At 44.8% G+C, this 144179-nt stretch overlaps 3 protein-coding genes across 6 annotated transcripts in view; 2 read left to right on the top strand and 1 right to left on the bottom strand.

Moving 5' to 3' along the window:
- Nucleotides 1-9321, top strand: part of TAF2 (TATA-box binding protein associated factor 2) — a 63454-nt gene extending 54133 nt beyond the window's left edge. Inside the window, exon 26 of the mRNA XM_082235494.1 lies at nt 7893-9321. Within this exon, the coding sequence (XP_082091620.1) occupies nt 7893-8146 (254 nt within the window). The 3' untranslated portion in view covers nt 8147-9321. The remainder of the gene's footprint in view (nt 1-7892) is intronic.
- Nucleotides 9322-26563: 17242 nt separating this feature from the next.
- ENPP2 (ectonucleotide pyrophosphatase/phosphodiesterase 2) lies at nt 26564-108104 on the top strand. 4 transcript variants are annotated; one of them, XM_082235562.1, is made up of 26 exons: nt 26564-26832; nt 51649-51751; nt 58886-59041; nt 61272-61397; nt 63098-63158; nt 64712-64809; nt 65539-65618; nt 67291-67410; nt 69882-69937; nt 72849-72914; nt 73987-74059; nt 80868-81020; nt 83164-83272; nt 84661-84786; nt 84989-85020; nt 86860-86987; nt 88348-88435; nt 89045-89132; nt 90114-90286; nt 91971-92019; nt 93460-93599; nt 96161-96296; nt 98665-98742; nt 101227-101359; nt 102186-102342; nt 107422-108104. In XM_082235562.1, exons 1-26 carry the CDS (start codon nt 26812-26814, stop codon nt 107593-107595), a joined length of 2724 nt encoding a protein of 907 aa, XP_082091688.1. In that variant the 5' UTR covers nt 26564-26811; the 3' UTR covers nt 107596-108104. The 4 variants fall into 4 exon arrangements, with proteins under 4 accessions (XP_082091688.1, XP_082091687.1, XP_082091690.1 ...); XM_082235561.1 differs by lacking the exon at nt 26564-26832 and adding an exon at nt 51180-51337; XM_082235564.1 differs by lacking the exons at nt 26564-26832; nt 58886-59041 and adding an exon at nt 51180-51337.
- An 11689-nt stretch (nt 108105-119793) lies between these two features.
- CCN3 (cellular communication network factor 3) lies at nt 119794-135055 on the bottom strand. Its single transcript, XM_082236143.1, has 5 exons — nt 134913-135055; nt 134553-134778; nt 128665-128916; nt 123242-123528; nt 119794-122598 (listed from the first exon to the last, which is right to left on the bottom strand). Exons 1-5 carry the CDS (start codon nt 135027-135029, stop codon nt 122161-122163), a joined length of 1320 nt encoding a protein of 439 aa, XP_082092269.1. The 5' UTR covers nt 135030-135055; the 3' UTR covers nt 119794-122160.
- Between the last annotated feature and the right edge of the window lie 9124 nt (nt 135056-144179).

Genomic DNA, 144179 nt, shown 5'->3' with positions numbered 1-144179 from the left:
ATCTGGGATCTGACTTCTAATATGAAAAGCAGATTTTATTTGCTATTAAATCTTCAAAAACAGTAGGGAGTGTTCCACCCTCTGCCTTGCAGGGATCAAAAGAACCCAAAGGCCAGGCTGTATTCTCATCTTAATTGAGAGCTCCAGCTTTTAGGTCATGTTGCAAATTGTAGGATTGCGTGCATTTCATAGCTCATGTCTGAGCACCGTTAACTTGGAAGACTTAGCATTATTTAAGAATTTATCCTTTTCATACTTAGGAATTTATCTTTATCCTGGCCTTTGTCCAAGGACACAGGACAGCATACATGGTTTGTGGCTCCCCACACCTTCCCATTTATCCCCACAATTGCCTTGTGAGGCCGGCTAGCCTGAGAATAACTAAAGCACCATCATCTGTTCATAGCTGAGTTAGGGGTTTGAAGACAAGTGTCTCCGATTAAACCCCAAACCCTGTTGATTGCACCGACCTAGATAATACTCTATTGTGCCACCAGTGCACATGGTGCTGTATGAGTTGTGTTGGCACGTTGAGAGTCCCTGAGGGCGAGGATGTTGCCATCTGAACTGGACAGCAGAGAAACAACTGTGAGAGAGATGGACAGACAAGAGGTAGAGAGGAAAGAATGCGGGCAAATGCCAATCCACTTACAGGAAGGAGCTGTTTTGTTGTTGTTGTTGTTGTTTAGTCGTTTAGTCGTGTCCAACTCTTTGTGACTCCATGGACCAGAGCACGCCAGGCACTTCTGTCTTCCACTGCCTCCCACAGTTTAGTCAAACTCATGCTGGTAGCTTCGAGAACACTATCCAACCATCTCGTCCTCTGTCGTCCCCTTCTCCTTGTGCCCTCCATCTTTCCCAGCATCAGGGTCTTTTCCAGGGAGTCTTCTCTTCTCATGAGGTGGCCAAAGTATTGGAGCCTCAGCTTCAGGATCTGTCCTTCCAGTGAGCACTCAGGGCTGATTTCCTTAAGAATGGATACGTTTGATCTTCTTGCAGTCCACGGGACTCTCAAGAGTCTCCTCCAGCACTATAATTCAAAAGCATCAATTCTTCGGTGATCAGCCTTCTTTATGGTCCAGCTCTCACTTCCATACATCACTACTGGGAAAACCATAGCTGGCACATCCAATATGTGCATAACTGCACACTGAACCCGGAAGTGAGCCAAAAATGTCGCAAAAAGGGAAGAATGGGGGGGTTTTTTGCAGGCATTTTCAGTGGTGCGTCAGATATATGTGATTTCACTTAAACATGCAGTGCCTTGGAATGTAACCCCCGTGTAAATTGGAAGTTGCCTGTACTGAAAACTTCCAGTTGGGAATGGGAGTAAACCATATGGCAGGTGAAGTTCAGACTATTTGCACTTGGCTTCAAACAGCGTGCATTGCAAGGAAACTTAAGAGCCTTGACGTACAAGCAAGCACACACCTCAATCTACTTCCTGGTGCATTATGATGTCTGAATCTACACTATCTTCAGGATTGATTTATTACTTAGGTTGCCATGGAAAAGCATTCCAGTTGTTGCAGTAATGCTAAAATGTGTTTGCTTGGTTTGCAGGGTCAGTGTAAGCACCACCAGCAAGAGTCCTCAGCCAGCCCCAGAATTAAGGGAAATGGTGGTAAATCCTACAGGGTCCCCCTTCTCTGCTTTTATTTTTATTTTTGTGTGTGTAGTGGCTTACAATGTCAGGTCTATGGGAAGCACTTGGCCTTATCCCCGGGGAGAGCCGTCCCTCTCTGATTCTAAACATCTGTTTCACAGTGAAACTAATAATTACGTTGGCCTCTGAACATCCAAAACCAGAGGAAGGTGCCAAGTGAATAGGCTAGCATAATGCATGTTCTCTTCCAAGAAATATTAGTAATCACTTCAAAAGCAAACTCAGAAGGACCTCACCCCTCTGCGGTTGGTTCAGCCAGTTACTGAGAGAGCCTGATTCAGTCCCTCGAGCCGTAAGGAGAGCAGAGTACCCCTGCGGACAGCAGGGCATGCACTGCCAGTGCTTTCTCTCCAGAACAATACGAAGGCACAAGTTGTGATTAATCACGGAGAATGGTGGGTGATAAAGTGGAACAGTTTATGCATGTTGAGAAGCAGGATGCCAAGGCCCAGGGTTTATAAGCAACCTTGGAAATACATTTGAGGCAGAAAATGGACTTCCGGCGAGGGAGTAGAAGCATAAGGAAATGGGTGCCATCTCTGTCTCACGGGCATGTTCGTTTTTCTGACTATAGTGCATCCTCGGTGGGTTAACGGAACTTCAAAATAAAAGGGATCAAACTTTATGGGTGGTGAATGCTCACATCCTAGGTAAAGGTAAAGGACCATTGGGTCCAGTCATGGTCGACTCTGGGGTTGCGGCGCTCATCTCGCTTTAATGGCATGACTAAGCTGCTTCTGGCGAACCAGAGCAGCGCACGGAAACGCCGTTTACCTTCCCGCCGGAGCGGTACCTATTTATCTACTTGCACTTTGACGTGCTTTTGAACTGCTAGGTTGGCAGGAGCAGGGACCGAGCAACGGGAGCTCACCCCGTCGCGGGGATTCGACCTTCTGATCGGCAAGTCCTAGGCTCTGTTGTTTAACCCACAGCGCCACCCGCGTCCCTTGCTCACATCCTAGTGAGACTTTAATACTGATGATTTATGTATCTTGAGCAGTTCTGGGTTGAAGTGGGCATCAGCTGCGAACCTTTCATCTCACACATGTCTGTTGTGGAAGGGCTGTAACTCAATGGCAGAGCATCTATCTCCTCTGCAGGAAGAAGGTCCCAGGTTCAGTCCATAGCATCTCTTGGTAGGACCGGGATTGTCCTGGTCCCATCTGAAACTCTGGAGATCTCCTGGCAGCCAGTGTAGACAGACCTAGATGTGCTAATGGTCTGGCTCAGAGTAAGGCAGTTCCTATATCTATTTTGCATTCTGCTCCATGTATTTTCCTAAATTTATTTTTTTAGATGTGGTGTTAATAAAGAGGTGAGGGGGAGCAGAAAGGATAAGCCTATCACTGTTTCAGTTGCTTTCCATCTTGTGGAAATCAGCTCTGTGCAGTGGGGAACCTTTTGTGCCCACGGAGGCCCTGTTGTAGTACAAAACATCTGAGCTGGCTGTTTTCCAATCCCTGGAATTAACAAAGAGGGATAATGTTTTAAACAAGTTTATTTTTATTTGCAGCGTATGTATTTTGTTCCTCTATGAAATGCACACGTACTTTGGCATCATTTGAAATCTGATGCATTCATTAGTGGAAGATTTAAAACCATGGTAGTAACCGAGAATTTCAGCCCCTGTTTTCAACTCTGAAGCTTACGGTATTGTGTTTCCTCGAGGCAAAAACTGCAAAGCTGCGGACCTGGGGTTCACCTTCCTTTGTAATACAGTGGTGCCTCGCAAGACGAAATTAATTCGTTCCATGAGTTCTTTCGTCTAGCGAATTTTTTGTCTTGCGAAGCACGGTGTCGGAAAAGTTTTGGAAAAGCTTCAAAAATCACCAAAAACCTCAAAAAAGGCTACCACACCGCGTTCTATGAGTTGCTCCTCGAAGTCAAGTCGCAACTGTATTAACGGTGTTAAGAAAAAGGAAACAAACTTGCAAAAAACGCAAGACGTTTTCTTCTTGCGAAGCAAGCCCATAGGGAAATTCGTCTTGCAAAGCAGCTCAAAAACCGCAAAACCCTTTCGTCTAGCGAGTTTTTCGTCTTGCGAGGCATTCATCTTGCGGGGCACCACTGTATGTTAGGCTGCAGTCCTAAACTGGCTTTCCTGGAAATAAGACCCACTGAACACATTATAAGCTACTTCTGTGAAAAGTTACATGATTGTTTAGGAACTTAAAAAACCAAGAGTTTCTATATGATTGTGGCAACTTGGAGGTCTTAGCTTAAACTTCAGTATATCCCTGGGTTTGCCCGCTCTCTCATAGTCCCCATTGTGTTATTTCCTTTTGATAGGCTGCAAAGTTCATTTTGTACTTCTGCATTTGGTTTTTAAAACTTGTGTTTTGAAATGACTCTGAAATCTGGTATGGTTTAGAGTGTGTTAGATGTGTGTACCCAAATCATCAGGGGTGCACTTTTTATGTTCACGCAGTGAATTGTGGATGACAGTTTCATAGTTACAACGTAAGCCTGTAATGCAGAAGCTGTAATTATGTGGTCAGAGGCTTGTCTGGGAATAGAACAAGTCAAGAAATCCAGCACATTAAAGAGATGGTAATGCTGAAGACACAATATAGTTGAGATTCCTAGGGAGACCTTTGCTATGTTTTGGGGGTTCTTTGTAAAGAATTTTTTTGAAACTTTTCTTTATATAATACAATAAAAAACAATCAAATCTAAGTAAAAAGAAAAAGAAAAAAACCAAAGAAGGAGAAAAGAAAATACACAAAGCTCTTTCTCAAAGGTAGATATTAACCCTCGTCTCACACAAAAGTGGATGAACCGTACCAGCTCTCACCTGGGAGCTTCCCTTTCTTCTCCCAGCCTCCCTTCCCTGCCTCTCTCACACAGGTTATTTCATCCATCACCTTCCTGTGCATACTTTCATTGACCCAGAATAGAGAACATCAAAAAACAAAACAAAACAAGAGCAAAATTAATAAAGGAAGAAATTAAAAGAGAAAAGACAGGGGAAAAACGATAATAAAACAGGAAGGTAAAAGGTAAAGAGGACTTCAGATTCTCTATCTGTCAATTATGTATACAGTTGTACCTTGGAATTCGAACAGCTTAGTTGCTGAACATTTTGGCTCCTGAACGATCGGAAACTGGAAGTGATTGATCCGGTTTTGGAACATTCTTTTGGAAACCGAATGTTCAGCAGGGCTTCCGCAGCTTCCCATTGGCTGCAGGAGCTTCCTGCAGCCAATCAGAAGTAGCGCCTTGGAAGTTGAATGTTTTGGAAGTTGAACGGACTTCTGGAATGGATTCTGTTCAACTTCCAAGGTACGTCTATATATAGAGATTATTCAGAGTGTCACTCCAGGATGATATCCAGCTGTTCCTTGATCTGCTTGGCAATGTTTTCCCAATCTTTGACCCCAGACTTCTCAAGTCCCTTCATTTTTCACACAAAAAGTCTAATGGGACTCTCCAGTTACTATTACTGCTAAATGTCAAGAATAGTTTTCCTCCAATCCGGTATAACAACTTTATCTCCCCAAAATCCCAACATCCATTATTTTTTGTTTTGTTTGAAGCAGCAATACCCCATCCTTTAGCTAAGAAGACTCCCAGAGCAGCTTATAAAAATCGGGGGTAAGACAGCTCCTGCCCTAAAACAGGTTCCTCACGTGGGGTGCCACCACAGAGACAGCCATCATTTCTGCTATCCATGGAAGGAAAATAGTTAGGAACCTCTGAAGTCCCCAGAATCTGTAGCAGATGAGTCTGTGGTCAGGAGCTGAATGAGGTCCACATGTTGTCCTTCCCTGGGATGCACAGGGAAGGTAAAGGGGCATTTGGAGCAGTTGCTTTTCATAACTTTGCAGAATTGTGACCTAAAGTTCAAGGCAGGGGTGGCGAGCCTGCAGGCCAGATCCAACCCGCAGATTGGGCTCCTCTCACCTTGGAAAAGTAGTGTCTCGTTTCCCTTTGTTTCTTGAGCCTCTCTGAGCACTTCCACCTGTTTTCTGAGTTTTTCTTACAATGGTGGGATGCCTTTGCTGATTGTCAGAAGAGGAAGTGGACTCTGTGTGCCTGTCCACCTGAATGTGTGGAAACTATGGTTTGAGAGCCAATGTGGTGTAGTGGTTAAGAGCAGTAGATTCGTAATCTGGGGAACCGGGTTCGCGTCTCCGCTCCTCCACATGCAGCTGCTGGCAACCTTTGGCTAGTCACACTTCTCTGAAGTCTCTCAGCCCCACTCACCTCACAGAGTGTTTGTTGTGGGGGAGGAAGGGAAAGGAGAATGTTAGCCGCTTTGAGACTCCTTTGGGTAGTGATAAAGCGGGATATCAAATCCAAACTCTTTTTCTTCCTCTTCTTCGTCTTTGCTTGTGTGCAATGCATTTGTGGTATGTATGTGTGTGATCTGAACACGTTGAGTGTGTGTACATGCGTGAGTGACTTGAGTATATTTTGGCTACACCGGTGTCTGGCAAGTGGCCTCCAAATGGTTGGCCAACTCTCAGTGTGGCCCTCAGACCAAGAAAGCTTGGCCACCTCTGGTTTAGGGAGGTCCTCTTTGGGTTAAGCAAACACTTTCTTAACTGGGATTAGACACTCAGAAAGTTTGTACATAATCACCAGCATGCGCTGTTGCTGTAAAAGAAAAGAGCTGGTGTGATTCATTAGTCCAGGGTCAAGAGGACAAATGATATTTGTGTTGGAAGCATAAATGAAGATACTGAACTCATGTGAGGAAGAAGGATCAATTACTAAGCTGTGCAGGCTGGGGGCAAATTTTAGAACAGTAGATCCCTGCAATCTTTTGTATGAGTCCTGTTTATCTCAGTGAGAGATAAGTTATCTTCTGGTGTGTGGGATTTAGGCCACAATCGATTTGTTCTAGAGTAGTCCCAACGATATTTGTATTGAGGCAGACTGGGCATAAATGGGCCAAAGACCGTGACCTTCATGGATGTAGTTTCAGCGCCTTCCTGTGTCCCATGTTTCTGCCCCTTCCCCTCTGTTGTCCTGTTCAGATATTTATTCTTCCAAAATAATTATTGGCCCCATTTCGAGAGGGAACTATTGCCACCCATTTTCCTGTTTAACGTGTTGCAGTTCTCAACAGTGGAAATAAATTTTATTCCACCCCTCAACGTCCCTCGTACCAAATCTTGAATGATGCTTAAGTTTCCTTTTCCATTCAGACTGTCATTCAAAAGCCACTGCTCCAGGCTCTCTCTGCATATTCAGACGCTGTGTGGGTGCTTTGGCTATAGTTCCTTGGATCATCTTTGGCTCAGAGGGTTGGTGTGAGACAGTAAACAGGATGTTGCACTCTGGAAGATTCGGGCTCTTGCCGACCTCAGGTTCCCATCTGTAAAAAAGGGGTATATTTTTCAAAAGAAACCAGTTTACCTACCTTTTCTTTAGCGACTGATTTCTCTAGCCCAGTAAACGTGTACCTTTTGGTTGATAGCAATTATTCAGGTTATGAGTCAGAGGTGCTTATCAGCCTTGCTGTCTAGAGTCCTTTACTCAAGATGCTATCGTTTAGGCCTGATATCATCCACATACAACTGGATGCACTGTTGACAAGCAATAGGCCCACCCCCATGCTACTTATTTATCTTGAATTGTCTAAGGTTGGCAAAGGCTTCTTAAGAATCAGTTGTACATTTAGAAAGCTACATGGACAGTCATATGATGTGATTTCAAAGCAACCCTTATAATAATAATAATAATTAATTATTTGTACCCCGCCCATCTAGCTGTGTTTCCCCAGCCACTCTGGGCGGCTTCCAACAAAGATAAATACATTAAAATGTCACACATTAAAAACTTCCCTGAACAGGGCTGCCTTCAGGTGTCTTCTAAACGTCAGATAGTTGTTTATCTCTTTGACATCTGATGGGAGGGAGTTCCACGGGGCAGGTGCCACTACTGAGAAGGCCCTCTGCTTTGCTTACGATCTCAGGGATAGAATCATAGAATCCTAGAGTTGGAAGAGACCACAAGGGCCATCAAGTCCAACCCCCTGCCAAGCAGGAAACACCATCAGAGCACTCCTGACATATGGTTGTCAAGCCTCTGCTATAACATCTCTTGCAAAAACGTTCTCAAACACTTTGCCATCTCGAAAGCACCACATAAAGAAGCCTGCAGTGGGAAAACCTGCAAAGCTTGGATATAAGAATGCACGTGGTCCCCCAGGGCCTCAGAACGGCAAATTCTGTGTGTTGTGTTGTTCTACAATGGAACATCTGCCTTTCTGTTTCAGGCAAAGAACAGTCATCGCAGGAGCTAAGCATGCTGCCGATTCCGGTGCCCACGCTGCCTGGTTTTACAAAAGAGTCCAGCTCTTCCAAGCACAGCGAGCACCACCACCACCACAAGAAGAAGAAGAAGAAGCACAAGCACAAACACAAACACAAACACAAGCACGACACCAAAGAGAAGGAGAAAGAGCCGTTCACCTTCTCCAACAGCCCTGCCAGCGGACGTTCCATTCGCTCGCCATCCCTGTCAGACTGAAGCAAGCCACTCCAGAGCTGATACAGCATATGGAAGCAGTGTGCATGCTACCATTGCTTTGTGGTTAAGCGCATGTCACTGCAGTGGCTCAGAAGGCGTATTCAGATCGAAATCCCGTGGTATCTGCTGTCCAGCCGCAACCATGCATGAACCCCGTGATCGTTCACCATACACCTGCCTTACAGTACCTTTGCAAAGAGAGAAGCAGCTCATTTCAGATGCAAATGTCGCCTATCCACAGCCCGGCAGTGGCTATCCGTTTATCTTGCCAGAACGAACTATATTTTAAATGTTTGGTAGCTGTCGTGAAGTGAAGTGTGTGTTAAACATAAGCTGACTGCCAAACTTGGGAAAGCTGGGGTTCACTGTACAGTGTTCTATAACATAATGTAAGACTTCCTGAGGCTTTTGTACAATCTCTTTTCCACATATTTAACCATTGCAGTTGTCGCTCTCTGTGTTTTTTTTAAAGCATACTCAGTTAAAAGCTTCATTTTTTTATTTTAAGATGTCTGGCATTTTTAAAACACGTTTGAGCGGAACACTCAGCAATCCTTTTCCTTAACTGTTCTTCGCAAGGGAAAAATGCCACTGTGTACACATGTCACTGTGCCCTCTAATCAGAATCAGAATTGTGTATAATGAAGTTCGTGCAAAAGCAAATCCTTAAAAGTGGGAAAGGTTACTTTCCCCCATAGAATCTCAATTAGAAACACTCCTTGGGATGAAATAGTTGTTGCAAAACTTCTTGAACTCTTCTGATTTCTAGTAAATTTGTTTAGAAACTCTGATTTTTTTTTAAAAAAAGTATTTTTAAATGTACAGTGAGTGAACTCAAACATGAAACTGTGACAGGTTGCTTTATTACATAAAACAATAATATCCAAGTTTTGCATTGCTGAGCTTAATTATGTGAAATGGGACTGCTTTTTAAAAACATTTTTATTTAATTTCTATGTTTTGTTGGTGCTTCCCTTCTTCCCTATCAGTCTTTAGGTTAAGATTCCTTTAAAAAGACAACAACAAATTGTGTGCATAGATACTTTTAGTTACATAGCTTATTGATAGTGGAAAGAGACAATTCTGATCCGCGAGAAGATACTTAATGAGAGGGACCCAATAAGGATTTTTTAAAAAGAGAAGGTAATTAGTTAATAAAAAATGCTTTTATACAATCTGCTGTTGTGTATTGTATTGTATATCCTTCCTGTGTATATCAGCATAAAATAGGCAATCTGTCCTATGCCCCTGTCAAAATGGGGGGCAGAGGGGCTCACAACTGCCTCAGTGAGGACTGAGCATGCTCAGTGAGCGTAAGATGTTGTTGGGGACCAAATGGGAGAGGGGAAGACCTGGCTCCTTGAACAGAAGCACTGCAAACTGCGGGATTTTGTTACAGGGCCCCACTAAATGGAACATAAAAAGGGAAGATCATCTTCCATCCTAGCCTGCTCTGGAGGGTAGGGCTCGAACCATGGGCTTCAAGTCACAAGAAAGGAGATTCTGACTAAACATTCGGAAAACTTTCTGACAGTAAGAGCAGAGGAACAGACTCCTACAAGAAGTGGTGAAATCTCCTTCATTGGAAGTTTTTGAGCAGAGGTTGGATGGCCATCTGTCCAGGATGCTTTAGTTGAAATTCCTGCAATCTGTGATCTGCAGGGCACAATGTAGGCTACCTGTTTGGGGAAGCTTTTAATGTTTGATGCATTACTGTATTTTAATATTTTGCTGGAAGCCGCCCAGAGTGGCTGGGGAAGCCCAACCAGATGGACGGGGTATAAATATTATTATTATTATTATTATTATTATTATTACTACTACTACTACTACTACTACTACTACTACCACGATTTAATGCTTGGGCAGGCTCATATGACGGAATGAGGGCAGCCCTGGTCTAAAGCTGTTTAGCACTTTTTAAAGCTCTGAAACGATCTCGGAAACAAACTGGAAACTGCAAATGTAGTGCAGACAGACCTTTGTCCTGGAGACATTTATTGCAGTTTATGCGCTTATGATTTATACTCCCTATATCTTAGTAGTTCCTTTTTTCCGAATGGACTGTAATCTCTTGCCTCTCTCTTGAGAGAGCATGTTTATTTGCTTCTCTGGGAGTCCCTGAGGCAAACTGTGTTAGAATGACAGCCAAACCCTCCCTTCACCCCTCTTTATTTATTGTTTCGCGTTATTCAGTGTGTGTGGCTCGGATTAAGCAGAACTAAAGACTCCCAAATGCTGAAGCCTTCCGTCAAGCAACTCCCCATGAGGAAAGGTTACAACATTCAGGGCTTTAGTAAAAGAGAATGTTGCAGAGGTGAAATTTTTTTTGCACAGTGTAGAGAAAGAGAAGTTCTTTTTGTTCTATCATATTACAAACCCGCAATGACTCCATCCAGTGAAGGTGAATAATGGGAAATGCAGGACGGACAAATTCTTTACATGGCATGTACTACCATGATACAGTGGTACCTCTGGATACGCACACCTCCGGTTTTGTATCCATTAGGATGTGAATGCGGCAAACCTGGAAGTATTTTCCCGGGTTTCGCCGCATGCGCAGAAGCGCTCTATCGTGCCGCACGCATGCACAGAAGCGGTCCCTCTGGTTGCAGAAACCTCGGGATCCGACTGGAGCTCCAGAACAGATCACGTCTGTAACTGGAGGTGGTTTGTGTGTGTGTGCATTACACATGCCATACACAGTCATGATAATCCGAATATTACCAAGAATATAATATATAATATAATACAATGCAACACATACTATTATATAAAGCTTTACATTTTCCTGTACTATCTTAATGCAAAACCTTTAACATTAGTTGTATTTCATATCTTCAAATATGTACCTTGGTTGTCACCTGCATTTTCAGCTGAATTTGGGGGAATCACTTGAAGCATCAGTTGCATTGAGCTATTTCAATTGCTTTTGTTTGATTTGTTCACTGCAAACAGCTGAAAGTCTAAATTTTGGTAATGAAACCTTATTTCAGGTTAAGAACGGACCTCCGGAATGAATGAAGTACTTAACCTAAGGTACCACTGTATTTAAATGTCTGCTCATAAACGCCACCACAGTATTTGCTGCCATGGGATTAGATATATTCATGGAAGATAAGGTTATAAAATGGACATGAGCAGGACATTTGACAAGAGGTGATTCAGACAGATGGAATAAAGCTGTTGGCATGGAGAGCCTGCGATTTCATAAGACCAAGAGGACAACTACCCATCGCGTGATGGCTGGACGATCCAAAACTTACAGCCGAGCTTATGTGAATGCAAGAAGTAAACATCATAGAAATACGGAGAAAACTTGAAGAGGCGTCTAATATATGGTATATCCAAACAGGGATGTGGGACACTGCAGGAGGAGAGGAAAAGGAGGAGGAGGATTAATAAGAAGGCCATAAATGTCTACTAGTTATGATGCTTATGTACTCCTTCCAGTATCCTAGGCACTGTGTTCATCTGAGCGTCAGATGTGCTTTTTTGTTTTAGAAAAAAAACAGCGGTACCAGTACTCCCCCATGAAGCTTTTACAGTAAGTGCCACACATTTAACATTCGGAAGAAAAAGAAAAAGTGCCGGTCCTCTGTACCCTTGAGTGCCCCCAGGAAAAAGAACAACTTGTATGCCTCTAAATGAGCAACTGGGAAACTTTCACAATACATTTCAGTCCTATTTCTCCTTTCTATCTCTAAACATTAGATGAAGCATTTAGTCAATATGCAGCAGGAAGCATTTGGCAAAATAATTTATAAGATGGAAAAGCAGTGGGATTTTTTTAAAAATGGCACTTCCTTTTCCCCAAGAGTTTCTGACTTTTTTATGAATAAAAAAAGAGGCAGAAAATGTTTGTTGATGTGTGAAGTTTTCCCGTTCGTCCTAATGCTGACCTTTGACCTGTTCTTCCTGTTCCGGGTCCATTTCCTGATAAACAATGTGGGAAACAAATTGCTGCGTATTTTGGGCCCTAGCTGACAGAGCAGTAATGTCACTGGTAGAAAAGCAGCCAAGAAGTGAAACTCCTTTGGTTCACTCGAGGCAACACTTTCTGTGGACTTTGCAGTTCAACAGCAACCGCCACGATAAGAACATCACAAGGCTTCAGATTTTTTTATTTTTTATTTTGGTGTTCATCTCTCAACACCAGCTCTGACCCTGCTAACCCCTAACCCTAAAAGTCACCCTTTGCAGCATCCACACATCACAAACACTATAACAAACACAGGGTGCAAATTCATTCCCTCTGTTTCTAATGTTCAGGCTGCAAGTGCAGAATGGGGCCATGATTCGGTGGCAGAACATCTGTTTTGCATGCAGAAGGCACGAAGTTCAATCTACAACATCTCCAAGATGCCTGAAACCCTGGATAGCCACTGCACGTCAGTGCAGACGATATGGGGCTACATGGACCAAGAGTCTGAATCGGTACAGTGGACGCTTGGGTTGTGAACGTGATCTGTGGGGGATGCACGTTCGCAACCCGCAGCGGCGCGTCTGGGCACGCGTGGGTTGCTTTTGGTGCTTTTGAGAGCCAGTGTGGTGTAGTGGTTAAGAGTGGTGGACTCGCAATCTGGGGAACCAGGTTCGCGTCTCCGCTCCTCCACAAGCAGCTGCTGGGTGACCTTGGGCCAGTCACACTTCTTTGAAGTCTCTCAGCCCCACTCACCTCACAGAGTGTTTGTTGTGGGGAAGGAAGGGAAAGGAGATTGTTAGCCACTTTGAGACTCCTTCGGGTGGTGATAAAGCAGGATATCAAATCCAAACTCTTCTTCTTTTGCGCATGCGCGACCGCCGAAACTCAGAAGTAACCTGTTCCGGTACTTCCAGGTTGTGGTGGTCCGCAACCCAAAAAAATGCTACCTGAAGCATCTGTATGGTATGACTGTATAAGGAAGCTTCCCAAGTGGAGAAGGTCATGTAGCCAAAACAGAACCATTCATGCACAAGGAGGAGATATCAACAGGCTTGGCTGGAAAACTAATTTTTATGTTTTGCAGAAACACACACAAAATATTTAGAAAAGGAATTCTAAGGGAGGGGAAATCCAAAAACAGCTCCATGAGGAAGCCTGCAAGCTTTGACAGGAGGACCATAGCACTCTCCTCACTGGTATTCAGAGGCAAACTACCTCTAACAATGGATGCAGTAAAAAGCCACCACAGCTGTCATTGATGGCCCTATCCTCTCAGCAGCGGTTGACTTGGGCATTATGGTGCCTTGCACAAGGCTAAAATTTTGCCCCCCCCAAGCCCTCATGCTGCTTTCCCATAGGCAGAAGGAGGTGCCCAGCTTTGGGAAGAAAGCATAAGGGTTATGGTTGGGTCCTAGAGCCAAAGCTCTGCCCCTGCTCTCAGCCACATGCCATTTTTGTGTGAACCTTGTGCCCAGCTGGGTAACCGCATTTAAACGTGCATGGAAATTGCTGATATGGTCTTTAGCCCATGCTGTGTCCGTTTTGGCCCTGAGAGATTCCATGTCGCTAGGCCACCTGGAAAATTTGTTCTCCAGTCCACCGTCCTTGAAGTTAGCTGCTGTGAACTTTGCCTGAGGTGAAATCTAGTGGTTAACTTTACAGTTGAGGGCAATCTCTGCCCTGCCTTGCCCTGAGGACTGTTAATAATCTTTATTTTTAAAACACGGCTGGCTTCCCTCAGAATTTTTACCTCAGGACAACTCCTGTGAATTTGGCTTGAAGGGGAATTTTGGTCTCCACTCTAGTTTCGATGGTTACCCATCCCAAACAGCGCTCTCTATCTTTATTTTTTAGAGAGAACAAAACCATAATCTTCCTAACTCTCCAGAAGCACATACAATTTGACAAGGAAAGGGGAGGGGATTTAAAAGGAGTAATAAAATAAACTGAGGAGACATATGCTGAGAGGAAGGAAGCCCGCAAGGTTCTTTGTGACTTCACTTGCTACGAAAGTGTTTGGGAACCTTTTGTGCTACTCATCTGACCCCTGAGGTGTCAGAGCAAGCGTACTAATTCCTGTTTTGTATCATAGTGGAGAGAGGATGATGAGAAAGAGCAGGCAAGTTTACTTTTACCGTGACTTGTCAACTGGATGTGCAAATGCTCATGAAAGACCTCACATGTTTGCTTACACCAAGCCTAAGAAAGTTTGCCATCTCCCTTCCATTGCATTTCCACCACATCTAGAATATTAAGTTCAGTAAGCCCACAACTTAAGCACATTTGACTTGTGTGCATTCAGCTTTACATGCATGGAAAAAAGAGAAAAAAAAATAGAAAGGGGTGGGGATTCTGGGAGCAATGGCTTTGGCAACCATACCTGCCATTGAACCCAATGTGTTTTGACTATACACAATTTTGGCTTTAGGTGCAATCCCTATAAGTTGCAGGCTTACTGTAACCAAGGTACACATTTTCTGTTTCACAGCACAGCAAATGTTAAAACCAGGGTTGTGTACATATCATACATTTAAAGTGCATGACTTGCCCCAAAGGATGCTGGGGGGGGGGGTGTGAGATTGTTCAGGGTGCTGGGATTTGTAGCTTTGTGAGGAGTGTAATACAGTTCCCCCAGGTATCTTCAGGGAAAGCAATGTGTTTTAAATGTGCTTTAAATTTGTGTGTGTAAAGCAACCCTGGTTTAAAATGTGCATATGTTTTCCTTGAAATTCTGCTAGGACATCATTAAAAAATAATAATTTCCAGTCATTTCTTTGCCTTAAGGGGACATTGGTAATTGTAAAAGAAAGTAAGTTGGGCAATGCTTTTATTAAGACCAACCAAAAAGTCACAAAAATGTGGCGAGCTTTCAGGGTCTCCAGAACTCTTCTTCAGGCAAAGATGTTTCACAAAGCAGGAGGTGGCTGAATGAGGGGAAAAAACAGCAAAAAAGTAGAAAAATTAGGGTGGTTGTTAAAGTCACTAGGTCTAAGATATGGAAATTGCAGTTGAAAGCTCACACCCACACCAAATATTTAATGCCGCTTTAATAGATCTGATCTCCACCCCTCTCCAACATTCTGGGAACGATAGTTTGTTAAGGGTGCTAAGAGACTCTTAACAAACAGCAGTTCCCAGAATTCTTTCCACAAAATCTTGACTGTGAAAGTGGCCTTACTTGGAATAGTATTTGCTGGTTTGGAGGAGGGGACCACTTGCAATCTCCAATGGAAGCAAGTTTATTTACGCCAGTGTCCTTCAACCTTATGCTCCCATGTATTGTGCGGATGTGACCCACGTCTGTGCCAGCAGAGACCCAGTTTCTGAGATACCAGGTTACTCTAGGCTGTCCACTTTCACATAACCTAAATAAGAGGGAACCAGTGGCGAAAAGAAGAAGGAGAGGGCAGTTCACGATTAAACCCTTCCAATGAAAGCAGGATAAATTCCTCTGTGGATGTGTCCACTTCATCTTGGGCCTATTCAGCCAACCTTCGCCAACAGAAGTCTAGTCATGCGGTTTCATCTCGGCTCTGTATTTCCTTTGTTTTCCCCTCAGCTGTTCTCGAAAGATGGCAATTACTGTTGTCACACAGCAGTTACAAATGTTCCTTTAATGCTGGCTTCACCGCTCCCGATAACACGCAACCTTGGAGTTTGTGACGTGGCTGTTTTGGCACCGTTCTCCATGCGAAAGCTCAAGTTGACTGTTTTGTTTACAGGATCCCCTAGCTACGGTTCTGAGGCAAGGAAGGGCATTATCTCCTTCAGGAAACTTGTACACAATGTCCAAGAATGAGAATTTGTGGCAAAGCGTGGTCTTGTGTTTGCTCAAGCCTGCAACTGATTGCGAATTGCTGGGGGGAACAAGTTGGATGGGTGCTGAGGGGGTGGGGTGGGGTGGCAGTGCTTGGGAAGGTGCCACTGAGCTAAAGGTTTTGACTTAGCATTGGAGATAAGGGCTTATGTTTTGACTGGGAGGCCCCCTTCTGAATCTAGGGGTATAATATGGATTAGCGGATGAGAGTGGGGAAAGATTAGATAAAAGTAGAACTGGATTTGGGTGCATTGAGCATCCCAGAGCTTATCAGATCCCAGTACTATTCCACTCTCTCAGAGATGCTGTGGACTGTCTCTGTTTCCTCTGACCCACTTCCTGACCTAGAACATCGAGGGTGAAACTCTGCACAGTACAAGATCCAGGATGCCTTGGACGATCCCCATTTATTGCTCCTATTTATTGATTTGCAGCATCTGTGGACTGCCCCAAAACACAAGGTTCCCTTAGCAGCTTAAAATAAACAAAGTAAAGCAATTTATACCTGGTATGAATGTAAGAGGAGCCCTGCTGAATTCAGCCAAAGGACTATCTGTTCTCACAGTGGGCAACCAGTAGATGCCCGTAGGTGCAACAGCACTTTCATCATCATCATCATCATCATCATCATCATCATAATAAATTATTTATATTCTGCCCTCCCCAGCCGAAGCCGGGCTCAGAGCAGCTAACAACAATAAAAGTAACACAGCATTCTAAAATCAATTCATTTTAAAATCAATTCAAAATCAAATTAATGGCAACCATTGGGCTAGAGTTCTGTGAGGATTACCAAAGAAGAGGGTCAGACTGTGCCCTGGCCAAAGGCCTGGTGGAACAGCTGTCTTGCTGGCCCTTCGGAAAGATGTCAAGTCCCGCAGGGCCCTAGTCTCTCGTGATAGAGCGTTCTACCAGATCGGGGCCACAGCCGAAAAAGCCCTGGCTCTGGTTGAGGCCAGCCTAACCTCCCTGTGGCCTGGGACCTCCAATATGTTTTTGTTTGAAGACCGTAAGGTCCTCCGTCGGACATACCAGGAGAGGCAATCCTCCCCATTAACATTCCCAGGCACCACACATTTAAGCGAAATTTGGTATATTGGGAACACCATTGAAAAAGCTTGCAAACAGCCTCTAAATCTCTGGGAGCCCTTGAAAAACCAGCAGCACTTACAAGATCCACCCACAACCACTCTCTCCAAACCTTCTTGCTCAAAACCCAACTCTTCATTGGCCTCAAAGGTCAATGCAAGTGCTCCTGGGATTGCACTTGCAAAGGCCTCTGGGATTGCTAGACGCTGTTTTCGTGCCATTTTTGTCACTTTCACACACATTTAGGGCTGTTTTTTTCCTCTTCTTGTGCCATTTCCAGGTTTGCAGCAATGTGCGCGCACCTCGAACATGCATGAATGGGGAGTTGCCTGTATATAAAAATGCAAGGCTGTCACCATGCTGCAGTTCATGTGGCTGCCCATAGGTGACCACACCAACTCCAATATGACAACAGAAACAGGCAGGCAAGTGAGCTGGGGTTGTGGCAAACCATTCTATAAAGTGCCTCGCCTCTCCTTTAAAAGGTTTGGGTGAGCTATGAGGGGAGGTTGCGACTGACCGGGAATGCAGTCAACAGCAACTGGTGGCCGCAGGTTTCCAAATGATGATATTATTATTATTATTATTATTATTATTATTATTATTATTATTATTATTATTATTTAATTAATACCCTGCCCATCTGGCTGGCTTCCCCAGCCCCTCTGGGTGGCTTCCAAAAAACCATTAAAATACTGTAATACATCAAACATTAAAAGCTTCTCTAAACAGGGCTGCCTTCAGATTTCTTCTGAAAGTCTGGTAGTTGTTGTTCTCTTTGACATCTGGTGGGAGGGCGTTGCACAGGGAGGGCGCCACTACCGAGAAGCCCCTCTTCCTGGTTCCCTGTAACTTGGCTTTTCACAGTGAGGGAACCGCCAGAAGGCCCTCGGTGCTGGACCTCACTGTCCGGGTAGAACGATGGGGGTGGAGACGCTCCTTCAGATATACTGGACCGAGATTCGTCCTTGGTGCAAAGCTCGTTGCTCATTGAAAGTTTGGTCCTTATGGAAAAGGGCTTGCTGAACAGGAACAATCCATAAAAATTACATACTTGGTTCTTTAGTAGTATTTAAGATGCCAGTTGTGACCTGTGATTACTGGCCTATATTACAGAGTCTTTAATACCTGAACAGAACAAGGATCACCGCAGAGGGCTTGCTGCCAATAACATTTGAAGGGGAGCTCTCACATGGGTGGGGCAAACTGATGTAATCCCTTCTCATGTCAGCATTGCCCTGTCAGCATTACTAGACCAGTGTTTTTAAAAAATCTTTATTTTTTTAAAGCACTCGTTACCTGCTCCTCATTGTTTCCAACAATCCCAGAGAGGGATATGCAACGACTGCAAAATACAATTTCACCAACAGCAAATCACACCCCAGCCCCAGCATTAATGCTCAGCAAATATACAGGAGAGAGCCATAGTGCACAGGCCATCTGGGTAATAGCTATATGGCTCATATCAATGAAACAGCCTGAAAAGACATCAGACCATTGGTCTGCCTGAGTTCAGTATTATCTGACTATCTCTCCATACTGTTTCGCAGAGATCTTTCCTACCTCCGCTATCTGAGATGGGAAGACCCTAGGCCAGTGGCGGGAAGCCTTTTTCAGCCTGAGAGCCACATTAGCTTCTGGGCAACCGCATGTACCGTATTTTTTGCTCTATAAGACTCACTTTTTCCCTCCTAAAAAGTAAGGGGAAATGTGTGTGCGTCTTAGGGAGCGAATGCAGGCTGTGCAGCTATCCCAGAAGCCAGAACAGCAAGAGGGGTCGCTGCTTTCGCTGTGCAGCGATCCTTCTTGTTGTTCTGGCTTCTGAGATTCAGAATATTTCTTTCTTGTTTTCCTCCTCCCAAAACTAGGTGCATCTTGTGGTCTGGTGCGTCTTATAGAGTGAAAAATACAGTAAGTGATAGACAGGGCCTAAGGCAAATTGCTCACACAGCAACAAATGTAAATATTCCCCTTCAACACATATTCAAACCCCATTATCAGAGTTCAAGAGCACATGCCCAGTTAGGCAAGAATCAGGGCCAGTGAGGGGCATGGCCTGATAAAAGTTCCAAGGGCCACACAGAGAGGGTGTTCACTTCCCCACACCTGCACTAAGGACTGAACCTGAGATCTTCAGCATGAAAAAATACCTGTTGCTCCATCACTCAGCTTTGGTTCTTTCCTGCAGCTATACTTTTTATGGCAATGGCCATCTCTCTTTGCACATATGTGCATACATGCTTGTGCACATGCGCACACTGGCTCATGTTTATTTTTCTATGTGCAATTGCATGTTACAAGATCTCTCTCACACACAAGAGAGGATAAAAGAGCTGCTCACATATGCCAGGATAGGCTATTGTCTTTCCGATACATGTGGATGGTTCAAAATCCTGCATAATAGCTTGGTTCTTTGACCAAGGTGCCCTGCGATCATAGATCTGATACAAAAATGCAGTGTGATATTATTATTATTATTATTATTATTATTATTATTATTATTATTATTATTATTATTTTCATTTCTGTTATATTTTGAAGGGGGATCTCAAAGCTGTTTACAACCCACATTAAAACAGCAAATAAAACAATCCCAAATAAAACAATCCTGAAGAAAGTCAAAATATGGGTTCAAAGCAATATAATTAACAGGAAACCAAAATATTGTCATAAAGATGTCGAAAGAAAACATTACCAAGGAGGACAACAGCTGGATGCACATTTAATGCAGCAAAGTTAACAATATTTTTTAAAATAAAAAAATTCCTTCCTGTAGCACCTTAAAGACCAACTAAGTAAGTTCTTGGTATGAGCTTTCGTGTGCATGCACACTTCTTCAGATACACTGAAACAGAAGTTGCCAGATCCTTCTATATATTCTATATATAAAAATACACATTTAAAACAGCATAATTACCGGTAGCAAGAGAATAAAATAAGAGATTCCCATTGGATTCCCTGGAAAATTTGAGCTCTTCTCTTTGCACCCTGACAAGGAGAGTTTGTTTAAGGATCACAAGATCACATACATCTGTAAACAAACCTTAACATGTGCACTTATAAGCCTAAATCACAGTACACAGGCTGGAGGTTGTTACTGAAGTTTGCACCCTGGTCATATGCATGTTTATTTGAGAGAAAGTCAAAGTGAGCTCCATTACAGTATGCTTTTACTTAAGCATGCACAGAGCTCCAGCCAGGCCTACATACCTGAGATTTATAGCTGTAACCTTCGGTATTTATTATCTATTTATTACATTTTTGTTCTGCCCTTCATTTCAAGGCAGTTCACAGTGTAAAAATACAAGATAAAATTACAAAAGACATAACAGAAACAATAACAAAACAATAACCTCCCCTCCTGCCTCAAACACATTTATAGGATGTTAAAGGCTTGATGGGAGAGGAATGTTTCGCTTGGCACCTAAAAGTGGATAATGAAGGCACTAGGCGAATCTCCCCGGGGAGAGAATTCCACAAATGGGGAGCCACCACAGAAAAGGCCCCTTATCCTGTTGCCACCCTCTGGATCTCTCATGGAGGAGGCACATGAAGAAGGGCCTCAGAGGATAATTGCATGGTCTGGGTAGGTTCATATGGGGAGAAGCAGTCCTTTAGGGTATTGTGGTCCTGAGCTGTCTAAAGCTTTATAGGTCAAAACCAGCACTTTGAAATGGGCCCAGAAACTAATTGGCAGCCAGTGCAATTGGGCTAGGATCGGTGTAATATGCTCAAACCGTTTTGCCTCAGCAAGCTTCCTTAACTCTGCAGGGGACTGGACTGCCAATCTCTTTCATTAAGGATAATGAGTTAGTTAGCAAGCTTCTTTTCTGTTTTGCAGTCTCTGGTTTGCATGAGGTTTTTTTTGTTTTGTTTACCAATAAATCCCTTGGAAAATGCAGGACATTGCCGAGTTGACGATCAAAGCGCAGTAACGAAAGCTCCTCCTCTTTCTCCCCACCCCCCTTGAAAGTGAACTCGACGAAGCTATGCCAAAAAAGCTAAATTATAGACGCAGCTCAAAAGCATACATTCTGATTGCGGGATGCGACACAAGGCCGAACCTCTCAAATACCATCTCAGAGTAAACTTTTTCTGCTAATTGAACCTTTGGGCTTCAGTGGGCACCACAGTACTGCTGTCCAGTTCAAGCCACATTCATCTAAGGCAGCAATTGCCAAATGATGGGTTGCAACTATCAGTTGAGTCACAGGAGGCTGGCAGTGTTGGCGAGTTGGCTGGGGATAGTTGGCTGTCCTCCAGGAGGGATTTCAGAGGTTGACTGTGCATACATGGAAAAGCAAATCTCTTGCATTTCAGTAAGCACCTCTACCTCCCAGTGTCCGAGGGGACAGAACATTAGATGGGGCCTTGCTTGGGAAACCAGGGATAGAAATAATTGATCAATGTTGGCAGGGCCCACCTCAGGGGTCAACACTTCTGGGCCCCAACCAAGGTTGTTACAGCAATCAGCGGTTGACTACCAGCCCAGGGAACCTTCTGTAATGTCGCAGGAGATATTGTCAAGGAGCTGTCAAGGAGCCAGGTCAACCAGAGGGCAGGCACACGCACACACACACACACACACACACACACAGGCATGGAATGCAATTAATAGTAATAATAATAATAATTTTTATTTATACCCCGCCCTCCCCAGCCAAGACCAGGCTCAGGGCAGCTAACACCAAATATAAAACAGTTGATTGAAATAGAACTTAAAAAACAAGATTAATACAATACTAAAATGCAGCCTCATTTCAGCAGAAACTCAAAAACTTTTTTGGGGATGAAAACGTCAAGTCTTCACCAAGGCTAACTATCCAGACTAGTCCTATGTGGGCCAGAAAAAGCCCAAGTAGGAGTTCCGTCACAGAAGGAAAAAGAAAGAGGGGGAGGGGATCAAGTTAATTCCAAGCCAAAGGCCAGGCGGAACAACTCTGTCTTACAGGCCCTGCGGAAAGAAATCAGATCCTGCAGGGCCCTGGTCTCATGAGACAGAGCGTTCCACCAGCCTGGAGCCAGTGTTGAGAAGGCCCTGGCTCTGGTTGAGGCTAATCTGACTTCCTTAGGGCCCGGGACCACTAGGGTGTTGCTATTTATGAACCTTAACGTCCTCCTTGGGGCAGAAAATAACAATACAGCAGAGTCTGTCGGTTTGTCTTAATATAGCTGAGACATTGCTGAAACGGACCCTTTCATTCTGGATCCCTCCCAAGCGGACGAAGACTGTGTCGTGGGAGTGAGCTCCTACTCTGGGCCTGTTTGGTCTGTTGCTCAGCAATGTGCATGACTCTCCTCAAGTGGGAGGGGAGGGGAGTCAGCAGGACTGGGAGTGTCTGCACTCACACCATGGCTAATGGCTTGTAACTCTGTTCTGGAAGGCCCTCCTTCTCCTGACGCCCCTTGATCGCTCAACCCCACTGCTTCTAGCAGTTCCCAGCTCATCCCTTCTTCAGAATGGTCTTCAGTTTCCCACCACCTTTAAGGTGTCGTCTTTTGAGCCCCCCCTGGGGGGGGCTCTTGGGCTGGTGGCTCCCACCACTCTTCCTCATCCAGCCAATCCCTGACAGATACCCTCAGGGAGTAGGGTCCCAGTTGCAGAAGATGTATGTGTCCACTCACCAATCAGGTTACAGAGGCAGCACCCTCCAAACAAACCAAGGCCAAGCACAGAGAATCCATCTATGTCCCAACGTGATCCCAAGGCAGCCAGGCAACCGTCCAAGGTCAATATCGCAGGGCGTTCTGGCAAGGTACAACACAGTAAGGCAGGGAGAGTAGCGTCAGGAACTACGAGCCAGGAACCTGCAACATTTCCAACATCTAGGATACACAAGTGGCGACCTAAACCATAACCTAACCACAGCTGCTGACACTGAGGAAGTAGGAGGGAATGGTTACTCATGAGTAGGGATAGGGAAGAACTTGAATTCAGGTCGCATTTTTAAAAGTGGATCTACCAAATTTGCACTTTCTGAAACAATACGCAAACTGAAACTCATCCATCCTTCAAAATTTGCCCTTCTCTGAATTTTGTACTACAGCGCACATATTAGGGCACACCGTGCAATTGCACACACACACACAAAAGTATTATAAGGCTGTTTGTCAGACTGCTTTTTATTATGTTTTTATCATTGATGTTCTGTAATGTGTTTTTAATGTTGTCCACCGCCCTGGGATCTTTAGATAAAGGGTCTTGCTGCCACGATAGTAGCAGAACAGTTTCCTACTAGGAGGGATAATCCGAAATATCTATAAGATGAGGTTGTTTGTTTATACTGTATAGTGTCATCAGTCCACATGGCATTTTAACAAAGTAAGTGGGGCAAAAGGAGATAGATGCCCCAATACGTTTACAGTATAAATTTCAGTAGTCAGGAAGACCATGAAAGTAGGGAAAGAATGGAAACACAGAGAGAGAGATTGGATGTGTGCAATTGCAGTTAAAAGTATTTACGATTTCATTCCTGGGATGGGACAAAGTCAAAAAGTGTTAAACCAAAGGCTTTGTGGGAAAGATCAGTTTCAAGGAAGGATTTGTTTACTGTAAAATGAGCTGCTGTGCAATTTTGGCACACCGAGGGCATGTTTATGGGTGGACTTAACAACATAATATGAATATATTCGAACGATGATTCACACTGGAAAATTGAATACGGAATTGTTCCATAACACTGGAAGAATATGCATTGACAGGCTTGGTTTACTCCACTACAGTGGTACCTCGGGTTACATATGCTTCAGGTTACATACGCTTCAGGTTACAGACTCCACTAACCCAGAAATATTACCTCAGGTTAAGAACTTTGCTTCAGGATGAGAACAGAAATCATGCTCCAGCAGCGCGGCGGCAGCAGGAGGCCCCATTAGCTAAAGTGGTGCTTCAGGTTAAGAACAGTTTCAGGTTAAGAACGGACCTCCGGAATGAATTAAGTACTTAACCACTGTACTTTGGGAAGTAAGGCTCCGCTCTGGTATTTTGCTGCCTGAGGCAAAGGAGAAGATACATACAGAATACAATCACAACCTCCTACAGAATCTGACTAGACTGGCAATTGAATTTTATTTCGACACTGGTGATGGGGCAGCCATTTCCACCTCACCTGAGACAGTAGGCTAGCTTAGGAGATGCAGAGCAGACTAACTTAGGGGAATTATGGCAAGTGGCCTGTCACCTCCCACCATCTGCCGCCTGAGGCAGATGCTTTGCTCTGCCAAATGGTAGGACCAGCTCTGTTAATTCGTTTTTTGAATTAAATATTCGAGTGGCGGAAGGCGTTTCCGAGGCCTGTGTTATGAAAAGATGAGGATAAACATTGGGGGGGGGGGGACGGACAACGACAAAAGCAATGGGGTGATACTTTTATGCGAAAATTGTCCCGTGCAGTATGACCAATTAACAAAACAAATGGCAGCTTTCAAGCACCAGCCCGAGGCTGGACTCTTTGTTTGCTCTTCAAGGTTTTGCAGACCACAACTACTATATTCCCAAGTCTGTATAAGGCTTCCTAATAAACAGTTGGATTCGAGTTACAATATTGCAGCAGGTCCCTAATAACAATAATTTTATTTGTATGTTGCACATCTGACGGGGGTTTCCCAGCCACTCTGGGTGGCTCCCAACATAATATTAAAAATACGATAAAACTTTGAATTATTAAAAACTTCCCCAAACAGGGCTGACTTCAGATGTCTTCTAAATGATTCTATAGCCCCATGCAGGCATCCTAGGTCCCTCAGAGGGAGAGGATGAGAGTCCTAGCTCCACCCAGTGTTGCCAGCCCTGTCATACTTCACAAGCTGAAGGGATAACTTGGGCCCCATCTGCACTATAGAATTAAAGCAGGATCATGCCACTTTATGGCTTCCCCCAAACCATCTCCCAGTATGCTAAGAGTGCTGGGAGATGTTAGGAGACCCCCATTCCCCTAACCGAACTACAATTCCCAGAGTTTCCTTGGATGAGGGATTGGCTGTTAAACGATTTCTGCGGAAAGACATCCACGCCACTCAAATTTCACATGTAAGCAGTTTTCAGAAAGAAACTGACCTTGTGATGCCTTCTCCAAATATGCAGCTCTGAGTATATTTCGCTCTGCTTCTCAAAATATCACAATGAGTTGGTGACTCATAAATAAAAACAAGATAAGGCAGGGGTTGGAATTTAGTTCCGTGTTTAACTCACAAGTCCCTGGAAAACCAGCAGCCACCATGTACTGAAACTGGGTACAAATGCGATGCTAATTCAGCTTTCATGTTTTTCCTTTTTAAGATTGCAAGTTTCTAGCTCTCATGTTTGCAAAGCTAGTAGTGCTTGTTGAAACCTCAGAAGCCAGGAAGACATGGACAAACGAGGTTTCCAGTTATTGGGAATGGCATGGGGCTTTGATGCCGTACATGGCTGCTTGCCTCTATCCATGAATTGCAAACAAACCCCCTCCATTTGCCTAATTTATGCAGGTTGCAGAATTCCAACTTCTCTGCAGAACCGGGATTGTGCATAATTGGTTTCTTTTGGGAAGGAAGGGTGGCATATAAATGTAATCTATCTATCTATCTATCTATCTATCTATCGGTTATGCAGCTAGAAGAAAACAGTGCCACTGAAGCATCACAAAAGCACAACAAAACGTTTACTGAGCCTAGTCTGCCCCTAAAGTTAACCTCACCCACGCTTTTAGTTTCTGTCTGGTACTTGCTAACGCATCAAGAGGTAAATGCATGGAGCATCTCCTCTCATCCTTCCCCCTTTTCTATACAGGTCCAGCTCCTGTGCTTTTAAGAACAGCTTGGCAGGCAAAAAGCCAGGTGCTAAGGGGGTAGGGGAAAATCCATCTCTGCACCAGCAAAAAGCATCACCTGCTTATTTTCTGCAGGTGCTGGTCCGACTGCGACTAAGACCCAGGGGCAGGTGGCTGTTATAAAACGCTTGCAATCCTAGGGGCATTATCAGATCTGCCTCATCACATTTCTGTGTGCATAGGGTTGTAGCCTTAAGCCTTACCTGGTAGTAAATACCACTGAACAGAGTGCAACTTAAAGAGAGCACACCCTACATTTAAACCAGGTCGCCTGCTGCGAAAATGCGGGGAACTGCAGTTTACCCCTCGCCGTGCTACAGTTCCCCAGTGTGTTTGGGGTTTTTTTTTTTGCAGGGAGGGGATGCTCTAAATGTATGGTGTGTGCGTGGCCTGAGTAAACACGCGTAGGGTTGTGCTATTCAGGTACTTTGGGTTCCCTCTACAGGGAGGGTCTGCTATAAAGCAGTCTTTGCATTTTTCAGTCTGGGCTGTTGATAAGTTGAGGACATTTTACCACAAAAAAGGGCTTTGAGCAATTCTACCAAAGGTCATCCCGTGAAACTATTCCAGTGGAATCCGGCTAGCTATGCATTGTGTTACCTCTGGATAAGAGACCCTCCCTTGAGTTTTGCTCCTGCTGCTGTTGCTGGTGGTGGTCAAACTCATTAAACTTGCCTAGCCAGCTTATGCTTTCAAAAGCCGGCCTCTGTGGGGGGTGGGAAGCGATGACACTTTTTTCCACGGAGTCATTTCAGGGAAAGGTTGTGTGTGGTGTGGGTCTGGGGAGAGCGAGTGAATCAATCCTGCAAGCAGCTCCTTTGTTTGAAAGACATCTTCCCATTGAACCATTGTCCTTCGGGGACAGCTGGCACCCTGAGTTCATCTGCACCGGACCAGTCTCAAACGATACACTGGACAAAACAACACAAGCCAGACTCAGGGTGGCCGCATCTCATACCAGGAGAGGGAAAGCTCTCAGAGACCACCAGAAAGAGAAAATAGGCCTGATCAGCCTTTTGTTCAACCCATGGATAAGAAAAGCAAACTGGTAAGACACACATATGTCTTTTGCCTTGTTCTGTTTTTCGTTTAATTGCTACACCATGAATATGTGATGCTGGGGGGGGGGAGGGATATTGTCTGTTTTACTGCTTTGAAGCTGCACTCTTATTACACCCCTACTTTGGGATTTACTTTTGAGGAGATGTTAGGTGGCTTGCAAGCAGACCTCTGCATAGGCAGAAATGGCTTTAGGCTAAGAGGCAAGGCAGGAAGCATTTACAATTGTGGGGATTGCTTATTGCATCACGAATATGTGGAGAATTTAAGGCAAGCCACATCTAATTGTAGCGTAGTATTAAGAGCAGTAGTCGGAAAAGCATTCCATGTTGGATACAGTGAATGTCGCAAGCCTAAGTAGGCTTATTAGGGACGGAGTCCAGACTATTGGAGAGAAATTAATCTTTTCCGAGTTGATTGCGACTTTCAGATTTATGTCACTGGCTTCGAAACAACTTTCTTGCAGAGCACAAAGAATTTGGAGGCATTGTTCTGGAGTAAAATTGCTTTAAAGGTGGTCGTCCTATATCTGCTATGTCTGATCTTGGAGGGTTTAATTTGCGCAAGCGCTGGGTCTGTGATCCCTTGTAGTTAAGCTTATTTTATCAGAGAAATGTGTGCGGACTTCCTTCCCAAAGCGATAATGCCTTCAAACAGCAGTTAAGCCTCTTTCCTGCTGCTTACAAAATAGGAGCTGCTGTTTAGAGCACCATGATGATAAAAAATACCTTACAGATCATTGCATGTATTTCCTATGGGGATATTTTATGGAGATGATATCTTGGGCTGGCTAGCATTGTAAAAAACGATACCCAAACCTACCCTAATATTGTGCTCCTCTGATTGCTAGGAAGCACAGGAATCCTTATTCTAAAGTTTTTTTTCACATAGGTACCCATGTAGGGAGAATCTGTCAACATTTGCTTCTGTCCTTAAATTGCGGTTTCTCGCCAACACACTGCTTAAGTAATTAGCAGTGGTGATGTGTGTCCCCTCCTTTCATTACAGGAAAAGGCCAAGGATAGCTTCAAAAGCTATTTATCAGCAAAACCTGAGAACCTGATAAAGCCAGTGGTGGGAAATAGAAAAAGAAAGAAATTTTTGAAAAGTGTAGAAAAGAGGTTAAAAGATCAAGATAGAAAAATAAGATTCAAAAAACAAAGAACTTCTGATTCTTTATGTGTCCACTATTTTAAAAAAATAAATCACTTCATCCAATCCATTGCAACCCCTAACAAAGGCGCTTCCCATAAACAAACATGATCTCCACTCCTCCAATCCAGATATCATTATTTCCATTTTTTTTTCACTCAAAAAGTCTGAGAGGTTTCCGATCTTTAACAAATGTTAACTGTGAATTTTCTCTGATTTAAACTTGTTGATTTTTCCATCTCGGTGAAGTCGCTGCAGAGTTCTTAACCACCCATTTTCATGGCCCATCACTGGGTGTAGTGCCGGCCCACCCATGAGGCGAGTTGAGGCAATTGCCTCAGGGGGCAGATCTGGGCCTGAGGAGCACACTGCTCACTGCCGCCGCCTCCTCCTTTGCTGTGGGTGGTGGCAGCGGTGGCATGGCTTTGGCAGGGCAAGGTTGTGGCGATGGAGAAGGGGGCAGGAGGCAGCAGCAAGGCATTTTGCCTCCAGCAGCACAACATGCAGGAGCTGCCCCTGTCTGGTGGGTACCTCACTGGTAAGCTGTGCTGACATAGTGTCTACTACTCCCTTGGTATTTTCCATCATAGGAAAATTCCTTAGGAAGGGGAACTCCAAATTGCTTCTTGCTAAGGGACTGGTTTGCTCTGTTACCCAGTTCTTAAATAATGCCTTTTCCGTTGTTCTCTTGGAGACCTTGTCCCGAAAGATGCAATGCAGCACTTCGGTTAAAAGCTATGAATCATATCCAGGAAACTCCTAGTTACCCTCAGAAGTAGATTGTGTTTCACAATAAACATGAGTTTGATCCCCAAAGAGTAATTTTTAAAAAACTCCCAACTCTAGGGGTGCTGTATGTTTTTTACTGGATGGATTTTTTGGGGGTGTGGGTGTGTGGACTTTACCTGATTATTTCTTTCCTCAGCAGCTAAATAATAAGCGGCCTAATTTGTCATGACTTTTTGCTACCAGATAAAACCACATGGCATGGGAGAGAAGGAAATCCTGAGCACAAAACAGCAATTATACTCAGAGTAGACCTGTTAAAATTAACAGGCACGTCTACATTAGGTAGATTAGTTTCAGCAAGTCTAACTTAGTTCTTAGTGGAACTGGGTCTTTAAAATATTTATTGCTCTCATAAAGGAATCGTACAATATGAGTGATTCTCCGCATGTTTTTTTTTTTTTTTTTGGAATTCAGTGGGACTTGTTCCCAAAACGGCATGCAGTCTTTTACCTCAGAAGACTGCTATTATACCAGAGTTTATGCTAGCAAGAATTGCTGCTTCCCGTGCTGCTATGTGAAAGCGCAATAGCCACAGTTTCCAGTGCAGGCTGCAAAGGGCAGCTGTGTGTTTCCACTGATCACAATGGCACTTGCTGAGCGTGCCTAGGAAGCACCAATCAATACATGGTGATGGGAGGAAAGCTGTGGAGATGTTGGAGTTCCTGTTTCATCCATACCTCTTCCACACAGTCCATGCAGTGTTTGCGTGTTGAGGTCACCAAGACACCCCCCAAATAAAACTCAGTTGACCCATAATTTTAGTTTAAGATTTTTGGCATAATTTTGGCCACAACTTTATTAAAATTACAAGCAATGTGAGTGGTTGCTTAGGCATTGGTTGTGACTATCTGACCCCACACGGGGACAGACTGACATTCACATGCCCATGAAAGCCAGAAAGGGAAAACATTTTGGGGAGAAAGATGGAGCTGGGTACCATGCCCTCACCTGTCCACCACTGGCCCTCCTGGGGATCACGTTTGAGAAACACTGCTCCACAATTATGCTGCCAAGAAGAAGGAAACTGCCTTAATCTGAGTAAAACCACTGGTTCTCTCTAGCTTAGTATTGTTTACACTCATTAGCAGTGGCCCTCCAAGGTTTCAGGTATGGGGCATTCTCTCCCGTGCCTGAAGATGACTGGGGATTGAGCCTGGGACCTTCTGTATACAAAGCAGGTGCTTTACCAATCAGTGGCGTAGCGTGGGTTGTCAGCACCCGGGGCAAGGCAAGTAATTTGCGCCCCCTAACCCGTGGATTTGTGCCCCCTAACCCTAACCCCCAGATGTTGCGCCCTGTGCGGCCGGGCCCCCCTGCACCCCCCACGCTACGCCACTGTTACCAATGAGCTAAGAGCCTACGTTGTGCCCACTGACATACCCCAGCATGGGCTCTATACACATTTTAACTTCAAAGCATTTGAATCACCTTATTTCCTTCAAAGAACTCTCAGCGCTGTAGTTTAAGGGCTGCTGGGTACTGTAGCACAGCAACAGTACCCAGAGTTCTTTGAGGAACAGAATATGATTTGAATGTGTTCTAAAGGTACAGTGCACACAAAGTTGAACAACTACGACATAGGTAGGCAAACTAAGGCCGGGGGCCCGGATCCGGCTCAATTGCCTTCTAAATCCGGCCCACGGACGGTCTGGGAATCAGTGTGTTTTTACATGAGTAGAATGTGTCATTTTATTTAAAATGCATCTCTGGGTTATTTGTGGGGCATAGGGATTCATTCATATATTTTTTTTCAAAATATAGTCCGGGCCCCCACAAGGTTTGAGGGACAGTGGACCGGCCCACTGCTGAAAAAGTTTGCTGACCCCTGAACTACAGGCATCTCTGACAGCAGTGCAAGCCCCACTGTGGTTCAAATACATCCACTCGTATGGAAGGGAGAAAGGGGTGGGAGCCACATGGGCAAGGAGGAAAGCGCATTACAAGCACATGGGCATAGGAGAAAATATGGACCCAGCTTAGTAATTCAGAGGGAAGTAGCAGTGTATGAAGAAAAAGGGAGGGGGTCAAGCGGTTGTGTGGGTGCTTCTGGCCTGGTTAGGCTCCCCATTTTCTCCAGTACAGGTGTGCTTCAGAACAACATAACAATGTAGAATTCAAACAAAGTTTAGTTCTGTTTCTGCATATCAGTGGCACCATGCAACCAAGTAAAATGACAGGTAGGGTGTTGTTGTTTAGTCGCGTCCGAGTCTTCGTAACCCCATGGACCAGAGCACACCAGGCACTCCTGTCTTCCACTGCCTCCCGCAGTTTGGTCAAACTCATGCTGGTAGCTTCGAGAACACTGTCCCACCATCTCGTCCTCTGTTGTCCCCTTCTCCTTGTTCCCAACATCAGGGTCTTTTCCAGGGAGTCTTCTCTTCTCATGAGGTGGCCAAAGTATTGGAGCCTCAGCTTCAGGATCTGTCCTTCCTGTGAGCACTCCGGGCTGATTTCCTTAATAATGGAGAGGTTTGATCTTCTTGCAGTCCATGGGACTCTCTAGAGTCTCCTCCAGTACCATAATTCAAAAGCATCAATTCTTCGGCGATCAGCCTTCTTTATGGTCCAGCTCTCACTTCCATACATCACTACTGGGAAAACCATAGCTTTAACTATACGGACCTTTGTTGGCAAGGTGATGTCTCTGCATTTTTTTAAGATGCTGTCTAGGTTTGTCATTGCTTTTCTCCCAAGAAGCAGGCGTCTTGACAGGTAGGATAGTTCTTTACAATACAAAACTCTGGAACGTGCAGAAAACTTTAATAAAATCAATGAGTGATAATCCAAAAAAAGGGGTAAACTGGGAGATGCTATAGGAACGACCCGAAGCTGACAATTGTTATAAAGCGAAAATGCAAAAAAGAAGAAGCAACTATTTACTTCAAAAGAAGATACATTCTTTTCTTGGCTTGGCCAAGTGGAATATAAAGCAGTTTACTCATTGCAAATGGATAGCTGTGCTCATTTACCCAGGGAGTCCCTCACCAGGTGAGCAAATTAATTAGTCCTTTGACCATACTTGTTTTATAAGCAAAACCCACAAATTTTTCTGAATTTTAAAGGTCAAACCACCCAAATGGCAAGGCTGAGCCACCTCACAGCTATGCACGAGATCATCGGTTAATTTATCCCCGAAAAGTGAAAAGGGGGTGATATTAACTGGGTGACATCACGGCACTTGAGCATATGGCTGGTTCCACCAATGTGTATCTTGGAGAGTAGGGGGGAGGTTTCTTAACCTACCTGCCTATTAAGTCATCTGTAGTTAGGTGAGCTTGGAGGGGAATGCACAGGTGAAGTGCACAGGTGTCGTTTTAACACTAGGGGGACTTACAAGCATCCTTAAATAGCACAACAATTCTGCCTCCAGACTGTCACTATTTTGCAGGAGTGCATAGAGGAAATTTGGGTTTGAGCAATTAAAAATCTGTTGACGTAGTGCAATCATGTTTATTTATTGACATATAGCAACAAATACAAATAAACCATACTGGAAAATTAAATTACTGGAAAATTAAATTACATTAGAAGCACAGGACATCTAGTACCATAGGTACATACAAGAATAACTCAAGAAAGCCATATTTCCTAAGATGGTACAGACAGTGAGTGTTGTGCATCTGAATGCAAAACAGGAAATAAAGTCATATAAATGTTCTGGGATTTCCATCCCTCTTCAGACCTGCAGCTTATGGTTTGGGGCTTTTTTTCTGCATTAGCCAAACCCCACAAGTTTTTGAACTGTAAAGAAAGGTGCACATTTTGTAGTGCTTTCCATTGTTGAGCTATGGAAACTCTGGCTGCAGCCAACACCCTGCCAAAAGTTCTTTAGAAGGAGAAACTTGCATTTGATCATCCCACATGTTCAGCAAAGGAGAGACTTGGTTTGATTATATTTCCTGATAGAAATCAGACCAAAATGATGAAACCAGGGGACATTCCCACCATAAGTGGAAAAAAGTCCCTCTCTTCTCACAACCCGGCCAACAATCCTGTGCTGTTGTACAGCGCAACAAATTTTATACTATTCCAGGACTGTCAGCTTATCCTAATAAATTGGGTACTATGCTATGTGTTGCTGTTCTTTGATGTGAGTGGCTATGCAATGGATCAACACAGCTGCATTTCTTGGACTCTCTGTGGAGGGTTGTAGCTATGGGGGCAGTCACAAAAAAATTGCCTATACTGTACATCAAAGCTGACCACAACACCATGGTCACACAGCTAGGTAGCCTTGAGGTAACCTCCTCAATGTAAAGGCAAGCTTCAGAGAATCCTGTAACTAAGGACCATCCGTACTATACATATAAAACAGTACCATGCCACTTTAAACAGCTGTGTTCCCCCCAGTTAATATTCAGATTCATTGTTAAGGTGAGTTGTTAGGAGACCACTATTCTCTTCCCAGAGAACTCTGGGAATTGTAGCTCTGGGAGGGGAATCTGGATCTCCTAATAAATCTCAGCACTCTTGACAAACTCTCCTGCCAACCTAGCAGTTCGAAAGCACATCAAAAGTGCAAGTAGATAAATACCACTCCGGCGGGAAGGTAAACGGTGTTTCCGTGTGCTGCTCTGGTTCGCCAGAAGCGGCTTAGTCATGCTGGCCACATGACCCGGAAGCTGTATGCCGGCTCCCTCGGCCAATAAAGCGAGATGAGCGCCGCAACCCCAGAGTCGGCCACGACTGGACCTAATGGTCAGGGGTCCCTTTACCTTTGCCTTTACTCTTGACAAACTACAGATCCCAGGAATCTTTAGGAAAGCCATGACTGTTTAAAGGGGGATGATGGGGCAGATTGGGGCAGATGGGGCCTTGGTGTTCTAGACTGAAAGGAGGTCAGAACCAAAAGCGTCCCATGCCAGAGAGAGCAATGCTGTAACCATCCAGCAACAGTAGGCTGAAGAGAAGCAATTGGCATTCGTCTTTTTCCTAGAACCATCAAATTCTAAAGTTGGAAGGTACCCTGGCGATCATCTAGTCCAACCCCCCAGCAATACAGGAATATGCTGGTGTTCCATACGGGGATCAGACCTGCAACCATGGCTCCAACCAGCTGAGCTATCCTGTTTCAGTAGACAAGGAAGGAATGAATTTTATTATTTCGGTCACAGACTAGTTCCAGCCCACATACAGTATCAAGAATGTCATAAAACACGATAGGGATACGTTTGAATTTGCAATTAGGTATAACAGGGACAATACAGATATAACAACAGTTAAAAATATATAAATTAAAACTTAGTCACTAACATATAACCTAAAATTAGGCTATATGTTAAATTAAGGTCTTAATCATTATGATAGCACAGCTTGTTCCCTAAGTTTTATGGCAATCACACAGAATTTGGCTACCCTTAATGTAATCTCAGGATCCTTGAAGGAGGAGTGAAGTCAAGCTGTTGGAAGGTTACGGCGCCTGCTGTGGCTGTCGAGACCGATACAGGAGAGAGATGTTTTGTTGCAGCTGGGGCAGATGAAGGCATCTGGTTGTGCTGCTGCACATGCACTCTTGGCAGCTCCTGGGATTCTTTGATCCTGAGCTAGACTGATGGGCTGACTTTCTATAAGGTAGTTTCTGATGGTTCTCAGCCATAAAGCCCAGTAGTGAAGTAGCCCTAGGTGGCACTGTGGTTCATTAGCACAGCATCCAAGATAGCATAGCTATGGGAGGCTCCAGGCTCAACTTCCAGGGTTGGTCTCCAAGGAGAGGTAAAGGTAAAGGTACCCCTGCCCGAGCGGGCCAGTCTTGACAGACTGTGGGGTTTGTGCGCCCATCTCACATCTATAGGCCGGGGGCCAGCGCTGTCCGGAGACACTTCCGGGTCACGTGGCCAGCGTGACAAAGCTGCATCTGGCGAGCCAGCGCAGCACACGGAACGCCGTTTACCTTCCCGCTGGTAAGCGGTACCTATTTATCTACTTGCACCCGGGGGTGCTTTCGAACTGCTAGGTTGGCAGGCGCTGGGACCGAGCAGCGGGAGCGCACCCCGCCGCGGGGATTCGAACCGCCGACCATGCGATCGGCAAGTCCTAGGCGCTGAGGCTTTAACCCACAGCGCCACCCGCGTCCACCTCTCCAAGGAGAAGGTGCCTGCAAAAGCTGCACTGAGACAGTACAGCACTGTAGCCAATTGGAATGGGTTTTTTTAAGGAAAAGTAGAGGGGGTTGTAAAAGATGCAAAGGAGCTGAAAGCTGTCCATGCCCCAATTTTGGACCTAGTTTTGAAATTCCCAAACTGGTGTTCCTGAGGAATGGTGTGCAGGAGAGTTCAAAGAGGAGTTGTTGTTGTTGTTTAGTCGTTTAGCCATGTCCAACTCTTCGTGACCCCATGGACCAGAGCACGCCAGGCACTCCTGTCTTCCACTGCCTTTCGCAGTTTGGTCAAACTCATGCTGGTAGCTTCGAGAACACTGTCCAACCATCTCGTCCTCTGCCGTCCCCTTCTCCTTGTGCCCTCCATCTTTCCCAACATCAGGGTCTTTTCCCGGGAGTCTTCTCTTCTCATGAGGTGGCCAAAGTATTGGAGCCTCAGCTTCAGGATCTGTCCTTCCAGTGAGCACTCAGGGCTGATTTCCTTCAGAATGGATACGTTTGATCTTCTTGCAGTCCATGGGATTCTCCAGAGTCTCCTCCAGAACCATAATTCAAAAGCATCAATTCTTCGGCGATCAGCCTTCCTTATGGTCCAGCTCTCACTTCCATACATCACCAAGGAGGAATTAATCTGAGTTATTTATATCTCTCCTTTCAGGATACCAATCCTTTTAAGGCAGGCTGAGTAACTTCAAAATGCATTCTTTAAAGCCATGAAAAAAATAGTTTCCACATATATAAAAAGGGATTTTGTATCCTCCCCACGGAACAGCTGGTGGTAGAGGACCCCATGTGTGCCAGGGGCCAGTCTGGCTGGACTTGGCATCTCTGCCCTCCTTCCTCTGAATACCAGTTCCTGGAAGTCACAAGAAAGGAGAGCGCCGTTGCACTCAGGTCCTGCTTGCAGCCTCCCCAAAAGCAGGGCGTAGCTAGGAGTGGGTTAGGAGCCCATCCGCCTGTGCACTTGGACAGATGGGCCAAAGGAGGAGGAGGAGGAAGGAAGGAAGGAAGGTGGAGCAGAGCAGATCTGACCCCGATGGCAGCAATGGCAGAGCAGGAAAGGCATCAAGAAGCAGACTGGTTCATGGTCCCTCCCGGCTTTGAAGGAGCCAGTAAAGCCCTTGCTGAGGGTTCAAGGGAGCCTAGATATGCTTCTGCCCAGGGGCATCTGACTGTGAGAGCAAGAAGCTGGGCTAGTTGGGTCTCTGGCTTGCCCCAGCAGGTCTCTCTTGATGTTTTCAGTACTGGGATATTTCCCACAGGGCAGCTGGGGGATGGGTGTTGTTGTTGTTTAGTCGTGTCTGACTCTTCATGACCCCATGGACCAGAACACGCCAGGCACTCCTGTCTTCCACTGCCTCCAGCAGTTTGGTCAAACTCATGCTGGTAGCTTCAAGAACACTGTTCAACCATCTCATCCTCTGTCGTCCCCTTCTCCTTGTTCCCTCCATCTTTCCCAACATCAGGGTCTTTTCCAGGGAGTCTTCTCTTCTCATGAGGTGGCCAAAGTATTGGAGCCTCAGCTTCAGGATCTGTCCTTCCAGTGAGCACTCAGGGCTGATTTCCTTCAGAATGGACATGTTTGATCTTCATGGGACTCTCAAGACTCTGCTCCAGCACCATAATGGGTGGGGATGGGTGTAAATCAGGGGTTGGCAAGGTTTACCTCTCCTGGGCCAGTGCACTCCAGAGGAGATCCCTCTGTGGGCTGGATCATGAGCGCATGTGAACACGTACGGTTGTGATTTCTGGCGTCTGTGTCTGCGCAGACATGATTTTCACCATCTGAGCATGCACAGACACGATTTCCGGCACCGTGGAAGCGAGTCCCAGCGCCACGCTGTACCGGTTTAGCGCAGCACACAGGGACTCGCTGAGTGGGCAGCTTGGTTTGGGGGTGGCTCATGAGCCGGTTAAACGACCCCCATGGGCTGCTTGTGGCCCATGGGCCTTAGGTTGCCTACCCTTGGTGAAAATGGACCTCTGGAGTAGGCTCAGAAGTGTTCTTCACCTGCCTCCCCCCTTTCTATTTATGTGAACATCTGAGCAATAAAGGAATAGAAAAGGAATAGAATCTCCCAATCTCTCTTATGGTCAAGATGCAGATGTTCTGCACCGGTGTTAGGTTGTGTAGTGAACTGCTGCTGCAGCATCATGAAGATATCTGCTATACCAGCCTCTCCAGCTTGTTGCCTTCTAGATGTTGTTGAACTGCAACTCCCGTCAGCCTCAGCCAGCATGGCCAACGCTTAGGGATGATGGGGATTGTAATTTGCAACATCTAGAGCAGCGGTTCTCAACCTGTGGGTCCCCAGATGTTGTTGGACTACAACTCCCATCATCCCTGAGCTCTGGCCTTGCTAGCTAGGGGTGATGGGAGTTGTAGTTCAACAACATTTGGGGACCCACAGGTTGAGAAAGGCTGATCTAGAGGGTGTCATGATTTGGGAAGGCTGTGCCTTCCAGTGGAAGAAGGGAGGTGGCTTTTATTGAACAGGAAGTGAAGCGTAGAATGGGTTCTGACAGCGTCGTGTAGGAATTGGGTTGCCAGCTTGAGCCAGTGTGGTGTAGTGGTTAAGAGCGGTAGTCACGTAATCTGGGTAACCGGGTTTGCGTCTCCGCTCCTCCACATGCAGCTGCTGGGTGACCTTGGGCCAGTCACACTTCTGTGAAGTCTCTCAGCCCCACTCACCTCACAGAGTGTTTGTTGTGGGGGAGGAAGGGAAAGGAGAATGTTAGCCGCTTTGAGACTCCTGAAGGGGAGTGAAAGGCGGGATATCAAATCCAAACTCTTCTTCTTCTTCTTCCCCATTCTCTTCTGTTCTTGCACTAATTTTGCCGTTTGAACTGGGGAAATTCTGGGCGTATGGCAAAGCTACTTCATCACTACTGAACTTTCATCCTAAGTCTCCCTGTTTCCACTACTATCTTCATCTGACTTGCACCTTTTTGAAATGCACAGGAGGAAATCGTGGCAGCCCTGTGCCGGAACTGGTTCTGCCGTAGGCCTTGCATGATGCTGTCTTTGTGGGGCATCTTTTGGCCTGTTAGCATTGGATGTCTGCCTACTTGCTGGAGCAGGGCAGGAGAAACATGAGGATTGTGTGAAGCACAATGGCTAACAGCTGCAAGTGCATGTGATCGCGAACCAGCTGAATGAGGAATTGAGAGAGGATGACATCACCCAGGTTCTTTTGCCATCCTGCGTGCCCCAGCCCAACCTCCTCTGATGTCTACGTTGGTGGAAGTAATGTCATCATGAAGATAATGCTTGTTTATCCAAGAGAAGCAGTAATGTTCGAGCTGTTGCCGCCAGATGGTTTTTCTTTCTTTCTGCTTTGTCTACTGGCTTTGATCCTGGAAGGAAGAGCGAGCCATGAGAGTTTGGTGCCAATAGGAGTGTCCAGGACTTACCAACAAAGGTGTCTGTGCTCTCCATTGCATGCCTGGTGGGAGCTGGTCTCCGTTAGGGGATTGTGGTTAGTGGGGGCACTGTTTAGAGCTGGGGGGCAGGGAACCCCATAGCAGCCCATGCTGCCTCCCCATCCAGCCTGCAAGCATCTCTACTATCACCTCCCCCCTCCAGAATCACCCCCTTGCTGCAAAAAGGCCTAAGTAAAAACTCCTAATAGAAAACCTTTTTTGGACCCTAACTGTTGTGTGGTATCTGTATATTTCCCTTACAGAAACCACTGTTCCTAGAGCTCCCCAAGGAAGAGAATATGGGTCTCCTAAGAACTCTAATCAATGGGTTGCGGGTGGCGCTGTGGTCTAAACCACAGAGCCTACGGCTTGCCGATCAGAAGATCAGAGGTTCAAATCCCTGCGATGGGGTGAGCTCCCGTTGCTCGGTCCCTGCTTCTGCCAACCTAGCAGTTTGAAAGCACGTCAAAGTGCAAGTAGATAAATAGGTACCGCTCCAGCAGGAAGGTAAATGGCGTTTCCGTGTGCTGCTCTAGTTCTTCAGAAGTGGCTTAGTCATGCTGGCCACATGACCCGGAAGCTGTAAGCCAGCTCCCTCGGCCAATAAAGCGAGATGAGCGCCACAACCCCAGAGTTGTCTGCGACTGGACCTAACGGTCAGGGGTCCCTTTACCTTTAAGAACTCTAAGCACTCTTAGCAAACCACAGTTCCCAAGGTCCTTTGGGGAAAGCCATCACTGTTAAAGTGGTGCTTTAAATGCCTGGTGCAGATGGGCTTGGAACGCTATCTGCTGATGTGGAGGAAAGCGACACGTGTTTGTTTACGCCAGCGTTTCCCGACCCATTCCATAACTCTCCTGGCTGGGGGCTGATGGAAGTTGTAGTCTAAAACATCTGGAGGACACCAGCCTGGGGAAGGCTCAGTTGTGCCAAGAAACAGCCATCTGTTTGGGGGCAGAATCGGGTGAGAGATTTCCCCCAGGAAAACTGAAGTTTTTAAAACGCTTTGCTTTTTTATTATTTGTGAAATAAAAAAAGGTTGAAGGAGCTGCATATGTTTAGCTTGGAAAAGAGGAGATTGAGAGGAGATAGGAGAGCCATCTTCAAATATCTTAAGGGCTGTCACATGGAAGATGGAGCATGCTTGTTTTCTCCTGCTCTGGAGGGTAGGACTCATGGCAGTGGCTTCAAGTTAGAAGAAAGGAGGTTCTTACCCAACATCAGGAAGAACTTTATGAGAGCAAGAGCTGCTCAACAGTGGAATGGTCTCTCTTTGGAGGTTGTGGATTCTCCTTCCTTGGAGGTTTTTAAGCAGAGGTTGGATGGCCATCTGGCATGGATGCTTTGGTGGAGACACCTGCATTGCAGGGGGTTGGACTAGACTAGATTTTTAGAAGAAGGCAGCCCTGTTTAGGGAAGCTTTTAATGTTTAATAGGTTATTGTATTTTAATATTCCATTGGAAGCCACCCAGAGTGACTGGAGAAACCCAGCCAGATGGGTGGGGTATAAATAATAAATTATTATTATTATTATTATTATTATTATTATTATTATTATTATTATTATTACTGTTGGGGTCCCTTCCAACTCTACAATTCTATGATTCTATGAAACAGTACAGTCTCTTTAACTATTCTTGCACCCTGTTGACATACTGTTCTAGATTTCTCTTTCAATTTCTCAGTTTCTCCTATGACAATAAACAGGTTTGATATGGCGCAACTGCTCTATTGTCTATGTCTTTAAAAACAAAGACATTTGGTTCCCAAAACCAGCCAATGGTAGAATCCCAGGTCAATTATGTAAAGAAACAATTCCATTTGTTTTGTTTTGCATATATATATATATATATATATATATATATATATATATATATCTGCTTAACTGGGCAGCAAATCTTGGGCTGTGGACATTTACAGCATCTCCCCAACCCCCCAAAAAAAGAATACTGGGAACTGTAGTCTATTGAGAATTGTAGCTCTGTGGTTAGCAAACTGCAGTTCCCATGATTATTTGGAGGTGAAAATGTTCTTTAAATGTATGGTTCGTAGACAACATTAAAATCAACTGTTTCAGTGACCAAATGGCTCAGCTCTTAAACTAGGACCGAAAAGGTGTCACTTTTGTTTCTTTTTATTTAATAGAATAACATCTGCAGGCACCCTGCCATTCTTCATCTTGGCAGTATGCAGTTATAAGAAGCTCTGGTGTCCTTGGATGTAAATTCTGGGGACTTGCTGGGATACAATAAAAACCACACAGCTTGTCTCTTAGTTACTTCCATGTGTGCACCATCTCTTCTTCGGGATATGAAATACAATTGAGTAGATTCTCTGTTACAAATTATTTTAAAAACCAAATAAGGAAACATTATCTATTGTTTTTGCCAACAATGTTTCAGTTATTTTTCTTTCTGGGAGAAAACAAAAAGTATTGTTCTAACCAGCAAGAGGCATGCTCTTCTAAGCTTTGCAGTAATTGGGGAAAAAACAAACCCCACATATATAACACAAAGATAAACTGAGTCATGGTGACTGTGATGTTTGCAAAGAGTGATCCTTCTGCTTTAGGGCCAGGGGAATTCAGTTCAGTTTGTGCCTTGAAGGTGAAACTATCCAATTCTTAGTTTCTGAAATTACATATGAACCGAAACACAGCCATCCTTTGAAATTTTGTTTAATAGTCGGCCCCTCTTTAATGGTAACTAAATTTTGGATATGGAGGAGAGGTTAGGGATTTCTTAATAGAACTCTAAGCACCTTTACCAAGTTAGACATTGTAGGATTCTTAGATACAGGTGAGGGGTGAACATAACAGGTGTTTATTTATACCCCACCATGGAACCTGATTTTGTGCATCTGGGGCTTCAGTTGATCTTCCACATCCAAGCACTGAACAAGTCCAGATGTGTTTAGCTTCAGCAACATGGTAGCCTCACATGCCTTCAGATCATGCCATAGTATAAAACCAATGCACACTTGTAGATAAGCCTCTGAGAGTCATTCAGGTTCTTCCATAGAGTCTGCGTGTCCCAGAAAGAAAGGAAGTTTTTGATAGGGGACTGCTGTGTCTGATTGCCTAGGGAATGTGAAGCCCTTCAGATGCCTCAGTGACAACTCCCATCAACCTCTATCACTGGCCATGGTGGGTGGGGCTGGGGTTGATGGAAGTTGGAGTCCAACAGCACCTTGGAGGGCTGCAGGTTTTCCAACCAAGGTCTATGCCAGGGTTTTCAGCTGTTGTTGGACTACAACTCCCATCATCCCTAGCTAGCAGGACCAGTGGTCAGGGATGATGGGAACTGTAGTCCAAGATCCAAGTTTAGGAAACCCTATTCTGTGCTAAGGAAGGACCACCAGATTCCAGGGCCATTCCTTACGAAGAGACTTGTTTTAATAGACCAAATAAACCATCAATAAGAGAGTGGCAAATTAAACTTTGTGAATATATAGATTTGGCAAGATTAGCGGTAGCGCTATGAGGACAATTAGATCAAAAATTAATAAAAGAATGGGATTGTGTAAAAGCGTATATGAAAAAACATTGTTCTGGGTTAAACATATCGATACATAATGCTTGCAGGGTTAAGAGAAGGAAGAAATGAATACACGAGACATAAAGGAAAATCAAGGCTGAGAACACAACAACCAAGATAAAAATGAAAGATTGAAGTCACACATAGGTGTAGGGGAGTCAAGATTGTATGTATTTCTTTTACATTAGATCTTTTAAGAACAAGGACTATGTGAAGAATTGAAAGGAATTTTAGGTTGTCAAAGTTGTAGTGTGAGTAATCTTTGTTTAAGGTACAGTGGTACCTTGGGTTACATACGCTTCAGGTTACATATGCTTCAGGTTACAGACTCTGCTAACCCAGAAATAGTGCTTCAGGTTAAGAACTTTGCTTCAGGATGAGAACAGAAATCGTGTTCCGGCGGCGCGGCAGCAGCAGGAGGCCCCATTAGCTAAAGTGGTGCTTCAGGTTCAGAACAGTTTCAGGTTAAGTATGGACCTCCAGAACGGATTAAGTACTTAACCCGAGGTACCACTGTATTTGCTTTTGTTATGTTTTGTTTTTCGCAATAAAGAAAAAAAATCAGCAGATGAATATGCAGAAGTGGCAAGCAATCTGCAGCAACACTGTTTGTGAGATGTTTAGACAAAGGGCGATTTATTGCATCCAAAACCAATGCTAGTTCTTAGCACACTTTTTAATGTAACTTTTACTCCCCTCTTTCAAAACAAAGTTTCAGTTTTATACCCTCCTTCAAGTTTCTTATTGCGGTAGAAGTGGCACAAAAATTACAGATTTCCCCATGACCTTGAGCGAGGTTTCTGGCGGTTGTGGGGCTCTTTAGGAATGAGCTCCCTAGCAGTGCCCCACTTTGCAAGGCTTTTTTAACAATAAATAAACAAGTCAAGTGTTGGTGGAAGCAAACTACATAGCACTTTTGCAGACCAGCAAATCCACAGCCGCACTTCATATCCTACAGAAAGGCAACCCCAGAGCTGGAAGACATTTTCTTCTCCGCCGCTCCACCTCTCTATCCCTTCCTTTTACTCAAATCACACTTTTCATTTTTAGTTACTTATATACAAATATATTTTTTGACCAGCGTTCTCCAATCTGGTGCCATCCAGATGTTTTAAAGTGAAACTTCCATCATCCAAGCCAGCATGGCTAATGATTGGGTATGATGGCCATTGTCCAAAATATCTGGAGGGTGCCAGTGGACGGGGGGAGAAGGTCACTGCAGATGACAGGAAACATTTATTATAGAGCACAGATGATGTAGATAAATACAGTAAAATATACATTCTTACTGATTATTCAACGAAACAAGAGCTTCCATTTAAACAATGTTGGCCAATTCATCATCTATGTGAAATGACAACAAACGAGAAAGTTTTGGATTGCTATGAATGATTTGGAAAGTGAAATCATTCCCTGCTTCCAGTAAAGGGCCAGTTCATTAGTAATGCAACCCCCTGCAGTAAAAGTCTGCTTACATAAGAATTAGCACTAGTCGGACTCATGTTTAATGAATTCCTTCTGTATTGCTGAGATGTCTTCAGCTGTATCCTCACTGGGGCCTTCTAAAGCACAAATCATGCTATTCCGTACCTTTGAGGAGAGCAAGGGTACTTTCACACCAGGCATTTGGAACTGCTGGGCTTGTTTCACTCGCCATGTTTGCACACCATACAATTAAAGCACATGACTTCGCCCTAATGAATCCTGAGAACTGTAAAGATAAAGGTAAAGAGACCCCTGACCGTTAGGTCCAGTCGCAGACGACTCTGGGGTTGCGGCGCTCATCTTGCTTTATTGGCCGAGGGAGCCAGCATACAGCTTCCGGGTCATGTGGCGAGCATGACTAAGCCACTTCTGGCGAACCAGAGCAGCGCCGTTTACCTTCCTGCCAGAGCGGTACCTATTTATCTACTTGCACTTTGACATTCTTTCAAACTGCTAGGTTGGCAGGAGCTGGGACTGATCAACGGGAGCTCACCCCATCGCGGGGATTCGAACCGCTAACCTTCTGATTGGCAAGTCCTAGACTCTGTAGATGACACCTAATAGAGCTACAACCCAAGAACACGTAACAAACTACAGTTCACTACTTTGGGTGAAGTCATGTTCTTTAAACGTTTGCTGTGACCCAAGATTAAGGAGAAGGATGACAGTCTCATTGCCGCTGCCACAGTTACCAGGATTTTTGCAGTGGAAGCCATGACTGTTAAAGTATAATAAATGCACTCTAAATGTATGGTATGGATGTGACCTCAGCGAGGCCTTCCAGAGTGGTTTAATTCTGAATTCTGAAAATTGTGGGAGAAATAGGGTTCTTCAAACAACTCCCAGTGCCCTTAACAAATCCCAGTTTCTAGGATTCTTCGGGGAGGAAGCCATGATGATGATGACGACAACAACAACAACAACAACAATTTATTTATAACCTGCCCATCTGGCTGGGCTTCCTCAGCCACTCTGGGAGGCTTCCAACAAAATATTAAAATACAGTAATGCATCAAACATTAAAAGCTTCCCTAAACAGGGCTGCCTTCAGATGTCTTCTAAAAGTCTGGTAGTAGTTGTTCTCTTTGACATCTGATGGGAGGGCGTTCCACAGGACGGGTGCCACTACCAAGAAGGCCCTCTGCCTGGTTCCCTGTGACTTGGCTTCTCGCAGTGAGGGAACCACCAGAAGGCCCTCTGCGCTGGACCTCAGTGTCTGGGTAGAACAATGGGGGTGAAGACGCTCCTTCAGTTTGCTGACCCCTGTTTCAGGCCATGTGCAGTTATAGATCCTGAAACTGCTATCCAAGTCCAAAGACGTAGCAAATGCTCTTTAAATCACACAAATGCATCGAACGGTGGCGTTTTATCTAAAAGCAGCCCTCGGAAAACTAGCCTTTACCATTTCCACCACCACCTTCACAGCTGGATATAAGTGAGAGCGTTTTTGTTTTACTTCAGGGAGGAAAGAAGTCCGTGCTTATGGGTGCTGTTTTTTTCTCAGCTTAATTCATGCTGTCGAATTAGCAGAAACAAGAAGGCCAGTTCAGAAGAAGATGCGCAGCAAATTTTAGGCACTATAAAACCCTAAGAAGGCTGGGTGGGGGCTGAGCATTGCTGAAGAGCACACGCTTGCATTTAAAAGGCCCTAAATTCAAACCCTGGCATCTGAGACCTTGGAGGTGAGCTGCTAGCCAGAGCTGACAGTACAGTACTGAGATAAATGGGCTAGTGGCCCAACTGGTATAAGCCAGCATCTATATATTGCTAGGACTAGGAGCTCACCCTTTGAGCAGTGCGCCCTGGCCTGGGTCAATGTTGCCTTTTTCTCAGGTGGGGGAAGCAAAATGAGAAGTTGTTTATTCGTCAATTTATGAATCACCTTTTACATGTCTAGCATATAATCTTGCTCAAAGTGAATCTTGGCACTGTATTTGTGTTGACACGGGCTGCCTACATACTGTGGATTTAAAGTACAGTCATACCTCAGGTTACAGATGCTTCAGGTTGCGTTTTTTTGGGTTATGGACATGCCAAAAGCCAGAAGTACTGGAACGGGTTACTTCCAGGTTTTGGCGGTTGCGCATGCGCAGAAGTGCCGAAACGCCGATTCACAACCCGCGCATGTGCAGATGCGGCGCTGCAGGTTGCGAATGCTGCAGGTTGCGAACTGCACAGATCACGTTCACAACCCGAGCGTCCACTGTACATGCCTCCCCACACCCAAGAACCCTGAGAACTATAGTTTGTTAAGGCTGCTGGGAATTGTAGCTCTGTCGGGGGAAACTACAGTTTCCAGGATTCTTCAAGCTCTCTCACTCTCTCTCTCTCTCTCTGCATGTGCTTTAAGTGTATGGTGTTTATGCAGCTATGGGTCTTACGGTGGGTGAACAGCAACTGGGGCAGTTACGCCCCCCCCCAAGGAGGTCCTTTCCTTCCTGCAATGGACACATGACTGCCCTCAAGGGATTGTAGCTTTTGTGATTGGATAGACCTTAGCAGGCCACTCCACTTCTATTTAGGAGTTTGTCCTCGCCTATGAAACATCAAGAGCCACATTGTTTAACATGAGAGCTCCTGAAAACGGGTCATCTGAAAGTAAACAGCATTTTCTGCCAACGTGCCGTTTAGGATCAGCTTGCCAAAGAGAATGGGTCTCCCTGTTTTCAGCGCATTCCCATATAAGAGCCCAGCAGAGAGCAGCTATCAGCTGTCCCTGCTTCAAATTTATTCTTGCCGACAAATGCACCTTATAGCAAATTCCCACTTTCTTTGTGCTAGTCATAGCGATCTACCTCGCAGGGTTCTTGTTGGGATAACTCAGAATATACCCAGAGTACTTTCAGTTTGTTAAATGCAACAACAGCCAGGCAGACAGGTGGTCTTTTCTAAAGCCAGCATTGAGATGCTCTCGCTTAGCTGGGAGATTCTGCAATACCGTCTGAGCAGGGGCGAAGAACCCGAGGGCCACATTCATTTCTGGGAAATCTCCTAGGGGCCACATTTCACTGACGGATGGGGTCAGAGGCAAAAGTGGGCGGAGCTGTAGTGTAAGCTTTATGCAGGTACAGTAGTAGGCTAATCTCTATATGCACTCACGCATTCTTCCCCATCCACTACCCAGACAAGCCAGAGGCATTGTCATAATTCATGGAGCCATTCCAGCCAGTGAGTGATGTGACTTGAGGAGTGTCTTAAGGGCCAAACCGAGAGGCTTGGGGGCCATATTTGGTCTCTAGGCCTGAAGTTCACTCAACCTTGCATAGAAAGGAGCGACAAATAGTCAATTCACCGTGGTAGCACCTGAGGAGGATTTCTGATATCACAGACCCTCCAAGTCCCCCTGCTTTGCCAGAGACAGCCCTGGATTTACAGAAGCCATCCTGGTTCCTGGTTTGATCCCAGAATTCCCCACTTTTACTTAGGACGACCCTATTTCCATCAGAGAAATGTTGAAGGGTATGCAGCTGTGCTACTCCTGAGCCAAGGAAGATGACTGAAGGCAGTCCTGTACAGTGGTACCTCGGGTTAAGAACTTAATTCATTCCGGAGGTCCATTCTTAACCTGAAACTGTTCTTAACCTGAGGTAATGGGGCCTCCCACTGCCGCTGCGTGATTTCTGTTCTCATCCTGAGGTAAAGTTCTTAACCTGAGGTACTATTTCTGGGTTAGTGGAGTCTGTAACCTGAAGCATCAGTAACCTGAAGCGTCTGTAACCCGAGGTACTGCTATATAGGGAAGGTTTTTTAAAAAATGTTTTGTTGTGTTTTTATATCATAGAATCATAGAATTTTAGAATTAAGGGGCGCTGAGGATCATCTAGTCCAACCCCCTGAAATGTAGGAGTATGTGGCTGTCCCATACGGGGATCGAACCTGCGACCTTGGCACCACACTCTGAACAACTGAGTATATTGGAAGCTGTCCAGAGTGGCTGGGGCAACCCAATCAGATAGGTAGTGTATAAATAATAAGATTATTATTATTATTATTATTATTATTATTATTATTAAACAGGATGCCCCTATTTCCAGTGGAGAAATGTTGGAGGGTGTGATATCAAATGGCTTGGACCACCTATAGCTGGTCTCTTTCCCTGGCAAGCCAATTGACACCAGTTGTTCTGTGTGATTCGATGCCAAGGGTGAATATTTTTCAAAATGGCTCTCTTCTGCCCTAAAACATAGACATACACGGTGCGAAAGAGATATAAATCAGGCTTGGGATTCTTGTTGCCCTCCATCATCTGATTGCTGTTGGGTTCAGCCTCAGTGCCTTAAGGGCCCAGGTTCCTCGCCTCATCCTGAGTATAGAGGCTCTTCTAGGATGTGAGAAAACGGTTTATGCCTTGCTGAGCCTCTGCAGAGCCTCGTGCACTATATGTGTGTTTTTAGGCTGTGCCATCCAGTATAAGCAAATACGAATGGTTTAGAATAAACTGGGCATCTCTTTGTAGAACGCAACATATCATTTGGGCGAGAAATCTTGGCCTCTGCTGAATTGTAATTGCTTTGCCACATAAACCACAGGGCAAAGGCACAGCTGCACAATGTGGATTTGTGTGTGTATAAAATATATACGTATACACTAAGAGCTGCCTGGGGAGGGAGGGAAATGACTTGTCAAGCAGGAGCAGCTTCTGTTAATTGCCGTTTGGAAGAAGCCAGCAGATGGCTTCTGCCCATGCCTGCTCTGAAAGTCACTGGCGTCTTGAGTTTGGCAGGGTTGCACGAGTGTCTTCGGTTCAGGGTTCAGGGTTGGGGGTAGTAGCGAGTCTTTGAAATATCGTGGGCTACCAACCTGGTTAATGAAGCTGCATGGTGTGATCTTGACCTTGGGATCGTTGCAATCATTCTCAAAGCTCCCTTTGACTTCGGTGGGCCAGACTGGGTGCCTGCCTATGCATTGCAGAAGCTGCAATTGACTTCGATTGAAAGCACACAAGCCGATTGTACCGGGTTCACTAGCACAAGCTCCACGCCTGATAATTATTATTAAATAATCTGGGAAAGTAGCCTTTCCTCCCTGCAGGCTCGACAATCACAAGTCTGTCCCTTCTTAAGTGTGGTTGTTGGTAAACAGTTTAGTGAAAGATGTTTTCATCAGGCCGGGAAGAAAAAGCTGCCACTACCTTGGTAAATTTGCCTGAGCAAATAAATTTCGTAACTGACAGTTTGGGCAGCAACTGTGTTCATCAGTGATGATCAGCTTTGTGCATAGGATTGCTTATCAAAGGCAGGTTTTCTTTCTTTCTTTAAGGACGAATAGCAGTGTTTTGAAAGCATGGGATGCTCTCTCACAAAATCCATTTCTTTTAATACACGGTTGTGTGCGGCATTGCGATTCCGATCCATGTTGGTAGGCAGGCCACACAGCTATGGAATATCTGCTGGGGAGAGTTGTTCACTTTGCCATTTGTCAGGGTTGAGATGTGCAACAGGACTCCATTCACAAATGCTTCCCACAAAGAATCTGGTGTGCTGTGTAGTTTGCCAGGGGTGCTGAGAGTTGTTAGTAGATTCCTATTGACTATCACACCAACTTGCTTACTGTAGCTCTCCTAACAGCTCACTGCACCATTAACAAACTATGCTTGCCAGGGAAGTTTTTAATGGTTGATGTCTTACTGTGTTTTTAATATTTTGTTGGGAGCTGTCTGGAGTCGCTGGGGCAACCCAAGATCGGATGGGTGACATTATTATTATTATTATTATTATTATTATTATTATTATTATTAAAGTGGTGTAGTACTTCAAATATTTATTTGATTTGATTATTTTATCTATTAAAGTTATATGCCACTCTTCATTCGAGGATCGTAGGATTCATGAAAAATACATACTACAAACTACAAACAAAACTAACAATAGCCCTGCTCCAGTTTAAAAGGCCATAGATTGTTTATGCTGTTTTTTTTGTAGCATCAATTAAGTGTTTTAAATTTGTTGTTAGCCACCCTGAGCCTGGTTTCCTGAACCGGGAAGGGCGAGGTATAAATAAAAATTTATTATTATTATTATTATTATTAATCAGCCAAAAGCCTGAGAGAAGAGGAATGTTTCTGCCTGACACCTAAATATATGCAAGAGAGGGCCTTCTCGGTAGTGGCGCCGGCCCTTTGGAACACCCTCCCATCAGATGTCAAGGAAATAAACAACTATCTGGCTTTTAGAAGACATCTGAAGGCTTAGGGTTTAGGGAAGTTTTTAATGTTGGAAGTTTTGTTCTGTTGGAAGCTGCACTGAGTGGCTGGGGAAACCCAGCCAAATGGGCAGAGTATAAATAATAAATTATTATTATTTATTATTATTATTATTATTTATTAATGAAGGTGCCAGGCAAGCCTCCCTGGAGAGAGCAATCTACAAATGGAGAGCCACAACAGAAAAGGCTAGTTCTCCTGTTGTCACCATCTCATGAAGGGGGAAGACGAAGAAGACCCTCCGATGATGATCACAGGTTCTGGGTTGGTTCATATGGGGATAGGTGGTCTTTGAGGTATTGTGGTCCTCAGCAATTTAGGATAGATGCTAGAGACAAGCACACATTTTTCTTTGTTAATTGTTAGGTTGACCTCTAATGAAGGTCAAGGTGGCAAACATGGTTCTCCTCCTCACAACCCAGCGAGAGGTTGAGTTGAGAGAGCTTCGTGTCTGAGCAGGGGCTTGAACCAGGTCTAGCAGGTTCTAGTCCACCATTACCTCACCAAGCAGTGCACACCTTGCTCGTGTATTGCAGGTACCAAGGTAGGTTTGATAACACACTGTAGGAAATGTCTCGTGTGGAGAACAGTACAGTGGTACCTCGGGTTACAGACGCTTCAAGTTACAGACTCCGCTAACCCAGAAATAGTACCTCGGGTTAAGAACTTTGCTTCAGGATGAGAATAGAAATTGTGTGGTGGCAGCGAGGGGCCCCATTAGCTAAAGTGGTACTTCAGGTTAAGAACAGTTTCAGATTAAGAAGGGACCTCCAGAACGAATTAAGTTCTTAAGCCGAGGTACCACTGTATGTGTTTGTAGTGTGGCTTTTATCAAAAAGAATAAACACCCCTTGGCTTTAAATCAAGTGTGGATAAGCTCTTGTAAACACATGACAGTAGCCGACATTTAACAAGGAGTCTTCAGCAATATGTAACAGGGGAGGCAACGATGACCTTTTGATATGAGAATTGGGGAAATGTTCATTCGCTGGCGGGTATGAGAAAGTTGTAGGTGTTACAAGAAAGGAGATTCCGACTAAACATACCTAAAACATTTACACTTGGGAGATTGTAGACTCTCCTTCCTTGGAGGTTATAAGCAGAGGTCGGATGGCCAACAGTCATGGATGCTTCAGTTCGACTAGATGACTTTTTGAGGTCCCTTCCAACTCCACAATTCTATGAATAAAAAGAGCATGAGTGTGCAACCCAATGCACAATATCTTCAACAGGGCTTACTCCAAGACTTACCTCTGAGAAAACATGCTTTTGGGTGGCACTGTGGGCAAACTTTAAAAAAACGTTTGTTGTATTGTAATTATATTATTAAAGTTGTTGCGCAAGAGGTTTTTCTCTCTGCAGTTTGGCCAGGATAGGCACACACACACATTTGGTCTCTCTCTCTCTCTCAACCCATATATTAGTGAGAAGAATAAAATGAATATGGGCTTATTGGCTACAGTAACATAAGAAATCCGTGCGTTGCCAGAAGAGGCCACATGAAAGAGTGTGTATGGTGTGTGTGTGTGTGTGTGTGTGTGTTTGGGGAGGGAGGTGGGGAATCGAGAAGGAGGATGCCTTCAGCTCCTTGCACTGGAGAGCTGCGATTTGTGCGTGGAACATGATGAAATCTCCCCCTGGACAAATCACATCGAGGCTGTCAGCCACTCCAGGTGGGATTAGCTGCAGCTAATAGACTGAGCAAACAGAGTCCTGCGCTCAGTTTTAAAGAAAAAGAGAACCCACTGTGGAGGCTTTTCAAGAATCCTCTTGAGCATGGCTAAGAAAAACGGTCTCCAGTTACATCAGGTAGGAGCGGGTTTTCTTTAAGGAGGAGTAAAGCGATGTCTCTCTCTCTCTCCCGAGGGTGCTGTTGGGGGGAGACCTTGCGCGAAAAGAAAACGCACTCAGAGAAGTCCGAGATGGTTAATATTCTGAAGTTTCAGACTCGGCCAGCTTGCTTTTCCAGCGGTTAGGAATTGTGGGCAAAGGGGAATATGTTGAAACTGCTGGTTTATTCTATTTTAATTGTAAATGTCTTTAAAAAAACAAACAAAAACAGATTGGCTTCTGGCTGGTTTATTAACTCCAGCTCTCTCTCTCTCTCGCCTTGTTCCCAGGTAATATCCTTCTTCACTTTTGCTGTTGGGGTGAACGTGTGCATTGGATTTACGGCCAATAGAGTCCGGAGATCTGGCGAAGGGGAAGAGTTCCCATTTCCAGGTACAATGATGATTTAATTTGCCCGTTTTGCAACGCCTTGATGTATCGGGGTGGAGGAGCAAATGGTTCCAAAATGTAGTTTTCCTGTGTCTCTCCCCCCCCCACTCCCGTTCTGGATTATAGCAAAGGTTATGTGAAAAAGCCTGAGTCTGTTGACATTCTTGCTTATAGGTAACCTATTTACTTCTCTCTCTGCGTGTGTGACATAGAGAAAGAGAGAGAGAGAGAATGAGACCATATTTAATTATGGTCTGGGGTGATATAGGGTTTTGTGTGTGTGGTTACATGGAACAATGCATTCTGTCACTTAACAAAAATATATATATATACATACACCGACTGCAGCAGAAAATAAAAGTTAAGAGGGGTGGTTTATTTAAAGATATGCGCCGTCTATCCCTCTGGCGCTGCAATTCTTGTTTGATTGAGACCAGTTTGTGTTTACTGATGGAAAGAGATTTCCTATTATCAGCGAATCACGCTGACTTCTGAACTAGCAGAGGAAATTTTGGGAGGCCGGGGTGGGGGAGAGGAAGGGGGACTGAGGAAAACAGGTGCTGTACGAAACAGATGTTCTCTAATGGTTAGGTTTTCGTTTAAAGTTGCATGGTGTTAAATTTCAAGAGGGATAAAAAATGGAGGTATGTTGGGACCTCAACCGTGTTAGGATGCACGCGAAACATATTTCAGATGTGGAAAATGGGGCAGTGGGTGTGCTTTGCCTTCTCTGTGCTGTGACTGAAGCCATGTGCATGTTTACTTGGAAGTAGGACCTGGTGTGTACAATGAGGCTTATTCCCAGGTAACTGCATAGGATTGCATTCTGCATACCCTCCAGCAAGTGAAAATGGGGTGTTTGTGAGCACCCTAAATCTCATAAAATTGCAGCGTTGGAAGTGACCTCAAGGATCATCTAGTCCAACCCCATGCAGTGCAGGAATATGTAGCTTTCCTATATGGGGATCGAATCGGCACTATCTTGGCACTATCTTGATCATTGCCCTCCCCTATTACATACTGCTAATGGCTCATTGCTGGATGTTGAATACTCTGTGTTTCCAGTAGTCTGTCCACACTGATTTGAAAGGGTGTTTGTTCTTTTAGCTAAAAGCTATACTAGAAAACACAATGGGAGCATGGCAATCAAATAGAATCTCCATGGTTAAAAGCAGCGTACTGCTGAATATCATTTTTGCTAGGGGAAACATGAGGCAGGGAGGGCTGTTTACCTTAAGGACCGGGTCAGACCAAGGACCTATCAAACTTGTCATCTTTTTTCTAATGATGGCTAGTCAGATGTCATTGGGGAACCCTCTGCCACCCCCTTTTGTCTGACCCCAGCAGCTGGTATTTGGAGGTACATGGAGGCTTATGTTTATCAGCTTCCGAGAGGCTTTTGTTGACCACTGTTAGAAGCTCAGCCTATGTTTCCTTGTAGATTTCAGGCATTTATGCCCACATGGCTCAGTCAGTAGAGCATGAGACTCTTAATCTCAGGGTTGTGGGTTTGAGTTTCACATTGGGCAAAAAAAACCCCTGCATTGCAGGGGGGTTGGACTAGATGACCCTCGCAGTCCCTTCCAATTCTACATTTCTAAGGTTCTAAGATTACATATCTGCCCTTCCTTTGAGGAGCCCAAGGTGGCACTCATGGTTCTCCTCCTTAATTTTATCCTTGCATCAATCCTGTGAGATGTACGGTAGGCTGAGAGATAAGCTTCATAACTGAATGGGGATTTAAATTCTGGTCTCTTGGGTGTGAGACCAGCTCACAACACACAGCATCTCATTCTAGTCCCGTGTTTCCATCCTTTCAGATCTGCAGTTCTCAGTGTTTTTCAGAACTGTTGACTCCATACTGCTGTCACTTTTCTTCAACCTGTTAAACTCATAGCTTTAACTTTTGAGTATATTACCTGAAAGTGACTTTAAAGTTTCAGAGAATTCGCTGTTATTTAGAGTGGTGAGTGTTGATAATTAGAGAAGCTGAATATGGATTGTTTCATACATAAAAAGTTTTGTGGGGGTATTTCTGGCTGTCAACTACCAATGTGATTACAAATGTCTATAGTGTCCTTAGATCTTAAATGTTCCCTTGCGGACCTTTCCGGTGGACGCAAACATGCCCTCGTTTCGGCTGCAGCATCCTCTTTCGTTTTTTAAACTACCCCAAGCCTGTTTGCGTTTGAGAAGCAGAAACTGCAGCCAAGTTGCTGTTTATATTGCAGTGGTGTGTAAGTGTAGGTTTGTGCGCTTTCCTTGCCAAGGTTGTTTCTAACGTATCAAAGTAATGGAAGCAGGATGTAGAAAACCCGAGATCAGAAAGCCTTGTGTTCCAGCATCATAAATGGGAGAACTGAACGATGGTCTGTGAAAAGGAGGGCGTGCTGTTCTGCTGGATGACTTGCGTCTAACTGGTAACAAATGCTCTGATCAAAGGAGCCTTCTTCAGGCTCTGATAAGCACATATGATTCCTATTATTAGTAATGGAAGTTGCAGATGGGGCAGAGCCTCTTATAAACGGCAAGTTGGACGTTTGCGGCAAGAGGCCTCCTGCACCTCCGCTGAGTTGGCTTGTGCATTTAAGTGCCTAACATCCCTTTTGACCAAATTCTGCTGTCTGATCCATCTGTTTTCTAAGCTAACATGGAAAATGTTTTCTCCAGCTGTTGCAGAAGATAGCCTGTACCGTCCTTGCAGGTGCTGGATACAGTGATTGCAAAACACACACACACAAAACACCCAAGCATATGGCCAGAGTTATTAAAACAGCCCAGCTGACATTGGAAGGTTACTGCTTTCTGGATGCTAACCACCTTTCGTAAAGGGGCTTTTAAATAGTACCCCCAGCTGCATTTTGCTACTCTTTTTGCTAACAAAGTCTGAGCTGTGTGAAATGTGTTTTGAAAAGTTGCGGCAGCTTGGCATGGCTTGCAATATACCTTGAGCAGTTTTCTTGACTTGCACATGTTGTGTGTGAGATTTTCCAAGTTTCTCGTTTGTCTGTTACATTTACTGGTAAAGGACAATACGACTGAACAGCCTTTTTGACTCTCTCTCCCTTTAAAGTCGCTCATTTAGATATAGGCATTATATTTGCTTGTTAAACCTACATTTTCATGGCCGCCAGATGAGTAGTTTTATTGTGGTTAGCACCTCAAAACATATTCTTAAGTACTGGGAAGTTTTGAACACCAAAGTGAACCTGGATCTTTGTGTCTCTCCTGCGTGTTTTGGAGCAAAATAGTAATCTCTGCTGCTTGAAAGTATGTGCCTTACTGGCGCTGCATTATTATCAGTATGCAAATTATAGTGGTGCTTTTTTTATGCCATGCATCATGACCTTACCTGTCTTTTTTAACTGCATTTTTGCAGATAGGAAACTGCTGATCTATACGTTTGTGAAACCAGCCGTAGTTTTGCCCTTGACTTTTCCCTCTGTGGTGATACAGGAGACTGTAATGTTCAGCAGTATTCGTATTGTGGATGTTTGTGCATAGCAGTTGATTTCTTGTGCCCTAGTCCTGTAAGGTAAACCGATATTACACAATCGCCCTAGGTGGGAGAAGGAGACCAAGCAATACTATTTAAAGCTTATGTAGCTACCGTATGTAGTCAGCTCATTGGGCCCATCTAGCCTCGTATTTTGTCTTTGCTGACTGCCTGCAGCTCTCCAAGGTCTTGGGAGCAGGCATCTCCCAGCCTTTAAACTGGAGATTGAACCAGGACCCCCTCCTCACAGAGCCCATTTGTCAGTAAAAAGCAAGTAGCTGTTATTAAAAGGAGCGATTCTTACTGTTTCGGCCCCTTCCCTACCATAAAACCAAGGAGGCATTAAAAGGATTGATTTGTGTCGTTAAACCACTTTGCATTGCCAGGAGTGGGGCTTGGGTTTTCTCTGCCAGCAGAATATTGCCATTTAGCAGCATGGGCAGTCTAGATCTTGCAGAATCTTTTGGCTCACCCAAAGCCTTGGTATAGACCATTGCATGTACTAGAGAACTTGAGATGTTAAGAATGTTTGTTATGAATGAATAGCACTTTTCTTTTACCGAACCCATGTATGTTGGGCTCAATTCATATGTTACCTTCATGGCTGCTGCTGCTGCCACAGACCCTACTCCCTTACAGAAGTATAGTGGTACCTCGGGTTACAGACGCTTCAGGTTACAGACTCCACTAACCCAGAAATAGTACCTTGGGTTAAGAACTTTGCTTCAGGATGAGAACAGAAATTGCGCAGCGGCGGTGGGAGGCCCCACTAGCTAAAGTGGTACCCGCGATGCCATCTAGCGAACTCTTGAGGGCAACCCATGATGTCATGTGCTGTATTTGCCACCCCCTGTAGGGACTTCCTGTCCGTGGCTGTCAAACCAGTGAACCACACTGTTATACAGTATGAAAGGACACTTTCTATTGTGGCCCGGTAGAAGGAGGTCATTTGTTTGACATTGTTCTTATGCAAGAGCCTAAGGAAATGGAGTCTCTGTTGGGCCTTCCTAACCACTTGGGTTGTATTGATTTTCCAAGTGAGGTCTTCACTAAGGTGAACTCCCAGGAATTTAAAGGAAGAGACTCTCTCCAGACACACACCCCTGATATGCAACGGGGCTAGTTCCTCTCTCTTCCTCCGAAAGTCCAACACCATCTCCTTTGTCTTGCTGATATTTAGGTGCAAGTTGTTCTCTAGGCACCATGTGAACCTCCTCCCTATATGCTGATTCATCTCCACCTTTAATTAGACCCATAATGGTGATATCATCTGCAAACTTAATAATTGCAGTGGATTGATCAGATGAAATGCAGTCATATGTATACAACGAGTACAGGTAGGGACTCAGCGCGCATCCCTGTGGGATGCCAGTGCTGAGCTTTAGAAAGTAGATGTGACAGGCCCAATCCTCACTATTTATGTGTGATCCCTCAGAAAGTCTTTAATCCAATCACAGATGGTAGGGGGAAAGTCCAGATCCATCAGCTCTTTAATAAGAATGTCCAGAAGGATGATATTAAAAGCTGAGCTATAATCAATAAACAGCATTCTGATATAATTCTCCGGTCTCTCCAGATGACTCGCTGCAAGGTGAAAAGCTGTGGCTATGGCATCGTCTGTTGACCTATTTCTCCTGTAAGCGAACTGGTGTTCATCAAAATCTGGTGGTAAAAACATGTCCTAAGGTGTTGAAAAACCAATTTCTCAAAGCATTTCATCACTACAGATGTTAATGCAATGGGTCTGTAGTCATTTAGACAGTTAATTGCTGTTTTCTTTGGGACTGGGACAATGGTGGCTGCTTTCAAACATGATGGTACACAAGCAGTCTGCAGGGAGATGTTAAAAATCCATGTCAGAACCCCTGATAGTTTATCAGCGCAGTTTTTTACCACTTTCCCCAGCACCCCATCCAGACCAGCTGCTTTGCTGGGATTCCTCCCGTGGTATTGCACTTTTCCTGGTACATCCATGTAGCAAACACTGGGAACCTACAGACCACAGCTGCTTTTTGTCACTTGGTTTTTAAATCCTTTATCAAGTGGATGCACAGCTGTCCGACCTGTTGGCCGCACAATATTTCTGACATGGAAAATGCTAAAAACCATTCTTCACACATAGCTAGTTTGTGTGAGTGTCACAAGCAACAAGGCTGTCACTTACGTGAAATGCAATAACACTTGCTGAGTTTTGCTTCCTAAAATAAACAATTGTGCATGGATTTCAACGGGACACCCCCCCCCTAAGCCGAGGGTGTTTGAGGTGTTCTTAGCTGTAAAATCAGGTTGGCTGGGTTCCAAGTGCAAAGACCTCTGCTGCTCAAGGTTTGCCAGTAAGCCAAATGAAATGGATAAATGAAACCATTGAACTAACCCTTGAAAGACAGCGAAATGGCACACCGTGTCATCGTCTTGTGAAATGTCACACTGTAATTTGGCAGGAGACGATGCAAGGGAGACTAAAAGCCAAAGGGGTAACCTAAGAAATCTATCGATGGAGCACCCACTTCCATTTTGATTCTGGTGCTGTTTTGTCTAATGTGGTACCATCCAGATAAGGGAAGGCGATGCTAAGCTTAGCAATTGATTTCTGTGAAACTGGTAGGATGCTCCCTAGGGAATATGTAACAAAAGTTGCTGGATTATACACTACATAAACCAGTAGCTGCGGGATTCTCAAATCTTTTTTGAAACACAAATTTAGCCTAACGGACAACTGCGAAACTGTGCCTTTAGATCATGGTAGTGACACTGTTTTGGCTAAGGCTGATGAGTTGTTGTCCAAAATGTCAGAGAGGTGCACGTTATCCATCCCTGTGCAGGACAACCTGAAAGTAAAGTGCAATGTTTCTTAGCCAGCACATGGTATAAATGAGTTAGATTACTTTCCGTGTTCATTTTAGTCATGGCAAGTCAAGAATGACTTCACCTGAATGCTTCTGCTCTTGGTTTAACTCAAATGACTCTTTTGCTCGAATACCCAATTTTCAATGCTTTATGCTATGAGCCATTTAACATGCTTCTTCCTTGTCTCCAACTCACATTGCCCATCATCTCCCTCCCTGTCCCTCACACCACCACTGAAATTTGCTACAAGCAGCCAGGGTTGGTTTTGCTGTGCTGTAAACCTGCATCCTACCTTCCTCATAGATGGTCCATGTGACTGGCTGGCCAAGACTTCTAGAGGGTTTGAGCCTTGACACCTTCCAGGTCCTTGCCTGTTCTCCTGCCTTCAACTAGGCCCCCATCTCCATGCTATTCTCGCCTTCCATTCCTCCTGTCTTTGCAAAATAATTCTCAGGTCTTCGACAGTTTGTTTTATGTCCAGTATCTGGAGTTTCCAATTACCATAAGTTTGGTGAAACTGTGGGGGTTTCAATGCAAAACTTGGATTTTTGGTTTGGCACAAAATCCATACAGCTTTGATTCATTGCAGGTTAATCCAGGATAAGAAAATGTGACTGGAGAACACACCAGCTCTTAGATTGTTTGACGAGACTTAAACAGTCTCTTTTCTCCTCTCTTTTATTGGGCAATGCAGTGGGCCTGTTAGCTCAGATTGGCAGTAAGTAGTTATCTTTAGCCAGCTACTGGTTGCTTGACTCATGGTTTCCTCTTTCTCTTTTTTGCCCCCAACACAGTCTTATCCGATTCCTCTTGGACCAGTCCTTCTGGATCCTGCAAAAACAGGTGCTTTGAACTTGACGAGGCAGAGCCTCCAGGTTGCCGCTGCGACAACTTGTGCAAGAGCTACTTCAGTTGTTGTGCAGACTTTGACGAACTGTGTTTAAAGACAGGTAGGAGAGCTCTTAAGTGCCTGCTTTGTACAAATCGCTACTGCTGATGAGCGTTATCATGGCCTTTTCTACCTCTCCATGTGCGCTGACACGCTTTTAAGACTTCTCAAATGCATGGTCGTGGATTCTTCTCCATAACAGTTTGGGAAATTTAACCTAAGTTTTCTCAGAAATAGGAGCCAGAGCACTAACAGTGGGAAGTACATCTCCAGACCTTTTTATGTCTGGGAAAAGATTCCCAGCACTAAAACCAAAACACTTGACAACACACGTTTAGCATCCTGAAGGAACGGGTTACCTGCTCTCTATCACCTCCAGTCTCTAACCACAATCTTGCATCCCAGCCCATGTCTTTCAGTTAGGCTCCTATCCAAAGAGTCAAAAGAGCACCTGTCTGTAATCTGAGGTGGTACAGTTCAGGTACAGTTTCAGCACCTCGGTGAGAGCTCAACCATTGCTTCTGTCCACGTCTCCCAGAACTGAGCATCTTTTAACACAGTGGGAAATGCAGCTTGTTGAAATCTTAGGACTCGTTTTTGCTACTATTTCTTATGGGCACGATCCTAGATTTCAGTGGGGGAAAGAATTAAGCATGTGTCGCCTTTAAGCCTCTCCTGTTGAAGGTCCTTGAAGTTGCTTGAATTGTGTCCTTGTTTGGCATTCAGTGCCTACCGATCCACTTGACCTTACACTCTGGTTGCAGGATTGGTTCATAATCACTTAATAACCAACTTGTAGTAGGACAGTGGTGTGTGTGTGTGTGTGTGTGTGTGTACACGTGTGTGTTAAGAATTGTATGCAAGCAGAATATAAGCAATTTCTTCCATCTTTTTTTCCTTTTGTGTGTTTTCTTGGAGTTATGCCACAACATGGCTTGGATTGTATGTGAAGTTCACAGGAGGAAAATGGCCCCATTTTCCTTCCCACCCCCTTCGGTTGACCCTCTCTTCAAAAAAACAACACACACACACACACCCTCTTTGGAGGAAAAGGTGGCTCCCTCCTGAACAATCATGAATGAGGCATAGGCAGAGGGGAGGGGAGGTGAAACTGTCCAAAGCTTGGAAATGTTTGGGGCAATTCTTCTTCACTCCATACCACATGTTGAGGAGGGAGCCTTGGCGTGGACATAATGCTAAACTACAATCCAGCAGTGCAAGAACAAGTCAAAGCGAGCACCATTCTTGCACAGTCACCCCTCCTGTGGCATAATCACCAGGTGGAATTCAGAAGCATTCACTTCTGTTTTAGACCACCATGCAATCTCAACCATGGTTGGTGGAAACGAGCCAAATTCCAGCCCATAAAACTGGTTTGTTGTCACTAACCATAGCAGGAGGGCCAGCTTGGCCCTGCAACTGTGGGTGCCCAGGGCCGTAGGTGTCATGCAGTGTGCCAAAATTTGTGGGTGCCCCACATGGGGAATTTGGTGGGTGCTCAGGGCCCCAGGGAGCTGGCACCTATGTACCATAGTTTAATAACAGATTAACCAGAGTTTAGAATTTAGCTGAAGCTTCCCATCTCTTTGTATGGATGTGCTAGAGAAGGGAGGGAAAGATATGTGAGTCCATGGCTAGCCTGGTCTCATTTGTAACACTAAACTATGGTTTGATGTTCATTGCAGCCAGATGCAGCCAGTGTACATAATACACCCAACTTGATAGAACTGCTCAAACATATTCTTATGAAAGAAAAGAAGTACAAGTATGGAATGATTTACAGTCTTTACTCCATTGCTTCTTCTAACATAACATTTTATAGATTGGAGGAAGTGTCAATCTTCTCAATGAGCATGGCTGAGCTGGGATTGAAATAGCTCTCTCAAAGTTCTGAGTCTCTGGATACATTTTAAAGTACATATTTAAACTGGTTCAACAGTGAGCCCTTCTGTGGGGGGTGGACAGCATGTATCTAACAAACTGAAACCCCCCAGGATTTGGGGGGGATAAGGCCATGGCATTTAAGCTGGAAGAAAGGCAAGAGCAACGTAGTGTAGATAACGCCCATGTCCTGGACCCTGCTACCTTTTGAGTGCAACTAAAGCATCAGTGGCTAAACTTGGACCCTCCAGACATTGTTGGACTACAGCCACTCCAGGTTCAAAATGAAAACATCCAATAAGGTGAAAATTGCTGTGGAATTGTTTTGCCCCAAAGGTGTGGGGCACATGTGCATAGTTGTCTTTAAGAAACCACTGTCTTCATGTTTTTTGTTTTTGTGATAATGTTAGCTGGAGGCTGGGAATGTACGAAAGAGCGATGCGGAGAGACGAGGAATGAAGATCATGCCTGTCACTGTTCTGAAGACTGCTTATCCAGAGGGGACTGTTGTACTAACTACCAAGTTGTTTGTAAAGGTACTTGTTTTCGTTCTTCTATCTGCAAAAGAAATCTAACCATTCTGGATCATGCTTCTCCTAAACATGTTTTGGAAAGGAGATGTGAGTCACCTAGTCCAAGCTGACTGATGCTTCATTCCTTCTGCGATGCTTCCCCTAAGTTAGCGCACTGCTATCTGGAGAGGCTATAGTGCGACAAAAGTGGGAGAAAACGTCTGGGACATTTTTGGTGTTACTAGTTATGGGTTTCAGCAGGAAGTTACAGAACTTGCACCAATTGGAAATGAAGCAATATGGCCACCCCAAAACATTTGCGGGCACAAATAATATTGAGAGTGGTTTTTTAAAAGCCCAATTAAAGACACCACTTCGTAGATGTGTGCCCAGCGGCGTAGCGTGAGTTGTCAGCACCCGGGGCAACGCAAGTAATTTGCGCCCCCTAATCCGGGGCAAGGCAAGTAATTTGCGCCCCCCGCTGCCGCCCAAACGACGCCGCTTGCCCGGAGGAGGAGGGGGGCAGAGAGGCAAGGAAAATGCAACGGCCCAGCAGCTGCAGCAGCACCGGCGGAGGCGGGGCTGTGAGGAGGGGCTGCCTGGCGCATCCTCCGCGGCGAGCGCTGAGAGCCGCTGCCTGCCGGGCGCCTTCAGCCCGGACGCGCGCACAGCTCGTCGGTTCCGCGAGACATGCGGCTCCGCTACAGCCTGCGCCCGAGGCTCTTCGGCGACTCCGGAGGCAGCAAGCGCACCCCCCCAAATGTTGCGCCCGGTGCGGCCGGCACCCCTGGCACCCCCCACGCTACGCCACTGTGTGTGCCCATGTAGAAACTGGTTAACAAGTCCTTATTTTTTTCCATGAGACGGTTCAGATATTTTTGTACTTAGTAACAGAATAACAACAACAAGAATGATAGTCATGCTGTTCTATAGGTGAAATAGGATCTCCCAAGTGGCCTCCCATCTTTTTCCTTGTGAGCAGCCAATAGCAAAAGGTTTCTATGACTTGATGACCTGTTTGTTGAGCATCCATCCTGATTTGTTTGCAGGGAGGTTAGACGATGGGTATGCAGCAAATGCTACCCAACAGTTTCTGTGGCATTTCCCCACCCCTTTCCATCTTGCAAAAACCCCCACCGCACTTTATTTTTATTGCTCCAAACACACTTTAACTGCCCGACCTGAATTTGCTGGGGTGTGATTGAATCTCATCTGAAAATAGCAACAGAGGGGCATTGTTTATATACGCTTCCAGCCATACTAGTCAGGCAGAGTATATTGTTGTTAAAGACGCTGGTGAAATTTTAAACTGTTAAAAAAGGGGCCTTGGATTGTGAAACGGTGAAATAATTCTTTTCAGGATTTTGTCACCATGAGATTAAGCATCCAAAGGTGCACTGAGCACACACTGGACAATGAACATGCAGCCAGAAAGAAGTGTTGAGTTAAAACACACACACAGTTTGGCAAACCTGCACCCTACATCTGTAGACAATAAAAGATTCTAAGATTGGCTATGATCGTTCAAGGATTCATGAAAACAAACAAGGCAGTGCAGCTGCAATCTGATGTGCTCTTTACTCGAGAACAAGCCCTGGTGATCAGTAGGACTGACTCCTGCAGAAACATGTAGGATCTGGTTGCCTGCCTCACCTTTGCTGTAAATGGAACTTGCAACTGTATAGGTCGTGTACAAAATGGTTTTTATTATCATCCTTCTTTAGGAGAGACTCACTGGGTTGCGGATGAATGTGAGGATACACGGACACCAGAATGCCCAGCAAAGTAAGTGCTTTGTTTTATGTGCTTATTTTTATCACCTGTAGGAGATCTATTAAGCGCCGGCTGCCACTGGTGGTCAGATCAACTAAGCGGTTCGTTTTTGTGTCCTGTTGTGAAAACCGAGGCTTGTTGCAAGCATCTAAAGAAAGGAGAACCATCATCCCGTGTACATTTTCTGGACGATATCCAGTTGCGGCAGCCCATTTGCAGAACAGCCATTCTGCTAGTGAGAGCACTTATTTACGATTATATACAATAGCCAAATCAAATGGATGTCTTTCGCTTGCAAAATGCATTGTTCAGCCCATAGTGCAGCAGCTACTATTATACTCTTTGTCAATTTAGCTTTGTGCTGCTACGGCTTGCGCAACAGCACAGACTCTTGCACAACATGGTGCTAAGATTGCATTGGATCTCTCTCTCCATGCCTTTACATCAAAATCTTCTTGTTGTTGTTCTTCTTTGGCGATCACTCGTAGCCGAGTAAGATTGTCTTCCATGAACATGGTCTTAACAGTGAGACCATAAGTGACTGTGGAGGCCAATTCTGGATCCACACATCCTTCTACAGTGGGGACATTGGTTTCCGGGCAGGAGTTGATTACAGTGAGGATTTGCCAAGCATGCCTTCCTCTTAGCATGTTTCTTCCTTTCGTCCCGAGTTCAAGTGTCTTCAAAGCCCATGGCACCTTTGGTAAAGGCTTCTCTCCAACTGGAGCGCTCGCAAGCCCGTGCTTCCCAATTGTCGGTGTTTATACTACATTTTTTAAGATTTACCTTGAGAGAGTCTTTAAACCTCTTTTGTTGACCACCAGCATTACGCTTTCCATTTTTAAGTTCAGAATACAGTATAGTAGTTGCTTTGGAAGACGATAATCAGGCATCTGAACAACATGACCAGTCCAATGAACCTGATGTTGAAGAATCATTGCTTCAACACTGGTGATCTTTGCTTCTTTCAGTACACTGGCATTAGTTTGCCTGTCTTCCCAAGAGAAATGTAAAAATATCAAAATATAGGGTTGTATTCAACTAAGTCCTACTTTTCGTAGACCCTCTGAAATCACTGTTTTACACTGTAAATCTATCCTGTGATCGTCAGGAGAAGGGCAGTATATAAGTTTAATAAATAAAAATAATGAATCCAAGTCGTGTTTATTAACCTCAATGTGTTGGCTCTGAGTCGAACCAGCAGTGAATACTACCCATATATTATAAACTTATAACAACACCATTTTCTGATGGCAATGGGACTAAGTTTCCCTGTGGATTTTTAACGAAAGATAACTTATCTGCATGGAAACACAAAGGTAACAAATAAATTTTAAAAATAATTATAAGATGATGCCATGCTTATTTATATAACTCAAATGAGTGAAGGGCATGTGTGCCTGGGATTTTTGGCTCTGCTCAGGCATAAAAGTTGTCCTAGGTCACTTTGACACAAGGTGAAGTTGTCCTGAAACCACAAAGAAGAGACTTTCTTTCCCAATTTGTTTTGCCACATCTTTACTCCAGCTTTTAAGTTCATTAGTAACATGCTTTGCCTCCCACAGTTTTGTCCGCCCCCCATTGATAATATTTTCGGTCGATGGCTTCCGTGCATCGTACATGAAGAAAGGCGACAAAGTGATGCGCAACATTGAAAAACTAAGTAAGTGCTTGTGCTTTGTTGGGACAAAAGCCCTTTTTTGTCTCTGTCCCTTCTTAAACTGCAATTTTAAATGTATTTAGTAAGCCCTACTGAACAGAGATAAGCTGGAGACAGGAGACTAGTGACTGGGAGCGGTTGCCGAGACCACATAACAGTGGTCTTGAAAGACCTACATTGGCTCCCAGTACGTTTCCGAGAACAATTCAAAGTGTTGGTGCTGACCTTTAAAGCCCTAAACGGCCTCTGTCCAGTATATCTGAAGGAGCGTCTCCACCCCCATCATTCTGCCCGGATGCTGAGGTCCAGTGCCAAGGGCCTTCTGGCGATTTCCTTGATGCAAGAAGTCAAGTTACAGGGAACCAGGCAGAGGGCCTTCTCGGTAGTGGCACCCGCCCTGTGGAACACCCTCCCACCAGATGTCAAAGAGAACAACAACTACCAGACTTTTAGAAGACATCTGAAGGCAGCCCTGTTTAGGGAAGCTTTTAATCTTTGATGCATTGCTGTATTTTAATATTTTGTTGGAAGCCTCCCAGAGTGGCTGGGGAAGCCCAGCCAGATGGGCGGGGTATAAATAATAAATTAATATTATTATGATAAACATGTACAGGATTGCACAGTTAGTGCAGCGAAACACCATGTTTCATGATTGACTTTAATGGCATCTGCTGTATAGAAACATCACCGCACCGATCTATATTAAAACCACACCACAAACTTCATTTTCAGGGTCCTGTGGGACACATGCGCCATATATGAGGCCTGTCTACCCTACAAAAACCTTCCCTAACTTGTATACCCTGGCGACGGTAAGTTTTGCTGCTGGTTTTATGCGTATATAGGAAACCTCCTGCTTTTCTGTATATATCAAATGAGTGGTGGTTGGTGACGAGGAAAGCATCTGAGATATGTTGTTGTCCTGCTTTGATGCGGGGAAGGGAATGGTCACCGAGCCTAAGGGCAGATTTGCATATACCTGTGTCATGTGAAAAAGACCATGGTTAGGGCTCAAACAACATGAACGATTTTGCATCCAGGAAGGCTCAAGTGAGAAGCTGGCATTTAACCTGTTGAGCTTCGTGAGACTATAAAAAACTTTTGACCTGAGCTATCCTCCCCTCTAGCAGGCATTTGACCATCTGTATTTGCTATCAGTTTAGAAGTGAATTGGGTTCATGCCCTTCTACATACTTGGACTCGTTGGTACCCGTCATAGGTGTTGCTAAATTTAAAAGGAGAAATTTCACACACACACACACACACACACACACACACACACACACACTGAAAAAAACAACACTCCAGCTCTCTGTCAACTTCCAGGATCTGTTTGATTTCAGTCTTTCGGATCACTGAGAGTAAAGAGATTAGAGTAACTAATCTTATTGTCTGGAGAAGGAACTTCAGGAATCACCTTGGACTCCGAAGCAAAACTCCACTCTTTGCTCCATTTTGGGGGGTGGGGTGGAGGGCAAGGCCAAGCTACTTCTCAACTACAGCTATGCTTAAATGCTGAGTAGAGTTTGCTATGAGCAGCACGCTGTCTTCCATACTAGGGAAGAGGTGGTGTAAAATGGGGTCTGGAGGAACTGGGTTCTGAAAAATTGTGAGTCTGGAAATGGAAGTCTATGGTTGAGCCATGGATTGTTAAAGGCACCCATTTCTTTTAAAGGGGAACAATGAAATTGGGGGAGCATAATAGTTAACAGTGTTCTGGAGGTAAGATTATGACTGTGGAGGAGGCATGCCATGAGGTTAAACTCACTTCGAAAGCACTCTTGTTCAGAATTCACAGCTCGCCCCTCTCCATTACTCTTTTGCACGTGGAAGGAAAAGGGTTTGAGGGACCCACTGCCAGGTTCAAATGGTATTACAAGACTTCCATTCTAGACTGGCTGGAAGTCAGTTAGTGATTAGGGATACAGCTGGCAATATTGCATATAACTAGATTTGGACTTTGTTAGGGCAGCAATCAAGTAACCATTAACTGCATTATCTCTCCTGCTCTTTCTTAACTCTTGGGCTGTGTCCTGATTCATGTGTTGCTTACACTGGTGTATACCCATATAATCAGTGATGGGGAAAGCACTAATGTTGGGGAAACCCAACAGAAAAGAGCTTTTAAGTTCTCTGTCTTGCTTGGGAGGCAAGGCCCCCTTGGTGTGCCAGCTCTGGAAGGCTAGGGATGCTCGCACTGTATTTGAGTATATACATTTTGCATAAATGTGTCATCCCCAGAACAAAACCCCCATGTAAGATGTGATTGTACTGTATTGCACAAGATTAGTCAGGAGATTAGCATAGTGAGATGGAGACCTTAACTTGGAAGACAAGTTTTTAGCACTTCAACAACAACAACAAAAAAATAGAAGTCCTCCCACGTACTATGATTTCCACTGAAACTGCTATTTTTTTCCTCGTTATACGGTCATATTGAATAGTTAATAATCTGTTTTATTTTTCAACATTTCCAACACAAAGGGCCTCTATCCTGAATCCCATGGAATCATTGGCAATTCAATGTACGATCCTGTATTTGATGCTGCTTTCAGCCTCCGAGGCCGAGAAAAATTCAATCACAGGTGGTGGGGAGGTCAGCCAGTAAGTTTCTGTTTTGTTTGCCTTAGCGAAAGTGAATCAATAAAAATAATGGACATTTTGTGTGTGTGTGTGGTATTAAATCTTCTGGCCTTTATGTTGGCATGATTGGGGCCAGCTATGTCAAAAATTAGTCATGACTCGGCTCCAGTGGGAGTCGGGGATAATGTCACTTTTACTCCATTGGTTTTGAGTGAGACTTTGTCGTGGCTAACTTCTAGCCGGATCAGGGTTGCTGGATGGGTTATGCAGAAAAGCCTATTAAGGGAAGTCCTTGCTGAAAATTGGTTCTGATACTGCTAAATATAAAGGTAAAGGTAAAGGGCCCCCTGACCATTAGGTCCAGTTGTGGCCGACTCTGGGGTTGCGGTGCTCATCTCGCTTTATTGGCTGAGGGAGCCGGCGTACAGCTTCTGGGTCATGTGGCCAGCATGACTAAGCCGCTTCTGGTGAACCAGAGCAGCGCACGGAAACACCGTTTACCTTCCCGCCAGAGTGGTACCTATTTATCGACTTGCACTTTGACGTGCTTTCGAACTGCTAGGTTGACAGGAGCAGGGACTGAGCAATGGGAGCTTACCCCGGCGTGGGGATTCGAACCGCCGACCTTCTGATCAGCAAGCCCTAGGCTCTGTGGTTTAACCCACAGCACCACCCACGTCCCTTCACTGCTAAATATGGCTTTAGCAAAAGGCTGGGATGCCCATCATAATGATACTCTGGTTTAAAATTTGGTTTAAATTCTCTTTAATTATTTTTAGAAATACAGTGGACGCTCGGGTTGCAAACGTGATCCTTGCGGGACGCACGTTTTCAACCCGCAGCGTCCGCAACCCGCAGTTGTGCATGTGCAGGTTGCGATTCGGCACTTAGGCGCAAAGCACGATTTAATGCTTCTGCATGTGCACGACTGCCGAAACCCGGAAGTAACCTGTCCCAGTACTTCTGGATTTCGGTGGTCCGCAGCCTGAAAATACGCAACCTGAAGTGTCTGTAACCCGAGGTATGACTGTATCCCTGTGGCAGTGTGTTTCTATAGCTATAAAATGCAGTCCCCACCCTTCTTCATTTTAACACTTAACAATAGAACTTGGACGGAAGCAGCTGGTTACAACCCTTGTATTGCCAATTCCACCTGGCAATGCCAAGAGTGTTATGGGTCAAAAGCTTTTTGAATAATTTAAGACACCACCATGGCAGTATCCTGCTCGTGTAAACAGAGCCTTATTAGAAACATCAAAAAGGTGTTTTACACTTTCAAAAAGTGAAACCAAATGCAAGGGATCCGTTCACCCGGGGAGATTGATCTATGGTTCTTGTTAGTACAGCGTCCAAAAGGAACATGGTGCTCCTACAGGCAATAAGGCAAAATGAAGCATTTTTCTTGTGCAGTGTTCCCAGAGATGACATTGAGCTCCTATTGAGTCTCTGGTTGCTCCCATGGCCCAGCCCTACTGTTAGGCAAAAGTCAGGCAGCGGAAAAGATTCAACTGCAATTCTGATTGGCTTCCATATGTGGGATGGGTAGTCATTGTATCCTTGGCCTTCAGCAGCAAAATACAGTGGTACCTCAAGTTACAGACACTGCAGGTTCCAGACGCTTCAGGTTATAGACTTTGCTAACCCAGAAATAGTACCTCCGGTTAAGAACTTTGCTTCATGATGAAAACAGAAATCGCGTGGCGGCGGCACGGCAGCAGGGGGAGGCCCCATTAGCTAAAGTGGTACGTCAGGTTAAGAACAGTTTCAGGTTAAGAATGGACCTCCAGAACGAATTAAGTTCTTAACCCGAGGTACCACTGTACTGGCTGTGGCTGGAGGTGCTGTGTTTTTTGCTAGACTCCCAAGAGGGGTCCTTAAGATGGTTTGAAGCTGAACCTTCGAACTTAGAATTGCAAGCTGCGGGTTTAACTGGGCAGCAACTGCTAATGGGTAGATCACAGAGGATAAATGGTTGATGATAGTCTCAACCACTGTGCGCAGCCCAGTGGCACACTTCTGTCGCTGAATTCTTTGCATGACAGTGAATACTCACATATGCAACCGGCTTGCTGTTGTGAGCCTGGGAGCTAACATTGTACTTCAGATGTTCAGTGTGTGTGTGTGTGTGTGTGTGTGTGTGTGTGCATGAACATTATACCGGTGACTTCAGAGATTGAAATTTTCAGCATCCGGAAAAAGGCGCCAACTTGCACAATCAGGATTTTACCTCTGTTCTCCTTTTAATTTTTTTCCAGTTATTAAATAACCGTGACCCTGATTCTCTAACCTGTTAATCAAGGAAACTATTCAGATTTCTGCTGCTAGCCCGGTTGGATGCAAATGCTCAAAATCTAATCTGTAGAACTGGAAGCCAATGTTTGGGGCTGAGGGTTGGGGAAGGTTTTATTTATGACATTTTGTTTTAATAAATGTACCGTCATGTAGCCGACGGTCTGCAGCTCTTTGTAATCGCCTTATATTTTCCTAATTAGATATGGATTACGGCTGCCAAGCAAGGGGTGAGAGCTGGTTCATTCTTTTGGTCTACGTAAGTATACCCGCTCAAGACAGAATTAGTAACTTAACCGCAATAAACAAGAACTGGGAAGCAAATGCCACAGAAATAGACAGGTCTTAATTTCTAAGGAAGGATAGAATCGGGCTGCAAAATGTCCCTGGCTTCATCTCTTAAGAGCTTTCAATTCAGGCAACATCTGTTTTCCAATTTGCCCACCACTGATAGATGTGATGAAGTGTTTTGGAAAAGCATTGTATAAGTAACTATTAACTAAGAACCAATGTAGAGGATACACTAGAAAGATAAAGTAAAAAATCAAGTGAGGAGGGGAATGCAATCTGCGTGGCCTTCCAGATGTTGCACTGCAGTGGTCAGGCATTATGGACATTGTAGCCCACCATATCTGGAAAACCTGTTGCCTACCCCTGCTTTACAGCATTGACACTTCAGAAGTTACTGGTAAATAATAATAATAATAATAATAATAATAATAATAATAATAATAATAATAATAATAATAATAAAATTATTTATATCCCACCCTGCCAGCCGAAGCCGGGTTCAGAGCGGCTAAAAACAGTAAAATGATAAAACATTCTAAAATCATTTCATAATAAAATTAATTCCAATCAGATTAAAGGCAACCGTTGGGCTAGAGTTCTGTGAGGATTGCCAAAGGAGGGAGTCAGGCTGTGCCCTGGCCAAAGGCCTGGTGGAACAGCTCTGTCTTGCAGGCCCAGCGGAAAGATGTCAAGTCCTGCAGGGCTCTAGTCTCTTGTGACAGAGTGTTTCACCAGATCGGGGCCACAGCCGAAAAAGCCCTGGCTCTAGTTGAGGCCAGCCTAACTTCTCTGTGGCCCGGGACCTTCAAGATGTTTTTGTTTGAAGACCGTAAGTTCCTTTGTGGGACATACCAGGAGAGGCGGTCCCGTAGGTACGAGGGTCCTAGGCCGTATAGGGCTTTGAAGGTTAAAACCTTAAACCTTTGAAGGTTAAACCTTAAACCTGATCCTGTACTCCACCGGGAGCCAGTGCAGCTGGAGTAGATGGTGGAGGCTCTATCTATGGGACTAAACCCACCTACGATAACCCCAAAAGTTATTGTGCTTTTCCTTAGCAACTTGGGGTACAGAATAGCATTAAAGTAGGATGAAAGTAACCTGCTGAAATTGGGTCAGAACAGATAGAAAAGTCCCATTTATTATTTTAACATTAACAGCAAATGTCTGTTTCTAGCTTAATGCTTCCGAGGTGGTTTTAACATAGGGGAACCTGGGATCCTCCAGGCATTTACTGAGCTATAGCTGCCTTCAGCCCAGACCATTGGTCATGCTGACTAAGGCTGATGGGAATTGGGAGTCCCAGCAACATCTGGAGAGCTGCAGGTTCCCCATCTGCATAGTCAAGGCGCATAAGGTGCACTGCTGGCTGGTGGGGATGTGGCAGTGTAAATATGACACAGGAGACCATTGGATGGGTCAAATTAGGATGCAACCTTATTGACGACAGGTGTAAGCCAGTTTGGCATAAGGCATTGGGTAAGGATCTGCCCTCAACCAGCCTGCCTGCTGGTTGCACCCAGGGTGAGTTGGACCTGGCTTGACGGCTACCCCTAGGCATGGATCAAGTGGGGCATCCCTGACAGTGTTGTCTGCTGCTATGTCCCATTGGTCTTGGTGTGGGCACCCAGACAGTGCTACCCCTTCCAGGGCCCTTTTAGCAGGGTACCCAGCTGTTTAAAGGCTGCCTTAATTGCCCAAGTCTTGACGTTTGCTCTGGGGCAGGCGAAAAGTTGCAGAAGGGCCCATTGGTCTGCAGGAAATATTCCTCCCTGGTGGCGCTGTCTTTGGCATATGCGCCACCGGGGTGCAAAGATCTGCCCAGCCCCCCTGTTGTGAATGACAAGCGCCGCTACTGGCACGGCGCGTCTTTGGTAAATGAGAACACAAAGTCGAAAGTTCTTTAGTGAAACAGTAGGTACAGTGGTACCTCTGGTTGCGAACGGAATCCGTTCCAGAGGCCCGTTCACAACGTGAAAAGAGTGCAATCCGCAGCGGCATGCCTGTGCACACGCGGGTTGCGATTTGCCGCTTCTGCACATGCGCGTGACGTCATTATGCATGTCTGCGCATGCGCGAGCAGCAAAACCCGAAAGTAACCCTTTCTGGTACTTCCGGGTCGCCGCGGGACATAACCAGAAAGAACATAACATGAAGCAAATGTAACATGAGCTATGACCGTATACATTTCGGTAATACCTAGGTATATATGTATTTTGTTTTTCTAGCTTGATCAAAATTATGTATTATTTCATAACAGCCCCCCCCCCCGAATTCGGTGCCTGGGTGCCCTGCACCCCTTGCCCCCCCCCCGGGTAAAGATGGTCCTGCTCCCTGGCTTTCAATTGGGAGACCAAATAATCCATAGTAAGCTTCATGCCACCTCAGCCCACGCACCATTGGGCTGAAACACATGGGTGGGAGGGCAGGTTACCCACCGACAATCAGGTACATGCTGGGCACTGGGCACCACTCCCCTTTACTGCCCCGGCCTCTGCCCTTTGCCCACCCCCCAGCTCCCTCCTGATTGGCCAAGAGGGTGGCCCAGATTCATGTGGCTGGACAAAGAGGCCAAGCCTCCTCTGACTAACCGCATGGACCCCTCCTTCCCCAATTCTCAGGCCCAAGCTGCACTGGGCAGCAAATAGGAGCCACCCCCTAAGCAACGGTAAGCCTATTCTATCATTTAACAGGCTTTGTTATGGGAGAACCATAGCCATGATTATTAGCAGCAGTGTCTATGTGCTCTCAATGTGAACCACAGTATAGAACTCAAGCATAGCACACCCATGCTTTGCGACAGTTTTGCGTGTGAATACGGGCCAAAAATAAAATAAAATTGAGCAGCTGTTTCTTACTCAGTTTGCTCTGTTTTCTTCTAGTATGATCCCTCACGAGCGCAGAATATTAACAATCCTGCAATGGCTAACCCTGCCAGACAATGAAAGGTAAGTCATATTTTCCCTTCTAAGTGTGGCTGAATGCCAGCGTTGCCAATATTCTCTGTAGATCGCAAGCTTTGATCCACTGTGTTGCCCCTTGTTGACCAGCCCATGACGTGAATGCCCTGTTATTGTGGATGTGGACACTCTTGTTATTAATGACATGGGCTAGGGTCGGTTGGCACAGAGTGTCTGTGTGTTTGAAATGCTGTTTCGTCTAATGTGGCTTAATGAGTGTTGCACCCTGTGATTTGGGCCGATGTCAAGATTTTTAATTGTGTTGCTGAGTACACACAGCTCTAGACCCTGCCAGCGGACACAGTCTTTGGCTGTTGTTGTCCCTTTCTCCCGACCTCCGTTACACAACTGTGGAATGTTTCTTCCTGAGTCTTTGCTCAGCACCTCTCAGCATCCCTTCTAATATTTTTAATGAAGTTGCGGTACAACGAAGGGCTTAATCGGACTGTGGAAAACTTGCGACAGAGTTGCAGTCCTCTTGTTTCTCTCCTTCTGAAGGCAAGCTTTGTTTGAAAGGGTTGGTGTGAGCTAACCTGCTATGGGAAAACTGTTCAGACAACACTTTTCTTTTCTTTTAATAACATTTTATTGATTTTCCAAAAATAACAACAACAACAATACAAAAACAAAACAAATTGACTTCCCTCTAATCCCTTCCTTGGTTCTATTATTTATCAACATACTGCATGTCTATTGTTAAATTTTAACCTATCCATTCATAACAAAATTACAAGTAATCTTAAAACCCTGCTAATGTATTGACCTGTGTACATTGCTTCTGTAAATATGCAATAAACATCTTCCATTCTTCCTTAAATTTGTTGTTGTCTCTTCCTCTTAGTTTCATAGTCAATTTTGCCATTTCAGCATATTCCGTTAATTTAACTTGCCAATCTTCTTTTGATGGGACACCTTATTCTTCCCAATGTTGTGCTAATAAGGTCCGTGCAGCCGTTGTTGCATACATAAACAAGTTATTTTGTGATTTTGATAGGTCCACTCCTATAATACCCAATAAGAAGGCTTCTGGTTTTTAAAAACATTTTTCTTTTCTTTTCAGGCCTTACGCTTATGCGTTCTACTCTGAGCAACCAGATATCGCTGGCCACAGATATGGCCCCTTTAGCTCTGAGGTTAGTATAGTTCCTCTTCCGTAAATAGCATGGCTCTGAGCTCAGTGCTTTGCCAATACTCCAGAGTTGGGGGAGTCTGTTGCTCTCCAGATGTTGCTACACTCCATCCTCCTTGGTCATTGGCTAGTTGGAGGCCATGAACATCTGGAGGGCCGCAACTTCCTTACAATTTGCATTACAGCAAAAGCCATAGAAAGGCTAACCTTTGACTGAATTGTGTCTGTTGGAAGCTGATGGTTTAATCTGCACATCTGTCTCTGGAAAATAGAAAAGCTATATATGTAAAAGGGCAGGAAAACAATCCTGAGAACTTCCAGCTCTAAGAAGTCCTTCCTGGAGTGTCATAAAATCATAGACGTGTGGCTTTAGGCAGGAGCAAAATTTATCATTGACAGGCCACCTCTTGGATATATTCAAAGTTAAACAGTTTTAAAGAGCAGTGTGTGGAAAACAGCATCTCTTGTGGTTAGGTTATGTTTTCTGCTATATAATAACTATAGCAGTTAATGCTATAGCAGCTCTCTGAGGTTCCCTCCATTTCATTTTTAAGGAAATGGCTTTGCTTCATTTTTTGCATTTGGCAGATGTGTACCTAATAATCAGGCCCATTTTAATTGTTAATAAAGAGCATCACTCAATAGATAGAATCAGTAAGTTGGCCAGAAATATTGGTGCTCCTGATGAGCAACTAGATGTTTAAAAATGCAGCGCAACCCTCTTTTAGATTGCGTTTCTGGAAACCCCCTCTCTGACCGCAATCCACAGAACCACTCAGCTAGCTCCAGCGATGGGTTTTTGTGTGTTTCGAATGACTGCTTTCCTTTGCATGTCAAACCGCTTGTGAAATTTAGAGTTTCACAAGTGCTTTGATATAACAGGGTCTCTTTAAACGATAATGACACTCACTGTTTCCTACAGTGCTTTGAATCAATTTTCTCACTGCTAGTCACAGTGAGGGCTTTGCCCCAGGTGGCAGAATGAGGGTGGGAAATTTGTACACTGCCACCACAATTTACCGCTCTGGAAGTGCCAAATTAAGATACGATCACCTAGCAGGTAGGTGGGGGATGGGAGATGGGCCTCCTGGCAGACACAGCAGACAGTGTTGGATTAGATAGACCAGTGGCATAAGATAGCTTCCTGTTTTCCTGTGGCTGTGAGTCTCAGGGGATGAGAGCCTTGTTCTGAAGTTATAGAATACCTTTACATTTTTATGCCATGCTCTCAGGAGATGGGTGGTGTCCTGATTAATGCACAATCTTGATTGGGTGACACCAACTCCAACCAAAATGTGTGGAACCCTGCATATATCAGCCCACGGGTGGCACTGTGGGTTAAACCACAGAACCTAGGACTTGCTGATCAGAAGGTCAGCGGTTTGAATCCCCGTGACGGGATGAGCTCCCGTTGCTCGGTCCCTGCTCCTGCCAACCTAGCAGTTCAAAAGCACATCAAGTGCAAATAGATAAATAGGTACTGCTCCGGCGGGAAGGTAAACGGTGTTTCCGTGCGCTGCTCTGGTTTGCCAGAAGCAGCTTAGTCATGCTGGCCACATGACCTGGAAGCTATATGCCGGCTCCCTCGGCCAATAAAGCGAGATGAGTGCCACAACCCCAGAGTCGGCCACAACTGGACCTAATGGTCATGGGTCCCTTTACCTTTACCTTTACAAGCAATTAAAGTAGCAGAGGGTCAAACCTAGACGTGACACTTGAGATCAGTCATGGAAATGCCCCCCCTTCATCTTTCTTTTACAGGCAGCACCCCATTTACATGGGGGTTATGCTCCAAGGCACCACACGTTTAAGTGAAATTGTGTATATTTGAAACACCATTGGAAAAGCCTGCAAACACCCCGTTGTGCCCCTTCACCACCCCTTTTTGTGATGCTTCCGGGTTTGGTGTGATGCATTTGTGCGCAGTTCCGCACATATTGAACACACTTAAATGAGGAGTTGCCTGTATTTACAAGCAAAGTTTGTGAAGGCTTCATATTGAGAGAGGGGTTTAACCTTTCACATGCTTCCACCACCCCCATTTAATCACTCCCCAAAAAACATGCTGCTACTTTCCTTGTTGTTTGTTTGTGTGTGTGTGTATGTGAGAGAGGGAGGGAGGGAGGGAGGGAGGGAGGGAGGGAGAGAGAAGACAGGTCCCCAGATCTCCCATATCGCTCTAAGTTTGGCCTGAATTTTCTAAATGAATATTTCAAGAAGTCAGTACAGCTGTGCATGCTGCACAGATGTCAAGATTTACTAGGGGCAGGATGTTTTCCCCCCTCTTTTACAAAAGGGATAGGAAGCATTTAATGTTTCTCCTTTTTCAGGTTTTTTGTTTTTTTTTTAAAGAGTTGTGAATGTCTCATAAATCAGCTGGGAGGAAGACCCCATTGGGGACCCCTCAGGGTTGCTTGCTTAGCAATCATAGTAGTTTGGCTATTGCATGCAAACCGCTTTCTCCCCACCCCCAACACTTCCTTTGTACAGAGCTGGCTGCTCTTTAAACATTTGGAACAGATCTGGGCCTTTTCTGTCCATATGGTGTTTGAGCAGCACATTAGAGCTTGGAGGCAAACGTTAGAGGGATGGAAATCATGTGTTCAGCTTTTAACCTGCCTACGGATTCGGGGTAATCGTAAAGAGAGACTCAAACAATTATGTAAAACTTCTCCTCCTAATCCAACACTTCCCAACCTATTGTGCTCCGGGACCTATTTGACTCCTATTCGCTTTATCCCTGCGCTGGCTGTGGTGGGAGCTAGAGTCAAAAACAGCTGGAAAGGCCCCAGCTTGGAGGAAGCCCACCTAACCAAGTGACACTTCATGTATTCTCTGCTTAATAAAGGACCCAGCTGTTCTGTGACGTTTCAGCCTCTGACTCATTGTGTGCGAGAGGTATTGGGGGGTACATTAGACCCCACTTTAAGTGATTGCAGGTGGAAACTGTTGCATCCAATATATTGGTTGTAAAGGATCTCTCGTGCCTAGTAAAAACAGTTAACACAATAGCTGTGTTGTGTTCATGCTGCAGTTATATAAGAAGCTGGTGAAATTTCAGTATGTAATTGACCCCAGTGTTGCTCCTGTATATTTACACAATTTATTTAAGATATTGGGGTTGTGTGTGACTCTGCAGAACAGATAATATAGTAGATAATTGATCATAGAGTTGGAAGGACCATGTGAATCATCTAGTCCAAACCCCCTGCAATGCAGGGATATTTTGCTCGATGTGGGGCTTGAACCCACAGCCCTGAAATTAAGTCTCATGCTCTCCCCATTGAGCTATCCCTCACAATGCCATTAGGGAGTTTTGAGTTTTGGAAACACATACAAGCAGGGGTGGGGCAATTAATCTATTTCTGACCCATTTCATTCTTGCATGTGTTCATTTCATGATTATGTTTTGACCATTTTGGCATTAATCACTGGTCTTTGTTTTGTTTTGTTAAGTTTAGAAACTTATTTCTGCATGCACATTTTTGGGGACTTTCTTCAGCAGAGAACTGCACTGGAGAAGTGTGAAGTCTGTAGCATCAATACATTCTGATCTGTGTGTGTTACAGTCTGGTAGGTGTGAATCAGGTCTGTTTGCCTCAATATTCAGATGGAAAGAAGTTATCCTTCATCGATACATGCAACGCACTGGGCTCCAAGAGATTCTTGTTGCTCGGCTCAAGAAGATAGCTCAGTGGGTAAAGCATGAGACTCTTAATATCAGGGTCATGGGTTTGAGCTTCACGTGGGGCAGAATACTCCTCCATTGCAGGGCGTTGGACTATATGAAACCCGTGGTTCGTCCCAACTCTACGGTTCTAGTAATCAGTGCAATAGCTGCTTAAGACTGATGCCTTCATTAAGATACTGGCTTTCCAGTACAGATTTTACTCATAGGAAGATCCAAACTGCTTGGCTTTAAAACTGTGGCAGAATCATATCTCACTAGTGCTAAACCAGAGTCATCGACTCTCTGCGAATTTCTGAGCTCAAGTTCAAAGTGCTTGAAGGGGCAGATTTAGGGCTGTGTGAATGGTGCACACTAGGCACTGAGTTGAGGGGGAGCAGTCTCAATGCCCGGAAAGCAAGGCGCTTTGGGAAGGGGGCGTGAGGACTCTGACAGCTCTCCAGAATAGCAGCATGCAGAGAGTAAATTCCTCCCTTGTGGTTGAGTTCACTGGTAATCCAAGAGGTAAGTCTTGGGGATGTGAGGAAGTGGTATCTTTGTCCTAGAACTCCAGTCTTGGTAGTGCATTGCCCCTAGTGATCCTGCTGGACCCCAGCCATCAGTACTGGGTTGCCAGTTGCCACATGGCTTGTAGATGACAAGGCCCAATGAATTAGTGTGCCAGAAACAGAAGTGAGGCAGAGGATGCACGACTGGTTCTTCCAGAGTATTTTTTTAAGCAATTGATCTGAACTGAGACCCCAGTGAGGGGAAATGTTGAGAGATCCTGTCCCGGATCTCTTTTGTTTGCATAGCTGTACCCTTGAAAAAACCCTCCATCATCTGAGAAGCATCCCCAAACCATGTTCTTGCCTTTTCCATCACAATTGTCATATTTGCATGTAACACTAAACCATGGTTTAGTGTTACACACACAGTTGGGAAGGAGCTGCCATGGACCTTGAGCTAGCACACTTCTGACCCTGTTCTCCTTGCATGTATCCAAGCGGAGGACTTTGGCAGAGTGGCTTAAAACTAATTCTGACCAGCTTTCACACAATTCATCGGCAAACCATGGTTTATGAAGCGGGTTCGTTTAACTAACCAGAGCTTGTTGTAAACCAGAGCCAAGATTCATGGAAAGTGAAATTAAGCTGCCAGAAGTTGAAGTTCTGGCTACCTAGCAGGAGGAGGCGGGACGGGAACATAGCCATAATGTTGTCTACTGTTGTGGGAAGTTATCCTTTGAGGTAGACCCTTGGCTGACCAGATTCTGCCTCCTTTGTGTGTATGATCCTATAACTCTTAATTACAAAGCTAGAGATCTTATGCATCCATCTTTCACCCCTTGTACTGATAGTACTTGTTCTTCCTCTTTTGAAGTGATGCCCTGGCTGGTTAATAGAGACTTGGCTTTCTTCCTAGCTCTAACTTCTTTGGAAGGAGAAGCTATCACTTTGCGAATGTATGTACGAAATGCGCGGTCTACTAGGTGAGCTGCAAACCAGACAACAAACTCATGTGCTTAAGGACTGTTCTGCTGCCCCTCTAACATGCTACCCTGGGATGGCAATTCTGATTTATTCAGAACCACTTGGTGGCCCAGTTTAAAGCTCTGGCTGTGCTTCTTTTAGAAAGAGCGAGTATACTATGAGAATCCTTCCTTTCCTCCCTCCTCTGCTCCTCTCTTCATCAAGACTGCACGAAGCTTGAACTCTTCCTCTTCTATATATATATATATATATTTAAAAAGAAACTCTGAAGTTGCTTTTTGAAGAGAGACGAATGGAATTGGATTAGCATCTCCCTTCCAGCTGCTTGCCTGGGAAGCAATGAAACAGCATGGCAGATGGTAACACTGTTTTTCCTCCAAGAATGCGGGTCTGCGACTGAAACAACAAAGACGGTGGATGGCTAAGCGGATAGGAACAAACGGCGTTGTAAATCACTGCCGAGTCTGAACCTCCTTCGCTGCGTTTCCTTTCTTCATCTTTTTTTTATTTTTTTAAATGAGCTGCACTGCACTATCTCCCTGTATGTGTCGTCTTGCACTCTTCTGAGAAGCTGATCCTAAAAGATGCCAGAAACTCTCATTGGAGTAGTCAATTGGAGTTGCATGCCATGTGGCTTCTTTTAAAGATCAATTTAAAGTCGTCTCGGACAACTGCGCATTGCTTGCCTCTGAGGCTGTTCTTTCCCCCCAAATGGTTTTCTCCCTCTTCTTAACGCAATGGACCATTCACTGTTACCTCCTGTCTCCGGCATCTATCTTTAGGCCCTTTCCCAACAGGTGCCACGGTGATTTTGCCCAGCAACAAAAATAAGTCCAATGTTGATGGAAACTACCTGGCTAAAAACAAAATGGTACCCTACAGGTGGAAACTGTGGGATTACGTCTCATTCAGAAATATGTGTGGGGTTGGTTTGTGGGTTTTTTTTTTACAAAAAAGATCAATATTTACAGAAAATATCAATAGTGTAGCACTACTTCCTGCCAAGAATATTGTGCCTTCTAGTGGGTTTTTTTTTTTTAAATAATAACAATAAGAATTGGGCATGCCTCTTGGCGCATGGAACAGATAAATACAGACTAGCATGCTGGCCACATGGAAATACAACGTGAATCATTTTTGTGGCCTCTTATACATTTGGCTCCCATTTTGTGGATTATCAATATTTTAAGGCACAAACTCATTTAAAAATTGATGAAATAAAATTTTAGAGCATAAAATGGGGCCCTGTATGAACACAGAAAGCTGTTTACTGAGACTATAGCTCAGTATTGACTGAAAGTGGCTCTCCAGAGTTTCAGACAGGACAGGAGTCTTTTCATGCCAGGGATTGAACTTGGAACCTTCTGCCTTCAAAGCAGATCCTCTACCACTGAGCCACAGCCCTTTTCCCACTAGAAAATACACCTCTGCTTCAGGGAATTGTTGTTTCTGATGAGCTCTAGTTCTATTCTTATAAGTAACTGGCTGAAGTAACTTTGCCCTGACTTGACCTCTGAACTACCTCTGGTGGCCTTAACCAAGACTTGGTGTACTGATTCCTAAATCTGCTGCTGGCACAGGTGGTTTTGACCATCTGGTGTTAGCCGAGATGAGCTTTTTCTGAGTCCAGGCATCTCTCTCGGCCAGTACAGGAGAGTAGTTTTGGCTCACCTCTTACTCCATCTAAAAGACCTAAGAGAAAGATCACTCCCAAGAGGAGACAGAAAAGACGTGTTGATTCTTCCAAGAAAAGAAGAAAAGCGCCTAGAGCGGAACAATACTCTGCGGAATCCCGTCGGAACAAAGTAAGTTTACAAAATTGACACGGGCCAAATTCTGAAGCTCTTGTCTGATTCTCTCTTTTTTCAACTTTGAGATTCTCATCTTCAGAGTGGAACTTCCATTGCGACCATCTTGAAAATATGTCAACAGACTGCTACTGTTTAATCAGCAACGGTAGTCTGTCTCGTCTCCATCTTTTTTGGACTTGTGTTCTCCTTGTACAAGCCCAATCATCTTAACTGTTACAAAATATGTGTATAAATGGTACAGACAGGGTACACCAGCAAATAAATCCTGCTGGAAAAAAGTTCATCCAAAGTTCTCTGTCCACAGATGGAAATGTCTAGACAAGCCCTTAGAGTCAAGCTTTTTACCAGACTTCATATCATCCTTTTCGGCTAAAAATCATTTCTTGAAACTGGGTGTATTTCCATCTGGAATAGTCTTACCAGTAGTGCCTGAGGGTTACTGAGGAAATATTACCAGTTTACTTCCTTTCTTAGCATGGCACAAGGCTGTTATTAGCATCCCCTTACAATGGGGCATCAGAGGAAAAGCTGGGTCACAAGAATTGCTCTGTAAAATCTTTTCAATTTCATGTCCATCAGTTTAATATTTGATGTCAGCCATTTGTTTTGGAGGACTAAAATGCCTCCTCGGAACTTGAGGAATGTTTTGAGGTGGTGAAAATTGGCAATTGATATTGGGGCATCTCTTTGTTTGAGCAATCACAGCCCAGGATTAGCAATCTGCACCTGGACATCTGTGGGATGTCTTCACTCAAACTTTAGGTTCTTCATAGGTCATAGAAATGACTTGGTTTGACATTGTGGAGGCTTGCCAAAGGTTCCCTAACTTTTGAACCTGCAGAAGTAGACTGAAGTTGATGTTTGTGTGTGCTTTATTTTACAGTATTAAAAATGCCTAGCTTTGGATTATTTCAGTCAATCTGGACGTAAATGTATGTGACTAGTTGTCTTTTTCATCTTGCCAATACCACTGCTTCAGGTTTCCTCAGAGGCAAATATTCCCACAAAAGCAAACAAGCAAAACCCACCCCAAGCTGCTCATTTGAAATTCATGAGTACTCTAAGTCCGAACTCCCAAGTTTAAGGCTTGTGCATTAGAAAAGGGGGTGGCGGGGGAGCTGTTTCTGTGGTTCACTAATAAATAGGCAAAATGCAATGTTGTGTAGGAAAAGAAGCATTTGCCCAGTAGCTTGTATTCCTAAATAGACAGCCGCTCAACTTTGCTCTAGAACTAATTTGTTAGATGGTCAAACATGAAGGCTATGCAGTCCTCTGCATTGTCCCACGAGGAATCTGAGGGAAGTATATTTTATTAAATACAGGCATTGTATTTGTTTGGAAAAAGGTATTGGCAAAAAACCTCCATGCTAGGTCTTGGTAGTGCATTGTGTGGTGCTTGAATATTTTGATTGTATATGTCTATTGTTTAAAAGTATGGATTTCAGGCATCTTTAATATGTTTAGCCAAGGCCTTTTTAAACAGTTTAAGCAAGTGGACTAGGGTCTCACTTAAAATTTGACGTCTTCTGTTATGTTACTTAAGAATACGAGTCTACAAAAGACCTGCGTTCTAGCATACTTCACAAGCTGGTTAGTATTTCCATATGGTCATCTCAGATTCTTAGATCAGTGATTTCCATACAGGGGTTCAAGCTTCACCACCATTTGAGGGATTTCGCAGAAAATCTTACTATCACTTTGAATGTCAAATATGATAACGCTCATGTGAAAAACATGGAAGGATAACATCACGGGGAGTGCAGATTAGTGGAGATGAAGTTTATAGCCCTATACACACTTATCTGGAAGTAAGTCCCATTGAACTCAATGGGCTTACTTTTTAGTAGATGTGTGTAGGATTGCACCATAAGCCTTATCAGTGACTACTAAACATATGGAAAATGGAATGCTGGGCTTGCTAGTCCCTTGCTCTGCTCCAACGCCGGATTAGACTATGTTCTTTATCTTTCTGGACTTTATTTTACTGACACTATACATTTGAAGGTATGGTGATAATGCCCCAAGTCCAAAGCTGGGGTCTGGCTGTGTAAAATTGAGCTGGAAAATGAACCAAAGTGTGGGATTTGGGTGGGAAAGAGCTGATTTTCACCCTTTGTGTAAATATATGCATATTTAGATGTTGCATCCGCTAAGAGAGATTGACAAGATCCTGGGACAACTAATGGATGGGCTGAAGCAGTTGAACCTGCACCGCTGTGTCAACATTATCTTCGTTGGTGATCATGGTAATTATTTATTTTATTTTATTTTTCAAACTTTATGCAAAAGTCTCAGCTATTTTTTTCTGAATATCTAAAGGTATCCAGTTAGCAAAAAATGTCAAGGGAGTGTTGGTAAATGAGAGAGCTGCTTCTTTAGGAGTCGTTCAGCTTCCAGCGTGTATCTTCATGTTTTTAAGGCATACACATATTGTTGTGTCTTCAGTGGAGAATAGGGAGAAACATGTGAACTGAGTGCAAACACAAATATCTAAAGGAAGGAAGAGGATGAGGTGTTGTCTTGCAGTGGTTTGTTCCCACTTCAGGCCTTCTGAAGTCTAGTCTCGTTTGGCAATTTGTATTTCACTTTATCACATTTATCACGAATGTGTCAAACAGTTTGCTGAGAGATGAGCTACTGAAAGGTTAAAAACAACAACAAAACAATCCGACCAAAGAAGGATAGTTCAGATGTCACCCACCTGAAGGGTTCAACTGCTTGTCTCGCAAACCTATTAATTTAGTCATAAGAACTGAGGTTCTGCTTGTGCTGCTGGAACAACTGTTGGAACAAGCCCACACAATACGAGTTCAGTCTGGGACAGAGATAATGGCTATCTAATTCCTTATTTGAGCATAGGTTGTTGATGGGTCAGGGCTGTAGGCCACAAAAGTGAATGTCAAAACCAGTTTGAGCTTATTCTAGACAGATAGGATGACCTCATACAACTTTTTGATTCTTTAAGTTTTGGTGAGTGTGCGTGAATTCTTTTTACTGAAGTCTGGCCAGGGTAATGTGCAATCAATCATTTCTAAGAGTATGACAAGAAGACAGACAAGAATAACACCAAGAAGCTACAACTATAACTACAGAAACCTTGACAAGGTTGATAATTTAGTTATGAACCTCAGGTGTATTAAGCCACCTCTTATTGCCAACAGGTGTTTTGTAGGGCTAGTTTACTTTTAAAAGTAACATTTTCAGTGTTCAGGTTGCAGTCTTAAGTATACGTTCTAGAGAGAAGAATCATGCAAGTCAGTGGAACCTAAGCTCTGAGTAAACATGCTGAAGTCTCTGTTCTTAAATTTGCTTGAATTCCTTAGCAGAGGTTTACTGTGCTTGTCATAGTTCTTTGATATTCTAACTGCAGTTTATTTCTAAGCCTGATTTTATGCCTTTATCTTCACCACAATCACCATCTTTGCAAAATCTTAGACACTTCTGGTGGGTCTTATTTATGACTAGGGGTGTTCTCAGGGAAGTTGCCATTGGATGGTGGTACATGCTGTGAAGTTAAAGAAGCAAATTGTTAAGGGCTCCCAGAGTCTTAACCTCTCCATCAGTTTGCTCTCAAGTAAAAAATATTGATGCCAGAGTCTCCCTACCCCCTTCTAAGTCATGTTTCTTGGTGCAGGGATGGAGGATGCCGCTTGTGAAAGAACTGAATATTTGAACAACTACCTGTCTAATGTGGATGACATAATTCTGATACCAGGAACACTGGGGCGAATTCGTGCCAAAGCTAACAGCAATGTCAGATGTAAGTTGATCTTACGCGTGTATCTGAAGAAGTGTGCATGCACATGAAAGCTCATACCAAGAACTAACTTAGTTGGTCTTTAAGGTGCTACTGGAAGGATTTTTTTTTATTTTTAAGATGAAAGCTAATTCTTGTTCTGAAAACTTTTTCTCTAGCTCAAGGTTCAGTTGATTTCTCTCTTTTCTCCCCCTTTCTCCAACAGATGATCCAAAAGCCATCGTTGCTAATCTCACAGTAAGTATTTGCTTAGCACACACTCTTGTGGCTTCTAATTATGGGCTGAGAGTTTACAGTGCTTAACTAACAGTGAACTTGGTCAAGAGGATGCTGATCAGACCATCATAAAGCCTCCTAAATAGGATCGTTCATGGGTGTGGAAGAAAGCTCATCATGATTTCCACTGTTTTGTTGCTGCTAACAGATTTTTATAACTTTTCTGGATAACATGCACCAACGTAATGCCTTAATTCTCTGAACACAGTCCCTTTATCCCATCCCTTTGGAAATGGAAAAAAAAAACTCTTTTTCCAAGTAAATATTTTGCTAGTACTCCATTGAAAGAATTGACATCTCTGTTTTTAAAAAGTGAAGAAGAAAAAAGAGTTTAGACTTGGAATTTGGATCTTTGGAAAATGGAAGTCATCTCAGCATTGTGTTAACACAATTTCTTTCCACCCTCAGCTCCCCAATCTTAAAGATTTTGGTGGAAGAAATTAAGCAAACAGTCTACAACCCACTGCAATCAATTGCAGATGACAAACTCTCAGAGCCCAAACTGTGGTGTTTGTATCCAACCAAGTTATACTCATAGGAGACCCATTTAAATTAATGGATCTAAAGTAGGTATGCCCACTATTTTAAATGACTCTAACACTGGATTTGGGTTGTAAGAAGGCTGCCATTTCCCTTCTGCTCTTTCTTCATCACAATTGGTGCTGTTTCTGTTTTGCCACGGTTCAGTTTCCACTCAACACTAAACTTTTCACATTGCTGCCTGCTGTTTAGTGTCACTTCTGCACCTTACAAATTTAGCGTAATCAATTATATAATTATTTGCACACTGTTCATTTCATTGTGAAGGAAGCATCAAAACAAAGTGGGAAAAAGTCATTCATTGTGTATCGGATGCGGGCTTTAAAAAACCAACATGGTTTTCAGCGAATACAAATCGTATTAGCTGGATTGATACCGATCATATTCACTGGATTAATTTTCTTTCTAGACCTGGGATGGTCAATTTGTGCTTCTGTTTCCTACTGGAATTCTCTGACAGCCCTACATTAGATGTTACTATAGGTGTTTGGGTCATGAAGCCTCAGCTCGCTGCTTATGTGCCTGTAGCCTCAAGTTAAGTTCTCACCTGAGCATGGGTGCTTGGCAAGACTGCTGCCTGAAACCCTGTGGAGCTGCTGCCAATCAGAGTAGACAATACTAGTAAAGGTAAAGGGACCCCTGATCATTAGGTCCAGTCGTGGACGACTCTAGGGTTGCAGTGCTCATCTTGCTTTATTGGCCAAGGGAGCCAGCGTACAGCTTCCAGATCATGTGGCCAGCATGACTAAGCCACTTCAGAACAGCTCACGGAAACACCGTTTCCCTTCCCGCTGGAGTGGTACCTATTTATCTACTTGCACTTTGACGTGCTTTCGAACTGCTAGGTTGGCAGGAGCAGGGACCGAGCAACGGGAGCTCACCCTATTGCGGGGATTTGAACTGCCGACCTTCTGATTGGCAAGCCCTAGGCTCTATAGTTTAACCCACAGCACCACCTGCATCCCGACAATCCTAGTAGAGGTGGGCAAATGATCTGACTTGATATAAGCTTTATAAGAGATAGAGGGTGCACTGCTATTAAGTAAGGATAGGTTTAGAAAGGGTCCCTGCTTCTGGCGGCAGATGGCTTGGACAATGACCTGCCATTCCCTGTTATAAACTCCCTAGCTCAGTTGCTACTCTTAATCTCGGGGTTGTGAGTTTGAGCCCTGGACTGGGCAAAAACCTTGCTGCACTGCAGCGGGTTGAGCTTGATGACCCTCGTGGTCCCCTCTACAACTCTACAATTCTGTGTTTCAGTGCAGGAAGCCTGACCAGCACTTCAAGCCGTATTTGAAGCAGCATCTCCCTAAGCGTTTGCATTACGCCAATAACCGAAGGATCGAGGATATTCATTTGCTGGTGGAAAGAAGATGGCATGTGGCCAAGTAAGCAGACGTCTTCTTCCGCTTACGACTTTTTGCCTTTCGAGATTTCCAATGAACTAGATCTAACGCCTGTAAAAAAAGCAGTGAATTGAGCTTGGTTTCTTATCCATAGCTAAAGAAACCAGCCATGTCTATATCAGTGGCTGTTGACACACAGAATTGCTGCATGGTTACTCATTAGTCTCAAAAAGAGAGTCCTATAGAGAATTATAAAAACGTACATCTTGCAAGCTGGACTCGAGAATATTGAAGAGTTTCTTATCACAATCATTTTTCTTTGATTTCCTTAGCGTCACAGCTATGACAGCATGAAGGATCCTCAGAATTATAAAATAATATTGCTTAGACTAAGGCTGCAATCCTAGCCCTGCTTATTTGTGGTTTACTTGTGAGTAGCTGTTGTTAGGATTGCAGCCTTAGTTTTTCAAGAGTTGAAAAGAGGTTTCTTGCTAAAAAAAAATTCTAATGGTGTGTTAGATTTTCATTAACATTTAACTAGGGTGGCTGTCTGTCTGTCTGTCTGTCTGTCGGCAGGTTGATTCAGTTCACAATTAAAGTTGAATCTTTCAAATTTGCAGTTCCTGGAACAATATGAAAACAGAAATGCAGCTGCCTTTTGAAATTCACACCTATCTGAATTTTTAGCTGCCCAGTCAAAAGAATGTTTACAAAATTGCATATATTAGCGGGGAAATGCGAGTGAAAGCAAATATATTGGTGAAAATAAAATGCAAAAACACGTGGTATTAGGATAAATTGCTTGCATATATATACATGTCAAAACGCCATACAAAAGCGTGTATGTTGGGTTTAAATTCGCACAAAAATGTTGAAGAATTTTCATGAGGTTTGGGTTTTTTAAAAATTGCAAATTGCTGCAGAAATGTGAAGAACTGAATTTGAATTGAAAATGAGAAACAGAGAGAGAGTCAAAACTAACAGATCCTTTTACCCCTACCTTTGCGTAAATAGTTGTCTTTCTGCAATCCGGTCATTTCCAGATGACCTGCTAATTGAGCATTCAATCTGATTTATTTGCACAAAGTTTATCCAATGGTTCCACAACCTTGCATCAAGCCATTGTTATCCCACATTTTAGTGCACTGTTGCAACGTTTCCCTTGCTGCTAAAAGTTAGGTTTGTGGGGGGTTTTGGTGGGGTTGGGGAGCAGGCTTGATTCACAGCCAGGCCAAATCCGCTTCAGTCCTGCAACCTGAATTTGCTGGTCTGTGATTGAATCCCACCAGTAAAAAAAGTGGGCAGTCTATAAAGGTGCCCTCTGTGGGGAACCGAACCTTAAGCTGCGTTTGAACTCCTTTGTGGCAGTAAAAGAACAACAACATCTTCTTAAAACCTCTAGGAGACCTGGAGACGTGTTTAAGAAAATATCAGGAAAATGCTATTTCCACGGAGACCACGGCTACGATAACAAGATCAATAGCATGCAGGTAAGCGGTAGCAGAATACTCGGAGGTGGCATGGCAGGTGTTGTTAGCACAAAAGTAATGTTCCTGAATTAGCTTAAAGGGTAGGCAGAATGCTTTGTCTCCCAGCTGGGTAGTAATATTCCTCTCCCTTCTCATTAGAGGTTCAGAGGGATTGTGTACGTATTTCCATTCTTGGTGCTAAACAGCATGGGGCTGAGATTGGAAATGAAGCCTCTGGCTGCTGTTTGAGATGAGAAGCCGACATTACCTTCCTAATCCCTATTCCAGCACAGGAGTGGAAGTAGGTGGGAAGTCTCAAAGTAGAAGGCAGCATTTCCAGACGTTTCACTCAAGCACTGGAGTGGACAAGGCTGGTTATGGGGGGGGGGTGTTTATGTGTAGGAGCATCTGGCTGCTTGTGTTTGTGACAGAGGGAAGACTACAGGTCTGGTGAGCATGTGTGGACATTGTGTGTTTACGCGCAGACATGGGCCACAAGCGGCTGGCATGTGGCCCTCGGAAGACTGGCTTGAACATCAGCGTGGCCCTCTAGACAGCCGCTCCCAGATTACAAAATGCATTCGGCCACAATGACGCTACTGTTTCTTCTTTTCTGTCTTTCTCTCTTAGACGGTCTTTGTAGGCTACGGACCTTCGTTTAAATTCAGGGCAAAAGTGCCTCCTTTTGAGAATATAGAACTTTACAATGTGATGTGTGGTAAGTGGAAACACTCTTTCTTTCTTTCTTTCTTTCTTTCTTTCTTTCTTTCTTTCTTTCTTTCTTTCTTTCTTTCTTTCTTTCTTCTGCTCTAGGACCGCATTTTTCTTTTGAGCAGTTCTGTTGCAGGCTGAAGAGCAGAATCCAATATTGTTGCCTCTCGCAGGGCGACCTGCCATGCTTCCTTAACTCCCATTACTCTGTCCCAGCTCCTGCCAACCTAGCAGTTTGAAAGTACACCAGTGCAAGTAGATAAATAGGTATCACTGTGGCGGGAAGGTAAATGGTGTTTCCGTGCACTCTGGTTTCCGTCACAGTGTCCCGTTGCGCCAGAAGTGGTTTAATCCTGCTGGCCACATGACCTGGAAAGCTGTCTGTGGACAAGCGCCGGGTCCCTTGGCCTGAAAACGATATGAGCACCATAACCCCATAATAGCCTTTGACTGGATGTAACTGTCCAGTGGTCCTTTACCTTTACCTTTACCTTTACCTTTACCTTAACCTGCCCTTCAGCAAAAGTGCTTTCTGTGTGGCTGACTAACAACAACAACAACAACAACAACAACAACAACAACAATAATACCCAAGCAATAATTAAAATTCAGATAATGTCACAAGGGCCAGGAGTAAAACATGGTGGCCAGGTGAAATTGGCTTAAGCAGAGATTGAAAAGATATTCACCTGATGCTGGGAAGACTGTTTCTGTCTCTCTGCCCATCTCTCCATCATCTATCCCTTTCCACACATGCCTCGAGGCGTTGTGTGACATGCAAACAAAAACATCACAAGCAATAACACCAGATGAATTTAAAAACAATGCAAAGTAACAGCCATGGCAGAAAGCTCTCCTAAAGAACAATTTCCTGGCGACACACCATGAGTCGCTGCCTTGGGAGACAAGGGGCCATTCAGTTTGCAGTCTTTCTAGTGCCACAGCGAGCTGGCATGCGGAACTTAGTTTCATTCTATGCACCTTCCAGATCTTCTTGGATTAAAGCCTGCTCCTAACAACGGGACCCACGGAAGCTTAAATCACCTTCTGCGGAGCAACACGTATAAGCCAGTCATGCCAGAAGAAGTTACTCGGCCGCTCTATCCTGTGGCTACAACACCTTCGTCTGACTATGACCTGGGATGCACCTGTGAGGACAAGGTAAGGCCGTGGGAAGCTCTAGCTACCGGGAAGGTCCACCAGGCAATTGCCTCTTTGAATGTCTGCTAGCAATGTCTGAAATGCTTCATGGTGACCAGTGTGTAATGTGACCTGACAAGTGATACGAATCATTCTCTCCTGGACTGCCATTGAATGTGTCTTAGGTTGCCTGTAGTAGGCTAATTTCCCCCCTTGCAATGAGCAATACTCTGAACTGGTCTCCTCCCTGCCGCTGCTGATAATAATAATAATAATAATAATAATAATAATAATAATAATAATAATATTTTTTTATTTATACCCCGCCCTTCCCGGTTCAAAAACCAGGCTCAGGGTGGCTAACAACAAATTTAAAACACTTAATTATAAAAGCAGCATAAAATACAGTATAAAAACATGAATAACAATAAAATTCAAAAATCAATTAGATAATCCCCAGGGCTAGCTGGCTGAATTGGTCCTACTTGGGCCAGCGAGGAGGCCAAGGGAGAATTAGCTGTGGGGTCTCAGAGCGGGTGATCTTCATGAAAGGGGAGGGGGAGGGAAGAGAAGGGAGATAAAAGATCAGGCTGAATTCAAATTAAAGGTCAGGTGGAATAGCTCTGTCTTACAGGCCCAGTGGAAGGAGGTTAAATCCTGAACGGCCCTAGTCTCATGAGACAGAGTCTCATGATGATGAGTAGGAGGCAGAAAGCAAGTTCCACTCCGTAGACTGGTTGTAAGGAGATGGGCGCTGGCTGAGGTCGATCTTGCTGGGCCCAGTGGCACCCAAGAAACCTCCAAGCTGCACCCCTTCCCCGGGAACCTCACTGAGTTTTTCTCAGTTTTTCTCCCTTAAAAAATACATGGAGCTGAAGGAGGTAGATGGAAGAGTGATTCTTTTCTCTGCTTCCTGTTTCAGCTCTATGTGCCTTTCAATGATCAGGTTAATTCTACTGGATCTGACTTTTACCCAAGTTCATTGGGAAAGTGTTGCCTGTGTGTGTGTGTTTTTGTTTCGGCGGGAGCAAGGGAGGCGATCAAGGGGAAGGGGAGAGTAGTCACAAAAGCAGCTGCTGCTTACAGCACTTGCTGAAAAATCCAAATGTCACAGTAAGCCCCCAAAGGTTGGTAACCCTTTGGTTTTTAAAAATCTAAGCCTTTGTATGTTTTTTTGCTGCAAAGGGAGCCAGTTTTCAAATGCTGAGATGATGTGGCATGCAGATTCCTGGAGAGATGGGGCCTGGAGTCCTGCCTAATGAAAGGTTCTGCTATAAGGAGGCCTGTAGGGCAAAGCAGTTGACTTGACTGCAGCTTGAACCTTGCACAAATCCATCCAACCCGTATGGTCAGTCTTCTCAGTTTAGCTGCATGGATTGGCCTGGGCATCCTACCAAGTAGAGGACTGTTCAGACACTCATCAAGAGAAGACCTTAGACAAAGAACTGAGCGGATTTGGCATGCATGCAGAACTTTAGCAAATTCTTTCTTGTCAGTAGTTGCTTGCAAAGGGGTATAGCAGAGAAGTGTCCTTACAAATTAGGAAATCTTACCCAGAGCCCTTCTGACGGGACTAGTCTTGCTTTGCAAGGTAAATATTGAGAATGGGAATAAGAGAATGTTCTCTTAGCCCAGATGCCGATCTTTTAGTTCAGCTGCCAATCTCCTATGTGCTCTCTGTGTGTGCTTTCTCTTTTTTTAATAGAATAAGCTGGACGAACTCAATCGGCGTCTTTATGTCAAAGGAACGGAAGGTGAGGACACGGGGGCCGACTCAGTAAAATGAACCATTTTATTTCTCATGCTTAGCTTTACTAAACTGCCAGTTTAACATGATAAGAAACCAGCCCAGCATCTTGTGCATTTCTAACCAGGCAAATTTTGCTAGAAGTTGTTTAGGGAGCTTATGCACCCCTCACCCAAATCCCTTGCTAACTATCTGGTCCCATCTCTTCTGCCACACTTAATAGCTGCCGTGGCTGCAGTGCTATGGTAGCAGCAGGCATGAGCCAAAGGGCAGGGCACTTTGATTCCCCTGGGAAATGTAGTTTTATAATACTAGGTGCTGGGGAGATGCCTTGCCTGGAAGCCTGTCACTGATGGAGCAGTTCTTGCGTGTATGTGCACATGTGGAGAATCGGGGTGGGGTGGGGGGGTTGAGTGAGCAGAGCCTGAACCAGATGAGAATTTTTGGGTGTTGTAATACTTGTTTCTTATTTGAGGTGTGGGAACCCGGGAATGCAAGTTGCAGCAACCCTGGCTATCTTTAGAGCCCTTCTTAATGTTCAGAGGGGAACCCCCATGCTGTTGCGTGAAAGCTTTCAACCCCGGAAAGCAGACTGATTTTACTTCCAGTGTGCTTAAAGACAGCTGTGTGTATCTTGTATTTTTCTTAAAGGTGTACACAAGTTCAGTGTGCTTGCAAGCAGGGTCTTGCGGACGTTGATTAGACCACGAGGTTCGTTGTAGCTCTCTGATGAGTATACACTCAGTGGCTGGCTAACCTAGGGTTGCCATGACATAATGTTTGAGCAGGGGTGGAGAATCTGTGGTCCTCCAGGTGTTGGGCTCTAACTCCAACCCACCGCAGCCGGCATGGGCTGGGATGGTGGGAGTTGCAGTCCATTAACTCAGCCACAGGTTCCCTGGCCTGAAACGCCCCCTAGTCCAGTGTGGTGTAGTGGTTAAGAGTGGTAGACTCCTAATCTGGGGAACCGGGTTCGCGTCTCTGCTCCTCCACATGCAGCTGCTGGGTGACCTTGGGCTAGTCACTCTTCTCTGAAGTCTCTCAGCCCCACTCACCTCACAGAGTGTTTGTTGTGGGGGAGGAAGGGAAAGGAGAATGTTAGCTGCTTTGAGACTTCTTCAGGTAGTGATAAAGCGGGATATCAAATCCAAACTCCTCCTCCTCCTCTTCTTCTTCTTCTTCTTCTTCTTCTTCTTCTTCTTCTTCTTCTTCTTCTTCTTGTCAGCTTGCAGCAGAGAGGACTACCCAGTCATACTTTATGCTGCTTTGCAATTCTGCTCCCCAAATTACTGTGGAAAAGCTGCCTAGTATTGGGTAGTGGTGCAGAGATAATACGTGTGGCTGATTATTGTGGTTTGGAGGGGTTTAATTTTATATATATATATTTCTTTGCAAATGTATGTATTGTATTGCGTAGGTCCCACGCACAATCTTCTGTACATTGCAGATAACAAGCACCTCCTCTACGGTCGCCCAGCTGTTCTTTACCGTACAAAATACAGCATTTTGCACCACCATGACTTTGAAAGTGGCTACAGCGAAACATTCCTGATGCCTCTCTGGACGTCCTACACTATTTCAAAGCAGGTGACTGTTTTCCTGTATCTCTTAATGCATCCTATCAGACACATCATGGACTCAGCTGGATTGGTAAAGAACAAACAATGTATACGTGTTGCATATGTGATATAACATTGTGCCACCAGATGGTGACGTGGAGCCCTGTTTTTCTCTACCTATTTTCCCTGTTTAAATTTACAACGCTTTAAACTGAAACGCCTCTTTGATGTGTCGAAATCCAGCCCATGTTTAAGTGGTTTTCCCATAGTAAGACAGCATTCTGAATACTAATGGACCTGCATGCAGCAGGAGAATATATTTTTTTCTTCCATACAATATTACATTTGAATTGTGGACCTTTATGCCATTGCCAAAGTCCTGAAGGCGAACATTGCAAATGAGCAAATAATGAAGGCAGGTTTTGCATTGAGAGAGAGAGATTAGTTGGCACGATTGATTTGTACAGCACCTAGGTAGAACTTTACTGAATAGCACAGAGGTCGCCCTTTGGCCTGAGCAGCGTTGAGTCCACATTTTGACAGAGAAAAGGACAAGGGAGGATGGGAGGACAGAGGCAAGGAGTAATAGGGAGGGAGCTTTTGAAGGACACAATGCCATTCAAAGGGCATATTTCCACCTTGAGGGGTTTTTTTAAATGCCTTTTGTTGTTTAGTCGTCTTAGTCGTGTTCGACTCTCCGTGACCCCATGAACCAGAGCATGCCTTGGAAACTCTCACTTTCTTCTCAAAGCTTCTTCTTCTTTTATGTCCATGGAGTTTTCTTGGCAAAATACTGGAGTGGTTTGCCAGTTCCTTCTCCAGGTGGATCACATTTAGTCTAAACTCTCGGCTATGACCTGTCCATCTTGGGTGGCCCTGCACAACATAGCTCATAGCTTCTTTGAGTTATTCAAGCCCCTTCGCCACAACAAGGCAGTGATCCATGAAGGGGTTAGGATGCCTACTGGGGTCCAAAGCACAGGAACACCCCATTGTGTGTGGCCTGATCACTGATTCCACGGACTTCAGGAACAAAGCTAGAAGGAGGCCCCCATTTACAGAGTCAGACGATTGGTGTATCTGGCTCAATATTGTCCGCACTGATTGGCAGAGGCTGCCCAGGGTTTCAGGCAGGGAGTCTTTGCCAGCCCTACCTGGGAGATTCCGGGGATTGAACCTGGGACCTTCTGCATGCAAAGGAGATGCTCTGCCACTAAGCTATGGCCCCCTTCCCCCAAAGAGTACCCTCCATTTCTGTAAGCAGAATGCGACTGAAAGGGTTTGCCCTTCTTGGAAGCATTTAGCTAGCAACTGCCTCTCCCCTTATGAACCAACACACGGGCCCTGCAATCATCCTCTGAGGCCCTTCTTCATGTGCCTCTTCCACGAGGGTGGAAGTCCAGAGGGTGGCAACACAAGAACGGGGCCTTTTCTGTGGCGGCTTCCCATTTGGGGAATGCTCTCCCCAAAGAGGCACCTTCATTGCATTCCTTTAGGCTCCAAGCGAAAACATTCCTCTTCTCCCAGGCCTTTGGCTAATTACAGAATCTATGGCCTTTTAAACTCTGTGGGTGGGTGGGTGGGTTTGGGGTGGGGTATCATTTTTGTTTGTTACTATGTCACATTTTTTTTTTCATTTTAACATTGTAAACCGCCCTGTGATCCTTGAATGAAGAGCAGTATAGGGATCTGATCATAGCTGTCAACCGTCCCTTATTTGGCGGGAAACTCCCTTATCCCAGCACCGTGTTCCGCTGCTGTCCCTTATTGATGATGTCCCTTAAATTTCCTGGGTTTCAAAGGAAGCAGCTCCTCTCCCTCCCTCCCTGCCGGCCAGGGAGGAGGGAGGCTCCAACTGTGTTGCTTGGCTGCGTTACTCACCCAATAAGGAGTCTAAGAACGACTGGGGGGTGGAGCTTGCATGCCTTGTGCCGATCAAATTGGCCGCATTGCCTTTGCTCAGCGCTTCCCAACGGAAAGGTGACGGTGGTTTTCTTTGCTGCATCCCCTTTGCTGGGTTGCTGCGCTGTAGGAACCACCGCTTGAGGCTTCATTTGGCTGCTGGCTGGGCTTTCTGCCTTTGGCTCGGAGGGGCTCAGAAGTTGAACATACCTGTGCCCGGAAAATCCCTTATTTTGGCTGCTGATCCCTTATTTTCAAGGCTGCTGGTCCCTTATTTTCAAATCTGTAAGTTGGCAGCTATGGATCTGATAAATGAATAAATTTGTGGGTAACAGGTTTCTGGGTTTTCAGTCTAATCCAACAGGGCTCTCCTCCTTTACTCCAGGGTGCGAGACGGGGAATTGGGTATGCATTGCATATCTAAGTACGAAACATGCAAGAGAATAGGCTCTTTTAAGAAGTGGTGCACTTGGGTCGGTCTTTTTCTGAACAACAATGGAAGAGTAGGCATTAGATTTCTGTGCTTGCTAGGGGATCCAGAAGCTCCATATTTTCCTGCTGAGAAATTCTGAATAGTAAGCAGCATCTAAGTAAATGAAATAAACAGAAGTATTTCTCCTTCTCCTTCTCCTTCTCCTTCTCCTTCTCCTTCTCCTTCTCCTTCTCCTTCTCCTTCTTTCAATGCAGGCAGAGGTGCCTGGAGCCACAGAGCAGCTGGCCAACTGTGTGAGGCCTGACCTACGCATCTCTCCAAGCAATAGTCAGAGCTGCACGGCCTACAGAGTGGACAGACAAATGTCTTACGGATTCCTTTTCCCTCCCCGTAAGCTTAAATTTGGATATAGGGCACAGCGGCTACAGATTCTTGCTGGCCATCTGTGCCAGTCCGAATGATGGTGATGGAACCTGAACAGGGCTCCAAACAAGGGGAAGCAAATGCATATGGGAGTATGGGAGAGAACTTGCTGCTTTTGGTTGCTGCTGTTCCCACCGATGAAGAGGCAAGCTGCTTCATAAGCTTGAGCAGCAGCAGGTCTCTTTCAGTTTAATATCCTCCCAAGTGATCTCAGGCAATGCTGAGCATGCATATCCTCTTCCCAATGCAGAGTTCTGTGAAACTTTAACCCTGCATCCTCTAACACTAGCTTGAGATGATGTTAATTTACCAAATGGAAATCTGATTTATTTTATATTACCTCTCGGTCTTCTGTTCCTTGGTACCAAGGTATATTTAGCACTGTCCCTTTAGGGCTACAATATTATTTCAATATTATACTATTGTTTTGCTGGTGGTGTGCAAAAATCTATTCTGCAGTCAAACCCAGGTACATGCCACAGAAAGGGAGAAGTAGGGAGGTGCAGATTCCATGCAGTGGCAGAAAAACCAGAACCCAGAAAAACGCGCCCAGGGGGTCTATGGTGTCAGGGCAACCCAGTCAGATGGGCGGGATACTTATCGTCATCATCATCATCACCACCACCACCACCACACCACCACCTGCCAGGGGACTCACTTATCTTGTTAATTGCATAGTGAATTAACCCCCCCCAACTAAATCTTTGTCATTTTTGCGTGGTAATGTCACAAATTTGGTGGTCTGTTTTTCGTATACCTAAAATCCTTTGCTTATTAGGGTCTACCCCACATCTTATTCAAAAAAATTGCTTTGCACAGGTAGAAGGTGGAAAGATAAGTCCTTAGGATCCCTTCCCCCCAAAATTTTAAGATACTATGCTGGTTGTATTGGGTACATACACGCTTTTGCTGATCTTGCAGTTCCTATACTGGCGACTAAAAGGAGCTAATGTATTGGGGAAAAGAGGGGGTTTCTAACTGGATCTGTGATGGGGGCAAAGGATTAACCCCCCCTTCCACAGTCCAGCTCCCCCTCCCCCTGTCAATTGCCCCAACTATTTAGGTGTGAATTTTAGTCCCTTCTACTGTGGCGCTGTGGGTTAAACCACAGAGCCTAGGACTTGCTGATCAGAAGGTTGGCAGTTCGAATCCCCACAATGGGGTGAGCTCCGGTTCCTCGGTCCCTGCTCCTGCCAACCTAGCAGTCGAAAGCACATCAAAGTGCAAGTAGATAAACAGGTAGCGCTCCGGCGGGAAGGTAAATGGCATTTCCGTGCGATGCTCTGGTTCGCCAGAAGCGGCTTAGTTCTGCTGGCCACATGACCCGGAAGCTGTATGCCGGCTCCCTCAGCCAATAAAGCGAGATGAGCACTGCAACCCCAGAGTCGGCCACAATTGGACCTAATGGTCAGGGGTCCCTTTACCTTTTTACTATGGCAAACATGGGATTTAGTTTGGCTGTCTGTGTTTTGTGGCCAAAAGGAGTCCTTTTCCAGTGGACCAAGAACCAGCCAGTACTGTGTGTGCAGAGGCCTGGCCTTTATAGAGTCCAGGTGTGCCAACTTGGCCCCGCGACTGTGGATACCTGGGGTGCCACACTGCATGCATTGCCCTGGCGCTGAAATTTGTGGTTGCCCGGACCCTTCATGGGGATTTTTGTGGGTGGGCAGGTACCCAGAGCCCCAGGGAGTTGGCACTTAGGCCAGAGTCTTCCCACAGGGCAACTCATTGAACGAGTTAAAGGAAGAGAAGCTCTACTTGCTAAGGCATTACCTACTAGCCCCTGGGATTAAATGGCTGTACTGTCCTCTTGTCTTAGGAAAAGCACACAGAAGTCATAGAGAAGCATGCATGCATAACCAAATATCAGAAAGAGTGTCGTCTCAGGTGTTAAGGTCATCAGAGGGGGTTCTCTTGGTGGTTGCACCCAGGAATTTCTGGAAGTGGTGGCTGTTGCCCAGGGCATTTTCTGTGGCAGCCTCTGAGCTGTGGAGTCCCTGCCCCACAGACGTGTATCTGACACCTTCCTTACGTAGTTTTCATATGACGTTTGTCCTGTCCTTTAACAACTCATTTATCTATTTGTTTTTAACAGATTTTTATACTGCATTTTTTTCTATTGTTGTAGCCTGTTCTGGGACCTTATGAAGGGTAGAGGGATGCTCAAGAGACCATCACTATTTGTGGGTGTGAGGGGGAAGAGGGCTAGATCAATGCTCTCCCCATTCAATGTTTTCTCCAAGTACAGGGGATATCTGTCCTTGCAGCGTCTCAGTAGATACCATATCCACCAATATAAAGTAATCCCGACAGAAGGTATCTTTTTCTCTTTCAGAACTCAGTTCCTCAGCAGATGCAAAATACGATGCTTTTCTAATAACGAATGTCATTCCGATGTATCCTGCCTTCAAAAGTACGTACCTGGTTCTGACCTACATTGGTAAAACTCTGCTTCTGGCTCTTCGGCGCATGTGTCTCTCTTCAGAGAGGCAGTGAATAAGGAAAATAACTCATTTAGGGTGCAAGTTCTCTCCACGGGGCTTAAAAGCTGTAGGAGAACTTACTAGGTCTTAAGCCCCAGCATCAGCTTTCAATGCCAGGGCAGAATCCTTGGGGAAATGAGTCTACCTGGTAATTTCATCTACCTGGTAATTTCAATGTGCACCAGGAAGCAGGGAAAGATCAGATTGTACGTGCATGTTTTAAATCAGTACTTTTAATATTACATTTTAACAGTACCGTTCACAAACCTTCTCATAACTGTAAAGTTCATGGAAGCATCAATCATAAAAATAACTCCCCAGCTATGAGTTTATGAGGGGCATTTGCATGCTACCCCATAATGGAATTTGATTTATTAGCAGCTTGCAATAAATAAATAAAATCAACCATAAAATCAAACTACAGAAACAAACATCGCAAAACTGTCTTCCACTGCCCAAAATTAAAACATAGATTTAAAACTTAGCTGCCCCCATCTGACTACATAAGATTGTGTACAAGGCCTGGTCTTTATGTGCCACTGAAAAGACCACAGAAATGGCACCAGGCAAGGCTCCCTAGGAAAGCTATTCTATAACCAAGGTGCCATTACTGAAAAGGCCCTCTCCCTGGTAACTATCTGCCTCACTTTTCTTGGGAGCTGCACCCAGAGCACAACCTAGGAAGAGGATCTTAAGGTTTGGGTAGGTCTATTTGAGAGAAGGCAGTCTTTAAGTAACCTTTTCCCAAGCTCTTAATGGCTTTAAATTGGGCCCAGAAACAGACTATGAATACAAAAACCAACATCATGCAAACCGGAAATAATAATAATAATAATAATAATAATAATAATAATAATAATAATATTATACAGGGCTCCCTTAAGGTGTCTGCTGAGAAGGAGGCACCCAGAGCTGAAGAAGACAGCAGAGGCACTGCTCCAGATGAATTGTTTATTTGAGCATTCATCCTAATTTGCTTGCACAGAAGCTATATGCCTTCTGGTCAATCAGTTGCCGTCCCATACTTTTTAATGTGCTTCCCCATCACTTTCCTAACTGCAAGAAGCCTAGATTATTATTTTTTACAAGTGGATTTGATGTGACTGAGCACTTTTAAACCACTTGAATTGCAAAACCGTGAGTTTCCAGTGTGCAATTTAATCCCTCCCTAGGAACGCCGACAGACTGGCAGCGACTCATGAGCGAGTCTGTAAAAGCCTTGGTGCCTAAATGGGGCCATTGTAGGCACTGCTTGCCTGCGGAAGGCATCCTAAAAAAACACAGAAAACAGCACAGGGCAAATAGCATGATCCACCTAAAAGCACAATGTTGGGGAGCTGCAGTTGGCATCTATGTGTGCTTGCATGCGTAAGGTCATGTGTAAGGACAGCAAAAGAATCCCATCCTGTTTTTGTAGACAAGAACAATGTGATATCTGTGTGGTGCCCATTGCAATGCCAGTCTCAGAGTGGCACTGTGTATTTCCTTTGTTTTGGACTGGCCAGAGGGAGGGAATTGAGAGAACAAAACATGGGAGCAGGAAAATAAAAATAAAAACAGAAAAAAATAAAATGAATTTGTATGATCTGCTGATCTTGGATACTTGACCCAAAAGCATGGGAAGTGAATCTTTGAATACTGTGCCAGGTTATTGAATATGAATGCATAAACACAGAATTGGTGGACTATGTACTATGTTTTTAAAAAGAATTGTCCTTGAGAATTATGGTTTTTATTAAAAGTTTTCAACGTAAAATACAATAAAAGCCAAACTAATCTAGAGAAAAGAAATATGAAAAGGGAGAAAATAAAGGAAGAGGAAGAAAAGAAGAATAAGTAAATACAAGGCCCTTTATCACAATTATAACTTAACCCTTATTCCACACACAGAAGAGTGATACCTTCCAACTCTCACCTGGGAGCTCCCCCCTCTTCTCCCAGCTTGGGAGGTGCTCTCCACTCTGCCCCTCATTCAGGGCTCTTCATCGTCTGCCAATCCCCTTCCTGTGTGCATCTTCATTAATCCAAGATAGAAGACTTCAAAAAAAAATCAAAGCATAAATAAATGCATATACAGTGGTACCTCGGGTTACAGACACTTCAGGTTACAGACTCCGCTAACCCAGAAATAGTACTTCGGGTTAAGAACTTTGCTTCAGGGTGAGAACAGAAATCGTGCTCCGGCGCGTGGCCGCAGCGGGAGGCCCCATTAGCTAAAGTGGTACCTCAGGTTAAGAACAGTTTCAAGTTAAGAACGGACCCCCAGAACGAATTCAGTTCTTAACCTGAGGTACCACTGTAGAATCAACAGAAGTTTCTCTTTCTTAATCCACATGAGAAGTGACTTTTATAAACCACATTTCCTCTTATTGCTTTTAAAGATAATTCTCTCTCTCTCTCTCTCTTAAATTCAGAGGTGTGGAATTACTTTCAACGGGTTTTGGTGAAGAGATATGCCATTGAGCGGAACGGAGTCAATGTTATAAGTGGCCCGATCTTTGATTACGACTTCGATGGTTTGCATGATACGCCGGACAAGATAAAGCTGTAAGAATCTTCTCCTCTAGGCTGGAGTCTCTTTTGAATGCCAACCTAGGAGTTGAACTGAACACTGGGACTTAGCTATGCATGCATAAAGTTAAAGTACCCCTGACCATTAGGTCCGGTCGCGGATGACTCTGAGGTTGCGTGTTCATCTTGCTCTATAGGCTGAGGGAGCTGGTGTTTGTCTGCAGAAAGTTTTTCCGGGTTAAGTGGCTAGCATGACTAAGCCACTTCTGGAGAACCAGAGCAGTGCATGGAAATGCCGTTTACCTTCCCGCCAGTGTGGTGTAGTGGTTAAGAGCAGTAGTCTCATAATCTGGGGAACCGGGTTCGTGTCTCCGCTCCTCCACATGCAGCTGCTGGGTGACCTTGGGCCAGTCACACTTCTCTGAAGTCTCTCAGCCCCACTCACCTCACAGAGTGTTTGTTGTGGGGGAGGAAGGGAAAGGAGAATGTTGGCCACTTTGAGACTCCTTAAAGGGAGTGAAAGGCGGGATATCAAATCCAAACTCTTCTTCTTCTTCTAACATACCTGTTTCCTTATGTGTGTGAAGAGGATTTTGCCATCATTCTAGAAGGAACCTTCCAAGTGTTGTTGAACTCCCAAACCCTCAGCATTCCTGCTGGCCACAATAGCTGTTGAAGTCCAACAACATATTCTGGAAAACCTAGTATCCCAACTTTTGTTGCAAAAACTTGATATACTATAAATCCTTTTTAATAGGTAGCTGAACTGGGGGCTGTTATTTACCCAAAATCTGTTTCAACACATCCTTTAGGTATGTTTGTAATTTTAAAAAATAACCAAAACCCCTCTCCTTTCTTCTAGGTATGTGGAAGGAAGTTCAATCCCAGTCCCAACCCATTACTATAGTATTATAACAAGTTGTTTAGATTTCACTCAGCCAGCTGACAAGTGTGATGGACCACTGTCTGTTCTGTCATATATATTCCCACACCGTCCAGACAATGATGAGAGCTGCTTTGTAAGTTCGAACAGATACCTTTGCTTTTTTTCCTTCTGAAACCAGGAAACAGGAAGAAAAGAGGGAGTAACTTCCAGTCTTGTTCGGCTGCAGTGATGTTCTGTCTCTTTGTTCTACCTGATGCAGGTCAGGAATTCTGTAATTAAGCTAAAAGTCCAAAAAGTGAAACTTCCAGCCCATGCTTTGGAGTGCGGAATTTCGCTCCCTTGCATTTTGGTGCAGGGGGGAGGCATATGGGGTGAATTTCAGAGGATGGGAAGCAAAATTAGCTGACACATCACCTGCTTTTCAGATGTTGGTGTCCAGTGTGTATTCGTTTAATCCTGAAAGAGAAAAGAAATAGGAAAGAGCTGTATTCATATTTCATAAATTGGAATTAAAACTTTATCCCAGATAAAGTTTATTCCCACTTCAAATTTTAATTTGTTTTGACATTTGTTGTCAAATTGGAAAATCATTGAGAACAATGAAACAAATGTGACTGCGGTGAACATGGTTTGAAATGAATTTAATGACCAAATACTGAAACAGAAGCAGGGTTTAATAATGGGAAGAATTGATGCCACAAGAACAGCAGCAATCTTATATGCCCAAAGTTCTAATAACCTGAGAATTATCCAGCACCAATTTGAATAATTCAGGGTGATAAATTGTGAATGTTCACAAACATGGCCAACCAGGTTGAAAACAACAAGAAATGACTTTCTCTTTCTCTTTCTCAGTAAAGCATGTTAAATCACTGAACTATGCAAAAGTATGCAGTTCATTAATTTCTATATACAGGCAACTCTGAATTTATGTGGGGGTTACATTTTGGGGATGGTTGTTGTTGTTGTTTAGTCGTTTAGTCGTGTCCGACTCTTCGTGACCCCATGGACCAGAGCACGCCAGGCACTTCTGTCCTCCACTGCCTCCCGCAGTTTGATCAAACTCATGCTAGTAGCTTCAAGAACACCATCCAACCATCTCATTCTCTGTCGTCCCCTTCTCCTTGTGCCCTCCATCTTTCCCAACATCAGGGTCTTTTCCAGGGAGTCCTCTCTTCTCATGAGGTGGCCAAAGTATTGGAGCCTCAGCTTCACGATCTGTCCTTCCAGTGAGCACTCAGGGCTGATTTCCTTCAGAATGGAGAGGTTTGATCTTCTTGCAGTCCATGGGACTCTCAAGAGTCTCCTCCAGCACCATAATTCAAAAGCATCAATTCTTCGGCGATCAGCCTTCTTTATGGTCCAGCTCTCACTTCCATACATCACTACTGGGAAAACCATGGCTTTTACTATACGGACCTTTGTTGGCAAGGTGATGTCTCTGCTTTTTAAGATGTTGTCTAGGTTTGCCATCGCCTTTCTCCCAAGGAGCAGGCGTCTTTTAATTTCGTAACTGCTGTCACCATCTGCAGTGATCATGGAGCCCAAGAAAGTAAAATCTCTCACTGCCTCCATTTCTTCCCCATCTATTTGCCAGGAGGTGATGGGCCCAGTGGCCATGATCTTCATTTTTTTGATGTTGAGCTTCAGACCATATTTTGCGCTCTCCTCTTTCACCCTCATTAAAAGGTTCTTTAATTCCTCTTCACTTTCTGCCATCAAGGTTGTGTCATCTGCATATCTGAGGTTGTTGATATTTCTTCCGGCAATCTTAATTCCGGCTTGGGATTCATCCAGCCCAGCCTTTCGCATGATGAATTCTGCATATAAGTTAAATAAGCAGGGAGACAATATACAGCCTTGCCGTACTCCTTTCCCAATTTGGAACCAATCAGTTGTTCCATATCCAGTTCTAACTGTAGCTTCTTGTCCCACATAGAGATTTCGCAGGAGACAGATGAGGTGATCAGGCACTCCCATTTCTTTAAGAACTTGCCATAGTTTGCTGTGGTCAACACAGTCAAAGGCTTTTGCATAGTCAATGAAGCAGAAGTAGATGTCTTTCTGGAACTCTCTGGCTTTCTCCATAATCCAGCGCATGTTTGCAATTTGGTCTCTGGTTCCTCTGCCTCTTCTAAATCCAGCTTGCACTTCTGGGAGTTCTCGGTCCACATACTGCTTGAGCCTTCCTTGTAGAATTTTAAGCATAACCTTGCTAGCATGTGAAATGAGTGAAATTGTGCGGTAGTTGGAGCATTCTTTGGCACTGCCTTTCTTTGGGATTGGAATGTAGACTGATCTTCTCCAATCCTCTGGCCACTGCTGAGTTTTCCAAACTTGCTGGCATATTGAGTGTAGCACCTTAACAGCATCATCTTTTAAAATTTTAAACAGTTCAGCTGGAATACCATCACTTCCACTGGCCTTGTTATTTGCAGTGCTTTCTAAGGCCCATTTGACTTCACTCTCCAGGATGTCTGGCTCAAGGTCAGCAACCACACTACCGGGGATGGTACATAAAGCCAAAATTGCCAATAGTCAAAACACATTGGGTGCTGTGGCGGGTGAGATGACCAACACACACACACACACACACACACACACACACACACACGCACATTTCCAGATGTTGTTAGACTGCAGCTTCTATCATCCAGCAGGCCAATGGTCAAGAATGATGAAAGTTGCAGTCCAACAACATCTGGGGAACCAAGACTGGGAAAGGCTGCTTTTGAGATGTAAGACTCCCAAGGAACACAGGTAAGCAATCACAGACTACTTAACACTGTAACTACTCTGGGCTTGCTTACCTGTGTTCCTCACAAGTGATGCTTATTAAGCCTATTTACACAGCAGAAGAGTTCCATTGTGAAAACAGGCGTAGGCAGCCATATTTGCCATCTGCTTCTGTTGATTTAAACATGTAGAGATTTGCACTCAGCTTCTTTCCGATGGGAACAGTTTGGTGTGTGTGTCTCTTCTCTAAGCACTCTTAAGGGCTTGGATGAACCATTTAACACATCCATACTTGGCTAGAGAGGTGCTACTTCTTCACAATTAATCATTGCAAGTAGTAGCAATCATCTCTAGAGTGCTATCAGTAAAGAGGAGAAGAAGTAAAGTCATTTCTCAAGGGGAGAGGAGAGGTAAAAAGGGATGAAGGCCAATGCAGTTTATAGACTTTCTAATAACAAATTGTAAGTTGTGTGTGTGTGAGAGAGGTGTATACACACTTGTACAAGTATAATGTATGCAAGGTATATTTTGAGCAGAGGGTCAGAAAAGAGCAGGTATTTAACTGTTCTATTTGCTGGTGGTTTGTTGTTTAAAACAACCCCCTTCCACAAACGGACTGTGTGTCCCCCCCCCCCAAAATATGTTTGCTTGTGCGTGCGTTTACGGAGGCGAGCAGAAAACAGCAAGCAGGGAAAAAGGGCAAAGCAACCCTTTTCTTCCTGCCAGACCTCAGTTTTAAAATCTCAGTAGTTAGAGCAGTTGATGCAGGTTTTCTGTGGAAATCTTTTATTTTCAGTTTGCATCAGGGTTAACATTCTGATGTCCTGGAATGGCGGGTGGGGAAAAATATTTGACTCACAAAACAATGTCTTAATTATGTGAAATATACTCGGAGTCCTGTAGTGATTTCATGCTCTTTATTGCAGCTTGTAAAACAGTGATTGAATTGCCCCCCAAACCTCAGGCTTTTATATACATTAGTTACACAACGAGTCCCGTTTGATTGGCTGATTTTGCTTCCCTCCTGGAACCTGATTGGTCTTTTCCTGCAAGCCAATCAGATGTTGCATTCTAGGATCCTATTTGCCTATTGTTCTAGGATCCAAGCTTAGTACATAACAATATGTAACTGCTCTGGATTTTCAAGATAGTTTCAAATGACACTGCAACACCTGGTGGCTGCGTACAACCTTCCAATATGGCAGTTGCATCCATGTGGGGAGCCAATTGCCTTCTGTAGGGCCTAGAGGTAAAACCAACCTTTGATAGCCTCTTGGTGACAGCAGTGTGGTTGGAAATCACTTCACAGCCATGTAGAACCAGGGTGCGTGATGCTACATGTTGTGTGAAATACAACATTTGGGTTTAGAATGCAGCCTTAAACAGAGATCCTTACATTTTTTAGTCAACATCTTATATTAAACATTGCTATGAAATACCGAAAATCTGGAACAAATGTAGAATAGCGAATGGGAGCCGAAGTATTCAAAACCGACCTGGTGCTGGGATAGCATGAGACAATCTTGGGGTTGTGTGTTTTAGCTCCACGTTGAGTAATAATAATAATAATAATAATAATAATAATAATAATAATAATGATTTATTTATACCTCGCCCATCTGGCTGGGCTTCCCCAGCCACTCTGGGTGGCTTCCAACAAAATATTAAAATACAGTAATGTACCAAACATTATAAGCTTCCCTTTTAATGCCTTCAGATTCTTCAGACGTCTGCCTTCAGATGTCTGCCTTCAGATGTCTTCTAAAAGTCTGGTAGTTGTTGTTCTCTTTGACATCTGGTGGGAGGGCGTTCCACAGGGTGGGTGCCACTACCAAGAAGGCCCTTTGCAAATTCCTTCATTTGCAGGAGCTTGGACTAGATTACCCTCGTGATCCCTTCCAAGTCTACAGCTCATGGGTAGGCAAACTAAGGCCCATGGGGCAGATCTGGCCCAATCGCCTTCTCAATCCAGCCCACGGATGGTCCAGGAATCAGCGTGTTTTTACATGAGTAGTTTGTGTCCTTTTATTCAGAATGCATCTCTGGGGTATTTGTGGGGCCTGCCTGGTGTTTTTACATGAGTAGAATGTGTGCTTTTATTTAAAATGCATCTCTGGGTTATTTGTGGGACATAGGAATTCGATCATTCCCCCCCAAAAAAAAAAATTTAGTCCGGCCCCCCACAAGGTCTGATGGACAGTGGACCGGCCCCCAAGTTTGCTGACCCCTGCTACAGCTCTACCATTCTATGAGACACCAACTTTCTTCTTCACAAATTGCAAACCCTGTGTTTATAAAGACCATAGTTTAAGTAAAATAAATTATGGAGAGTGGGACGCTCACTTTAAGAAGGGAGAGTGCACGTTTGAATGAACGAACGAAACTTTATTTGCGTCAGCCATCGGCCATAGCAACAAAAGAACATTGCGGTATATACAGAACAAAATAAAATAGTCACATTGCCTTTCAATTCCAGAACTCTTCCGAGGATGAGTCCCGGTGGGTTGAAGACCTATTGAAAATGCACACCGCCAGAGTACGCGACATTGAGCAGCTCACAAGCTTGGATTTCTTCCGGAAGACCAGCCGAAGCTACACAGAAATCCTCTCTTTAAAGACATACCTGCATACATTTGAAAGCGATATTTAACCTTCCTCTTTAAACTCAGCCCATCCATCCTCTCATGAAGTGGTGTATATTTTTATATTATATTTATTAATTTGAAACAGGACATTAAAATTATTAGTCGTATTTTTTGTTTGTTTGTTAATCTTGCATCAAATCTTAAAATATATTAAAGTCTTGTGTCAGTTGTTTTTGATTTTATTTTATTTTATTTTTAACGTAGGGTGTATGTTTTGGTCTCTCCCTGTCTGCCCTCCCTTGCCCCCAAGCTGAGATTTTTTGAGTGCTTGCTGACACTCAAGTCTCTTGGTCAAAGCTTTTTCAAATGGTGCTGCAGAGTTGATTAATTACTTGGAGGAAACCTTTTTAATTTTCCAGCACTCCCTTACCTTCTGGTTTTTTTGTTTTTTGTTTAGTCCTGTACTGTATATCAAACATGTAAAATGACAATTACTGTTAACTATGTGATAGACATATTTAAGCTCCATAGAGAATAGAAACTTAAATATAATAAAACCACACATTCAGGTTTTTTTACTTTGTGTTCCTTTCTCGCACAGCGTTTTGAAATTCTGGATGTCAGATTCTTTTCCCTTAGGTTGGGTTTCCAACCTGCTACTCTGTGGCTCCAACAGGACGTAAACTTACTGCATGGACTTAAATATGACCCTCTAGTTTTAAATGCAGCAGACTGAACATCCGTGGAAAAATTAAATTAATTCGGGTAACATGGTGAGGTCAGAGGTTGGAGCTATAATGCCCTCACCCAGGCTTGGCCCTCCAGATGTTTTTGGCCTACAACTCCCATGATCCCTAGCTAGCAGGACCAGTGGTCAGGGATGATGGGAATTGTAGTCTCAAAACATCTGGAGGGCCGAGGTTGAGGAAGCCTGCCCTAAACGCTTTGAAATGCTGCTGTCACTCTCAAGAAGCCCTGCCCAGGGATAGGGGGATAAATTTGATTCAATTCACATTCCTAGACAAATCTCTACCTAATTCACACTTCCCAAAGCATTACGTGAACCAAAATGCAGCCATCTTTGAAATGTGCACTTCTCTGAATTCTGAGGTGCAAGTTATCCAGCCCAAGGAATATCTACAAAATTAATATATTAGGGTAAAGTGAGCATAAAAGTACATGTGTTAGTAAAAAGAACCTACAAAAATGCATTATATTACGCAAACTTTCCTTTGCCAAACTGCATGTTGAGAGAAATTAGTACTAAAATGCTGAAGAATTTTCACAGGGATTTGGGTTTTTTAAAAAAATAAAAAATAAGTTTGTGAACCGATGTGGAGAACTGGATTTCAGAGCAGACAAACCAAGACAGACAAATTCACTCATCCCTAATATAGAAGGGCACCCTAATTCCTTCGTGCAGAGCGAATCCTGGGTTTGCTGGAACTTGACGTGACCTGATATACAGTGGTACTGAAGCCTTTTACCTTGTCCACTGGAGCACATACCCCCACGGGGGAAGATAGAGGAGTCAAAGAACACCAGGGTGTGGTTCACGGAGAAAGAGTTTATTCAGTTCTGCGCAGAGACGGCCAGCGGAATCACTTCCAAAGGCTGGCCGCGTTTACAGCAAACAGGCAAGCAATTTTATACGCTTCTCATTATCCCATCCCTCGTGTCATCCCACCTCCTTCATCCAGTCACATAACGCCTTTTCATTTATTCCCTTATATGGCTCGCTCAATGTTCTGTTGGCATTTTCACATTGGTTCCTGCTTCTTCCTCTTCCACGCATGCTCCCTTAAGCACGACTCATCCTTAAGCTTAAGCACGACTCATCCTTAAGCTTGACTCATGCAACATACTTGCATAACTTGTTTCCTCTTTCACTCTCAACCTCTTCCTGTTCTTTCCCCATAACTGCCAGGGGCATAGTCCTCACAAGGTCCCCTTTTACATCCTAATATCCTTCATTACCTCGGGTTACATATGCTTCAGGTTACATACGCTTCAGGTTACAGACTCCGCTAACCCAGAAATAGTACCTCGGGTTAAGAACTTTGCTTCAGGATGAGAACAGAAATCGTGCTCCGGTGGCGCAGCAGCAGCAGGAGGCCCCATTAGCTAAAGTGGTGCTTCAGGTTAAGAACAGTTTCAGGTTAAGAACGTACCTCTGGAACGAATTAAGTACGTAACCAGAGGTAGCACTATATTGCCATGTGTCCCTAATCCAGCCTGCCTACGTTTTCCTCTGGCCATGCTTGCCATGGCATTCAGAAGGTGGGGAATGTGGACCTCAAGTTGAAAAAGATTCCTTGCCACTGTCCTACCAGGAATGATCCAGTTCAGCCCTCCAGCTACCTGGGGAAGGAACTGAATAGTGGTGTTTAGGGCTCCTGGGTAAGAGGATGCAAGAAGTGAGGGAATAGCACCCATATTTCTTTCCAATGCTCCTGAAGCCCTACCCTGCTGTGGTGTGCTTCAAGGCTCAAAATGGCGGCTAGCCATGAGGGGAATTTTCTAGAGAATGGGAAATAGGATCTCTGTCCCCCTTTATCCTTGCAGCCACACTCACTATCGTGCTCTCTATAACCTCCATGTTGCAGATCCATTTCACCCTAATTCCTTCAGGATACTGTCCATCCCTCTTTTCCTTTTAAACTTGTTTCCATTTTCTCTTCTGTACTTGACACCCTCAACATTTTGTCAGCCCAGGAAGCAACTGGATACAGGCCCTTAAAATAATAATAATAATAATAATAATAATAATAATAATAATAATAATAATAATGTACAAACCAACATTCTCAGAGTATGTGAAAACCATGGTTTGTTTCATGTGCCCTGCTTGCAAATTGATAAGCACTTCACTATATAAACTTGATATTCTGACAGAAGTCTGTGTGTTTACAAGAGAATAGGTGTCGGACATTTTGTGGGCATCCCTCCCTCATTTATGAGTGGATTGTGTTTTTAATAGAGTAGAAAAGAACTCTCCATCATTTCCAAATACAGGAGAACATTATATAATCTATGGTTGTGTAGTCACCATACATTTAAAGCACATAACTTTCCACGAAGAATCCTGGAAAGTAGTTTGTGAAGGGTGCTGGAAATTGTAGTTTTGCGAGGGGTAAACTACAGTTCGCAGGCATATTTGCGGGAAGTCGTGTGCTTTGAATTACGGTATAAACACAGCAGCCTAATTCTCCACACCAAGGCAGGGTTTTCTGTTCTCTGTTCCCTAGCATACTGGCCAGTTCCATCTCGAATTAAAGCATGCTGTGTTAGTTTTAACAAGGGATAACAGAGATTTTAATTGGCACCTAGGCTGACCAGGTCTCGTAGTGCTACTCAATGAATGAATAATAATGTTTTCATGTCCCAAAGTAATAAGGTTGCCCACGGAAACTCTAGCCAGGTCAGTTTTCTTTGGAAGAGACAGCACTAGAGGCAAAATTACTGCATTAATAAATAAATAAATAACCCAGGTAATTACACACTTCCAATATTTCACAGATAAAAGTAGAGACACTCTTGGGTGTACTTGCAGCACACTTATTTACAGTGATGCTCATTTGCATTATTTCCCAGAACGTTTTTAAAGAAAATAGTCCTGAGGGAAGCATTGAATGAGAGCACAAAAAGCACTGGTATGAGGTTGTGCTTGACCCTTCCATTCCCATCATTTGATTATTCAAAAGCCCTTCCCAAGCTGGTTTTCCATATGAGGAAAAGACACATGACCCCTATTGGTGAAAAACAGCTTGGGGAACAGCAGAAAGAGAAATAAGTAAACCACACCTCTCCGCCCTCTGTGCTTTTATTTGCAGCGACCAAGACTGCTTTGCGTCTTAAAAAAGCAAAAGCTAAACATTGCAATACAGACATACCTTGGTTCTCGAATGCCTTGGTACTTGTACATTTTGGCTCCTGAACACCCAAAACACAGAAGTAAGTGTTCTGGTTTTCAAATGTTTTTTAGAAGCCAAACATCCAACACAGCTTCTGCTTGAGTGCAGGAAGCTCCCACAGCCAATCAGAAACCGTGTCTTGGTTTTCTAACAGTTTTGGGAGTCAAACGGACTCCTGGAATGGATTAAGTTTGAGGACCAAGGTTCCACTGTATACTGATACATCACAATGACTGAAATAAGGATGGAGCTATGTATTTAGATGCGGGTGGCATTGTGGTGTAAACCACTGAGCCTAGGGCTTGCTGATCAGAAGGTAGGTGGTTCGAATCCCCGCAACGGGATGAGCTCCCATTGCTCAGTCCCAGCTCTTGCCAACCTAGCAATTTGAAAGCACGTCAAAGTGCAAGTAGATAAATAGGTACCACTCCGGTGGGAAGGTAAATGGCGTTTCCGTGCGTTGCTCTGGTTCGCCAGAAGCGGCTTAGTCATGCTGGCCACATGACCCGGAAGCTGTACGCCAGCTCCCTTGGCCAGTAAAGCGAGATGAGTGCCGCAACCCCAGAGTTGTCCGCGACTGGACTTAACGGTCAGGGGTCCCTTTACCTTTATGTATGTAGAAGCAACAGCTAGCTTCATGGTTTCCCCTACATTGTGATTTTTGTGTCAAGACTGGCAATATATTGGCAGGTCAAAAATTATGAAACCAATATCACAATATGGACTTGAAATCAGTTTTGGATGATAAATTACCCAGCCCAATCGTAACTATATAAATATGATGGAAAACAAATTCATCAAACCGTTAATACATCTCAATGCAAACTAATCAAGATTCAGAAGATCAGAAACAGCTGCTAAGCACCAGCCCTATCCCAGGTGACATGAGACTCTCCGCGAAGGGACTTCTTCGTCCAGTGCAGCAAAAGCACACTCCCAGGCCACACGATCTCCCATAGTTTTCAGCCTCAACTTTTTAAACCCTCAAATAAAGAGTTTACATAACTCTTTTATAAAGACTTATTAAAAATAACACTTCTATATTGTCTTCAGAGAAGTGAGGCAACATGTTCTATAGAAGATATAGAGCATCTACCATGCTTTTTCTCCATGTGGGATAGTTAAGATAATACCTTTCCACAGCCCCTTTCGGAAGATTGATTGATTGATTGATTCTATTTTTATGCCGCTTTTCATTAAAATAAATCCCAAAGCGGCTTACAAACAAAAGATAAAAATATCATAATGGAACATCACGAATACAGCATAAATTGTATAGAATACTTAACAAGTCATCAGTAAGACAATCACAAATAAAACAATTGCCATCTACGTAACACTATTAACAGAACAACTAAAAAAATAAGCTAAACATCACAGTTACACCAATTACAGGATTCACAAAGTACGTCAGCATTCATATCTATAAAACAGTATTAAAACATTAACAAAATAGCAACAAAACAAACAAACAAAGCCCTGTTGAATTTGTTGAAGAGTATTCCGGGCTCTCTCCTTGCAGGGGCACAAGCCCCAGACAGCAAGAGATGTGTCCATCTGATAGCCCAACTATATTATTAGACGGCCCTTTTCACTCCGTTTTATAGGGGAAGTGCAAATATTCTCAATTTCTGAGGACATTCGGTGGTCTGACTAATCCTTATTAAAGGAGACGTCCCAGCGGGCCTGTGATTATAGACCTCCTATTAAAGTGAGCATTGATTCTCGCAGACATGGATTAAAAGCACAGAGCTCCCCTCAGAAAAGTGCCAGCAGTTGACTGCGATACACTTCGCCTTTGGACGGGAACCGCAGTTTCCAGTTTTGAAAGTCTGTCTGTCTCACCATGTTCTTGGCAAAGGGCTCGGCCGTTTGCTCACAGCTCCTAACCCGGCACTAAAAATAATGCCGATTGATTTTCCAGAAGCAGAAAATATACCGCTGAAAACAACCTTTGATCTTCAGAAATAGGTCTGAGGCCCGAGCGCACATAAATTACTTGCCTTTTGTGCATCTGCTGTCTGGAAAAGTAATTGTACGTTTCGGCAGCACGGCTGTGAGTGGGCTTCTTTGTTTGTGTCTTAACCATTCACAGGTGGCTAGTTTCTACACACACACACACACACACACGCAACCCTTTCTGTTCTCCATCCAAACCACTGAGAGGCATTATTAAGAGTTCAAGGGGACATTCTAGCATGACTGGGGCTTGCTGAGGTCTCATAGTCACCTAGAGAGGCCCAGGGATGCTCCACTGTTGAGCCAAGGTCCTTCTCAAGCACAGAAAGCTGCACAGATCATTGGCCCATCTTGTTCATTAGTGTCAACACTGACTGACAGTGTCTCTCCAAGGTTTCAGACAGTGAGCATTCCCAACCTGGCCTGGAGACACCAGGTATTGTGAAATATACTCGGAGTCGAGAGTGGATTTCATGCTCTTTATTCAGCTCATAGCAGTGAGGAGAAATGGAAGTTCCCCCAGAATGTCTGCTTTATATACATTATTTACACAATGGGCCCCACGTGAGTGGCTAATTCCGGGATTCACCTGTAGGCCAATCAGGTTGCGGATTCACTTCCACCTGGAGCTGGATTGGGTGGCTCCTGTGGACCAATCAGACTGCTGCATTCTGGGCCCTATTGTTCTAGGACCAATCAGACGGCTGCCTTTTGGATCCTATTCAACTCAGTACATAACAGATTGGAACTGGCAGCCCCTTGGAAAATATGAAGCAACAATCCAATTATTCGGATGGACAGCTCCCTTTGATGTTCAATACATCAATAAAAGGGATACACAGATCCTCAGAATATTCTTATTTTCCAGGGACAGTCCCGGATTTACAGAAGCCATCCCGGTTTCTGATTTGATCCCAGAAGGTCCTGCTTTTCCTTAGGATGTACCTATTTTCATCGGAGAAACGTTGGAGGTTATGGAGTTATTCTGAGTTCTGAGCAGAGGAGATAAGTAACTTTACAACCTTTGGAAGACAACTGAAGGCAGCCCTGTATAAGGAAGTTTTAAAATGTTTTATTAGGTTTTTACATATGTTGGGAGCCACCCAGAGTGGCTGGGGCAACCCAGTCAGTTGGGTGGGGTATAAATAAATAAAATATTGTTATTGTGGGTTAAACCACAGAGCCTAGGACTTGCCGATCAGAAGGTTGGTGGTTCGAATCCCCGTGACGGGGTGAGCTCCCATTGCTCGGTCCCTGCTCCTGCCAACCTAGCAGTTCAAAAGCACGTCAAAGTGCAAGTAGATAAATAGGTACCACTCCAGCGGGAAGGTAAACGGTGTTTCCGTGCGCTGCTCTGGTTTGCCAGAAGTGACTTAGTCATGCTGGCCACATGACCTGGAAGCTGTACGCCGGCTCCCTCGGCCAATAAAGCAAGATGAGCGCCGCAACACCAGAGTTGGTCACGACTGGACCTAATGGTCAGGGGTCCCTTTACTAGCTTTAACTTTTTTGACTGTTTTTAGATGCAGTTCAGTGACCACCTGATTTGCTTCCTGCATTTGGCTGAATCCTAGATAAGAATAAGAATAAGAATATCTTTATTGTCATTGCCCCCTTCGGGGACAACGAAATTACTTGACTGCTCCATAAAAACACTAATTAAACAATACAATATAATACAGCAAGGGAGATTAGATGACTTTCAAAGTCCGGGCTTCCCATTCAGGACCGAGATCGCTCTGGAGAAGAAGCTGTTCTTAAGACGACTCGTTCTTGTCTTCATCGTCCTGTATCTCCGTCCCGACGGCAAGAGCTCGAAGAGACAGTGACCAGGATGCGATGGATCTTTTACTATGTCCAGTGCCTTCCTATGGCACCTTGTGGCATAAATCTGCTTTAGGGTGGAGAGTGGGCAGCCAACAATGCTCTCTGTTGCCTTAACAACCCTGCACAACCCCATCCTGTCCTGGGCAGTACAGCTTCAGTACCACACACATAAGCCATAAGTGAGCACGCTCTCAATAGCACAGTGATAGAAGGCAAGCAGCAGTTCACTGAGTTTGTTGCTCTACTTCAGAAGTAGGGGTACACCCTGTGGCTCTTGGGTTTAACATTATATGTTGTTGTTATTATTATTGTATTGATATGCTACTAGCATACCAAAATGTCTTCTAAGCAGTTTGAGACTATAAAATCAAGACGTAATGAAAATGCACAATAACTTTGCATCAATGAAGATGATGATGAATAATTAAATTTGAATACCGCTCTATACCCTCAGGTCTCAGGGCAGTTCACAGAATAAAATTACAAGGAATGCGGCCCCTGAGGGAGAATAAGAGGTTCCCAGCCCCTGTTCTAGTTTCACATTTGGTGTTTGTTTTTATTGCTGCTTGCTGTCTTGAATATCCTATGGAAGCTGCTGTTTTAGGATACAGTGGTACCTCTGGTTATGTACTTAATTCGTTCCGGAGGTCCGTTCTTAACCTGAAACTGTTCTTAACCTGAAGCACCACTTTAGCTAATGGGGCCTCCCGCTGCCGCTGCGCTGCCAGAGCACAATTTCTGTTCTCATCCTGAAGCAAAGTTCTTAACCTGAGGTACTATTTCTGGGTTAGTGGAGTCTGTAACCTGAAGTGTATGTAACCTGAAGCGTATGTAACCTGAGGTACCACTGTATTGTGATTAGTATTATGACTGACGTTATTGCAAGCCACTTTGACCATGCTTTTTTGGGAGGAGTGGTGGAATAAAAAACGTTTAAGTGGGATGTTGCAGTGCTGTGTTTTGCACTAGTATTTACTGAATGCATAAACATAATAAGGTGGGGAAGAGAAAGGGTTACTGTCCAAAATTTCTCAGAAACTGCAATGGTCCTCAGATCTAACTGCTTAAATAAGATGTTTGTTGTCACTTGAATGCCTTACTAGTCGATTGTTCTGGCTGCTCCCATGGTGGAAAATGTAGCCATATTGCGATTGTATACAAAAAAGTGGCCCTCAGTTAACTTTCTTATGCTGGGATTTGGTATGTGTGTACATAGGTGTGTTATATACGGTAACCCAACAAATTGCTGGATAACTGGAATCATTGGAAGTAGAAGTATATTTAAGACTATTAACAGCACAATCCTATATAATCTCCTCAATGTGCTTTAGCCCTATATACTGTATTTACTCGAATCTAATACTCACTTTTTTTGGCCAAATTATGTTGTGAAAATTGAGGTGCGCATTAGATTCGATGGCGCATTTACATGCGCCAGCAAATACTTTTTTTGGCTTCAAGGTTCTGAAAATTGAGGTGCACATTAGATTCAATGTCACATTAGACCCGAGTAAATACAGTATTTATTTGGTCATTTAAAAAACAAACAACCCCTGCCTTGCCATATTTCCCAAAGAAACTCAAGGCAGATGGCAATAATGCTACAATATAAAACAAATAACATTCCAAACCCAATAACACAAGCTGAAGTTCCTGGGAGTAAGTCCCATTGAAATCAATAGGGCTAAAACTGCACTGCAGTGGCCAGTATTTCTGCAAGTACACGAATTAAAATGTCCTGTTTACAAGCTTTTTGTATAAAAACATTACCAGTGACTTCTTCTTTTCTCATTTTGCACCATCTAGTGGCAGCACAAAGGAAAACATTAGTCAAAGCAGCCATTAACTGTAAATTGTTAACGCTCTACTGTGTAGTATTTATAAAGTTCCCTGTATTCACCCTCTTGGCACCAGCAATCCAGTTCAGGGTAAGGATGCTACCAAATTTCCTCGCTTCTCTGGGCAATTGTTGATTTGGTTGAAAACCTTCTAGACCAGGCATGGGCAGATTTGGCTCTCCAGATGTTTTCGGACTAAAACCCATCGTCCCTAGCTAACAGGACCAGTGGTCAGGGATGATGGGAGTTGTAGTCCCAAAACACCTGGAGGGCTGAGTTTGCCTATGTCTGTTTTAGACCAGTCACCAGACTTTAAATAAGTCACCTTTGCATCACCAGAAAAGGGAACACAGATTTCCACAAAGTTTTCTTAACCCAAAGGTAAAGGTAAATGGACCACAGACCATTAGGTCCAGTCGTGGCCGACTCTGGGGTTGCGGCACTCATCTCGCTTTATTGGCCGAGGGAGCCGGCGTACAGCTCCCGGGTCATGTGGCCAGCATGACTAAGTCACTTCTGGCAAACCAGAGCAGCGCACGGAAACGCTGTTTACCTTCCCGCCAGAGCAGTACTTATTTATCTACTTGCACTTTGACGTGCTTTTGAACTGCTAGGTTGACAGGAGCTGGGACTGAGCAACGGGAGCTCACCCCGTCGCAGGGATTCGAACCACCGACCTTCTGAACGGCAAGTCCTAGGCACTGTGGTTAAACCCACAGCGCCACCCGTGTCTTAAACCATATATAGCTGCAAATTTAGAAATGGGCGATGTCTAGTGATGTGCAAGTGAAAGCATGTTTGTGCCAGGAATCGTTCCCTCTCCTCCTCACCTGTGCAGGCCAAAGTAACCCCCCTAAAAGCCTCTCTTGAGGGTTGTGGGGACTCTTGTGGGATGAGTTGGACATTGCTGCAAGGGAAGGGGGAGAACTGCTCTCAATTAAGCAGAGCAACCATGTTTCAGCAGAGTGCATGAGCTGTGTTTTGCATCAGGTTTTTCAAAGCCAGCTTCACTCAATGACTCAAAATCAGCTTGCATTTTGAGTACTCAGGGTGCATACCCCACAACGGTCCCAAATAAATTGGGACATCTTGTTTTTTGAGTGCTGCAGCCCCGAAAGACATTCAGGGTACAATCTTTCACAGGTCACATGACTCAGAAGATGTGTCTCCTGGTTTTCCACTGTGACATGTTGGAGGGTATGAGTGTAAAGCAAAAAATGTAAAGGAGCCCTGGACAGTTAAGGCTAGTCAAAGGCGACTATGGAATTGCAGCACTATGGAATCTTGCTTTCAGGCCAAGGGAATCGGCGTTTGTCCACAGACAGCTTTCTGGGTCATGTGGCCAGCATGGCTAAACCATTTCTGGCACAACAGAACACCGTGACAGAAACCAGAGCGCATGGAAACACTGTTTACCTTCCTGCTGCAGTGGTACCTATTTATCTGCTTGCACTTGTGTGCTTTCAAACTGCTAGGTTGGCAGGAGCTGGGACAGAGCAACAGGAGATCACCCTGTTGTGCAGATTCGAACCGCCGACCTTCCGATCGGCAAGCCCAAGAGACTCAGTGGTTTAGACCACAGCGCCACCCGCGTATAATTGAAACACACCAGGGATGGCCCCAAATCTGACGTCATCAGGGAATGTGTGTAATCCCACTTCCTACCTGTAATTTGGGATCCTCGTGCAGCCTCTGTTTCACAGACTTGCAGATAAACAAAATACAGCACTCTTTGGCAGCTAACTTTGGGGGGAAAGTTGACCCAGGAGAGGAGAAAGGCATGGGGAGCATGGAATCAAATGTTAACGTGATTTGGTATCCTTTTATCCAATTTGTTAACAAAAGTGACTCAACTGGTGTGAAGTTCTACCATCCCGGGACATCCCAGCCACAGCGGAGGCCCCCCTTTTTCTTTCCTTTCTTCCACTCTTGTAAAGAATGACACTGCCGCTGTAAATTTATTGTTCTATTTATTGAAAATGACATTAATATATATATATCTAAAAACACACTCTTTCTCCCAACCCCTTTACAAAACAGCTCACCAGCGACTTCAGTTCCATCAGCTGTGTTAAAACATTCCCCCCCCCTCTTTAAAAATTTGCCCCTCCTCACTTGAGCCCAAGCAAGTAATGGGGTCTGTGGTGGTTTGGCAGGGATCGCAAAGCCAGCTTAGCTTCTACACCCCGATTTAAAAGACTGCACTTGAACCACTGAGCATCTTTCGAGCTGAGTAACAGCAGGCAGACTTACGGATGCTTCACAGCAGCCTCCTAATCATAAGTTTATAGCTTCAGTATTGTTTGAACAGGGGACGCGGGTGGCGCTGTGGGCTAAAGCCTCAACGCCTAGGGCTTGCCGATCGAAAGGTCGGCGGTTCGAATCCCCGCGGCGGGGTGCGCTCCCGCTGTTCGGTCCCAGCGCCTGCCCACCTAGCAGTTCGAAAGCACCCCCGGGTGCAAGTAGATAAATAGGTACCGCTTACCAGCGGGAAGGTAAACGGCGTTCCGTGTGCGGCTCTGGCTCGCCAGAGCAGCGATGTCACGCTGGCCACGTGACCCGGAAGTGTCCCCGGACAGCGCTGGCCCCCGGCCAATAAATGTGAGATGGGCGCACAAACCCCACAGTCTGTCAAGACTGGCCCGTTCGGGCAGGGGTACCTTTACCTTTACCTTTATTGTTTGAACATTTACAGAAGACTTAGATTGTATGGCGTACACTTGTGTTTCCATTGCTGTTTCCATAAAACGTGGAACTACTTTTTTATGAAAGGTGGACCAGGAGATTTATAAGGTTTGCTTTCTCACCTAGCAAGCGGGTCAGTCCACATCCTTCTGAGCAGGATGCAAACAGTCCAGGCTAAACTTAAAGTGGAGAACTGTACAAAAATGGGGCATTTGCCACCCAGAAGCCCATTGAAATATTCTGTACTGGGGCTCCACAATGTATATGCTTCATAAGTAGAGCAACCTTTGAATGCTCATGTGAATTAGCTCCTAACATCACCTTTACCTCCACACAAGTCGATTTCAGCTAGCTAACTAGCGCAGCACACATTTCAGTTACAACTTCTGCCCTGTTGCAAGCTACTTTTTAAGTATTAGAAGTTTTTCCTTTTGTCAGGACACTCTGAAACCCCCGCAGGAACCAGTTCATAAGTTGAGACCAAGAAAAAGAGACACTAATCTTCCTGTGAATACAAGTACCCAGTGCTAGCCTAACCGTGAAGTGGCATAACAGCAGCCAGGGCCTGCTTGTGACATTTTGGCACCTGAAGCAACCCCCCAAAATGGCACCCTGCTCTTCACTAGGGAAGAAGGGGTGAATGAAGATCTACATCAGGAATGGGGAGGGGGGCAGAGATTGGCATTGGGATTTCCTCTGTGGATCCTGCTGCCTGAAGCAGTCGCCTCACCTGACCTCATGTGTGGGCCGGCCCTGACGTCCGTGATCCAGAATCTCCCACTCCTGGCCATATTACCAGCTGCTTCAGGGCAGGGGCGCCCTCTTGGCAACGTCATGCACCAGCAGAAGAAGGTGAGGTGGTAGCAGACTGGGAGGTAGGGGGTGTACGAAGTGGGGGGCAGAGGGGGCGGGCCACCCCGGGTACCACTCGGGGGGGTGACAAGATGGCCCCTGCCTCCCCCCAGCTGTAGAACGGCCGAGGGCGCATGCAGTCCGTATAGGCGCCACTCGTGTGCTGTCCATACAGGCTGCTGTGTATCCGTACTCCATACGGGCTGCCGCACATGCGCAGTCCGTATGGGATGCCACTTGTGTGGCAGCCTGTACGGACACCGTGCAAGTGGCAGCCCGTACGGAGTGCACATGTGCGGCATCCTGTACAATGGCTGCACATGTGCATTCCGTATGGGCTGCTGCACATGCTCACTTCATATGGTCGCTCTGCAAGCGGCAGCCTGTATAGACACTGCAAGCGGCAGCCCGTACAGCTGTGGCAAGCGAGCGGCAGCCCGTGCAGCCGCCGCGCATGCGCACTCTGTACAGGATGCCACACATGCACAGTCAGTACGGGATCCCACTCGTGCAGCAGCCTGTATGGATACCGTGCAAGTGGCAGCCCATATGGAGTGCACATTTGCAGTACGTATGGGATGCCACACATGCACAGTACGTACGAGCTGCTGCACATGCGCACTCCGGTCGCCGTGCAAGCGGCAGCCCATACAGACACTGCAAGCAGCAGCCCGTACAGCCGGGGCACGCGAGCGGCAGCCCATGCGGTCGCCGCGCATGCACACTCTGTACAGGATGCCGCACATGCGCAGTCCATATGGGCTGCCCCACCCCGGGTGCTGGAGAGGGTTCCTCTGCCACTGCTGGGAGGAGGGAGAGAGAAAGTTTGTGTGTGCATCGGCTGCAGTTGGAGCAGAAAAAGGAGGAGCTGGTTCAAGGGGCAAGTGCTTTGCAAGGAAGAAGAAATAATAATAGGAAAGCAAGTTTTCGCCTGCTGCAACTGTGATTGGCAAAAAATACGTTTCTCCTTAAAAACTGGCTGCAGAAGGACTCACGTGCCTAACTTGGGTTTTGTTTCAACATTAAGATCCTTGGCCCATCACTCTGCAAGGAACACGCTGTGATCAATTCCTGGCTGCAGTTACCAGGGGGACAATAAGGCCAGTGCTCATCCAAGCATCTTGGCCCATGAATTTTGCAAACAGTTTGTTCGGCAAGAAGAACGTGGAAACAAGACCACAGGCAAGCAAATACATGAAGCTGAGGAACAAGAAGTTTTAGTGCTTGCAGAGGTTCTAAGAAACCCTTATACTAATAAAAGAAACCCATGTTGAGCTGTTACATTTCTCCCCCAGGGACTAATATTACGATGGGGTGGCAAGGCTTGAAGAACGATTTCAAGGGACTCCACAGGAACTGAGCTGGGTCATTTACAGAACCAGATGGAAATCACATTGCATCTTAAAAGTACTTTTTCTTTCCCAAAAAGTAAAAAGAGACACCCAGCAGGGTAATATTGTTCGCTGCCGATTTCCACGCTTCGCTTTTAAGGAACTTTTTACATATTAAATATTCACCCCCTTTTGGAAATCGTCGTCAGTTTTTGTGTTTTCAATCAGCCGGCTCGGCGGAGCTTTCTATAGAAAGTGTTGTTATCCTGAGGACAGTTGCCGTGGCACACACAGTTCGTGACGGACATCACAGGGTGCCTGATGATGTTGCCTTCAGGACAGCGGAAATCCACGTGGATGGTTTTTGTGGCCCGGGGCGTGCAACAGCGTCCGTCACTGCAAATGCCACAATAACGTGGTTTATACAGGTGGATGCTGGTGCAGTTGTCGTACTTCAAGTGGACAGGTGTCGGAGACTTCTTGGTGCGGACGCACCTCTTCCCCTTCAAATAGGGAGAAGAAGACATGACACAACAGACATGCAAAAGTGAATAGTGACCTAGCACCGCCATGTCTGAAAGAAGCTTTGAGGGAGTGAAGCAGCGTCTCCACCCCCATCGTTCAGCCCGGACACTGAGCTCCACCTCCGAGGGCCTTCTGGCGGTTCCCTCACTGCAAGGTTACAGGGAACCAGGCAGAGGGCCTTCTCGGTAGTGGCACCTGCCCTGTGGAAGGCCCTCCCATCAGAGGTCAAGAAAATAAACAACTATTTGACTTTTAGAAGACATCTGAAGGCAGCCCTGTTTAGGGAAGTTTTAAATGTTTGATGTTTTATCGTGTTTTTAATATTCTGTTGGGAGCTGTCCAGAGTGATTGGGGAAACCCAGCCAGATGGGGAGGGTATTAATAATAATAATAATAATAATATATTACTACTACTACTACTACTACTACTATTACTATTATTACTATTATTACTATTATTACTATTACTATTACTACTACTAGACTACCAATAGCAATGAGGTAAAATCAAGGATAACCTTGCGCTAGGCATGCAATGAGCATTAGAAGCAAAAAAAAGTGTACTTATTTCACTAAATGCCCCTGCTTGATTGGCTGTGAGGGGAGAAGAGGCAGGCAAAATCGACTTTGGACAGATCTGCCATTAGCAACACCTTGGGAGGAGATAATAATAATAATAATAATAATAATAATAATAATAATAATAATAATAATATCACTAAGGGTGCTTTAGAAAGAATGCCCACCTTTCTCCCCTCCAAAGCCAGTGTTTTATGGTGCTTGCCTTCTGGGAGAAGTAGCTAGTGCAAAAGGACCATGCAGCAGGCTGGCTGTACGCAAGGAGAGTCTGAGCAGTACCTTATCTGGCAGGTGAGCACTTTCGCAAGGCCGCACTTCACAGAGCCTGGTCTGTTTCACCATCTCGCATGCTGCGTTCTTGTTGGTGACCCGAGTGGAGAAGCCCATTCCGCAGCTCGTGGAGCACACACTCCACTCTGTCGTCTGCTCAATGCAGTTGGAACTCGAATCGGATGCGTCGATCCCAAGGGTGGCTTCTTGTCTGTACGCTAAAGGGCAGGTGGTGGTTAAGAAAACAAACAAACCTGGGTTACTGCCAGGCTTCACGGAATTTGCTTCCTCCTCCATGGCAGTAAATAAGTAGCTCAAACGAAAGGAAAGTTTTACCAGTTAGTTTCTATAATAAACACAGCGAGAGACAAAAGAAAGTGTCTCAGTGGAATGGCGGTGCTCCCAATTAAAGCTTACCACCCCTCCATCCCTATTAATCTACGCCACTCTTGTGTCTAATAATCTGAGCTTGTACCGCCTCTGTGCTTTCTGTTCTGCCACTTTCTGAGCTTTCTGTGACTTTGGAGAAGTGGGATGAATGCTGTCCAGAGACTGTGAATCTGTTAACCCTCTCTCTTCCAGTGTTTCTTCTTGTAGCATGTTCCCCATCCAGTACTTCCCAGCTTCTGCTTTCTGAACTATGTCCCTCTGCAAACTACTGTTCTAAATCTATACTGTCCTCCTGCTCCTGGGAAGATTCAGGGTCAGGAGGAGGACTGCCATTCCTCCTGATTGCAGTCCTCCTCAGCACAGTCCCTGTGTTTGATGTTGAAAAATTTCTAATATATCTTTGGCTCAAACGTTCATTGTAGCAAGCATTGCCATATTTTAGCCTGGCAGAGAGCATGAACAGTCTACCAATAGATTGGGGCAGATGTACAGACCTATGTTATTGACCCATCTAGCATCGCAGAATTGGCAGCACCTGTTTTACCTGTTATTAAGTCAGTAAGTTACACAGAGGTTACTTTGCCTAAAGCCAAAATACTGCACAGACGAAAATCCATTGGGTTCAATGGCGAGTGGGATTGCCAAAGTCATTTTCCCTGCAACCCTGCCCCATTCTTAAATTTGCTTTTGTTTTTTGCCACATGTGTAAAGCTGAATGCACACAGGCTGAGGGCTTATGGTACTGAATTTTGAATTATTGTGACACACCTTGGGATCTGCTGGTGAAGGGCAGGAAATAAATCGAATATTATTAACATTAATAGTGGTGATGATGAAATAGCCTCCCATTGCTGCTCTTCCATGACTGATATTCAGAGGCATGCAGTTTTTTGTTGGTTTTTTAGGTAATTCAACAAAACATATTATCTTAAAACATATCATCCTTCATTTCCCCCCTCATTTTCCCCCTCCCCCTCCCTCCCATAACAACCCCCCCCGACTTCCCTCAGTTCCAATATCTGGTTTCTCTATAAATGCTATTCTCTGCATGTTACAGAATTGTATAAGTCCTTAATTTATCTAACTAATTATTATCAATAAAAAATGTGTGAGTGTTTATTCAAAGCCTGCCAAGGAGTCCAATTCACTTTGTTGGGTCTTTAGGTACTTTGTAAAAGGTTCCCATTCCTCTTTAAAGTCAAAGTTATCCTTGTCCTGTAGTTTATGTGTCAATTTTGCCAGTTCTGCATAGTCCATCAGAGGCACGCATGTCTAATCATGGAGGCAGCAGGGACCCACCCTGGCTAGTATCAATAGCAGTTCAGTAGCCACATTTCCGTTGACAGCTTTTGTCACCAACATCTCCTTTAAAGGCTGTGCATATTCAGCATAAAGAAGTTAGAAGAAGAAGAAGAAGAGTTTAGATTTGATATCCCGCCTTTCACTCCCTTTAAGGAGTCTCAAAGCGGCTAACATTCTACTTTTCCTTCCTCCCCCACAACAAACACTCTGTGAGGTGAATGGGGCTGAGAGACTTCAAAGAAGTGTGACTGGCCCAAGGTCACCCAGCAGCTGCATGTGGAGGAGCGGAGACGCGAACCCGATTCACCAGATTACATGACTACCGCTCTTAACCACTACACCACACTTAGCTTCTTACCACTTGAGGAAATTCCCAATATTTAATCAGCTAAATAGGTTATTTAGATGAAACATATATCAGCTCGTTTTGTGTCTTCTTGACTATAATAATTCTATTGTCTCGTTTCAGATATTCACTACGCATGTTTTCCAAGCCTGTCTTCAAAGCCTCAATGGTTAGCCATTTGCTTTAAGTAAATTCTCAAGAAGCCAAGTCTCTATACCAGTTTCAATGCTTATGTACCTCAATCCTGGACAGGGGCGGATCTACTATAAAACTAATGAAGCTTATCCTTCAAGGTCCCTGATCTGGAGGGGCCCAAGATGCAACTCTGGTCCATGTTGCTTAAAAAAAAATGGGTCTGTCATTTGGTCGTGTCTGACTCTTCGTGACCCCATGGACCAGAGCACGCCAGGCACTCCTGTCTTCCACTGCCTCCCGCAGCTTGGTCAAACTCATGCTGGTAGCTTATAGAACACTGTCCAACCATCTCGTCCTCTGTCGTCCCCTTCTTCCTGTGCCCTCAAACTTTCCCAACATCAGGGTCTTTTCCAGGGAGTCTTCTCTTCTCATGAGGTGGCCAAAGTATTGGAGCCTCAGCTTCCAGATCTGTCCTTCCAGTGAGTACTCAGGGCTGATTTCCTTAAGAATGGACATGTTTGATCTTTTTGCAGTCCATGGGACTCTCAAGACTCTGCTCCAGCACCATAATTCAAAAGCATCAATTCTTTGGCGATCAGCCTTCTTTATGGACCAGCTCTCACTTCCATATATTTCAGCGATCCCGGAGTTTGAGTCAGTAGCACAGATTGTGTAAAGTGTTGCAGTAAGTTGACTAATGACATTTCCCCACCTTTTAAACAGAGATCAAGAAGAATAGCAAGGAGTTTAGGGAAGTACTTGTGCGGATACCAAAAATGTATACTCCCGGAAAATTTGTGGCGGGCGATCTGTGGTGAAACAATCCCATTGAAGATGATAACAGTGGTTAATCCAGACCTCACTGCTGGTTGTGAAGGGGGACCCCATAACAGCTCAAGCTTCAAAGCCCCCCTTGGAGGAGTGGGGGTACACCTCTCAGCTTAACCCGCATCACAAGGTTGGTGCAAGGGGAGAGTGTGTGTCAAAGGTGGGGAGTAAAGGCCCATGCTTTTCAGCTCCTTGGAGGAAAAGGTAGGAATAAAATAAACAGTTACCTCCACCTTCTGCATCTGTTTTTGTCAGGGCAACTACGCATGACACTCACCTTTCAGCTTTGCCAGCAATATCTGCTGCGTAAACTTCCATCATAGGATTTCAGCTATGCTTGTTTATGGTTTGCCCAAACGTAATAGAACTTGATTTCTTTATGTCTGGGGCCATAAAGTAATTCCACTAAATAAAATTATTACTTGCCAATTTTTAAAACCCACGCACACTTATATAGGCAAACTCTTGCCCAATGATGAGAAAGGACTTCCAGAGGGTTTATTACACTGTCCCATTGACATCATGGCATGCTCTTTAAGCTGTAAAAAATGTAAACATTACTAAGGTTTTATGGGCAGGAGAATCAAGAGATAGGAAACCAACTGGATGTGACAACCGTGAGAAGTGACCTTGAGAAGGCTATGATGCCATAAGGCTTTTAAAAAGACACATTTGGACTTATGGCCTTCTTAAGGAGTCTGAGAAAGTTTTGTGTAAAGCTTTTTTGCTCCTCTGAAACCAATATAAAATTATGTTTCCTCATTCTCCTGTACAGAGCATGGTGTCCAAAAACACCATAGCCTCCCAGACCGACTTCAGAAAGCACAGGAGGATGTTTACTAAGTTATAAAGTACCTTCCTCCATGGGGCAAGAAAACAGAGGCTGTTATCAGCATAAGCAGCATAGTGAAGTGGTATAATCAACAGTGCCACTTTGAATTACAGATGGGGAAAACCGAATGCTCACCTAAATTGACTCCTCCATGTAACACCATATAACACCAGTCCTAAAGAATCTTCACTGGCTCCCAGTGCCTTTCTGAGCACAATTCAAAGTGTTGGTGCTGACCTTGAAAGCCCTAAACGGCCTTGGCCCTGTATGCCTGAAGGAGCATCTCCATCCCCATCATTCAGCCTGGACACTGAGGTCCTCCTCTGAGGATATTCTGCTGGTTCCCTCACTGCAAGAAGCGAAGTTACAGGGAACCAGGCAGAGGGCCTTCTTGGTAGTGGCACCCGCCCTTTGGAACACCCTCCCATCAGATGTCAAGGAAATAAACAACTATCTGACTTTTAGAAGACATCTGAAGGCAGCCCTGTATCAGGAAGCTTTTAATGTCTGGTGCTTTATTATTTTTTATATATTCTGAAAGCCACCAAAAGTGGGGAAAGCCAGCCAGCTGGGCGGGATATAAATAATAAAATTATTATTATTAAATTATTATTAAGCAGAACACTAGGAGGGGATAAGGCTGGAATTTTGCCAAGGTGGGGAGCACTGTAATAGCAAGCGTAAGAGTGGCCCAATTGGTGTGGCATGCCTTGCCGGGCCCCGGGCCCCAACATTGTACTGTTTTAGGTAGATGGGAAAGATGCAGCTGTTTCAAAACTGCCTGCAGCAGATTATTTTTCTGGTTTGTTCTGATACCCTTTCTCCCTATGGTGGCTGGAGCAGCCCAAGTCAGTTGGGCGGGATACAAGAAATTTATTATTACCATTGTCATTGTTATTGCAGTATTGTGGTTTTCATCTTTTAATTGGTTTTCTACTTCATGGGTGGGTTTGGAATGGGGGGGGGTAGTATATTTAAGATTGATGTGACATCCTGGTTCATCGGCTGCCCTTTGTGTTGATTTTGGAAAACTAGGGAAGAAACATTTCAAAGGAAACACCTTCTGTTAAGTTAAAAAGGTAAAGGACTCCTGACGATTAAGTCCAGTCGCAGATGACTCTGGGGTTGCAGCTCTCATCTTGCTTTCAGGCCGAGGGAGCCGGCGTTTGTCAGCAGACAGTTTTCCCAGGTCATGTGGCCAGCTTGACTAAGCTGCTTCTGGTGCAACGGAACACCAAAACCAGAGGAGCACATGGAAACACTGTTTACCTTCCCGCCGGAGTGGTACCTATTTATCTACTTGCACTTTTGAGCGCACTTTCGAACTGCTAGGTTGACAGGAGCTGGGACAGAGCAACGGGAGCTCACCCCGTCGTGGGGATTCGAACCACCGACCTTCTGATTGGCAAGCCCAAGAGCCTCAGTGGTTTAGACCACAGCACCACCAGCGTCCCTTCTGTTAAGTTAGGCCATTGCAAAAGAACCCAGAAGAACTAGCTTTCGAACTCCCAGACGGCTCACCTGCCATTGCAAATCCTCCTACGTCCACATCTGCTTTGGGGTTGCACGACCACTGCTCACAGCACTCCTTGGGGACCTCGATTTTCCTTGGGAAGGGGCAGTCGGGCCCAGGAAGCAGCAAGTCGAGGCTGCAGAGGGGTATGCAGCCGATCTGCCCATCTTGGCAAGTACAGTGGTATTTGCAGCTCGGCTGGAATGTTTCGCCACTCCGGTAAATAATCCCATCGAACACGCAGTTGTCTCCTTCGAGGTCTGAAGCAAAGAAGGGAAACATTCGAGCTGTGTGAAGACCTAGCACACACCAGAGCATGCATATAGCTATGAAAGGAAACCCTGTGACACAGAGAGTCAGAAAAGAGTTTGTTTGGAAGGCTCGCAGGTCAACTACGGCAGACCTAGGTCTTCTCCAGCTGTGGGTGCACTGTGGTGTTGTGGGTAGAAGGCTGGACTAGGACCTGGGAGACCGGAGTTCAAATCCCCACTCAGATGTGAAGCAGTTTGGGTGACCTTGGGCAAGTTGCTGTCTTATTTTTACAGCAGGGTTAGTCTAAAATGGGGACTAGGAAAACCATGTATGCCACCTTGAGTTCCTTGGAAGAAAGGTGGAATATAGCTCAAATGAATAAAACCTTATTTGCATTCTTGGGAGTTTCAAAGCATTTTCATACAGGACACTTAAAGTTTCCTCTTTTAGATCTTGATAGGGACTGCAGTGTATATATTTTATTTTAAAGATTTATATGCCACTTTTTATCTTCAGAATCTCTCAAATGGGGTATCTAGCTGTTTTTGGACTACAATTCCCATCATCCTTGACCACTGGTCCTGCTAGCTAGGGATGATGGGATTGTAGTCCAAAAACAGCTGGAGACCCAAGTTTGGGAAACCCCACAAGCAGCACAGAATAGAATAAACTAGGGGTCCCCCAAATTGTGGTCCATGAAGCTTCATTTACATGCTTTGTGGCTGAAGACAAGTGATGGTGTGTGCATCTGTTGTATTAAATATTCATATTGATTTTAATTTTATTTTTCATTATGGTAATGCAAGAAGATATAGCACATAATAAAAAAGCAATTAAAATGAGATTAAAAAATAATATCACATCTAACACTGAGCACTGCAATTGCTACAACAGGCAGAAAAATCATTAAGTGGTTTGGCAAGAGGTCTGAGAGGGAGAAAAGTCTGAGGACCCCTAGAATTTGATACAAAACATCTCTTGGATGGGGATGGGGCAGCAAAAGGATTCTGGGACAAGTGTGATGTTAAAGCCACTCTCTGGAGCTCCAGCTGCCAGGCTTATGGGTACTATTTATTTACATATAAATAATTTCCATCCCTCTTTTTAGCTACAAGGGATTGCAGGTGATTTTTTTTTTAAAAGCAGCCCCTGCCCTCAGGGACTTGCGATCAAAAGGAAAAGCGAATGAGGAGGGAGAAGGGGGGAAAAGCAAACTCAGAAACCCAACCTTAAAATTACAAAAATATTCTCATGACAAAGTTGGAAACTGTTCAGGGAAAGAAGAAGATATCCTGCTTTATCACTACCCGAAGGAGTCTAAAGCAGCTGACAATCTCCTTTCCCTTCCTCCCCACAACAAACACTCTGTGAGGTGAATGAGGCTGAGAGACTTCAGAGAAGTGTGACTAGCCCAAAGTCACCCAGCAGCTGCATGTGGAGGAGCAGGGAATCGAACCCGGTTCACCAGATTACGAGTCCACCGCTCTTAACCACTACACCACGCTGGCTCTCCAGTAGTGGCCCTGCTTCCTTTCTGCTCCACTTCTGGACCCCAACAAAACAGCTACTGCAAGGTGATCACTGAACAAAATTTCTCAAGGTGTCTGGTCCCCCAGCAGAGCTGATGGAATAGCATTCTTCCCTTCTCTCCTCTGTGCAACCTTAGGGCAAATATTCCTATCCAGGAAGTCTTCTGCCAGGCAGTACCTGCTCCTCAGGGTGGGGCAACGCATACAAGCTGGAAGGAATGCAATTCCCTTCTCATGTTTAGATAGCAAGACAGCTAAGAGATTGACTTCTTTTCTAAATTCTGCATCATCTCTTGCAAACATGAAAACATCAGAGCAAACTATTGCCTATGAGCATGTTCTCTGTCTTTGATAACAAACACAACCAAAGTGTTCCCAAAACTAGACTGGTCATGTTAACCAGATGGTTCCAGAGATGGTTTCAAGCAAGGTTGTTTTCTTATATTGTTCCTTCCATTAAATGTCCTGCACTAAGTAGTATGTAGGTTAAACCACAGAGCCTAAGACTTGCCGATCAGAAGGTCGGCGGTTTGAATACCCACGACGGGGTGAGCTCCCGTTGCTCGGTCCCAGCTCCTGCCCACCTAGCAGTTCAAAAGCACGTCAAAGTGCAAGTAGATATATAGGTACTACTCCGGCAGGAAGGTAAATGGCGTTTCCGTGCGCTGCTCTGGTTCACCAGAAGCGGCTTAGTCATGCTGGCCACATGACCTGGAAGCTGTACGCTGGCTCCCTCGGCCAATAAAGTGAGATGAGCGCCGCAACCCCAGGGTCGGCCACGACTGGATCTAATGGTCAGGGGTCCCTTTACCTTTACTAAGTAGTATAACACTTTCTTTACCAAAGCATTTGAAATAAGAAAACCAATCCAACTCAGAAGCAGCTCTGCAAAATCAAGAAATCTGCATTTCCCTCCTAATTTGAGTTCAGTTCAGATTTTAAGTATGCAATCAGGTGTTTTTTAAAAAAATGAAATAAAATCCCTAAAATATGGCCCGGTTCACACAACTATAAAACAGGGTTCATTATATTATGAATTAGCATTATTTGTGAACGTTTGTCAGGATATGGCTTGCTTACTGCAAGTAAACCATGTACTGAAGCCATGGTTTGTTATTGACTTAGAAACCTTGGTTTGTTTGGCCTCCCCATTCCAGATGCTCAACAAGCTACAAAGGCATGAACACTTGGAAAGCAAGCCCAACTTTTTTTTGGGGGGGGGTGTCCATGGTTTGTCTGATCATCTGTGGGACAACTCATGGTTTACTTGTGGCTTGTTAAACAAGCCACGGTTTAGTGTTATCTGTGAACCAGGCCAATGCCTTCAAATATCTGTATTATTTCATCTGTGGTTATTCAGAATCCCTTCCCCACTGCTCCTTTTTAGTCCTTTCAGTTCCTTGTTTTTCCCAGGATCTCCTTATCCTTTACACCCTCTGCTGTGTCATTGCTTCTGCCTCCATCCTCAGCAAATGCCAAGCTTTGTACAATTTGTCTTCCTTTCCAACCAGCATGAAGTTAAGGATGCTAACTAGACTCACATGTTTGTAGTGTTCCAGTTGCAGATTGAAGCGTTTTTGTATGAAATTCTTGATCTCCAGATTGGAAACCGGGTCAACATTCCTCAAAACATGCAGCAAATACATGTTACAAACACAAGATACATTCCAGAGTTGTGAAGTCATCAAGTATTTGGAGCCGGGAAGGAATCTAGATTATGCACTGGGATGTCCACATCTGACTAGATCCTGCTCAGTTAAGGCATATCATACAAAGCTCAGCTGTGGACGCTTTTAAGTGGTATTAATGAAACCCATCAAGCCATCCCTGTGTGGCAGAATGGGGAAAGGAAGCCTCAGCAGGAAGTTGTTCTACTTTAGGTTCTTGCACTAGCCTCCCAAGTAGTTGTACACAAACCACTCTCAGCTCCAGCCCCCTATCTGACCATAAGGACAGCTGCTGCAAGAATAGTAGATAGATAGATAGATAGATAGATAGATAGATTACACATATTCTACAGCTCCAATCAGCTCAGAGTGGCACCAATGACCGCACCAGTGCCCATTATGACTGGTAGGGTGGCAGGTAAGGAGGCCCACAGTAGGTGGCGCCAGAGCAAATGACAGACAAAACCAGCTGATTCTACTTTTGTCCCCAGCTGCCTCCTACAAGGGCAACACTGAGATTAAAGAGGAAGCGGACAGCCAGGTTGTTGGTAGGGAGGCAGGAAAGTGGGGGTTGCCTGAGGTTGCTGGGGCAGAGTCCCACCCCACTTTCAGACCAGCCTCTGCTGCTCCCCATCCATTCTATCCTCCTGAGTACTCTACAAGGCAGGTAAGGCCAAAAGAAAGCAATCAGCCCAAGTTCACCAGGTGAACTTCTAAAAGGGGTGAAGGATTTGAACCTGGGTCTTTCTAACCCCACCAAGGCACTCTGCAAATGCCAAGTGTTGCTATTAACGTTGCAAATTGTCCACCGCTAAGAATCTGTCTCCTTTTGCACCTGGTCACGCCATTCATTACACAAATACACTTTCCCTCATTACTGAGAGGAGATATGAGATCCATCCATCTTCAAAGTTCTCAAGGGCTGTCATACGGAAGATGGAGCAAGGTTCTTTTCTCCTGCTCCGGAGGGTAGGATTTGAATCAAGGTCTTCAACTTACAAGAAAGGAGATTCCAACAAAACATCAGGAAGAACTTTCTGAAGGTAAGAGACAGGGGGACAGTCTCCCATGGGAGGTTGTGGACTCTCCTTCCTTGGAGAATCCTCCGGAAAAACAATCTCTCAAAGGACCTGTTTGTTGATGGCATTTTACCATTGTAATGTTGGAAGTGTATTAACTTATGATCTGTGTGTGTGGTTTGGGAGCTGCACGGTCAAGGAAAAAACAATGCTGTCTAGGGTTATAAAGACTGTGGAGAGAATAATTGGGTGCACTCCTCCCACCTTGGATCAAATCTATGCTTCCAGGTGCCGTAAGAAAGCTGCAGACATAGAGCAGGATAGTACACACCCCAGAAATGATCTCTTTCAGCTTCTGCCTTCTGGAAGAAGGTACAGGGTTATAAAGACTAGGACTAGCCGCCTGAGAAACAGTTTTTATCCAAATACGATTTTGGTTTTAAACACAGTGTAAGGTAGTCTCTGTGGGAGTATATTGTTTTTAATTATGGGGTATCAGAGTTTTTAGGGGGTTAACCAGACTGGGATAGGAGGCTTGTTGGCTTTTGAAAGTCTATTGTAGACTTTTTTCCAATTTCGTTGTTCTGTATGGGACAATGACAATAAAGATCATCATATCATAAAAGCAGATGTTGGATGACCATCTGCCATGGATGCTTTAGCTGAGATTCCTTCATTGCAGGGGGTTGGACTAGATGACCCTTGGAGTCCCTTCCAATTCTACCATTCTATGATCTTCTACCATCAGAGGAAGGCAGAAAGCCCAGGTTTCATTCCCTGGCATTTCCAGGCAGGATTTGGGAGAGAAACCTGCCTGAGAGCCATTGCCAGTCAGGAAAGACCATATAGCACCAATGGTCCTAGAATCAGGGATCCCATGGTCATCTAGTCCAACCCCAGGCCGCTACACCATCATTTTAGAAATTAAGTAGTGATGTATGGAAGTGAGAGCAGGACCATAAAGAAGGCTGATCACCGAAGAATTGATGCTTTTGAATTATGGTGCTGGAGGAGACTCTTGAGAGTCCCATGGACTGCAAGACGATCAAACCTATCCATTCTGAAGGAAGTCAGCCCTGAGTGCTCACTGGAAGGACAGATCTGGAAGCTGAGGCTCCAATACTTTGGCCACCTCATGAGAAGAGAAGACTTCCTGGAAAAGACCCTGATGTTGGGAAAGATGGAGGGCACAAGGAGAAGGGGATGGCAGAGGACGAGATGGCTGGACAGTGTTCTCGAAGTTATCAGCATGAGTTTGACCAAACTGCGGGAGGCAGTGGAAGACAGGAGTGCCTGGCGTGCTCTGGTCCATGGGGTCACGAAGAGTCGGACACGACTAAACGACTAAACAACAACAACAGTGGGGGGGAAACAGAGAGAGATCGAGGGCGGGAGGACATGTCCCCCACCCCAAAACCCAGCCACTTACCCACGCAGACCCCCAAGCCAGCCTCGCTCCCTGCGTCCCGGTGACAGAGGAGGGCGCTGCTCTCATCGCAGGGCATCAGCCGCGAGCAGCTCTCCCCGCGCTGCCGAGCGCACGTCGGGCAACAAGCGCAGCCGTCCAGCACCGTCGGCACGCCGGGGGCGCAAGCGGGCGGCTCGGCGGGGCAATCGCACGGCAGCCGGCACTCGGGCTCCTCGTGGCCGCGCACCTGGAAGGGAGGGGCGGGGAAGGAGAGAGATACAAGCACCGTCAGCAAAGGCCCTTCGTCGTCCCGCGGGTCGCACGTCGAGCGAGCGGAGGGACTGCGCCGCTGCTGCGCGCAAGCAAGCAAGCCCCATTCACCTTGCACGGGAGGAGGAAGAGGAAGAGGAAGGGGAGGAAGGCGTGGCGCAGGGCGATCCTGCCTCCCCGCGACGGCGCCGCGCACTCCGGCTCCGCGCTGCGCTCCGCATCCCCCATCGCGATGGATGCGCATCGCCACACGCGCGCATCCGTCGGGGCAGGTTATATACAGCGCCTCGGCGCTCCTCGCCCTGCCATTGGACGGTGCCGGGGCGACTTGGGTCCAATCCCAGACCTTGGTGTCAAGTTCGGGGGAGGGGAGGGGCGGGAGGTGATCGGTAAATGATCAGCAGAGGTTCTGCTCTCCCGTGTAACGGTGGAGACGCGCGTGGTTCCAAAGGGGAGCTCGTCCGTCCTTAGGGGAGGGGGGAGGCGGCGGAGTAGTTCCTGAGAGCTAAAGTGAAAGTACACTGTGGCTAAGACGTTGGGTTTGAAGATCTGGGAAATCCAGAGGATGGGAGATGTTCCTGCTCGGTGAATGAAATGGCCAAGCTGCTCTACACAGTGTCGGCCCAAGAGGAGAAAGCAAACACATGCAACCAGAGAATAATAACAATTTATTATTTATACTCTGCCCATCTGGCTGGGTTTCCCCATCCACTCTGGGCGGCTCCCGACAGAATATTAAAAACACAATAAAACATCAAACTTTTAAAACTTCCCTAAACAGAGCTGCCTTCAGGTGTCTTCCAAAAGTCAAATAGTTGTTTATCTCCTTGACATCTGATGGGAGGGCGCAGTGGCGTAGCGTGGGGGGTGCAGGGGGGGCCCGGCCGCACCGGGCGCAACATCTGGGGGAGGTGCGCTCGCAGCTCTCTGCCCCTACCTGGCTCACTCACTCTCTCTCACTGCAGTGCTGGCTGTGCGAATCCGATCCGAGTCGCTGGGTCGCCGCCCACTGTGGAGGGGGTGGGTGCCAGGCGTGCGGTGCGGAGAGAGAGCGAGGGACTATCTGGGGGAGGGACAGTGCAGCGGCCGCCCAGCACAGCGCTGAGCGCAGGAGAGAACCACACCAGACCAGACCAGGCAGCAGCAAGAAGAAGCTGGCAGCGGCGGCAGGTTAAGGGTTAGGGGGCGCAAATTACTTGCCTTGCCCCGGGTTAGGGGGCGGAAATTACTGGCCTTGCCCCGGGTTAGGGGGCGGAAATTACTGGCCTTGCCCCGGGTTAGGGGGCGCAAATTACTTGCCTTGCCCCGGGTGCTGACAACCCATGCTACGCCGCTGGGAGGGCGTTCCACAGGGCGGGCGCCACTACCAAAAACTCTGCATGGTTCCTTGTAGCCTCACTTCTTGCAGTGAAGGAACCACCAGAAGGCCCTCAGCGCTGGACCTCAGTGTCCAGGCTGAACGATGGAGGTGGAGACGCTCCTTCAGATATACAGGACCGAGGCCATTTAGGGCTTTAAAGGCCCGCACCAACACTCTGAATTGTGCTCGGAAACGTATTGGGAGCCAATGTAGGTCTTTCAGGACTGGTGTTATGTGGTCTGTTTGGGCATTTTCTCCGTTCAAAGGTCCTTGTGAAAACCCTTCAGCATTTTCACAAGACTTTCTCCCCAAATACATAACTTTGTATGCAGTTTTGCCTAACGAACATGTTTTTTTTTGCAAAGCAATCTCCCCTAATATAATGCATGTTTGTGTGTTATTTCCACCAGTATATGCACATGGCCTCTTCATCACCCCACACAAAACAAAGAGCAGATCTTTCACGGTCTGTTACTGTATTGGAACTGCTTTTAAGATTTTTTGTTTGTTTTATAACCTGGTTGTTTGCTGCCCTGAGATTCTTGGGGGGGGGGAGAGTAGGATAGAAAACTAATAAATAAATGTTAACATGCAAAATGATGCCCCAATCCACCAGCCCCAGGGCACAGCTAGTGATGACCAAATTCCTCTATGCTCCTCGCGCTCCTAGATATATATAATATTTAATGCACCATGCAATTTCCCCCAGGCTTTGAAGTTGCAATTTAAATCCTGCTGGCTGTTTTGTGGGGGCGTTTTTTTTCATAGCTTATTTGGTTTCATGTTTTGCTTTGTAATTGTTTAAGCCTTTTGGTAAACCATTCCGAATGAAAGGAAGCATAAAAGTATTCTAACAAATGAAACACTTGTTCAATATTGAGCTTAAGTGGATTCACATGTAATAATTAAGAAGAAAAAGCTTGTGGACAGTACGACTGAACTAGAATTATCCATTCATTTCACACACACACACACACCTCTTCTTTCCTACAATAGTCCCAAGATATCTTGTGGGCTTTCATAATGGTTCCAAAACCACAAAACAAAACAATAGGTCTCCCTGAAATTTCTCAGAACATAATTTTCTGTGTTCTCTCGTTCTCTCTCTCTCTCTCTCTCTCTCTCTCTCTCTCTCTCTCTCTCTCTGAAAATCTCCTTTCTGGGAGATGCTGTTGAAGTGCTGGAGACTTCTACTCTTTCCCTGGAGAATATTCAAGGAATGTTGTTGTTTAGTCGTGTCCGACTCTTTGTGACCCCATGGACCAGAGCATGCCAGGCACTCCTGTCTTCCACTGCCTCCTGCAGTTTGGTCAAACTCATGCTGGTAGCTTCGAGAACACTGTCCAACCATCTCATCCTCTGTCGTCCCCTTCTCCTTGTGCCCTCCATCTTTCCCAACATCAGGGTCTTTTCCAGGGAGTCTTCTCTTCTCATGAGGTAGCCAAAGTATTGGAGCCTCAGCTTCAGGATGTGTCCTTCCAGTGAGCGCTCAGGGCTGATTTCCTTCAGAATGGATCAGTTTGATCTTCTTGCAGTCCATGGGACTCTCCAGAGTCTCCTCCAGCACCATAATTCAAAAGCATCAATTCCTCGGCGATCAGCCTTCTTTATGGTCCAGCTCTCACTTCCATACATCACTACTGGGAAAACCATAGCTTTAACTATACGGACCTTTGTTGGCAAGGTGATGCCTCTGCTTTTTAAGATGCTGTCTAGGTTTGTCATTGCCTTTCTCCCAAGGAGCAGGCGTCTTTTAATTTTGTGACTGCTGTCACCATCTGCAGTGATCATGGAGCCCAAGAAAGTATTCGATGAATAGGTTTACCTAATTTCACCCTCCATAAATTTTGGGTCCTGTTTTAATCCTGTTTCAGATTATTTTAATATTGTCTGTGGAAGCAATGGGGGTGGTCCCTAATCCTTCCTGTTCTCCCCTTTAACACAAGCCTTCCTTCATCTACCAGTAGGAATTAAAAATGGAGTTTTGTTCAGCGTTAAGTGATCCAAGATTTCTAAGAGAATTTTCTGAAAGAAACAGTTGGAGAATTTCACCTCTCCCCACCAAGAATATTCAACAAAATGCCTCTCTGCTCCCTATGCACATACAATTGGGCCACCCACCAATAGCATATTCTACTACCTTTTTCACTAGTACAAGAATTAAGTGCTTCTGCAGGGGGTTCCCCCCACTCTCCTCACCCTTTACATGCCCCACACCGTTCCCCAAATCTGCTCCAGTGGGTTGGGGGAAACCCCAGAACAGATTTAGGGGGTGGAGAGGGGAATAACATTCCATCTTGCAAGAGGGTACTTCTCTTGCTGACATAGCCCTAGCCCCAGTGGCGTAGCGTGGGTTGTCAGCACCCGGGGCAAGGCAAGTAATTTGCGCCCCCTAACCCTAACCCCCAGATGTTGCGCCCGGTGCAGCCGGCCCCCCCTGCACCCCCCACGCTACGCCACTGCCTAGCCCTAGCACTACGGTGAATAAAACCCAAGAAGAATTTTGCAAGGCCATATCTCTCAGCACGGAAACAAAAACCCAAACAGCTCTTCCACACCCATTTTCTGTTGAGCAGCCTCAGAACTAGTGAATGGCACCAGGACTGCTAATCACAAGAAGTATTTCCCCCCCTTTAAAAACTGCCTTTTCTTAAAAGATTCCTCTTTGAGAAGAGGTGGAAATCACGCATCAGTCATTTGTGAGATTCCTGGCAATGGGAATCCAGATTCCAAGCCACAGCGTTGCCTTACCCAACCTAAACCCAATCTAGATCCAGAAGTGAATATTTGCTTCCTTGACTTGCCTCCATCCATAACATATCTGAGCTAGTGGTGATAGTTCTGAATCAAGCCATGCCAAAGGATTAGAGAGCAAAATCTCTCTAGCCTGTCTTAGGAAATAAATGTCTCACACGCTGTAATTTATTGCTGGTCTAAATGTGTGTTTCAGAACTTTTCAAGCTTTCTCCTCCTCACATCCTAAGAGGAAGAGGTGAAAGTGGACCCGTATTCCAAAATGCCACAATATCAGGTATAAATCAGCATTTTGAAAGAGCTCTCTTGGTTCAGACAATAAATCAATTTATCTCAGGGATGGGGAACCTGCAGCTCTCCAGATGTTGCTGGACTACAGCTCTCCCCAATCCTGACCATTGGCCATGCTGGTGGTAGCAGATGAGACCTGGAGTCCATTAACATCTGGAGGGCCATAGGTTCTCCATCCCTGATTTAGTCTAGGACTATGTTTCCAGTAGACATCAGCCAGACACTTTTGGAAAGCTTATAAACAAAGCAAGAAAGCCAACAGCCCTCCTTTGTTGTTTGTCCCGGTATCAGGTATTTAGAGATACCGTATTTTTCACTCCATAAGACGCACCTGACCATAAGACACACCTAGTTTTTGGAGGAGGAAAACAAGAAAAAAAATATTCTGAATGAAACAGTGGATGTATGATTTTTGTGGTTCATGCTGTGGCCACAGACATTTGATTTGACAGTGAGTTTGGGGTAGCCCAATGCAAAAATCCTGAGAATCCATGTGGACCTGTGCTTTGTAACCACGTTTTTGAGCCATTGCGGCCCCACGAAACAGTGGATGCCTGGTTTTTTTTTTTTTTGGTGCAGGCGGTAGCCATGGACATGCTATGTGATCTGATGGTGAATTTGGGGTGACCCAATGCAAAAATCCTGAGGATCCATGGGCTTTTACCTTCCCCCTCCCAGGCAGCCTCCTTCATCTCTAGCATCCCTTATCTCTCTCCCCGATCAGCAAACGATCAGCGGCTTTGTTTCAAACCCACTTCACTCTTTCTAAAAAAATTAAAAAGCACGATCTGCTTTTTGCCCCCGGGCAATTCGGCTCCAGGGACCACGCATTCGCTCCATAAGACGCACAGACATTTCCTCTTACTTTTTAGGAAGAAAAAAGTGCGTCTTATGGGGCAAAAAATACGGTATGCTGCCTCTTAACATGGAGGTTTCATTGAGCTATATCAAACGTAGTTCTTCGGCTGCTCAAATGGCACCATCCATGCACAAGGGGAACATATCAGATGGGTAGGAGAACACCAAGTTTTGCAGAAGGAGAAGCAATATTTAAGTGGGGAAATGCTAAATTGGGGGTGATGACCAAGCGTGCTCAGTGGGCACAAAATGCTGGCTGGTTATTGTAGAGCAGGATGGGAAACTGAGGTGGGAAAGGGCATAGCTCGCTGGCTAGAACCCTGACAGGAGAATTCAATGTGGCAGCATTTTGTTGTAGGTCCCACTTGAGGTGGTTCGTAGTGTGGGGAATATGCAGTCAAATCTAACAGTGCGCATTCATGCTAGTTAGTATGTGAAGGGGTTAAGACCCACAGAGTTCTAAATTACTAGAGTAGACTCTGTGATGTCACATCCCCTCTTCTTCAAGGAGGGAGGAGGTATTATTTCTTCCTCTCTCCCTCCCTCTCCCTCTCTCCTTCAAACTAAAGAAGTTAAGCAGACTTCATGAGGCAGAAGCTCCTGTGCCCACACTCCATGGTTGAAGATATATTGCATTTTGTAACCAAGAATACCTTGCCTGTTTTGTTTCTGCTGTAGCATTGACGTATGCATGAATGAGACCTTTGAGTACTGTGAGTAAAGCATTTTAACTTACTAAACATTGTGGTCTATTCACTCCAAGAGGGGTAGAGTTGAGGGAGCACATTTTAAGCACTTAATACTGAGACATTTAAAGGCTTAACAACCTATATTTTCTGCACTTTGCGCACGCTGCATAGATCTGTGTTCTAAACTCCTCTGGGGGGCTGTCTTGGCTAAAGAGTGAGTCAAGGTCCACACTTTAAAAATAAAACCAGGCAGCCAACCGTTTTTTCTTTGCCGTTCCTCACACATGTGGGAGTTTAGGATTAATTGGAATCCCCCTGTTATTTCCCAACATAATGTAGACACTTCTTCACACATCACATTATTAAGCTATAGAATTCGTTCCCCTAGAAGGCTGTGGCAGTCACTGATTTAGATGGCTTTAAAAGAGGATTGGGTGAATTTGTGGAGGAGAGGGCTATTCATGGCTACTTGAAGCCACTGCTCAAAGCCATTGTGTTTGGATCTTGTTTGGTGGTTTTCCAGCAGCATCTGGTGGACCACTTGGCCTGCTCCAGCAGGTTCTTTTTATGTTCTTATAAGTCAACTCAGGAGCTCATCTTCCAGCATCATAACTTTTGGAAGATGAGAATCATTTTAGGATGCTAGACAGCATCCTAAAAAGCAGAGACATCACCTTGTCAACAAAGGTCCGTATAGTTAAAGCTATGGTTTTCCCAGTAGTGATGTATGGAAGTGAGAGCTGAACCATAAAGAAGGCTGATCGCCGAAGAATTGATGCTTTTGAATTATGGTGCTGGAGGAGACTCTTGAGAGTCCCATGGACTGCAAGAAGATCCAACCTCTCCATTCTGAAGGAAATCAGCCCTGAGTGCTCACTAGAAGGACAGATCGTGAAGCTGAGGCTCCAATACTTGGGCCACCTCATGAGAAGAGAAGACTCCCTGGAAAAGACTCTCATGTTGGGAAAGATTGAGGGCACAAGGAGAAGGGGACGACAGAGCATGAGAGGGTTGGATAGTGTTCTCAAAGCTACCAGCATGAGTTTGACCAAACTGTGGGAGGCAGTGGAAAACAGGAGTGCATGGCGTGCTCTGGTCCATGGGGTCACGAAGAGTCGGACACAACTAAACGACTAAGCAACAACAATTCAATTCAATTCAAATCATTGCACAGAAAACTAGCAAAGGGGTAGATTCCAGCCAAGCTAGCCCCCCGATGTTCTAAATGGAGGGAACTGGTACAGTCCAGGTACTGTGGTACAGTCAGCTTGGTAGAATCACAGTGAGAGCAAGTTGTTGCTTGTATCTTTGCAAGTTGTTAGTATTTGCTAGGGGTGGAAAGGGAAGTTGAGTTGTGCTCAGAGGAAAATTGCAGGGGGCAAGGAGGGGGGGGGAGATGCTTCTAATCCAGAAAGAATGTTGTTTCATATTGATAGTTTACAGGTTCAGTTGCATTTGGAACTTGACCATCCCCGCCTCCAGTCCCCAAACTCTCACAGCAATAATAATAATAAAATAAATGCTGTGATTTACAAGGGAAAAAAGTCTCCTTGGCTGCCTCTTCTGTAAAAGTTTTTTTTACTACCCTTGTTGACCATAAACCAGAACTATGTGGCCAACCAAATGATGGTTTTGGCCCAACATTTTTTTTTTCAGGACAAAAAAAGAGAGAAAAGAAATAGCATGGAATTGTCTTGGCTTTAGGAAAAGAAGAAGAGAAAAGGAGTTTCGCTGGAATGTTATTGCCATGCCAAGATCAATAGGTCTCTTTATAAATAGCTCTGTGCAAATGTATGCCTTTGATGCCTATTTCAGTTGAATTTAGAATACTTAATGTGGAATTTGCCTACAGATGTTTAATGCTATGGGTTACATATAGACTATGATGTCTTGTTGTGCTTTCAAACATATTTCACACAAATTCTCCTTCTTTCCAGGAGGAGAATTATGACTGCAAAACCCAGCTCCATTGGCTCATAGCTGGGGTCAGTAGCTTCTTGACTCCTCCTAGCCCTTCCCATCCTGGCTACATAAGAAGTGGGAGGTGAGCTAGCAAAACCCACTCCCTTACCAGTTGAGGGCAACTGCAATTTGACCACATCTCTTAGAACAGCCGCCATCAATGGCTGCATCTGTGGGACAGGTGAGACACCAAAGCACCCTCCATCAGCCTGGCCTATGAGCCAACTGTCCCTTGGCTCCTCTCCTCCCAGAGCTGGCTGTCATCTCAGTAACCAAACCAATCGTTCGTTATAACGACAGCTTCATGGAACGTAAGAATTGATATCTGAATTTGCTGGTTTCCTATATTAGATTGTAATAATATATACTATTATTCCTTTGTAAAGAACATCTTAAGTGTCCTTCCAGATACACACACACAGTGGTACCTCGGGTTACAGACGCTTCAGGTTATAGACAAATAGTACCTTGGGTTAAGAACTTTGCTTCAGGATGAGAACAGAAATCATGTGGTGGCGGCGGTGCAGCGGCTGCAGGAGGCCCCATTAGCTAAAGTGGTACCTCAGGTTAAGAACAGTTTCAGGTTAAGAACGGACCTCCGGAACGAATTAAGTTCATAACCAGATGTATCACTGTATATTGCACATTCGTGATTATTTGTTGTAATGAAGGTACAGTGGTACCTCAGGTTACAGACACCTTGGGTTACAAACACTTCAGGTTACAGACTCTGCTAACCCAGAAGTAGTACCTCGTGTTAAGAACTTGCCCCAGGATGAGAACAGAAATTGTGCAGTGGCAGCGGGAGGCCCCGTTAGCTGAAGTGGTACCTCAGGTTAAAAACAGTTTCAGGTTAAGAACAGACCTCCAGAATGAATTAAGTTTGTAACCAGAGGTACCACTGTATTGGGGAAGTTGGATGTGATCCCACTTTCAATACTGGTTTCCTTGCCAAACTTTCAGGGTGACCATACCGCTTCATTTCCAATTGGTGCATCTCCCGTAACATCCTGCTAAAACCCTGTAACTCTCTTTACCACAAATATTCTGGGTGCTTTGTTGTTTTGTTGCACTGTGGTGCAAGAGTCTCTTTCCAGATGGCAATAACACCGGGAAGGCATCACAGAACAACTAAGAACGCAGAGGGATGCATCGATGGTGCATTACCTGAGAACAAAAGCGCTCTCCGCTCCTGTGGCTTCCAGCAACTGGTATTCAGAAGCATTATTGCAGGCTTCCTCAACCTTGGTGCTCCAGATGTTTTTGGCCTACAACTCCCATGATCCCTAGCTAGCAGGACCAGTAGTCAGGGATGATGGGAATTGTAGACTCAAAACTTCTGGAGGGCCGAGGCTGAGGAAGCCTGCATTACTGCCTTCACCTGTGTCCATTCCGACTGGTAATGGCAATGCCACACTCACTCTAATGGACCAGTCTCCACTATCTCAGGCCCTGCAAGCAATG

The sequence above is a fragment of the Podarcis vaucheri genome (genome assembly GCF_965113315.1).
Source record: "Podarcis vaucheri genome assembly, chromosome: 8".
NCBI lineage: Eukaryota > Metazoa > Chordata > Lepidosauria > Squamata > Lacertidae > Podarcis > Podarcis vaucheri.
The sequence above is the reverse complement of the archived record's forward strand: the minus strand, read 5'-3'. Positions and strand labels throughout refer to the sequence as shown.

Bases quoted from the DNA above. Each gene is read 5' to 3' on its own strand.
- ENPP2 (XM_082235561.1), top strand. From the start codon at position 51,305: ATGGCTAAGAAAAACGGTCTCCAGTTACATCAG. The intron at 65,619-67,290 runs GTAAGTTTTGCT...TCCAACACAAAG, and splicing joins ACTTGTATACCCTGGCGACG to GGCCTCTATCCTGAATCCCA. The intron at 93,600-96,160 runs GTGACTGTTTTC...CTTTCAATGCAG, and splicing joins CCTACACTATTTCAAAGCAG to GCAGAGGTGCCTGGAGCCAC.
- CCN3 (XM_082236143.1), bottom strand. From the start codon at position 135,029: ATGGGGGATGCGGAGCGCAGCGCGGAGCCGGAGTGCGCGGCGCCGTCG. The intron at 134,779-134,912 runs GTGAATGGGGCT...CCTCCCTTCCAG, and splicing joins TCTTCCTCCTCCCGTGCAAG to GTGCGCGGCCACGAGGAGCC. The intron at 128,917-134,552 runs GTAAGTGGCTGG...TCTTTGCTTCAG, and splicing joins TGGCTTGGGGGTCTGCGTGG to ACCTCGAAGGAGACAACTGC.